Source organism: Leiobunum rupestre, chromosome 4 (genome assembly GCF_980474605.1).
Source record: "Leiobunum rupestre chromosome 4, qqLeiRupe1.1.hap1, whole genome shotgun sequence".
Classification (NCBI taxonomy): domain Eukaryota; kingdom Metazoa; phylum Arthropoda; class Arachnida; order Opiliones; family Sclerosomatidae; genus Leiobunum; species Leiobunum rupestre.
The window spans coordinates 64874314-64989721 of NC_143387.1; the positions used below are offsets into that span (position 1 = coordinate 64874314).

General features: G+C 36.4%; 4 protein-coding genes across 7 annotated transcripts; 2 read left to right on the plus strand and 2 right to left on the minus strand.

Moving 5' to 3' along the window:
* Nucleotides 1-1073: 1073 nt before the first annotated feature.
* Nucleotides 1074-69055, minus strand: LOC149948760 (protein Skeletor, isoforms B/C-like). Its single transcript, XM_090173897.1, has 20 exons — nt 68962-69055; nt 67665-68114; nt 62308-62442; nt 61035-61107; nt 60832-60940; nt 58317-58482; nt 56072-56147; nt 54907-55250; nt 52064-52245; nt 51077-51242; nt 49867-49939; nt 47895-48081; nt 47212-47457; nt 45373-45496; nt 43433-43546; nt 41518-41721; nt 40278-40474; nt 38513-38573; nt 38280-38443; nt 1074-2194 (listed from the first exon to the last, which is right to left on the minus strand). Exons 2-20 carry the CDS (start codon nt 67720-67722, stop codon nt 2057-2059), a joined length of 2817 nt encoding a protein of 938 aa, XP_090030023.1. The 5' UTR covers nt 67723-68114; nt 68962-69055; the 3' UTR covers nt 1074-2056.
* Nucleotides 68053-72190, plus strand: SecS (Sec synthetase). 3 transcript variants are annotated; one of them, XM_090173900.1, is made up of 9 exons: nt 68053-68192; nt 68293-68381; nt 69718-69836; nt 69905-70063; nt 70123-70379; nt 70438-70567; nt 70623-70808; nt 70872-70959; nt 71872-72190. In XM_090173900.1, the coding sequence occupies exons 1-9, from the start codon at nt 68172-68174 to the stop codon at nt 72068-72070; spliced, it is 1248 nt and encodes a 415-aa protein (XP_090030026.1). In that variant the 5' UTR covers nt 68053-68171; the 3' UTR covers nt 72071-72190. The 3 variants fall into 3 exon arrangements, with proteins under 3 accessions (XP_090030026.1, XP_090030025.1, XP_090030024.1); XM_090173899.1 differs by having other exon boundaries at nt 68157-68195; XM_090173898.1 differs by lacking the exons at nt 68053-68192; nt 68293-68381 and adding exons at nt 69267-69411; nt 69500-69654.
* On the minus strand, nt 72186-82078 carry Brr2 (U5 small nuclear ribonucleoprotein l(3)72Ab). 2 transcript variants are annotated; one of them, XM_090173895.1, is made up of 31 exons: nt 81997-82078; nt 81590-81759; nt 81318-81489; nt 81054-81246; nt 80867-80982; nt 80606-80800; nt 80440-80539; nt 80141-80367; nt 79899-80069; nt 79545-79838; nt 79308-79478; nt 78636-79103; nt 77891-78133; nt 77717-77821; nt 77220-77654; nt 76904-77158; nt 76530-76838; nt 76393-76463; nt 76227-76327; nt 75991-76164; nt 75537-75925; nt 75270-75461; nt 74969-75205; nt 74703-74905; nt 74492-74642; nt 74196-74420; nt 74041-74128; nt 73855-73976; nt 73308-73789; nt 73161-73242; nt 72186-72583 (listed from the first exon to the last, which is right to left on the minus strand). In XM_090173895.1, the coding sequence occupies exons 1-31, from the start codon at nt 82039-82041 to the stop codon at nt 72299-72301; spliced, it is 6471 nt and encodes a 2156-aa protein (XP_090030021.1). In that variant the 5' UTR covers nt 82042-82078; the 3' UTR covers nt 72186-72298. The 2 variants fall into 2 exon arrangements, with proteins under 2 accessions (XP_090030021.1, XP_090030022.1); XM_090173896.1 differs by lacking the exons at nt 81590-81759; nt 81997-82078 and having other exon boundaries at nt 81054-81257; nt 81318-81409.
* Nucleotides 82079-102233: 20155 nt separating this feature from the next.
* On the plus strand, nt 102234-111778 carry LOC149948763 (sodium-dependent multivitamin transporter-like). Its single transcript, XM_090171144.1, has 8 exons — nt 102234-102572; nt 104761-104915; nt 106704-106844; nt 106903-107041; nt 107598-107802; nt 109430-109530; nt 110693-110853; nt 111676-111778. Exons 1-8 carry the CDS (start codon nt 102234-102236, stop codon nt 111776-111778), a joined length of 1344 nt encoding a protein of 447 aa, XP_090027270.1.
* Nucleotides 111779-115408: the final 3630 nt, after the last annotated feature.

Here is a 115408-nt window from a genome sequence, read left to right on the forward strand (position 1 = left end):
TTTAACGTGAAACTGAATTCTTAATCATTTGAAAAAATTAAAATCCGCAAACAGACGACTGCAACTGTTAACCCTCTACACCAGCAAAATGGCGACATAGTACGGTTCATGCTTGCTCAAATTACATATATTACAATTACAATTGCATATACCTATACTTGGATAGATTGATGAAGTAGGGATGCAAACTGTGTATAGCCCCTGCTAATAAACCACCTACCACTGTTTTCACCCACCACCGCAAGAGATAGATATCGGATATTTATTTTCAATTAAAAAAATATTCAACCAACATTTAACAAAAACGTTCTCCAGCAACAGCTTCGAACAAATGGGTATGGCCAGAAGTTAATAATAGATATAAAATTGAGAAGTATCCATCTGGGTTATCAAGATGAAACATGTACCTTCGCAGGCTCGAGACACTTTTCGATAGGAGCGAATTTACTGCTAATCGTGAATGTGTACGCAGTATCACGGGTAAAAAATTGGAAATGTAACTTATGTGGACACAGCATCAGGGGTAAAAATTTGGAAATGTAACTTATGTGTACACAGCATCAGGGGTAAAAATTTGGAAATGTAACTTATGTGTACACAGCATCAGGGGTAAAAATTGGGAAATGTAACTAATGTGTACACAGCATCACGGGTAAAAATTTTGAAATGTAACTTATGTGTACACAGCACCACGGATAAAAATTTGGAAATGTAACTTATGTGTACATAGCATCACAAGTAAAAATTTAAAAATGTAACTTATGTGTACACTGCATCGAATTTCCCGCAAAATCGCGAGTGTGTAAACTGCAACATGGGTAAATATTTGAAAATGTAACTTGCTATAAGTTACTTTATGATGTATTTCGTCCTACACTATTTTTAAACCTCTTTTGAAAATCAGCAGGAGCCCGTGAAGCGTCATCTTTCAGTCTAATGACACTATCAGTATAGGAAGTTTGATACTTATTTCTTAAGGTTATATTATGTACTTCTGTTATAATTAAACGATTAAACTCGTAGAAAAAAAAGTCTATAATATTTAAAACTTTTTTTTTATTAAAGGTACGAAAGCGGCAGTATTATTAACTGCAGGAAGCTCAAATCACTTTCAAATTTGTTTTTAGACTTACGAAAATTCGGTTAATTAACTTTTTTACCCGTTACAAAACTTACAATCTGTTACAATCGTGCCATTTCCAATATTTCGAAAGAACCGTCTTTACGGACAAGTGGCGACATCTACTTACAATACTACTAAACTATACTGGCGGGAAATTTTAAAAGTACCTTATTATTAGTAATGGACGGTTTGATTTATTATTAATTTAGAAATTTCGTAAACAATCTATTGATAATTATTATGTAAGTAACACGGGTTAAGATCAACATAGGTACAAATTTTGTATAAAAGTATGATTTTTTAAAAATATTTATGGCAAAATGAAAAATGTTTTTGATTTCACTATAGCAACCGACGCTAGAAAGTTATGATAAATTATATACAATATCGATAGGGAACTAGCTATTGAAATAATATTTTTGTCATTCGTTTTGCTATGGAAAAAGAAGGGAAACAAGATGAAAACAGTTTAGTATTCTTATCGATTACTTCGGCCACATTTAAAATTGGAGCTTGACAGAAGGAGGCGCCATCTCTGAGCTCAATACTGAACTACTAATTAGTAAAACTCTCTAATTTCTAAAAACTGTCGTGTGTAATTAAAAAAATTAATTTGCTATAAATAACTTTTTTACAAACTCGTATAATTCTCGTTTCACTTCTTTCTCTAAAGTATTACCATAAGTCTATAAGTGTCCCATAAAATACGTTTAACTATTACAGTCACTGTGAAACGCCAGAGCAAAACTAACAATGTAAGTCCACTGTCGAATCTGTGCCGCAACTGATTTTAAGTAAATATTTTCCAAATGAAATGGAGGAAGTGGCATATTTATGGAATTATATTGACTTATGGTATTGCGTTCCAAATATTTTTTTTGCAAGGCATATGAAACAATTTCGATAAAATAATATTTAAAATAATAAAAAAAACTAGAAAAACCTAGTTTTGGTTTGAAATACCTTACTCGTTAATGTAAGTATCAAAATAGTTAAAAGTCCAAAGGATTTTAAGGACATGGCACTACCGGTGACGTGGATTTTCCAGCCCAGGTTTCGATGCGTGAAGCACTGCGGGTATGGAAACAAAATTGAGAGTTAAGACTAAAATAGAAAGGTAACTGGGTTATTCTACTTTAGGAGTTTGGAATACGAAAGCTTTCAGATGGCGCCACAAGTCAAACTGGCTTTCCCCAGTTTGCCTATGGATTACCCCTCTGTTATCAAGGAGGATTAAGGGAAGGGGAGTTGTATTGAGGCTCCTCTTATGGCTGTATCCGTAGTCAGAGAGCGTGAGACGCCCAGTGGGTGGGAGCGGGAGGAAAACGTATGTAAAATACCGGCTCGCGTTCCTGTTTTGAGCGCCCTCTAGTTAAAAAAATTGTTGAAAGTTATTTCGGTTTTTATTTTGAGAATTCGACTACTTTAGTGTTTGTTTTTCTAATGCCGTAAATTAGTAAACAATTTGCAAAACTCAAAATATTTTTTATATGGAAAATGCTCTTACTTAAGTTATATGATATTAATCTTCGCGTGATAAAAAAATTCGAATTTTATTTACTTAGTAAATCTAGTCGACATACATTTTTAGCGTATTCACGACGAAACACCGAAGCAGCAAAATTCTCAAAATAAAAACCGAAATAACCTTCAACAATTGTTTTGAACTAGAGGGCGCTCAAAACAGTAACGCGAGCCGGTATTTAACATACGTTTTCCTCCCGCTCCCACCCACTGGGCGTCTCACGCTCTCTGACTACGGATGCAGCCATAAGAGGAGCCTCAATACAACTCCCCTTCCCTTAATCCTCCTTGCTGTTATCATTATTGCACTGGAGCGCCATTTATTCTACCTATTTATTAAACGTTTTTAAATAAATTTTTACTGAAAATATTTATTTTTCAAGTTATAAAATATAGTAAACTTTAAATTATTTTGTTAATTAATCGACCCCCACTATTCTTATTTTCTTCACGAGCTTCTATTTAGGCTTTTCTGCAATAGATGGCGCGTTCAACTAATCATAAAAAAATCCATTGTTGCCCACCGATTTCTAAGGGAGGATCCTCATACATAGTCAAAGTAAGCAATCTCCATACCATTATTAGTGTACTCATAGCTCATGGAAAGGGGGAAGCAATCTCCATATCATTATTAGTGTACTCTCTATACCATTATTAGTGTACTCACTATACCATTATTAGTGTACTCATAACTCATTAAAAGGGGAATCAATCTCCATACCATTATTAGTGTATTCATAGCTCATGGAAAGGGGGAAGCAATCTCCATACCAATATTAGTGTACTCTCTATACCATTATTAGTGTACTCACTATACCATTATTAGTGTACTCATAACTCATTAAAAGGGGAATCAATCTCCATACCATTATTAGTGTATTCATAGCTCATGGAAAGGGGGAAGCAATCTCCATATCATTATTAGTGTACTCTCTATACCATTATTAGTGTACTCACTATACCATTATTAGTGTACTCATAACTCATTAAAAGGGGAATCAATCTCCATACCATTATTAGTGTATTCATAGCTCATGGAAAGGGGGAAGCAATCTCCATACCAATATTAGTGTACTCTCTATACCATTATTAGTGTACTCATAACTCATTAAAAGGGGAATCAATCTGCATACCATTATTAGTGTATTCATAGCTCATGGAAAGGGGGAAGCAATCTCCTTACCATTATTAGTGTACTCATAGCTCATGGAAAGGGGGAAGCAATCTCCATATCATTATTAGTGTACTCTCTATACCATTATTAGTGTACTCACTATACCATTATTAGTGTACTCATAACTCATTAAAAGGGGAATCAATCTCCATACCATTATTAGTGTACTCATAGCTCATGGAAAGGGGGAAGCAATCTCCATATCATTATTAGTGTACTCTCTATACCATTATTAGTGTACTCACTATACCATTATTAGTGTACTCATAACTCATTAAAAGGGGAATCAATCTCCATACCATTATTAGTGTATTCATAGCTCATGGAAAGGGGGAAGCAATCTCCATACCAATATTAGTGTACTCTCTATACCATTATTAGTGTACTCATAACTCATTAAAAGGGGAATCAATCTGCATACCATTATTAGTGTATTCATAGCTCATGGAAAGGGGGAAGCAATCTCCTTACCATTATTAGTGTACTCATAGCTCATGGAAAGGGGGAAGCAATCTCCATATCATTATTAGTGTACTCTCTATACCATTATTAGTGTACTCACTATACCATTATTAGTGTACTCATAACTCATTAAAAGGGGAATCAATCTCCATACCATTATTAGTGTATTCATAGCTCATGGAAAGGGGGAAGCAATCTCCATATCATTATTAGTGTACTCTCTATACCATTATTAGTGTACTCACTATACCATTATTAGTGTACTCATAACTCATTAAAAGGGGAATCAATCTCCATACCATTATTAGTGTATTCATAGCTCATGGAAAGGTGGAAGCAATCTCCATACCAATATTAGTGTACTCTCTATACCATTATTAGTGTACTCATAACTCATTAAAAGGGGAATCAATCTGCATACCATTATTAGTGTATTCATAGCTCATGGAAAGGGGGAAGCAATATCCTTACCATTATTAGTGTACTCATAGCTCATGGAAAGGGGGAAGCCATCTCCATATCATTATTAGTGTACTCTCTATACCATTATTAGTGTACTCACTATACCATTATTAGTGTACTCATAACTCATTAAAAGGGGAATCAATCTCCATACCATTATTAGTGTACTCATAGCTCATGGAAAGGGGGAAGCAATGTCCATATCATTATTAGTGTACTCTCTATACCATTATTAGTGTACTCATTATACCATTATTAGTGTACTCATAACTCATTAAAAGGGGAATCAATCTCCATACCATTATTAGTGTATTCATAGCTCATGGAAAGGGGGAAGCAATCTCCATACCAATATTAGTGTACTCTCTATACCATTATTAGTGTACTCATAACTCATTAAAAGGGGAATCAATCTGCATACCATTATTAGTGTATTCATAGCTCATGGAAAGGGGGAAGCAATCTCCTTACCATTATTAGTGTACTCATAGCTCATGGAAAGGGGGAAGCAATCTCCATATCATTATTAGTGTACTCTCTATACCATTATTAGTGTACTCACTATACCATTATTAGTGTACTCATAACTCATTAAAAGGGGAATCAATCTCCATACCATTATTAGTGTACTCATAGCTCATGGAAAGGGGGAAGCAATCTCCATATCATTATTAGTGTACTCTCTATACCATTATTAGTGTACTCACTATACCATTATTAGTGTACTCATAACTCATTAAAAGGGGAATCAATCTCCATACCATTATTAGTGTACTCATAGCTCATGGAAAGGGGGAAGCAATCTCCATACCAATATTAGTGTACTCTCTATACCATTATTAGTGTACTCACTATACCATTATTAGTGTACTCATAACTCATTAAAAGGGGAATCAATCTCCATACCATTATTAGTGTATTCATAGCTCATGGAAAGGGGGAAGCAATCTCCATATCATTATTAGTGTACTCTCTATACCATTATTAGTGTACTCACTATACCATTATTAGTGTACTCATAACTCATTAAAAGGGGAATCAATCTCCATACCATTATTAGTGTACTCATAGCTCATGGAAAGGGGGAAGCAATCTCCATATCATTATTAGTGTACTCTCTATACCATTATTAGTGTACTCTCTATACCATTATTAGTGTACTCTCTATACCATTATTAGTGTACTCACTATACCATTATTAGTGTACTCATAACTCATTAAAAGGGGAATCAATCTCCATACCATTATTAGTGTACTCATAGCTCATGGAAAGGGGGAAGCAATCTCCATACCAATATTAGTGTACTCTCTATACCATTATTAGTGTACTCATAACTCATTAAAAGGGGAATCAATCTGCATACCATTATTAGGGTATTCATAGCTCATGGAAAGGGGGAAGCAATCTCCTTACCATTATTAGTGTACTCATAGCTCATGGAAAGGGGGAAGCAATCTCCATATCATTATTAGTGTACTCTCTATACCATTATTAGTGTACTCACTATACCATTATTAGTGTACTCATAACTCATTAAAAGGGGAATCAATCTCCATACCATTATTAGTGTACTCATAGCTCATGGAAAGGGGGAAGCAATCTCCATATCATTATTAGTGTACTCTCTATACCATTATTAGTGTACTCACTATACCATTATTAGTGTACTCATAACTCATTAAAAGGGGAATCAATCTCCATACCATTATTAGTGTACTCATAGCTCATGGAAAGGGGGAAGCAATCTCCATATCATTATTAGTGTACTCTCTATACCATTATTAGTGTACTCACTATACCATTATTAGTGTACTCATAACTCATTAAAAGGGGAATCAATCTCCATACCATTATTAGTGTATTCATAGCTCATGGAAAGGGGGAAGCAATCTCCATACCAATATTAGTGTACTCTCTATACCATTATTAATGTACTCATAACTCATTAAAAGGGGAATCAATCTGCATACCATTATTAGTGTATTCATAGCTCATGGAAAGGGGGAAGCAATCTCCTTACCATTATTAGTGTACTCATAGCTCATGGAAAGGGGGAAGCAATCTCCATATCATTATTAGTGTACTCTCTATACCATTATTAGTGTACTCACTATACCATTATTAGTGTACTCATAACTCATTAAAAGGGGAATCAATCTCCATACCATTATTAGTGTACTCATAGCTCATGGAAAGGGGGAAGCTATCTCCATATCATTATTAGTGTACTCTCTATACCATTATTAGTGTACTCACTATACCATTATTAGTGTACTCATAACTCATTAAAAGGGGAATCAATCTCCATACCATTACTAGTGTACTCATAGCTCATGGAAAGGGGGAAGCAATCTCCATATCATTATTAGTGTACTCTCTATACCATTATTAGTGTACTCACTATACCATTATTAGTGTACTCATAACTCATTAAAAGGGGAATCAATCTCCATACCATTATTAGTGTATTCATAGCTCATGGAAAGGGGGAAGCAATCTCCATACCAATATTAGTGTACTCTCTATACCATTATTAGTGTACTCATAACTCATTAAAAGGGGAATCAATCTGCATACCATTATTAGTGTATTCATAGCTCATGGAAAGGGGGAAGCAATCTCCTTACCATTATTAGTGTACTCATAGCTCATGGAAAGGGGGAAGCAATCTCCATATCATTATTAGTGTACTCTCTATACCATTATTAGTGTACTCACTATACCATTATTAGTGTACTCATAACTCATTAAAAGGGGAATCAATCTCCATACCATTATTAGTGTATTCATAGCTCATGGAAAGGGGGAAGCAATCTCCATACCAATATTAGTGTACTCTCTATACCATTATTAGTGTACTCATAACTCATTAAAAGGGGAATCAATCTGCATACCATTATTAGTGTATTCATAGCTCATGGAAAGGGGGAAGCAATCTCCTTACCATTATTAGTGTACTCATAGCTCATGGAAAGGGGGAAGCAATCTCCATATCATTATTAGTGTACTCTCTATACCATTATTAGTGTACTCTCTATACCATTATTAGTGTACTCATAACTCATTAAAAGGGGAATCAATCTGCATACCATTATTAGTGTATTCATAGCTCATGGAAAGGGGGAAGCAATCTCCTTACCATTATTAGTGTACTCATAGCTCATGGAAAGGGGGAAGCAATCTCCATATCATTATTAGTGTACTCTCTATACCATTATTAGTGTACTCACTATACCATTATTAGTGTACTCATAACTCATTAAAAGGGGAATCAATCTCCATACCATTATTAGTGTATACATAGCTCATGGAAAGGGGGAAGCAATCTCCATATCATTATTAGTGTACTCTCTATACCATTATTAGTGTACTCACTATACCATTATTAGTGTACTCATAACTCATTAAAAGGGGAATCAATCTCCATACCATTATTAGTGTATACATAGCTCATGGAAAGGGGGAAGCAATCTCCATATCATTATTAGTGTACTCTCTATACCATTATTAGTGTACTCACTATACCATTATTAGTGTACTCATAACTCATTAAAAGGGGAATCAATCTGCATACCATTATTAGTGTATTCATAGCTCATGGAAAGGGGGAAGCAATCTCCTTACCATTATTAGTGTACTCATAGCTCATGGAAAGGGGGAAGCAATCTCCATATCATTATTAGTGTACTCTCTATACCATTATTAGTGTACTCACTATACCATTATTAGTGTACTCATAACTCATTAAAAGGGGAATCAATCTCCATACCATTATTAGTGTACTCATAGCTCATGGAAAGGGGGAAGCAATCTCCATACCAATATTAGTGTACTCTCTATACCATTATTAGTGTACTCATAACTCATTAAAAGGGGAATCAATCTGCATACCATTATTAGTGTATTCATAGCTCATGGAAAGGGGGAAGCAATCTCCTTACCATTATTAGTGTACTCATAGCTCATGGAAAGGGGGAAGCAATCTCCATATCATTATTAGTGTACTCTCTATACCATTATTAGTGTACTCACTATACCATTATTAGTGTACTCATAACTCATTAAAAGGGGAATCAATCTCCATACCATTATTAGTGTATTCATAGCTCATGGAAAGGGGGAAGCAATCTCCATACCAATATTAGTGTACTCTCTATACCATTATTAGTGTACTCATAACTCATTAAAAGGGGAATCAATCTGCATACCATTATTAGTGTATTCATAGCTCATGGAAAGGGGGAAGCAATCTCCTTACCATTATTAGTGTACTCATAGCTCATGGAAAGGGGGAAGCAATCTCCATATCATTATTAGTGTACTCTCTATACCATTATTAGTGTACTCACTATACCATTATTAGTGTACTCATAACTCATTAAAAGGGGAATCAATCTCCATACCATTATTAGTGTATTCATAGCTCATGGAAAGGGGGAAGCAATCTCCATACCAATATTAGTGTACTCTCTATACCATTATTAGTGTACTCATAACTCATTAAAAGGGGAATCAATCTGCATACCATTATTAGTGTATTCATAGCTCATGGAAAGGGGGAAGCAATCTCCTTACCATTATTAGTGTACTCATAGCTCATGGAAAGGGGGAAGCAATCTCCATATCATTATTAGTGTACTCTCTATACCATTATTAGTGTACTCTCTATACCATTATTAGTGTACTCATAACTCATTAAAAGGGGAATCAATCTGCATACCATTATTAGTGTATTCATAGCTCATGGAAAGGGGGAAGCAATCTCCTTACCATTATTAGTGTACTCATAGCTCATGGAAAGGGGGAAGCAATCTCCATATCATTATTAGTGTACTCTCTATACCATTATTAGTGTACTCTCTATACCATTATTAGTGTACTCACTATACCATTATTAGTGTACTCATAACTCATTAAAAGGGGAATCAATCTCCATACCATTATTAGTGTATACATAGCTCATGGAAAGGGGGAAGCAATCTCCATATCATTATTAGTGTACTCTCTATACCATTATTAGTGTACTCACTATACCATTATTAGTGTACTCATAACTCATTAAAAGGGGAATCAATCTCCATACCATTATTAGTGTATACATAGCTCATGGAAAGGGGGAAGCAATCTCCATATCATTATTAGTGTACTCTCTATACCATTATTAGTGTACTCACTATACCATTATTAGTGTACTCATAACTCATTAAAAGGGGAATCAATCTGCATACCATTATTAGTGTATTCATAGCTCATGGAAAGGGGGAAGCAATCTCCTTACCATTATTAGTGTACTCATAGCTCATGGAAAGGGGGAAGCAATCTCCATATCATTATTAGTGTACTCTCTATACCATTATTAGTGTACTCACTATACCATTATTAGTGTACTCATAACTCATTAAAAGGGGAATCAATCTCCATACCATTATTAGTGTACTCATAGCTCATGGAAAGGGGGAAGCAATCTCCATACCAATATTAGTGTACTCTCTATACCATTATTAGTGTACTCACTATACCATTATTAGTGTACTCATAACTCATTAAAAGGGGAATCAATCTCCATACCATTATTAGTGTATTCATAGCTCATGGAAAGGGGGAAGCAATCTCCATATCATTATTAGTGTACTCTCTATACCATTATTAGTGTACTCACTATACCATTATTAGTGTACTCATAACTCATTAAAAGGGGAATCAATCTCCATACCATTATTAGTGTACTCATAGCTCATGGAAAGGGGGAAGCAATCTCTATATCATTATTAGTGTACTCTCTATACCATTATTAGTGTACTCACTATACCATTATTAGTGTACTCATAACTCATTAAAAGGGGAATCAATCTCCATACCATTATTAGTGTATTCATAGCTCATGGAAAGGGGGAAGCAATCTCCATATCATTATTAGTGTACTCTCTATACCATTATTAGTGTACTCACTATACCATTATTAGTGTACTCATAACTCATTAAAAGGGGAATCAATCTCCATACCATTATTAGTGTATTCATAGCTCATGGAAAGGGGGAAGCAATCTCCTTACCATTATTAGTGTACTCATAGCTCATGGAAAGGGGGAAGCAATCTCCATATCATTATTAGTGTACTCATAGCTCATGGAAAGGGGGAAGCAATCTCCATATCATTATTAGTGTACTCTCCATACCATTATTAGTGTATTCATAGCTCATGGAAAGGGGGAAGCAATCTCCATATCATTATTAGTGTACTCTCTATACCATTATTAGTGTACTCACTATACCATTATTAGTGTACTCATAACTCATTAAAAGGGGAATCAATCTCCATACCATTATTAGTGTATTCATAGCTCATGGAAAGGGGGAAGCAATCTCCTTACCATTATTAGTGTATTCATAGCTCATGGAAAGGGGGAAGCAATCTCCTTACCATTATTAGTGTACTCATAGCTCATGGAAAGGGGGAAGCAATCTCCATATCATTATTAGTGTACTCTCTATACCATTATTAGTGTACTCACTATACCATTATTAGTGTACTCATAACTCATTAAAAGGGGAATCAATCTCCATACCATTATTAGTGTACTCATAGCTCATGGAAAGGGGGAAGCAATCTCCATATCATTATTAGTGTACTCTCTATACCATTATTAGTGTACTCACTATACCATTATTAGTGTACTCATAACTCATTAAAAGGGGAATCAATCTCCATACCATTATTAGTGTACTCATAGCTCATGGAAAGGGGGAAGCAATCTCCATACCAATATTAGTGTACTCTCTATACCATTATTAGTGTACTCACTATACCATTATTAGTGTACTCATAACTCATTAAAAGGGGAATCAATCTCCATACCATTATTAGTGTATTCATAGCTCATGGAAAGGGGGAAGCAATCTCCATATCATTATTAGTGTACTCTCTATACCATTATTAGTGTACTCACTATACCATTATTAGTGTACTCATAACTCATTAAAAGGGGAATCAATCTCCATACCATTATTAGTGTACTCATAGCTCATGGAAAGGGGGAAGCAATCTCCATATCATTATTAGTGTACTCTCTATACCATTATTAGTGTACTCACTATACCATTATTAGTGTACTCATAACTCATTAAAAGGGGAATCAATCTCCATACCATTATTAGTGTATTCATAGCTCATGGAAAGGGGGAAGCAATCTCCATATCATTATTAGTGTACTCTCTATACCATTATTAGTGTACTCACTATACCATTATTAGTGTACTCATAACTCATTAAAAGGGGAATCAATCTCCATACCATTATTAGTGTATTCATAGCTCATGGAAAGGGGGAAGCAATCTCCATACCAATATTAGTGTACTCTCTATACCATTATTAGTGTACTCATAACTCATTAAAAGGGGAATCAATCTGCATACCATTATTAGTGTATTCATAGCTCATGGAAAGGGGGAAGCAATCTCCTTACCATTATTAGTGTACTCATAGCTCATGGAAAGGGGGAAGCAATCTCCATATCATTATTAGTGTACTCTCTATACCATTATTAGTGTACTCTCTATACCATTATTAGTGTACTCACTATACCATTATTAGTGTACTCATAACTCATTAAAAGGGGAATCAATCTCCATACCATTATTAGTGTACTCATAGCTCATGGAAAGGGGGAAGCAATCTCCATATCATTATTAGTGTACTCTCTATACCATTATTAGTGTACTCACTATACCATTATTAGTGTACTCATAACTCATTAAAAGGGGAATCAATCTCCATACCATTATTAGTGTATTCATAGCTCATGGAAAGGGGGAAGCAATCTCCATACCAATATTAGTGTACTCTCTATACCATTATTAGTGTACTCATAACTCATTAAAAGGGGAATCAATCTGCATACCATTATTAGTGTATTCATAGCTCATGGAAAGGGGGAAGCAATCTCCTTACCATTATTAGTGTACTCATAGCTCATGGAAAGGGGGAAGCAATCTCCATATCATTATTAGTGTACTCTCTATACCATTATTAGTGTACTCACTATACCATTATTAGTGTACTCATAACTCATTAAAAGGGGAATCAATCTCCATACCATTATTAGTGTATTCATAGCTCATGGAAAGGGGGAAGCAATCTCCATATCATTATTAGTGTACTCTCTATACCATTATTAGTGTACTCACTATACCATTATTAGTGTACTCATAACTCATTAAAAGGGGAATCAATCTCCATACCATTATTAGTGTATTCATAGCTCATGGAAAGGTGGAAGCAATCTCCATACCAATATTAGTGTACTCACTATACCATTATTAGTGTACTCATAACTCATTAAAAGGGGAATCAATCTGCATACCATTATTAGTGTATTCATAGCTCATGGAAAGGGGGAAGCAATCTCCTTACCATTATTAGTGTACTCATAGCTCATGGAAAGGGGGAAGCAATCTCCATATCATTATTAGTGTACTCTCTATACCATTATTAGTGTACTCACTATACCATTATTAGTGTACTCATAACTCATTAAAAGGGGAATCAATCTCCATACCATTATTAGTGTACTCATAGCTCATGGAAAGGGGGAAGCAATCTCCATACCAATATTAGTGTACTCTCTATACCATTATTAGTGTACTCACTATACCATTATTAGTGTACTCATAACTCATTAAAAGGGGAATCAATCTCCATACCATTATTAGTGTATTCATAGCTCATGGAAAGGGGGAAGCAATCTCCATATCATTATTAGTGTACTCTCTATACCATTATTAGTGTACTAACTATACCATTATTAGTGTACTCATAACTCATTAAAAGGGGAATCAATCTCCATACCATTATTAGTGTACTCATAGCTCATGGAAAGGGGGAAGCAATCTCCATATCATTATTAGTGTACTCTCTATACCATTATTAGTGTACTCACTATACCATTATTAGTGTACTCATAACTCATTAAAAGGGGAATCAATCTCCATACCATTATTAGTGTATTCATAGCTCATGGAAAGGGGGAAGCAATCTCCATATCATTATTAGTGTACTCTCTATACCATTATTAGTGTACTCACTATACCATTATTAGTGTACTCATAACTCATTAAAAGGGGAATCAATCTCCATACCATTATTAGTGTATTCATAGCTCATGGAAAGGGGGAAGCAATCTCCATACCAATATTAGTGTACTCTCTATACCATTATTAGTGTACTCATAACTCATTAAAAGGGGAATCAATCTGCATACCATTATTAGTGTATTCATAGCTCATGGAAAGGGGGAAGCAATCTCCTTACCATTATTAGTGTACTCATAGCTCATGGAAAGGGGGAAGCAATCTCCATATCATTATTAGTGTACTCTCTATACCATTATTAGTGTACTCACTATACCATTATTAGTGTACTCATAACTCATTAAAAGGGGAATCAATCTCCATACCATTATTAGTGTACTCATAGCTCATGGAAAGGGGGAAGCAATCTCCATATCATTATTAGTGTACTCTCTATACCATTATTAGTGTACTCACTATACCATTATTAGTGTACTCATAACTCATTAAAAGGGGAATCAATCTCCATACCATTATTAGTGTATTCATAGCTCATGGAAAGGGGGAAGCAATCTCCATACCAATATTAGTGTACTCTCTATACCATTATTAGTGTACTCATAACTCATTAAAAGGGGAATCAATCTGCATACCATTATTAGTGTATTCATAGCTCATGGAAAGGGGGAAGCAATCTCCTTACCATTATTAGTGTACTCATAGCTCATGGAAAGGGGGAAGCAATCTCCATATCATTATTAGTGTACTCTCTATACCATTATTAGTGTACTCACTATACCATTATTAGTGTACTCATAACTCATTAAAAGGGGAATCAATCTCCATACCATTATTAGTGTATTCATAGCTCATGGAAAGGGGGAAGCAATCTCCATATCATTATTAGTGTACTCTCTATACCATTATTAGTGTACTCACTATACCATTATTAGTGTACTCATAACTCATTAAAAGGGGAATCAATCTCCATACCATTATTAGTGTATTCATAGCTCATGGAAAGGTGGAAGCAATCTCCATACCAATATTAGTGTACTCTCTATACCATTATTAGTGTACTCATAACTCATTAAAAGGGGAATCAATCTGCATACCATTATTAGTGTATTCATAGCTCATGGAAAGGGGGAAGCAATCTCCTTACCATTATTAGTGTACTCATAGCTCATGGAAAGGGGGAAGCCATCTCCATATCATTATTAGTGTACTCTCTATACCATTATTAGTGTACTCACTATACCATTATTAGTGTACTCATAACTCATTAAAAGGGGAATCAATCTCCATACCATTATTAGTGTACTCATAGCTCATGGAAAGGGGGAAGCAATCTCCATATCATTATTAGTGTACTCTCTATACCATTATTAGTGTACTCATTATACCATTATTAGTGTACTCATAACTCATTAAAAGGGGAATCAATCTCCATACCATTATTAGTGTATTCATAGCTCATGGAAAGGGGGAAGCAATCTCCATACCATTATTAGTGTATTCATAGCTCATGGAAAGGGGGAAGCAATCTCCATACCAATATTAGTGTACTCTCTATACCATTATTAGTGTACTCATAACTCATTAAAAGGGGAATCAATCTGCATACCATTATTAGTGTATTCATAGCTCATGGAAAGGGGGAAGCAATCTCCTTACCATTATTAGTGTACTCATAGCTCATGGAAAGGGGGAAGCAATCTCCATATCATTATTAGTGTACTCTCTATACCATTATTAGTGTACTCACTATACCATTATTAGTGTACTCATAACTCATTAAAAGGGGAATCAATCTCCATACCATTATTAGTGTATACATAGCTCATGGAAAGGGGGAAGCAATCTCCATATCATTATTAGTGTACTCTCTATACCATTATTAGTGTACTCACTATACCATTATTAGTGTACTCATAACTCATTAAAAGGGGAATCAATCTGCATACCATTATTAGTGTATTCATAGCTCATGGAAAGGGGGAAGCAATCTCCTTACCATTATTAGTGTACTCATAGCTCATGGAAAGGGGGAAGCAATCTCCATATCATTATTAGTGTACTCTCTATACCATTATTAGTGTACTCACTATACCATTATTAGTGTACTCATAACTCATTAAAAGGGGAATCAATCTCCATACCATTATTAGTGTACTCATAGCTCATGGAAAGGGGGAAGCAATCTCCATACCAATATTAGTGTACTCTCTATACCATTATTAGTGTACTCATAACTCATTAAAAGGGGAATCAATCTGCATACCATTATTAGTGTATTCATAGCTCATGGAAAGGGGGAAGCAATCTCCTTACCATTATTAGTGTACTCATAGCTCATGGAAAGGGGGAAGCAATCTCCATATCATTATTAGTGTACTCTCTATACCATTATTAGTGTACTCACTATACCATTATTAGTGTACTCATAACTCATTAAAAGGGGAATCAATCTCCATACCATTATTAGTGTATTCATAGCTCATGGAAAGGGGGAAGCAATCTCCATACCAATATTAGTGTACTCTCTATACCATTATTAGTGTACTCATAACTCATTAAAAGGGGAATCAATCTGCATACCATTATTAGTGTATTCATAGCTCATGGAAAGGGGGAAGCAATCTCCTTACCATTATTAGTGTACTCATAGCTCATGGAAAGGGGGAAGCAATCTCCATATCATTATTAGTGTACTCTCTATACCATTATTAGTGTACTCACTATACCATTATTAGTGTACTCATAACTCATTAAAAGGGGAATCAATCTCCATACCATTATTAGTGTATTCATAGCTCATGGAAAGGGGGAAGCAATCTCCATACCAATATTAGTGTACTCTCTATACCATTATTAGTGTACTCATAACTCATTAAAAGGGGAATCAATCTGCATACCATTATTAGTGTATTCATAGCTCATGGAAAGGGGGAAGCAATCTCCTTACCATTATTAGTGTACTCATAGCTCATGGAAAGGGGGAAGCAATCTCCATATCATTATTAGTGTACTCTCTATACCATTATTAGTGTACTCTCTATACCATTATTAGTGTACTCATAACTCATTAAAAGGGGAATCAATCTGCATACCATTATTAGTGTATTCATAGCTCATGGAAAGGGGGAAGCAATCTCCTTACCATTATTAGTGTACTCATAGCTCATGGAAAGGGGGAAGCAATCTCCATATCATTATTAGTGTACTCTCTATACCATTATTAGTGTACTCTCTATACCATTATTAGTGTACTCACTATACCATTATTAGTGTACTCATAACTCATTAAAAGGGGAATCAATCTCCATACCATTATTAGTGTATACATAGCTCATGGAAAGGGGGAAGCAATCTCCATATCATTATTAGTGTACTCTCTATACCATTATTAGTGTACTCACTATACCATTATTAGTGTACTCATAACTCATTAAAAGGGGAATCAATCTCCATACCATTATTAGTGTATACATAGCTCATGGAAAGGGGGAAGCAATCTCCATATCATTATTAGTGTACTCTCTATACCATTATTAGTGTACTCACTATACCATTATTAGTGTACTCATAACTCATTAAAAGGGGAATCAATCTGCATACCATTATTAGTGTATTCATAGCTCATGGAAAGGGGGAAGCAATCTCCTTACCATTATTAGTGTACTCATAGCTCATGGAAAGGGGGAAGCAATCTCCATATCATTATTAGTGTACTCTCTATACCATTATTAGTGTACTCACTATACCATTATTAGTGTACTCATAACTCATTAAAAGGGGAATCAATCTCCATACCATTATTAGTGTACTCATAGCTCATGGAAAGGGGGAAGCAATCTCCATACCAATATTAGTGTACTCTCTATACCATTATTAGTGTACTCACTATACCATTATTAGTGTACTCATAACTCATTAAAAGGGGAATCAATCTCCATACCATTATTAGTGTATTCATAGCTCATGGAAAGGGGGAAGCAATCTCCATATCATTATTAGTGTACTCTCTATACCATTATTAGTGTACTCACTATACCATTATTAGTGTACTCATAACTCATTAAAAGGGGAATCAATCTCCATACCATTATTAGTGTACTCATAGCTCATGGAAAGGGGGAAGCAATCTCTATATCATTATTAGTGTACTCTCTATACCATTATTAGTGTACTCACTATACCATTATTAGTGTACTCATAACTCATTAAAAGGGGAATCAATCTCCATACCATTATTAGTGTATTCATAGCTCATGGAAAGGGGGAAGCAATCTCCATATCATTATTAGTGTACTCTCTATACCATTATTAGTGTACTCACTATACCATTATTAGTGTACTCATAACTCATTAAAAGGGGAATCAATCTCCATACCATTATTAGTGTATTCATAGCTCATGGAAAGGGGGAAGCAATCTCCATACCAATATTAGTGTACTCTCTATACCATTATTAGTGTACTCATAACTCATTAAAAGGGGAATCAATCTGCATACCATTATTAGTGTATTCATAGCTCATGGAAAGGGGGAAGCAATCTCCTTACCATTATTAGTGTACTCATAGCTCATGGAAAGGGGGAAGCAATCTCCATATCATTATTAGTGTACTCTCTATACCATTATTAGTGTACTCTCTATACCATTATTAGTGTACTCACTATACCATTATTAGTGTACTCATAACTCATTAAAAGGGGAATCAATCTCCATACCATTATTAGTGTACTCATAGCTCATGGAAAGGGGGAAGCAATCTCCATATCATTATTAGTGTACTCTCTATACCATTATTAGTGTACTCACTATACCATTATTAGTGTACTCATAACTCATTAAAAGGGGAATCAATCTCCATACCATTATTAGTGTATTCATAGCTCATGGAAAGGGGGAAGCAATCTCCATACCAATATTAGTGTACTCTCTATACCATTATTAGTGTACTCATAACTCATTAAAAGGGGAATCAATCTGCATACCATTATTAGTGTATTCATAGCTCATGGAAAGGGGGAAGCAATCTCCTTACCATTATTAGTGTACTCATAGCTCATGGAAAGGGGGAAGCAATCTCCATATCATTATTAGTGTACTCTCTATACCATTATTAGTGTACTCACTATACCATTATTAGTGTACTCATAACTCATTAAAAGGGGAATCAATCTCCATACCATTATTAGTGTATTCATAGCTCATGGAAAGGGGGAAGCAATCTCCATATCATTATTAGTGTACTCTCTATACCATTATTAGTGTACTCACTATACCATTATTAGTGTACTCATAACTCATTAAAAGGGGAATCAATCTCCATACCATTATTAGTGTATTCATAGCTCATGGAAAGGTGGAAGCAATCTCCATACCAATATTAGTGTACTCACTATACCATTATTAGTGTACTCATAACTCATTAAAAGGGGAATCAATCTGCATACCATTATTAGTGTATTCATAGCTCATGGAAAGGGGGAAGCAATCTCCTTACCATTATTAGTGTACTCATAGCTCATGGAAAGGGGGAAGCAATCTCCATATCATTATTAGTGTACTCTCTATACCATTATTAGTGTACTCACTATACCATTATTAGTGTACTCATAACTCATTAAAAGGGGAATCAATCTCCATACCATTATTAGTGTACTCATAGCTCATGGAAAGGGGGAAGCAATCTCCATACCAATATTAGTGTACTCTCTATACCATTATTAGTGTACTCACTATACCATTATTAGTGTACTCATAACTCATTAAAAGGGGAATCAATCTCCATACCATTATTAGTGTATTCATAGCTCATGGAAAGGGGGAAGCAATCTCCATATCATTATTAGTGTACTCTCTATACCATTATTAGTGTACTCACTATACCATTATTAGTGTACTCATAACTCATTAAAAGGGGAATCAATCTCCATACCATTATTAGTGTACTCATAGCTCATGGAAAGGGGGAAGCAATCTCCATATCATTATTAGTGTACTCTCTATACCATTATTAGTGTACTCACTATACCATTATTAGTGTACTCATAACTCATTAAAAGGGGAATCAATCTCCATACCATTATTAGTGTATTCATAGCTCATGGAAAGGGGGAAGCAATCTCCATATCATTATTAGTGTACTCTCTATACCATTATTAGTGTACTCACTATACCATTATTAGTGTACTCATAACTCATTAAAAGGGGAATCAATCTCCATACCATTATTAGTGTATTCATAGCTCATGGAAAGGGGGAAGCAATCTCCATACCAATATTAGTGTACTCTCTATACCATTATTAGTGTACTCATAACTCATTAAAAGGGGAATCAATCTGCATACCATTATTAGTGTATTCATAGCTCATGGAAAGGGGGAAGCAATCTCCTTACCATTATTAGTGTACTCATAGCTCATGGAAAGGGGGAAGCAATCTCCATATCATTATTAGTGTACTCTCTATACCATTATTAGTGTACTCACTATACCATTATTAGTGTACTCATAACTCATTAAAAGGGGAATCAATCTCCATACCATTATTAGTGTACTCATAGCTCATGGAAAGGGGGAAGCAATCTCCATATCATTATTAGTGTACTCTCTATACCATTATTAGTGTACTCACTATACCATTATTAGTGTACTCATAACTCATTAAAAGGGGAATCAATCTCCATACCATTATTAGTGTATTCATAGCTCATGGAAAGGGGGAAGCAATCTCCATACCAATATTAGTGTACTCTCTATACCATTATTAGTGTACTCATAACTCATTAAAAGGGGAATCAATCTGCATACCATTATTAGTGTATTCATAGCTCATGGAAAGGGGGAAGCAATCTCCTTACCATTATTAGTGTACTCATAGCTCATGGAAAGGGGGAAGCAATCTCCATATCATTATTAGTGTACTCTCTATACCATTATTAGTGTACTCACTATACCATTATTAGTGTACTCATAACTCATTAAAAGGGGAATCAATCTCCATACCATTATTAGTGTATTCATAGCTCATGGAAAGGGGGAAGCAATCTCCATACCAATATTAGTGTACTCTCTATACCATTATTAGTGTACTCATAACTCATTAAAAGGGGAATCAATCTGCATACCATTATTAGTGTATTCATAGCTCATGGAAAGGGGGAAGCAATCTCCTTACCATTATTAGTGTACTCATAGCTCATGGAAAGGGGGAAGCAATCTCCATATCATTATTAGTGTACTCTCTATACCATTATTAGTGTACTCATAACTCATTAAAAGGGGAATCAATCTGCATACCATTATTAGTGTATTCATAGCTCATGGAAAGGGGGAAGCAATCTCCTTACCATTATTAGTGTACTCATAGCTCATGGAAAGGGGGAAGCAATCTCCATATCATTATTAGTGTACTCTCTATACCATTATTAGTGTACTCACTATACCATTATTAGTGTACTCATAACTCATTAAAAGGGGAATCAATCTCCATACCATTATTAGTGTATACATAGCTCATGGAAAGGGGGAAGCAATCTCCATATCATTATTAGTGTACTCTCTATACCATTATTAGTGTACTCACTATACCATTATTAGTGTACTCATAACTCATTAAAAGGGGAATCAATCTCCATACCATTATTAGTGTATACATAGCTCATGGAAAGGGGGAAGCAATCTCCATATCATTATTAGTGTACTCTCTATACCATTATTAGTGTACTCACTATACCATTATTAGTGTACTCATAACTCATTAAAAGGGGAATCAATCTGCATACCATTATTAGTGTATTCATAGCTCATGGAAAGGGGGAAGCAATCTCCTTACCATTATTAGTGTACTCATAGCTCATGGAAAGGGGGAAGCAATCTCCATATCATTATTAGTGTACTCTCTATACCATTATTAGTGTACTCACTATACCATTATTAGTGTACTCATAACTCATTAAAAGGGGAATCAATCTCCATACCATTATTAGTGTACTCATAGCTCATGGAAAGGGGGAAGCAATCTCCATACCAATATTAGTGTACTCTCTATACCATTATTAGTGTACTCACTATACCATTATTAGTGTACTCATAACTCATTAAAAGGGGAATCAATCTCCATACCATTATTAGTGTATTCATAGCTCATGGAAAGGGGGAAGCAATCTCCATATCATTATTAGTGTACTCTCTATACCATTATTAGTGTACTCACTATACCATTATTAGTGTACTCATAACTCATTAAAAGGGGAATCAATCTCCATACCATTATTAGTGTACTCATAGCTCATGGAAAGGGGGAAGCAATCTCCATATCATTATTAGTGTACTCTCTATACCATTATTAGTGTACTCACTATACCATTATTAGTGTACTCATAACTCATTAAAAGGGGAATCAATCTCCATACCATTATTAGTGTATTCATAGCTCATGGAAAGGGGGAAGCAATCTCCATATCATTATTAGTGTACTCTCTATACCATTATTAGTGTACTCACTATACCATTATTAGTGTACTCATAACTCATTAAAAGGGGAATCAATCTCCATACCATTATTAGTGTATTCATAGCTCATGGAAAGGGGGAAGCAATCTCCATACCAATATTAGTGTACTCTCTATACCATTATTAGTGTACTCATAACTCATTAAAAGGGGAATCAATCTGCATACCATTATTAGTGTATTCATAGCTCATGGAAAGGGGGAAGCAATCTCCTTACCATTATTAGTGTACTCATAGCTCATGGAAAGGGGGAAGCAATCTCCATATCATTATTAGTGTACTCTCTATACCATTATTAGTGTACTCTCTATACCATTATTAGTGTACTCACTATACCATTATTAGTGTACTCATAACTCATTAAAAGGGGAATCAATCTCCATACCATTATTAGTGTACTCATAGCTCATGGAAAGGGGGAAGCAATCTCCATATCATTATTAGTGTACTCTCTATACCATTATTAGTGTACTCACTATACCATTATTAGTGTACTCATAACTCATTAAAAGGGGAATCAATCTCCATACCATTATTAGTGTATTCATAGCTCATGGAAAGGGGGAAGCAATCTCCATACCAATATTAGTGTACTCTCTATACCATTATTAGTGTACTCATAACTCATTAAAAGGGGAATCAATCTGCATACCATTATTAGTGTATTCATAGCTCATGGAAAGGGGGAAGCAATCTCCTTACCATTATTAGTGTACTCATAGCTCATGGAAAGGGGGAAGCAATCTCCATATCATTATTAGTGTACTCTCTATACCATTATTAGTGTACTCACTATACCATTATTAGTGTACTCATAACTCATTAAAAGGTTAATCAATCTCCATACCATTATTAGTGTACTCATAGCTCATGGAAAGGGGGAAGCAATCTCCATACCAATATTAGTGTACTCTCTATACCATTATTAGTGTACTCACTATACCATTATTAGTGTACTCATAACTCATTAAAAGGGGAATCAATCTCCATACCATTATTAGTGTATTCATAGCTCATGGAAAGGGGGAAGCAATCTCCATATCATTATTAGTGTACTCTCTATACCATTATTAGTGTACTAACTATACCATTATTAGTGTACTCATAACTCATTAAAAGGGGAATCAATCTCCATACCATTATTAGTGTACTCATAGCTCATGGAAAGGGGGAAGCAATCTCCATATCATTATTAGTGTACTCTCTATACCATTATTAGTGTACTCACTATACCATTATTAGTGTACTCATAACTCATTAAAAGGGGAATCAATCTCCATACCATTATTAGTGTATTCATAGCTCATGGAAAGGGGGAAGCAATCTCCATATCATTATTAGTGTACTCTCTATACCATTATTAGTGTACTCACTATACCATTATTAGTGTACTCATAACTCATTAAAAGGGGAATCAATCTCCATACCATTATTAGTGTATTCATAGCTCATGGAAAGGGGGAAGCAATCTCCATACCAATATTAGTGTACTCTCTATACCATTATTAGTGTACTCATAACTCATTAAAAGGGGAATCAATCTGCATACCATTATTAGTGTATTCATAGCTCATGGAAAGGGGGAAGCAATCTCCTTACCATTATTAGTGTACTCATAGCTCATGGAAAGGGGGAAGCAATCTCCATATCATTATTAGTGTACTCTCTATACCATTATTAGTGTACTCACTATACCATTATTAGTGTACTCATAACTCATTAAAAGGGGAATCAATCTCCATACCATTATTAGTGTACTCATAGCTCATGGAAAGGGGGAAGCAATCTCCATATCATTATTAGTGTACTCTCTATACCATTATTAGTGTACTCACTATACCATTATTAGTGTACTCATAACTCATTAAAAGGGGAATCAATCTCCATACCATTATTAGTGTATTCATAGCTCATGGAAAGGGGGAAGCAATCTCCATACCAATATTAGTGTACTCTCTATACCATTATTAGTGTACTCATAACTCATTAAAAGGGGAATCAATCTGCATACCATTATTAGTGTATTCATAGCTCATGGAAAGGGGGAAGCAATCTCCTTACCATTATTAGTATACTCATAGCTCATGGAAAGGGGGAAGCAATCTCCATATCATTATTAGTGTACTCTCTATACCATTATTAGTGTACTCACTATACCATTATTAGTGTACTCATAACTCATTAAAAGGGGAATCAATCTCCATACCATTATTAGTGTATTCATAGCTCATGGAAAGGGGGAAGCAATCTCCATATCATTATTAGTGTACTCTCTATACCATTATTAGTGTACTCACTATACCATTATTAGTGTACTCATAACTCATTAAAAGGGGAATCAATCTCCATACCATTATTAGTGTATTCATAGCTCATGGAAAGGTGGAAGCAATCTCCATACCAATATTAGTGTACTCTCTATACCATTATTAGTGTACTCATAACTCATTAAAAGGGGAATCAATCTGCATACCATTATTAGTGTATTCATAGCTCATGGAAAGGGGGAAGCAATCTCCTTACCATTATTAGTGTACTCATAGCTCATGGAAAGGGGGAAGCCATCTCCATATCATTATTAGTGTACTCTCTATACCATTATTAGTGTACTCACTATACCATTATTAGTGTACTCATAACTCATTAAAAGGGGAATCAATCTCCATACCATTATTAGTGTACTCATAGCTCATGGAAAGGGGGAAGCAATCTCCATATCATTATTAGTGTACTCTCTATACCATTATTAGTGTACTCATTATACCATTATTAGTGTACTCATAACTCATTAAAAGGGGAATCAATCTCCATACCATTATTAGTGTATTCATAGCTCATGGAAAGGGGGAAGCAATCTCCATACCAATATTAGTGTACTCTCTATACCATTATTAGTGTACTCATAACTCATTAAAAGGGGAATCAATCTGCATACCATTATTAGTGTATTCATAGCTCATGGAAAGGGGGAAGCAATCTCCTTACCATTATTAGTGTACTCATAGCTCATGGAAAGGGGGAAGCAATCTCCATATCATTATTAGTGTACTCTCTATACCATTATTAGTGTACTCACTATACCATTATTAGTGTACTCATAACTCATTAAAAGGGGAATCAATCTCCATACCATTATTAGTGTACTCATAGCTCATGGAAAGGGGGAAGCAATCTCCATATCATTATTAGTGTACTCTCTATACCATTATTAGTGTACTCACTATACCATTATTAGTGTACTCATAACTCATTAAAAGGGGAATCAATCTCCATACCATTATTAGTGTACTCATAGCTCATGGAAAGGGGGAAGCAATCTCCATATCATTATTAGTGTACTCTCTATACCATTATTAGTGTACTCACTATACCATTATTAGTGTACTCATAACTCATTAAAAGGGGAATCAATCTCCATACCATTATTAGTGTATTCATAGCTCATGGAAAGGGGGAAGCAATCTCCATACCAATATTAGTGTACTCTCTATACCATTATTAGTGTACTCATAACTCATTAAAAGGGGAATCAATCTGCATACCATTATTAGGGTATTCATAGCTCATGGAAAGGGGGAAGCAATCTCCTTACCATTATTAGTGTACTCATAGCTCATGGAAAGGGGGAAGCAATCTCCATATCATTATTAGTGTACTCTCTATACCATTATTAGTGTACTCACTATACCATTATTAGTGTACTCATAACTCATTAAAAGGGGAATCAATCTCCATACCATTATTAGTGTACTCATAGCTCATGGAAAGGGGGAAGCAATCTCCATATCATTATTAGTGTACTCTCTATACCATTATTAGTGTACTCACTATACCATTATTAGTGTACTCATAACTCATTAAAAGGGGAATCAATATCCATACCATTATTAGTGTACTCATAGCTCATGGAAAGGGGGAAGCAATCTCCATATCATTATTAGTGTACTCTCTATACCATTATTAGTGTACTCACTATACCATTATTAGTGTACTCATAACTCATTAAAAGGGGAATCAATCTCCATACCATTATTAGTGTATTCATAGCTCATGGAAAGGGGGAAGCAATCTCCATACCAATATTAGTGTACTCTCTATACCATTATTAGTGTACTCATAACTCATTAAAAGGGGAATCAATCTGCATACCATTATTAGTGTATTCATAGCTCATGGAAAGGGGGAAGCAATCTCCTTACCATTATTAGTGTACTCATAGCTCATGGAAAGGGGGAAGCAATCTCCATATCATTATTAGTGTACTCTCTATACCATTATTAGTGTACTCACTATACCATTATTAGTGTACTCATAACTCATTAAAAGGGGAATCAATCTCCATACCATTATTAGTGTACTCATAGCTCATGGAAAGGGGGAAGCAATCTCCATATCATTATTAGTGTACTCTCTATACCATTATTAGTGTACTCACTATACCATTATTAGTGTACTCATAACTCATTAAAAGGGGAATCAATCTCCATACCATTATTAGTGTACTCATAGCTCATGGAAAGGGGGAAGCAATCTCCATACCAATATTAGTGTACTCTCTATACCATTATTAGTGTACTCATAACTCATTAAAAGGGGAATCAATCTGCATACCATTATTAGTGTATTCATAGCTCATGGAAAGGGGGAAGCAATCTCCTTACCATTATTAGTGTACTCATAGCTCATGGAAAGGGGGAAGCAATCTCCATATCATTATTAGTGTACTCTCTATACCATTATTAGTGTACTCACTATACCATTATTAGTGTACTCATAACTCATTAAAAGGGGAATCAATCTCCATACCATTATTAGTGTATTCATAGCTCATGGAAAGGGGGAAGCAATCTCCATACCAATATTAGTGTACTCTCTATACCATTATTAGTGTACTCATAACTCATTAAAAGGGGAATCAATCTGCATACCATTATTAGTGTATTCATAGCTCATGGAAAGGGGGAAGCAATCTCCTTACCATTATTAGTGTACTCATAGCTCATGGAAAGGGGGAAGCAATCTCCATATCATTATTAGTGTACTCTCTATACCATTATTAGTGTACTCTCTATACCATTATTAGTGTACTCATAACTCATTAAAAGGGGAATCAATCTGCATACCATTATTAGTGTATTCATAGCTCATGGAAAGGGGGAAGCAATCTCCTTACCATTATTAGTGTACTCATAGCTCATGGAAAGGGGGAAGCAATCTCCATATCATTATTAGTGTACTCTCTATACCATTATTAGTGTACTCACTATACCATTATTAGTGTACTCATAACTCATTAAAAGGGGAATCAATCTCCATACCATTATTAGTGTATACATAGCTCATGGAAAGGGGGAAGCAATCTCCATATCATTATTAGTGTACTCTCTATACCATTATTAGTGTACTCACTATACCATTATTAGTGTACTCATAACTCATTAAAAGGGGAATCAATCTCCATACCATTATTAGTGTATACATAGCTCATGGAAAGGGGGAAGCAATCTCCATATCATTATTAGTGTACTCTCTATACCATTATTAGTGTACTCACTATACCATTATTAGTGTACTCATAACTCATTAAAAGGGGAATCAATCTGCATACCATTATTAGTGTATTCATAGCTCATGGAAAGGGGGAAGCAATCTCCTTACCATTATTAGTGTACTCATAGCTCATGGAAAGGGGGAAGCAATCTCCATATCATTATTAGTGTACTCTCTATACCATTATTAGTGTACTCACTATACCATTATTAGTGTACTCATAACTCATTAAAAGGGGAATCAATCTCCATACCATTATTAGTGTATTCATAGCTCATGGAAAGGGGGAAGCAATCTCCATATCATTATTAGTGTACTCTCTATACCATTATTAGTGTACTCACTATACCATTATTAGTGTACTCATAACTCATTAAAAGGGGAATCAATCTCCATACCATTATTAGTGTATTCATAGCTCATGGAAAGGTGGAAGCAATCTCCATACCAATATTAGTGTACTCTCTATACCATTATTAGTGTACTCATAACTCATTAAAAGGGGAATCAATCTGCATACCATTATTAGTGTATTCATAGCTCATGGAAAGGGGGAAGCAATCTCCTTACCATTATTAGTGTACTCATAGCTCATGGAAAGGGGGAAGCAATCTCCTTACCATTATTAGTGTACTCATAGCTCATGGAAAGGGGGAAGCAATCTCCATATCATTATTAGTGTACTCTCTATACCATTATTAGTGTACTCACTATACCATTATTAGTGTACTCATAACTCATTAAAAGGGGAATCAATCTCCATACCATTATTAGTGTACTCATAGCTCATGGAAAGGGGGAAGCAATCTCCATATCATTATTAGTGTACTCTCTATACCATTATTAGTGTACTCACTATACCATTATTAGTGTACTCATAACTCATTAAAAGGGGAATCAATCTCCATACCATTATTAGTGTACTCATAGCTCATGGAAAGGGGGAAGCAATCTCCATATCATTATTAGTGTACTCTCTATACCATTATTAGTGTACTCACTATACCATTATTAGTGTACTCATAACTCATTAAAAGGGGAATCAATCTCCATACCATTATTAGTGTATTCATAGCTCATGGAAAGGGGGAAGCAATCTCCATACCAATATTAGTGTACTCTCTATACCATTATTAGTGTACTCATAACTCATTAAAAGGGGAATCAATCTGCATACCATTATTAGGGTATTCATAGCTCATGGAAAGGGGGAAGCAATCTCCTTACCATTATTAGTGTACTCATAGCTCATGGAAAGGGGGAAGCAATCTCCATATCATTATTAGTGTACTCTCTATACCATTATTAGTGTACTCACTATACCATTATTAGTGTACTCATAACTCATTAAAAGGGGAATCAATCTCCATACCATTATTAGTGTACTCATAGCTCATGGAAAGGGGGAAGCAATCTCCATATCATTATTAGTGTACTCTCTATACCATTATTAGTGTACTCACTATACCATTATTAGTGTACTCATAACTCATTAAAAGGGGAATCAATATCCATACCATTATTAGTGTACTCATAGCTCATGGAAAGGGGGAAGCAATCTCCATATCATTATTAGTGTACTCTCTATACCATTATTAGTGTACTCACTATACCATTATTAGTGTACTCATAACTCATTAAAAGGGGAATCAATCTCCATACCATTATTAGTGTATTCATAGCTCATGGAAAGGGGGAAGCAATCTCCATACCAATATTAGTGTACTCTCTATACCATTATTAGTGTACTCATAACTCATTAAAAGGGGAATCAATCTGCATACCATTATTAGTGTATTCATAGCTCATGGAAAGGGGGAAGCAATCTCCTTACCATTATTAGTGTACTCATAGCTCATGGAAAGGGGGAAGCAATCTCCATATCATTATTAGTGTACTCTCTATACCATTATTAGTGTACTCACTATACCATTATTAGTGTACTCATAACTCATTAAAAGGGGAATCAATCTCCATACCATTATTAGTGTACTCATAGCTCATGGAAAGGGGGAAGCAATCTCCATATCATTATTAGTGTACTCTCTATACCATTATTAGTGTACTCACTATACCATTATTAGTGTACTCATAACTCATTAAAAGGGGAATCAATCTCCATACCATTATTAGTGTATTCATAGCTCATGGAAAGGGGGAAGCAATCTCCATACCAATATTAGTGTACTCTCTATACCATTATTAGTGTACTCATAACTCATTAAAAGGGGAATCAATCTGCATACCATTATTAGTGTATTCATAGCTCATGGAAAGGGGGAAGCAATCTCCTTACCATTATTAGTGTACTCATAGCTCATGGAAAGGGGGAAGCAATCTCCATATCATTATTAGTGTACTCTCTATACCATTATTAGTGTACTCACTATACCATTATTAGTGTACTCATAACTCATTAAAAGGGGAATCAATCTCCATACCATTATTAGTGTATTCATAGCTCATGGAAAGGGGGAAGCAATCTCCATACCAATATTAGTGTACTCTCTATACCATTATTAGTGTACTCATAACTCATTAAAAGGGGAATCAATCTGCATACCATTATTAGTGTATTCATAGCTCATGGAAAGGGGGAAGCAATCTCCTTACCATTATTAGTGTACTCATAGCTCATGGAAAGGGGGAAGCAATCTCCATATCATTATTAGTGTACTCTCTATACCATTATTAGTGTACTCTCTATACCATTATTAGTGTACTCATAACTCATTAAAAGGGGAATCAATCTGCATACCATTATTAGTGTATTCATAGCTCATGGAAAGGGGGAAGCAATCTCCTTACCATTATTAGTGTACTCATAGCTCATGGAAAGGGGGAAGCAATCTCCATATCATTATTAGTGTACTCTCTATACCATTATTAGTGTACTCACTATACCATTATTAGTGTACTCATAACTCATTAAAAGGGAAATCAATCTCCATACCATTATTAGTGTATACATAGCTCATGGAAAGGGGGAAGCAATCTCCATATCATTATTAGTGTACTCTCTATACCATTATTAGTGTACTCACTATACCATTATTAGTGTACTCATAACTCATTAAAAGGGGAATCAATCTCCATACCATTATTAGTGTATACATAGCTCATGGAAAGGGGGAAGCAATCTCCATATCATTATTAGTGTACTCTCTATACCATTATTAGTGTACTCACTATACCATTATTAGTGTACTCATAACTCATTAAAAGGGGAATCAATCTGCATACCATTATTAGTGTATTCATAGCTCATGGAAAGGGGGAAGCAATCTCCTTACCATTATTAGTGTACTCATAGCTCATGGAAAGGGGGAAGCAATCTCCATATCATTATTAGTGTACTCTCTATACCATTATTAGTGTACTCACTATACCATTATTAGTGTACTCATAACTCATTAAAAGGGGAATCAATCTCCATACCATTATTAGTGTATTCATAGCTCATGGAAAGGGGGAAGCAATCTCCATATCATTATTAGTGTACTCTCTATACCATTATTAGTGTACTCACTATACCATTATTAGTGTACTCATAACTCATTAAAAGGGGAATCAATCTCCATACCATTATTAGTGTATTCATAGCTCATGGAAAGGTGGAAGCAATCTCCATACCAATATTAGTGTACTCTCTATACCATTATTAGTGTACTCATAACTCATTAAAAGGGGAATCAATCTGCATACCATTATTAGTGTATTCATAGCTCATGGAAAGGGGGAAGCAATCTCCTTACCATTATTAGTGTACTCATAGCTCATGGAAAGGGGGAAGCCATCTCCATATCATTATTAGTGTACTCTCTATACCATTATTAGTGTACTCACTATACCATTATTAGTGTACTCATAACTCATTAAAAGGGGAATCAATCTCCATACCATTATTAGTGTACTCATAGCTCATGGAAAGGGGGAAGCAATCTCCATATCATTATTAGTGTACTCTCTATACCATTATTAGTGTACTCATTATACCATTATTAGTGTACTCATTATACCATTATTAGTGTACTCATAACTCATTAAAAGGGGAATCAATCTCCATACCATTATTAGTGTATTCATAGCTCATGGAAAGGGGGAAGCAATCTCCATACCAATATTAGTGTACTCTCTATACCATTATTAGTGTACTCATAACTCATTAAAAGGGGAATCAATCTGCATACCATTATTAGTGTATTCATAGCTCATGGAAAGGGGGAAGCAATCTCCTTACCATTATTAGTGTACTCATAGCTCATGGAAAGGGGGAAGCAATCTCCATATCATTATTAGTGTACTCTCTATACCATTATTAGTGTACTCACTATACCATTATTAGTGTACTCATAACTCATTAAAAGGGGAATCAATCTCCATACCATTATTAGTGTACTCATAGCTCATGGAAAGGGGGAAGCAATCTCCATATCATTATTAGTGTACTCTCTATACCATTATTAGTGTACTCACTATACCATTATTAGTGTACTCATAACTCATTAAAAGGGGAATCAATCTCCATACCATTATTAGTGTACTCATAGCTCATGGAAAGGGGGAAGCAATCTCCATATCATTATTAGTGTACTCTCTATACCATTATTAGTGTACTCACTATACCATTATTAGTGTACTCATAACTCATTAAAAGGGGAATCAATCTCCATACCTTTATTAGTGTATTCATAGCTCATGGAAAGGGGGAAGCAATCTCCATACCAATATTAGTGTACTCTCTATACCATTATTAGTGTACTCATAACTCATTAAAAGGGGAATCAATCTGCATACCATTATTAGGGTATTCATAGCTCATGGAAAGGGGGAAGCAATCTCCTTACCATTATTAGTGTACTCATAGCTCATGGAAAGGGGGAAGCAATCTCCATATCATTATTAGTGTACTCTCTATACCATTATTAGTGTACTCACTATACCATTATTAGTGTACTCATAACTCATTAAAAGGGGAATCAATCTCCATACCATTATTAGTGTACTCATAGCTCATGGAAAGGGGGAAGCAATCTCCATATCATTATTAGTGTACTCTCTATACCATTATTAGTGTACTCACTATACCATTATTAGTGTACTCATAACTCATTAAAAGGGGAATCAATCTCCATACCATTATTAGTGTACTCATAGCTCATGGAAAGGGGGAAGCAATCTCCATATCATTATTAGTGTACTCTCTATACCATTATTAGTGTACTCTCTATACCATTATTAGTGTACTCACTATACCATTATTAGTGTACTCATAACTCATTAAAAGGGGAATCAATCTCCATACCTTTATTAGTGTATTCATAGCTCATGGAAAGGGGGAAGCAATCTCCATATCATTATTAGTGTACTCTCTATACCATTATTAGTGTACTCTCTATACCATTATTAGTGTACTCACTATACCATTATTAGTGTACTCATAACTCATTAAAAGGGGAATCAATATCCATACCATTATTAGTGTACTCATAGCTCATGGAAAGGGGGAAGCAATCTCCATATCATTATTAGTGTACTCTCTATACCATTATTAGTGTACTCACTATACCATTATTAGTGTACTCATAACTCATTAAAAGGGGAATCAATCTCCATACCATTATTAGTGTATTCATAGCTCATGGAAAGGGGGAAGCAATCTCCATACCAATATTAGTGTACTCTCTATACCATTATTAGTGTACTCATAACTCATTAAAAGGGGAATCAATCTGCATACCATTATTAGTGTATTCATAGCTCATGGAAAGGGGGAAGCAATCTCCTTACCATTATTAGTGTACTCATAGCTCATGGAAAGGGGGAAGCAATCTCCATATCATTATTAGTGTACTCTCTATACCATTATTAGTGTACTCACTATACCATTATTAGTGTACTCATAACTCATTAAAAGGGGAATCAATCTCCATACCATTATTAGTGTACTCATAGCTCATGGAAAGGGGGAAGCAATCTCCATATCATTATTAGTGTACTCTCTATACCATTATTAGTGTACTCACTATACCATTATTAGTGTACTCATAACTCATTAAAAGGGGAATCAATCTCCATACCATTATTAGTGTACTCATAGCTCATGGAAAGGGGGAAGCAATCTCCATATCATTATTAGTGTACTCTCTATACCATTATTAGTGTACTCACTATACCATTATTAGTGTACTCATAACTCATTAAAAGGGGAATCAATCTCCATACCATTATTAGTGTATTCATAGCTCATGGAAAGGGGGAAGCAATCTCCATACCAATATTAGTGTACTCTCTATACCATTATTAGTGTACTCATAACTCATTAAAAGGGGAATCAATCTGCATACCATTATTAGTGTATTCATAGCTCATGGAAAGGGGGAAGCAATCTCCTTACCATTATTAGTGTACTCATAGCTCATGGAAAGGGGGAAGCAATCTCCATATCATTATTAGTGTACTCTCTATACCATTATTAGTGTACTCACTATACCATTATTAGTGTACTCATAACTCATTAAAAGGGGAATCAATCTCCATACCATTATTAGTGTATTCATAGCTCATGGAAAGGGGGAAGCAATCTCCATACCAATATTAGTGTACTCTCTATACCATTATTAGTGTACTCATAACTCATTAAAAGGGGAATCAATCTGCATACCATTATTAGTGTATTCATAGCTCATGGAAAGGGGGAAGCAATCTCCTTACCATTATTAGTGTACTCATAGCTCATGGAAAGGGGGAAGCAATCTCCATATCATTATTAGTGTACTCTCTATACCATTATTAGTGTACTCTCTATACCATTATTAGTGTACTCATAACTCATTAAAAGGGGAATCAATCTGCATACCATTATTAGTGTATTCATAGCTCATGGAAAGGGGGAAGCAATCTCCTTACCATTATTAGTGTACTCATAGCTCATGGAAAGGGGGAAGCAATCTCCATATCATTATTAGTGTACTCTCTATACCATTATTAGTGTACTCACTATACCGTTATTAGTGTACTCATAACTCATTAAAAGGGGAAACAATCTCCATACCATTATTAGTGTATACATAGCTCATGGAAAGGGGGAAGCAATCTCCATATCATTATTAGTGTACTCTCTATACCATTATTAGTGTACTCACTATACCATTATTAGTGTACTCATAACTCATTAAAAGGGGAATCAATCTCCATACCATTATTAGTGTATACATAGCTCATGGAAAGGGGGAAGCAATCTCCATATCATTATTAGTGTACTCTCTATACCATTATTAGTGTACTCACTATACCATTATTAGTGTACTCATAACTCATTAAAAGGGGAATCAATCTGCATACCATTATTAGTGTATTCATAGCTCATGGAAAGGGGGAAGCAATCTCCTTACCATTATTAGTGTACTCATAGCTCATGGAAAGGGGGAAGCAATCTCCATATCATTATTAGTGTACTCTCTATACCATTATTAGTGTACTCACTATACCATTATTAGTGTACTCATAACTCATTAAAAGGGGAATCAATCTCCATACCATTATTAGTGTACTCATAGCTCATGGAAAGGGGGAAGCAATCTCCATATCATTATTAGTGTACTCTCTATACCATTATTAGTGTACTCATTATACCATTATTAGTGTACTCATAACTCATTAAAAGGGGAATCAATCTCCATACCATTATTAGTGTATTCATAGCTCATGGAAAGGGGGAAGCAATCTCCATACCAATATTAGTGTACTCTCTATACCATTATTAGTGTACTCATAACTCATTAAAAGGGGAATCAATCTGCATACCATTATTAGTGTATTCATAGCTCATGGAAAGGGGGAAGCAATCTCCTTACCATTATTAGTGTACTCATAGCTCATGGAAAGGGGGAAGCAATCTCCATATCATTATTAGTGTACTCTCTATACCATTATTAGTGTACTCACTATACCATTATTAGTGTACTCATAACTCATTAAAAGGGGAATCAATCTCCATACCATTATTAGTGTACTCATAGCTCATGGAAAGGGGGAAGCAATCTCCATATCATTATTAGTGTACTCTCTATACCATTATTAGTGTACTCACTATACCATTATATGTGTACTCATAACTCATTAAAAGGGGAATCAATCTCCATACCATTATTAGTGTACTCATAGCTCATGGAAAGGGGGAAGCAATCTCCATATCATTATTAGTGTACTCTCTATACCATTATTAGTGTACTCACTATACCATTATTAGTGTACTCACTATACCATTATTAGTGTACTCATAACTCATTAAAAGGGGAATCAATCTCCATACCATTATTAGTGTATTCATAGCTCATGGAAAGGGGGAAGCAATCTCCATACCAATATTAGTGTACTCTCTATACCATTATTAGTGTACTCATAACTCATTAAAAGGGGAATCAATCTGCATACCATTATTAGGGTATTCATAGCTCATGGAAAGGGGAAGCAATCTCCTTACCATTATTAGTGTACTCATAGCTCATGGAAAGGGGGAAGCAATCTCCATATCATTATTAGTGTACTCTCTATACCATTATTAGTGTACTCACTATACCATTATTAGTGTACTCATAACTCATTAAAAGGGGAATCAATCTCCATACCATTATTAGTGTACTCATAGCTCATGGAAAGGGGGAAGCAATCTCCATATCATTATTAGTGTACTCTCTATACCATTATTAGTGTACTCACTATACCATTATTAGTGTACTCATAACTCATTAAAAGGGGAATCAATCTCCATACCATTATTAGTGTACTCATAGCTCATGGAAAGGGGGAAGCAATCTCCATATCATTATTAGTGTACTCTCTATACCATTATTAGTGTACTCACTATACCATTATTAGTGTACTCATAACTCATTAAAAGGGGAATCAATCTCCATACCATTATTAGTGTATTCATAGCTCATGGAAAGGGGGAAGCAATCTCCATACCAATATTAGTGTACTCTCTATACCATTATTAGTGTACTCATAACTCATTAAAAGGGGAATCAATCTGCATACCATTATTAGGGTATTCATAGCTCATGGAAAGGGGGAAGCAATCTCCTTACCATTATTAGTGTACTCATAGCTCATGGAAAGGGGGAAGCAATCTCCATATCATTATTAGTGTACTCTCTATACCATTATTAGTGTACTCACTATACCATTATTAGTGTACTCATAACTCATTAAAAGGGGAATCAATCTCCATACCATTATTAGTGTACTCATAGCTCATGGAAAGGGGGAAGCAATCTCCATATCATTATTAGTGTACTCTCTATACCATTATTAGTGTACTCACTATACCATTATTAGTGTACTCATAACTCATTAAAAGGGGAATCAATCTCCATACCATTATTAGTGTACTCATAGCTCATGGAAAGGGGGAAGCAATCTCCATATCATTATTAGTGTACTCTCTATACCATTATTAGTGTACTCACTATACCATTATTAGTGTACTCATAACTCATTAAAAGGGGAATCAATCTCCATACCATTATTAGTGTATTCATAGCTCATGGAAAGGGGGAAGCAATCTCCATACCAATATTAGTGTACTCTCTATACCATTATTAGTGTACTCATAACTCATTAAAAGGGGAATCAATCTGCATACCATTATTAGTGTATTCATAGCTCATGGAAAGGGGGAAGCAATCTCCTTACCATTATTAGTGTACTCATAGCTCATGGAAAGGGGGAAGCAATCTCCATATCATTATTAGTGTACTCTCTATACCATTATTAGTGTACTCACTATACCATTATTAGTGTACTCATAACTCATTAAAAGGGGAATCAATCTCCATACCATTATTAGTGTACTCATAGCTCATGGAAAGGGGGAAGCAATCTCCATATCATTATTAGTGTACTCTCTATACCATTATTAGTGTACTCACTATACCATTATTAGTGTACTCATAACTCATTAAAAGGGGAATCAATCTCCATACCATTATTAGTGTATTCATAGCTCATGGAAAGGGGGAAGCAATCTCCATACCAATATTAGTGTACTCTCTATACCATTATTAGTGTACTCATAACTCATTAAAAGGGGAATCAATCTGCATACCATTATTAGTGTATTCATAGCTCATGGAAAGGGGGAAGCAATCTCCTTACCATTATTAGTGTACTCATAACTCATGGAAAGGGGGAATCAATCTCCATACTATTATTAGTGTATTCATAACTCATGGAAAGGGGTTACCCATGATAAAATCCACTCCTTCCCCCAGATGGCGGGAAGAAAGGATATTTATTTGCGCAACACGCGTTTCTATTATTAGTATAGCGTCGTAACTCAACCTCCTAAAAGTGTAATAACCCTGATTTAAACATTGAACTTACCTGATAATAGACTAAATCGGGCGTGTTACCATCGGGAGACCATACAAAATGAGCAGGTTCGCCATCCTCGCAATTTAACTCCAAGGTTTTATTGAATTCCTCAAAAGTGTTGACTTTCTCCGATTGATCCGTTGATTTGTGTTTGTATTCGCAATAACGACCGGCTACATACAAAAATTAAATATTATAACAAAAATATTTATTTTCTCTACATTTTAGCAAGATGTACATACCTCCTAATGGTTCGAAATTACCAGCGCGGTCCTTGCGTAACCCGGCGTAAATTTTGTGATACTTTGTTGGATAAATACGAGAATAGATTAGTTATTTGCGAATCCTTAGTTTTTTTACAAGGATTCTGTATAAGAAGGATAAGAAACGTTCAGTAAAACCCGTGCTAAAAAAACTTTGGTTGCCTTCTCAAATAAGTGACCTGCATGGAAATACATTTTATTTCCAGGCTCTTAATTACGTATTCTATTACAGCCAAGCAAGATTCTTCGACTTTGAGGAAATCGAAAAACTTTAATCTACCGATCACTGCCTGAATCAATCGTAGCCACTATTTTTACTCTCTTCTCATATCCTTCTTAGATGCAGAATCCTTCGTTTTTATTAGAATAAACCGATACACTTTTGACTAGAAACCTCCTTCACAGGAAGAAAACCATTAAAGGCCTTTTTTAAATGCTAAAGTATCAAACGTAGATATTGAAATTGTCTAAAAATCGCAGAATTTTCCCTGTGTCTTTACACGAAAAATGGATTTAACAAGATGTCACGGACATTTAAGTACACACAATCTCCCCAATGTAATAAATATATTTTTAATTGAAATTTGAACAAATTTTCAATCATCTTGCACATTAACTTAATAAACACAAGGGGAATTTGAAAATGAGTTTTTCGAGTTACCTGGTTTTGGAAATAAGGCAGGGAAACGCAAACACTTTAATTTAAATTAATTTTTTGACAAACCGAATTTTTCGAGTTAACAGGTTTTGGAAATAAGGTAGCGAAACTCCGAAAGAGTTAGATGGCGTCTGTTGTGGGGTCCGGCGAATTGCCCAGAAATCTCACTTAAAGGGAATATAACCTCGGGTATTTGGTGTGGAACACCAACTTTTTCAGCTCTGGCCGCTCTTGCCTTTGGCTTTAGAAATATTTGGCGCCACTGTACAGGGTAATTTGAAAAATTGAAGGGGTCTTCCATAAAGATTGCTTTGCATGTTATATTCCCTTTAAAATTCAAATTCTTAATGCAACCGGAAACGTTATTCAGAAATGATCAGTACTAACTATTATTATAATTTTCAACGAAGTCGGTCTTAGTTTAAAAGTAGATTTAAAGTCGAAAATTGGCCAAAAGTCACTAAAACTAAATTACAAACTTGTGGGCCCCCGATTTTCACAATTCATAACCGACTACCAAAGGCATGATATTTCCTTTCGACTAAGATATTCCTGGCCTTTCTAAGCCTAATTCTTGGAGAGTTATGTGGAATACAGTGGCATCGGCATCGGCTACACTGTACGTGAGTGAGCCTAGTACACACAAATCCCTTAGGTATTGTCAAGAATGTATTGAAGTTACTAAGAATATTAAACTACAGGATTCTGATTACCATCCTCGCAGCCTTTGGAGCTTAAATTCATCTGCTGTCCCATTCAAGTTTGCTATATGGTATGACCTTGAATGCCCCTTAAATGCAGACGAACTTTCTCCACAAAAGCTGTGAGGATGGTACCAGGGGTTAATGCTATGCTGAAATATTCTTAGTAACTTCAATACATTCTTGGTATTGTATGTAAAAAGCATTAAAATTAGTTTTTGTAATATATTAGTGAGTATTTATTCCCTTCCCGCCAAAAAATGTTAAATCAGCGCCATCTAGTACGAATAAAAGTATTAAAATCTAACCTCTAAGGGCTTCTCTCTAAATGTTTGCTACCCTGTAGTGAATCGGTCTTATAGTCACAAAATGAAGCTTAATTTACCTCGGACTCAATTTGCTTGGGTGTTTGTCCCACTCCGCCTTCGTGGTTGTTGGTGATGTAGAGCGGGTGGTACCGCGCTCTGATCATGGCGTCATTTCCAGCCTCGACGACAAAGGTGTAATTTTGACCCCTGACCACCGTGATTTCGGGAATGAGCATTCCGTTGACCCAATACGAAATTCCCCAAGGAACGATTCCTAAAACATTTCAAATACGCAATCAATACTAACTTCAACCAAATTAAATATAACGTGGCATAAGGAACTAAATAGCATAAGTAACATAATAGTCAAAAGTATAACCCTTTCTATTATCGCAATGGAACGACAATGGAATATTATTTATTAAAGTTTTTGTCATCAGCGAACCAGACTATCCTTAATCTTTGGGAGAATAGAGCGTGTCTTACTTCTTAATGTGTTATGTTACTTTTGATATAAAGCCAGTGTCGTTTCTTTTAGTTTGTATTTAGTTATTTTACAGGGCCCCGGTAAAACGATATTTCCCTTGAGAGCCATGTATAAGTGTACGTTTGATTGAAGAACTTCGTAATTAAGACCCATAAACCGGGCCCTCCAGCAGTAGCGGCCTTATGGGTTGCGAGGCCATAGGAAAATATTGGAAGTTCTAAAAACGCGAGGCCATATTGTAACAGTTCATAATATAGTTCTTTACTACATTAACTTCTCAAAATTTTGGACATAGGATTAATATTAGATCCAATCAAATCTGGAAAGGATCAAATATTGGTTGATCAAACTTTGTTCCCAAATAGTTTTAATCCAGAAATATTTAGCAAATTTGGAATCAAAATATTTTGATCCAGCGCGATTTGTAAAATTTGGAATAAAAATATTTTGATCCAGTGTGATTTGTAAAATTTGGAATCAAAATATTTTGATCCAGCGCGATTTGAAAAATTTGGAATAAAAATATTTTGATCCAGTGCGATTTGTAAAATTAGACTCAAAATATTTTGATCCAGCGCGATTTGAAAAATTTGGAATAAAAATATTTTGATCCAGTGCGATTTGTAAAATTAGACTCAAAATATTTTGATCTAGTGCGATTTGTCATATCGGGATCAAATTTTGATAAATCATACTGTAAACTAAGTAAATGTGAATTTCAAATTGACATGTTGATCGGCCTTTGGATTAATAATATAAGCTTTAAGTATGCACCATCGTTCGTTGGGCCTTGTTATTGCAAAAAGTGAATTTTTAAAACTGTGAATTACCAGTAATGGCTTGATATCCTCTTTCGCCACCAGTAGGTCCTATTTTCACGTAAAATGTGTTGGTGTCTTTGATGTGGAAAACGGGCCACGAGTTCGAGATTCGGGTGTCGTGAGTCACTTTGTTAATGTCGTCGTCGTGGTCGCTGTCGAAAAACGATCGGCAATTCACTTTTGGGTCGCGGCCGAATTTCATTTTTATCGCATCTGAAACGAAACAGTTAAAATTTAAAGCCAATTTCGGCTCGACGTGATGTAGCTCTTTTTCCAACAGATGTCGCTAGCGTCACTCAAAACAAGATGCTTACGCTACATTTTGAACCAAATGGTGGGGCATAAAAGTACCCCTCGCGTTGATTGACTCGTTTTAAAATTTGCTAAAAACTATATGGGATACATAATTTAGGTTAAAGTCTACTAAGTAGAGTATAAGTTGTCTAATTATAATACTCTACAATGGTTTAAGGCTCATTTGCTAAGGGGATTAGAGCCTTTTAAAAAGGTAACGTCATTGTAGGTCGATTTTCAAATACCCGAACTGTTACCAGATAGCGCTAATTATCCAAAAATCGTCACATTTTCGTATTTTTTTTATGTAGAATTTTCCCTGAGTTGTACTTTTGTTTAAAAGATTTACAAATAGTGTTAGAAGTTGCTCTTTTATAATAAATTAGTATTCAGTTCCCATCAAAAATTTTAAATTGGCGCCATCTGATATGAATAAAAGCATTGTTCTAAATGCTCATTTGTCTATTACAAAGGGGAATTGTTAATTAAGATTCACGTTATCATCCGTAACCTAATCACTCTAAAGTATGTCACAAAAGTTGACATTTCAATCTTAAAGTTGGCAAACTTCGAATTTCTATATTTCGAAGTAATATGATATTTGCTTTGTTATTTAAAGAAACTTCAATTCGTTAAAATATATTTAAAACGATATAATATAAATTTTTGTTCAGTTATGTATTGCTCCTCCAGATGCATTGGTCCCAAAATCCCAATATATACTTAGCCTTTTTCCAACTCTTTTCTATCCTGACTAAATTCCCAACGCGGTTTTTTATTTAATTTAAATAGACAAAGTAGTGCCATCGTTGAAACTGTTTTTGGTCGTATCTACAATCTTTAAGAAAACTAAATTTGATCCCATTGGATAGTAGATGTATAGGAATCCATGTACGGCTACTTCGACTTCACAAAAGACATACTATCATACGATAGACTAAATTCAAGGGCTTGAAATGGGTTTAAGACTAGCTATTACTTTATTGAAAGTAGTCGCACGAGTCTAATGTTATCCTAGGTGGAAGTATTTTTACTACAATGGAGTGTTGTCGTCCGATACGATTTTGAAAACTTGTAACGTCACAGCTGTAGTGTTAATAGTGGCCGCTATGACAGTTACCGTTTTTTATCCATAGGCAAATTACCATGGTGACGTCGCAGGGTTTCAGACGACAACACTCTATAGGGTACATGACGATGGAAAAGAAATAACGAACTGCAGTCCTATGAGCTTTTTAATATAATTGTTTTAGCCTCGTCTAATCACTTTTCATTTCTTCGTGTACCCGGTTTAGCTCAAAAAGAGAATGCTCGATCCATCCGAAGTTCCTAACTACTCGCCAAACACTCTCCGAGTAGCTTTTTAAACCATACGCGTTACAAACTGGGCTTACACCAAATATTTTCCGTAACCCATTAAATTTTTTTCATTTTTAGCGAAATTATTAAATCAAAGCCATTTACTATGAATTAAATTAGACAGTTGATAGTGGAAAATATATTCCACGATGTTGGCAATTTTTAGGCTTTGAGTTAGCAAAAATTGATCTCCCCCCAAACCTAAGTGCGAATCGCTACGCCCCTGCGTAATGAACTTTTCACTTTGAACATAAGACGCGGAAATATTTACTTTTATTGTAGTGTTTCTGATGAAAGGCCGTTTCGCCGTTAGAGTTAATCCCTCCGATGGCTGCCACCACAGACTGCTCTTCCAAAGGTCTGTAGGGGATATCCTGAGAGTCACCTATGGTTAGAAAAAATTAAACGTCTCATTTCTAAGACATTTTATTGGAAACTCAACCAAGAATGTATGAAGAAGGTCTGCGTTAGACGGGTTAAGCAACCCCTCGAAAAAGTGTACGGGAAACTTGTAGATTGCGCGGAATAAAGATAACTCCTACAAGTTTTCCCATCGCGTTGTCGAAGAGTGGCTTAACTCATCAATAGCTGTTTCTATAAAATACGTGAGGTCACGTCTAAATGTTTTTTCAATGTCACTAGCATAAGTCTATAAATGGTCCCATAAGTTTGTCACTTTGGGGAATATTTTACTGAGAGCGAGTAACGAAGTGACGTCATCACAAGAAGAAAATCTCCCCCTAGCGAGGCGCTGTCAAAGGCTAGGTGTACAGCTTGATTTCCACTAGCGCGCGTCATAATGTTATTTTCTTTACGCGCGTAAAACCTTTTGAACGTTTCAAAGCTGAGAAACGCGTCGTTGCGCGCCCCAGTGGAAAATAAGCTTGACGCGTGGGCAAGCGGACGCAAAACGTTAACGAAATCCGTAATGCAGTCTGTCTTGTGAATAGCTCTCATTAAAACTTTTGCATGTGAAGAATTGGAAGTGTTACACTTATTTAACAACATTATACACTTATGGTATAGTTATTGAAGATGAGAGAGCGCGCGCTCGAGTCGATAAAGATTTTGGAATTTGAAGTCCACGTGTGAAAAACGCGCGTGACAATAAAGTACTAAAAAACTGAATCCCGTGACGCGGAGAAAAACATTTCACGCTTTGATTTTATTATTGTTAAATTTTAAGAAAACACCTATACACTCTTTTACGAAGTCGGCTATTTCATTACAGGCCTAATTTAAAATAGTACAGGCAAGGGCGCCTGCACGTGCTCATCAGCTCGAGACGTCGCGTGCACTTGACCGCGTGAAGCGGCCTTGCATGCGCTATTTGAAATCAGACCTGTAATAAAATGGCTGATCTCACAAATAAAGATATAAAAGAGTGTATAGCTCTTTCTATAAATAAATATATACGCATACATGTATAAAGAGTGTTATTATTTGGAGCGCGCGCGCTTCCTAATATTTCTGTGTAGAGGGTCTCGCGCGTTTTCGCGCGAGCTCAACGAAAACAAAAATATGCGCGCGCTCTCTAACTACTGTCTGCACCATAGATAAAATAACTTCGTATATAGGTAGGAAACTTCAATGAGGCAAACTGACTCTTACGAGATTGCCCTGACATCTAGTGACTGCGCCAGTTGGCTGTGTTCTCAAGAGCGTAGAACGTTTTGAGAAATTTGAGATCTGAGTTTTGGGAATAAACGTATTTCAAATATACCAGAAATAGCGTTTAAAACAAACTTGAAATCTTAACTGAATGCTATTTCTTTAGTGCTATTTCTTTAATTTGCTCTCAGTTCAAGAAAAAGTACTCTTTATACATATAGCTCGTTTAAGCCTTTGCAATTGGGATTGCGTTACACCAAAGTTCTAGTACGTACTTCGAGTAGTGCGAACTTCACCAAATAATATTATTCGGGTCCCGCCACCAGATGTCGGCCAAAATTCTGGCGCCACTTCTACAACATGAAGTTTCCTATCTATATACGAAGTTATTTTATCTATGGTCTGCACGATGAATCTAACGTAATCACGTGACCTCTCGTATTTTAAAGAGCTATTGAGACGATCCGAGGGCATCGTGGTCGAGGTTTTCCTCGGCGCGAGAGGGGGGAAGGGAAAACGTCCGCGATGATTTGATAACGTAATCATTATCCCAAATTATAAATAAATACAATCTAGGTGACGAAATGAAAAATAGCATACCAGTATTGAGAGCCCGTTTGTAGGTGATTTTCAATAATCCGTCTTGTTCCTGATAGGAAATCAGTTGCACGTCGTTGTGTCCCCGCAGTTTGCTGTCGGGACAAGCCCCGTTCTCGCCGGAGCACTAAAGGAAATATAGCTATCACGTTTCTAGTCAAGGACGCAATTCACCTATGCATTTTTGTCGAGGGAGAAGATCCTTTCACAGGGGTAGCGCCATTAGAGACCAATTTTTAAGTCCCCGAAGTCTTACTAGATGGCGCCAACAGTCTACAAACTAGATATTTAAATATACAGGGTGTTTCAAAAGGTTATGCAAAAATTTAATGAAAAGTATTACAAGATGGCGCCAATAGTTTAGACAAAAAATTTTAAAGTATCTAAAATTCCTGAAAATTAGTAATTTGCTTTTTAACATAAAACACCGCTTTAAATATAGAAGTTATTTGCGTATTTATTCCATTCCCACCAAAATATGTTAATTTAGCGCCATCTAGTACAAATAAAATCATTAAAATCGAACCTCTAATGGCTATATCTTTATACAGGGAGTTTCAAAAGGTTATGCAAAACTTTTAAGGAGTTGTAGGGCGTGAGTTGAGAAGTATGCCTGTTTTTCCCCCATTTTCCTACGATGACTTAAAAGAGCTTCAAAGTGTGACCTACTAGCCCCTGGAAGTAGGCTGCGACATAACCAGGCAGCAGGGAAACACATTTTCCTACTTCGTTCTTCTGTGTTTAATTAAACTCCTTGCACATTTCTTATTTACTCATTTGTTTTTTGTTATTTATCTCAATTCCCACGCATTCGAATATTCATCGTTCCCCTGAAATTGCATTTCCCTGCTGCTAGGTTTTGCGCTTGTTGCAGCCTACTTCCAGGGGCTAGTAGGCCACACTTTGAAGCTCTCTGGCGCTCTTTTAACTCATCGTAGGAAAATGGGGGAAAAACAGGCATACCTCTCAACTCACCCCCTACAACTCCTTAAAAATTTTGCATCACCTTTTGAAACACGTTGAAAACTTCCATAAAATCCCGGCCACCTGAATTAATGGCTTTAAAAGTCGCTTGATGCCTAACTGATTATTACTTATTATTTAAAATCCCAATCAAAGTGAAATATAAAGTTACTGCTACTGCGACTGGACTTCCAAATGCCCAAATTGCCATGAAAGTTCTGGCAGCATTGTTCAGCACAGTGGCATACCCGAGGGAGGGACATAGGAAGTATTATTTAACAAACCGAGAAAAATATAAATTTTTTGTGTTCTTTTCTATAAAAATATTTTCTGAGTTGAAATTTTGTAATAGCTCGGTAAATATTTATTCCCATCCCGCCAAAAAGTTTAAAGTGGTGCCATCTAGTATAAATAAAAGCTTTAAAACTGAAACCTCTACGAATTTCGATCTAAATGTTTGTTTCCCTGTGAGCAATTTGTGAATAGACAGGGTTCGTACAGAATTTCCGGAATTCAATTCCCTGAAATTTCCAGGTTTTCCCTGACCAAATTGCCAAAGTTTCCCTGACCATTTTTGTTGAATAAATGAATGGTTTGAGATAAAAATATTTACTTTCAAAAATTTATTTGGCTTATTTTTTTGGGGTCATTTTCAAATTCCCTGACTTTTCAATGACATTTTTTAATCATTTTAAAATTCCCTGACTTTTCCCTGACATTTTTTAATCATTTTCAAAATCCTTGACTTTTCCCCGACATTTTTTAATCATTTTCAAATTCCCTGACATTTCTCTGACCTTTTCGAAACATTTTAAAATTCCCCGACTTTTCCAGATTTTCCGGGTAGTGTACGAACCCTGATAGATCTACATAAATTACCTGGGACTTAGCTGTGAGTAAATAGTCATCAGCCTTAGCAGTTCCGCTCTTGCTGTCAAAAAACGCCACGACGACGTCGGATCCAATCATCTTGGCGTCGTCAGAATCCCCGCTCAATCCGAAAGACAGATACTGGTCGTGGTCAACTTTTCCTTGCAGTTGAAAATAGATATCATTGCCGACGACGGACCACCAAACTTGCATTTTATCCTCGAAAACCTCTTCGCAATTATCTAATTGCAAATTCTAACCGAGATACGAAGCAAAGTATTATTGAAGTACCAACATCCTTTTATGGAGAGGTCGGCGCACACTTAGTTTTTTAGCGAAACTCGTTCGTCAGTTTGAGGTTGGACTGCTATTTGGCGCCATCTATACACAGATTTACATATAAAAACTATATAAAACAAATTATCTTAATCTATCAATATATTTCTTCAACCTACTTAATTATTATTTATTATTATATAAACCAATATAATAATTAATAATATTCAGTAGATGGCGATAAAAATAATTATTTCCACTATACGTTGTTAGATGGCGTGACGACGCACAGTGATTTATTTTTCGCCTCTATGTAATTCCAATATTAGATTACTCTCGTGACAAACGCGTTGCAATTCGCTAAAGGGCAGTACACCGACCTCTCCTGGTAGGACTATGAAAGCAGCTGGACTTACTGTGGCTTGCAGGGCTTGCATATCGGCGGGAACGTTCAAACTATCGTCATTCGGTATTCTAATGTGTCCGAAGTTTTCCGTAAACTTAATGCAGTACAGAGAGAGCCAGTCAATGTCGAAGACTGTCAAATCCCCGGGCAGTCTGATGGTGACGTCTTTACCATCGTAAGCTTTCAATTTATTCAAGCTGAAACGTTTAAAAGTTTAATATTAAACAGTTTTAAATATTCAAGGAAAAACACGCGTTCGGGAGTAGCGGTTTGGAATGGTTGGTTTGAAGTCGGATTCATTTTCTCCTGGCGCCATCTGTATACGGGAAAATACCCCATATAATAATAATAATATTAATAGTCATCTAGCGACTTTTATTATCTATAATTCCGGTGAGCGGGTTATGACGCGTAGGATTGTGGTGGCAAGCCCTTTAACAGTTCCCTACCGTTATCAAAATGTTTTGAAAATAGGAAACTGAAGTACTCGGGGAAACCCCTTTAACCAGTGGGGAGATAACTTGCAAACTATACGCGAAAGGAGTTGTTCCTAGTATGAACCCAGTGACACGCATAAGCTGGGGTCGAACCCGGTTCCTTTTGCTGAGAGTTTAAAGAACTATCCACTCCGCCACCTCAACTATAGCTGGGTATAGTTCTTTATTTAGAATACAGATGGCGCTAGGTAAGAATGAACCCGATTTGAACGCAGCCCGCTTGTAGAGCTAACCTCCCCACCAATCCGCCATGGATTAAATAACTAGCTTCGCTCATGGGCCAAATAATGATAAATCCAGGACATGACTATGTCAAAAACCCGTCCAATAGCGCTAACACTCGACCACTATTGCCCCCTATAGGGATAAACGCGCGATCGGGGACCTACGTCATTTTGGGGGCCAATATTTTAAGGATAGTTTTCAAAATTAATAAACATGGTCGTCGTAGTAAATATCCTGGAATATTTATTCACAACTATCATATTGAGTGTAGTTATTAAAGTACTTATTTTTATACATACTTTGTTCATAATTAGTTATAATATATATAATAATCAGCTAGGCTAATACTCAAGGCACTCATCAAGTGACTTTTAAAGCCATTAATTCAGGTGGCCGTGTTACAATGCGTAGGAGGGTGGTGGCAAGCCCTTCATGGCACGCGAGCCAACATCTCCCTACACCAGCTATTACCGTTAAACCTCTACAAGTTTTTATGTAATGGGAAACCGAAGAACTCAGAGGTAAACCCCTTTAACCAGCGGGGAGAGAACTTGCAAACTCAACGCAGAAGGAGTTGTTCCGAGTTTTCACCCAGTGCCACAAGCTAAGATCAAACCCGGCTCATCTTGCTGCGAGGCGAAAAGGCTAACCATTCCTCCACCCCACCCTATATAACACAATAATTATATAATTATATAATATTAAACATATACTTTCCTGGAATCGTTAAAATTAATCTAAAAATTAGGGGCCAAATATGGCAGGATTTTCGAATTACAATGGCCACTTACTTCCGAATTACGACTTAGTCAACACAGGATGGCGTTCGGGAAACCAGAAATTTCTGCTTGATTTTTCTCCCAATTTTTTTTATTTACCCCCCCATACTAAAAGAGCCGCCTGTATCTTTAACTAATCATTATTTGGCTAACATCCCCCAATTATTCATTCCCCCACTCCTTCGACCCCTTCTCTAGCCAAGGGCAACCGGATATGAGTTTGTAGCGCCACCTATTTTTTGTTTTAAAATATCGCCCGAGTTTGTCGTATTCCTCTGCTATTTTTGGGAATATCACAAGCGCGCCGGTTTGTTCGAATCCGGATAGAACTATAAAAAATATTAACTTCCGTTTTGCAATCAGGCGCCGCCAGGTGGCTACGTTACAGGGTATTTTTTGCGTTTTTTCGCATCCTCGACAATTTAATCCACGAATCCGCTATTCCTGAACGTTTTATAATAAATTCGCAACAATCAAATACCTTCCATTTTCGTCGGGTACTTTAACGCCTTTAGCGTTAGGATTGGTGCCCATCCCGACCAAAAAGAACGCGTCTGTACCAACAGAAAACAATATTAATACTGTTTCAATTTAAATTGTTGACCGAGCGAGTGGAAACTAACTATAGGTCTCGAAATACCTCTGCGTATCTTTTGTGTTGACGCGATAGCTAACACTGGTGTAATTAAGTAAAACATTTTTCGAAAAACGTCAGTAAAACCAGAAGTAAATGAACCGAAGTTATAGGAGAGGGCCAAAAATTTAACAGGCATTTTCCTTAACGTGGGGAGATGAAACTCCCGCCCAAAATTGCACTAGGGAATTGTGGGTATCCACATTCAATATACCCGTCATCCCCTACTAGTCGATAGATGGCGATAGTGGAGCTATGAAGGCGCGAACAGACTTGGAAATAGCGGGAGTCCTGGGGCCAATGGCTCTTAAAAAAAATCAGGGGGCCCTTAAAATAAATCATTCGAGAGGGGGTTGGGGGCCACCGGGACCCCCAAATTTATTCAAAATAGTTATAAAAAACCTCACGGAAACTTGGGAAATATTTATTTACGCTGTCTCAGAAACACTGTTTTCATACCCTAGTCGAGAGTGAAATCTAGCGTTAAAGTTAACGTTTTAAAGGCAATAAATGTTTGCGTAAGTAACGTAACGAATTTTTATTCTCCCTATTTTTAAAATGTTTCCCCCATTTCACACCCCCCTAGGCCAGTGGCCCTCAATAAAAATAAACTTCAGGGGGTCCAGGAGACCGTAGGGCCCCCGTTAAAACTATCACTATTTCCAAGTCTGGGCGCGAAATATGAAAACGTTGATTAAAGGGAGATGCGCTTAGTATGAGAGATATAGCGGTCTGATAACTTCGGTTCATTTACTTCTGGTAAAACCTTTAAAAAATTTAATTTCAAAATAGAGGGTTTCTAAAAATGTGGGTTTTAAGTTTGATAAAAGTTTCTTGATCGTTTGACTAAATTAAAATTGGAACGATCTATACTATTCGTACTCGCTCGGCCAACTAGTTAAACTAAATATTAGTAAAATAATAAGTAACATAATTCCATAAGTATGACACTAACTAGTCTTCCAAGGAATTTTACTCTAAGACTGATTATGATTAGTATACATCCAGGGTGCGTCAGACTGATGCTTTATTATGTTACTTATGGTAATGAATATACCAGGTCCAGCTCCGTCGTAATGCAGTTGATTAATAAGAATGGTCTTGCTGTCTTTGACGATGACGGGTCCCGATCGAACCTGGTGGGCGTAATTGGGGATTCGTCCAATTTCTTGTTCTCTCGGGGCTTGGAAATTGTCCGGAATGGTCACGAAGCCGAAATTTTCCTACATTAAATAAAATGATTTGGCCATTGAATTGGTAATAGTACCGCTAGAATGCCAATTTCAATCTGCCTTCCGCGAAAAAATTTTTGAAAAATTGAGAACTCTATCATTTGTTGGTGGCGCCTAGGAGCAACAAACACAACACCCCACATAAGGAGAACGCAACCCGTCAAAAGTCGTGCATTTTCTTGCGTACGTTTTTCATTGGCTAGTCGCTTTAGCGCCTGCTGCCGTTGGAAGGGGAAAATTCGGAAATTGTCTTCCCCCCCGCCCGTAAAACGTTCAGCGTAAAGGCTCGTGACGCCCGTCCAATGAAATTCGTACACAACCCTTCGTTAGCGTGATTAAAGGCTAGCTGCGTTCTCCTTGTGTTTGTGGCTCCTAGGTGGCGCCATTCACTGTTAGCGGCGGGAATTATATCCAATACAATTGAATTAATAGTACTAGTATACTTTGAAAGTGATAGATGGCGCCACCCGTATAATGATAGAGTTGACGGCTGAATGCGCCGACTCGAAATTTCAGAATTTGTTTCGCGAAACCACGGCTCCCGAACGCGCCTTTGTCATTCTATCGGTATTATTACCAATTAGCCTTTTCAGTTTACATAGAGCCACATAGCGGCCAATGTGAGAAGCTCATAAACTGCTGGATTTTCGTCTGCTAAACAGAAGCTTTGAATTCATCTTTTGCTTAGCAGACGAAAATCCAGCAGTTTTTTAGCTTCTGGCGTTGGCCGCTACGTGGCTCGATGAAAACTGAAAAGGCTAATTCAATGGATTTGGCTAGCTCCGACGATATTGAGACCACTTCAAACTTACGCTAAATTTGCGACACCAAACAGCCAGCCATTTGATGTCCCTGATAGTCCTACCCTGGGGCAAAGTGATCAGGATGTTCCGGTTTTCGTAGGCCCTGAGCACGTTGATTGTTCCAAGTTCGTCCGGAACTATGAAACCTTCCGGCGACGGATTGTACGACGAACCAGTCCAGAAGAAAGTATCTGAAGTTACAAAATTCAACGCGGGATTATGTCGGTGGCGTACTTGTTTTAAGAACTGGCAAATTTTTAGAAACAAGTTGGTAAGGTAAAAATGTACTACAACTCTTCATTTTGGTCAAACTGAAAAAGAAGAGTTTGACCGATCAATAAATTAAACACGGGACTATGTTGGTGGCCAACTTGTTAGATTTGGAAATTTTTTGGAAAGATGGTTAAAGGGGAACGGTCAAGCTTTAACCAGTTAGATAGCCCTATAGCCCGTTAAAAAACTAAAATTTATGGCGAAAACCGCGTAAAAAAATATTAAGTGGTTAATTTTTAATAAAATAAAGAAATTTCGGGAAATTGAAAAGCGCGCGTCCGCCGCGACACCTGGTGAGAGATCGGTGAGACAGAAAGCGCGCGCTGCTGAAGACGCGAAAAATTGTTTTGCACGCGCGGCGCGTTCCAGTTATACGAGACCTAAGCCTGAATGGCGCGATTTTAAAAGTTAGGAAATTGCTGCTGGCGCTGTTGATACACCTTAAGATGGCGGCGAAAATTCCAACCCAAATTTTTGGCGTTATTTTGCGTTTCAACTTTTTAGACCAAAAACTATTCTTTCAAGACAAAATAAGGTACGTGTAAGTATATTGAACGTCTTGTTGATCTTTTGATATGCAAATAAGGTGATATTTGGAAAAGCTTGGCCGTTCCCCTTTAAGTAAACATGGATTAAACACTAAAGGATGTTCCACGGGCGAAAAAACGTAAAAATACTCTGTAACCTTGCCACCTAGCGGCTCGAGACCGCAAACCGGAAATTGTTTTCTATCCAGGGGCAAACAAACGGGATTGCAATGATACTTCGTCTATATACTTTCCAAAGATCTTTATTTTAGGATTTGATGCTTTGCAGTTTCAAGTTTTCAACCTTTTCACTATTTACTATTTGTAATTTTAAAAGAAATTGAAGATTGATAAAAGAAGCGTGTTTTGATCCATGTGGTTATAATCTTCAACTAAAAGAGCAGACGAAAATCATGAAGTTCCAAAATTATTAAAAAAAAATACGAGATGGCGCTACAAAATCATATCCGGTGCCCCTAGGGGAGTTAAGCGCGGGGGGAGGAAACACGTTACGACCGAGCCAACGCGAACTCGGCATTGAAATCTTAGCTCGTGGAACATCCTTTAATGTTTAATCCATGAAGTAAACATGCACTACAACTATTAATTTTTTGTTCACGCAAAATGAGAGTTTGAACCGTCAATAAATAAGGTTTTATTAACGTAAGTACGTTAGTTTCTACCACGAAGTGTCTGAAGTTAGATCTCAAAACCGAGATTACGTTGGCGGCTAACTTGTTGCAAGAACTGTAACATTTTTAGAAACAAGTTGTTTAGGTAAAAATGTACTACAACTCTTAATTTTGGTTTAGATAAATTATCCTCTTAGAAACGTGAATAGTTTTGTTAAAATTCAGGCGATGCGACATCTATTGTCAATTTCTGTAAATTAGCATTTAGTTAAAATATTAAATATTTCAGTAATTTTTAGAAATAAGAGGAATATAGTTAGGGGCTGTTCACAAATTACGTAACGCAGAAAAACCACTTTTTGGACTCCCCCCTCCCCCTCGTAACAAAAAGTAACAAATGGAAAGACCCCTCTTCTCAAATTACGTAACAAATATCGACCCCCCCCCCCCTTATATAATTTTAGTACGTAACAACTAAAATGCTGGCTATAAAGTACAATAAGATCAGGTACTACATTTTATTTGTAATTTACATTTGAAATTACAACTGTTTTTTTATGCAACACTTTAATACCCACGGGTTTTATTGTGGTGTCTTATGGGGGAACGCTTTTCCGTAAGCAGATATGAGGGACATAAATTGTCCATTTTTAACAATGAAAAATCAATCTAAACTGAGGAAAAAATTAAAACCTTTAAAATTTACGTGGTAGATCCGGACTAATCGTTCTCGCACCTTTGTTCATCCCTCTAGCAGGGGGAAATTGGCGAAACTGTAGATCAAGGTCATATGAAATTCTTTTAAACGTGAGTAAGCCAATGAAAATGCTTATGTTTTTAATAATTGCGACTGTTTCTGAAAGTTATGAAAATTTTATTCTACGATGTTAAAAATAAGATGTGTTACGTAACATTTTAGTCGACCCTCCCTCCCCCCACGTAACAATTCGTAACGCTTGAACCAACCCCCTACCGCGTTACGTAATTTGTGAACAGCCCCTTATTATAAAATATAATATTAAATAGCTTGTTGAAATGTTGCCCTGGAATAGTTCAGCCAATGCCTAAGAATGAGTTCCTAAGCTCTTTAGTGGGAGAGAAAACGGATCCACAGCTGAAGCGGGGAGGCAACATTTCAACAAGATGGCCAAGGTTATTTTATAAAAAGAACTATTAAATTCTTAATATTATATTAGATTTAATCAATATATTAAAATTATTTTATTATAATTCTATAAATATTAAATAACTTACGAACTATTACGAATAATTATTTTGAAAATGCACCTTAATAGTTTACATTAACGGGCAATGATGGCGCCACTGAAATGTATATATTGTTAGATGCAGAGTATGAAGTGTGGCGTACCGAGTCCCGTTGGACATAAGTGGTCTCTACGAAAAACGAAAGCCAACTTACCAGGAGCAGCTCCATCGTAATTGAAGTTTTCAATGAAGAAGGAGTACTGGTTGACAGCGTAGACTGTTCCTTGGACGCCATGTTGGGTGTTGCGCAGCTCTCCGATCTTCTTGCCCTTGTAACGGGGCAGTTGGGTTCCTCCGGAGCCTCGCAACGCGGTCATGGGCGCCGGAATAACCGGAGGGACGTTCAACTTCCTGTGATCGAAGGTCACGTGCCCGAAATTCTCCGTATAGCGGATGCAGTACATGGACAACCAGTTGATGTTGAACACGGTCAAGTCACCCGGAAGGGTCAAGGTCACCGTATCCCCTCTGAAACCTTTTTTTATTCGGTGGCCATCACTAAAATTAAATGATCGGTATAAGAATACACCGAGGTACCTAAGAAGTAGATACGAAGGTGCTATCAGAGGCTAATACTATCTTGGTGGGATGGTGGAGTGGTTAGCACTTTCGCCTCGCAGCAGGAGGAGCCGGGCAAGATACAGGCTTTGTGGTACTGGGTGCAAACACGGAACAACTCCTAACCCGGTTATATGAATTAAAGGCATTAAAAATCGCTAGATGACTTGGGCCTAGGGTGGTGCCTTGGGTATTATTAGCCTAGCTGATTATTATTATTAAGAAGAGTCTACGGGAGTAGGGATCCGGTGGTGATTTCGACGGGCCGCTATATCCTAGCCCTCGGAGTAAGCGTTATTTTCGCCTGGCGCCATCTCTACGCGCATTAGGTAACTAAATTTTTTTGTTTACCTTGCCTGAGAAAACTGGTGTTTTTATAAATCAACGTGGCCTTCTTGTTGAATGTAGCTACTACGTCACAACTTTAACTTTAGTCATATTTCGAGCGCGCGCTGAGGGTGCGATAAACCGCGGATTTTCACGCGCGCGTCAAAACTATTCTAACATTAAAGCGATGACATCGTGACGTAAGAGCAACATAAAAACAAGATCGGCTAGTGTAGCTGAATTTATAAAACTAGTGGCCCGACCTCGGAGTCAGGGTTATTTTCGCCGGGCGCCATCTCTACGCGCATTAGGCAACTACAATTTTTGTATTTTCCTTTAGTTGACTCGTTTCGAGATGGCGCGAATGGTTTTATTTCTGCAAGATGCTATTGCCCACATTCTAAAGTACCTTATTTGAATTCTGCGTATCTTACCCTTCTCCTTCGAAAGGAACTTTGACGGCGTCTTCGTGCGTTGGGGAGCTCCCGTTTCCAACCAGAAAGAATGCGTCTGTAATTATGCAACCAGTTAAATTTAGTTATTACTAACAGAAGTATATAACTCGTCTCTTAGAGATAAGTACCCCGCTCCTAATATTGCTTTGTTTGAAACATGTACCTTAGCTGATTTTTCAAAAAAAGTTTCGCCAGAAAAAATAGTGCGCGGAGAAATCTATTATATCATGATTTCCTAAAACTATTACATCGATAAAATACGGGTTTTAACTAAATATCCTTTGTACATTTTACACACGGCACATTTTGAGAAGCGGATTAGCCAAAGATGCCCCTAACGATTTTTTAGACGTACCTTCGTAAAAATACCAAACGAACTTTTTGCACTTTACCCGTAACCAAATGTGGCGCCCTCTATTTTTCATATTTTCATAGAATTTCAAAATATTAATAGATGGCGCTTCAGTTTGGTATAGCGCTTTACTAAAGGTATAAGACTTATAATTAGTCCAAATTTGGGTATGTATTGTGATGACTTTAGGCCGGCAAGATGGAATTTTCCATAAATTGTAAAACCTACTAAAATTGGTATACAAATTTCTAAAATGTACTTTTGTACTTGGTATTTGAAATAGTATCGAAAAAAGTACAATTGTACCAATTATTTTCAATTAACAATTGTAAATTATTTTCAATTAATAACTTAATGAATTGATTAATAATTAGTCAAGCTAGCGATATCCTAGAAACTGTAGTCTGCTAAATGGTTGTTTAGCAATTAATCTAGAGATGGCGGTAATGTAATTACAAGATTTTATCTGCTATAACAGGAATTTACATTAGGTTGAATCTCTAGAATAATTTTTCCAACCTAAGCAATGAGATGAACCTGCAGGTACGTGCTTCACTTTATCGGCTTGGTAAGATCTAGGAGGATTCAAGTGTATTTTATTCCCCCAACCAATACCTCGCGGTTCGTCTACGGCTGTCGCTGGGGGAGTAAAACCCTTGGACAAAACGTTTTTAGCGCCACCTACCAAGCTTCAGGGTAACCTAGGAGTTACCAAAACATTCGTCAGCTAGACAGTTCACTAGATGGCTCCGTTGTAGTTTTATGTCCAAAGGTTTGAGGCTTTGAGCAGCCTCTCCCGTGGCCCCCCGAATTCCTCTCCAGGTACACTTGAATCTTCCTAGGTAAGAGACCAGATGAACGTGTTGGGGCCTCTAAGTCTAGTTTGATTTTGGGACCCGTTTTGCACCTCGAATGTTACAATGTTAACTTTTGCGCCCCCCCTCCTGAGGACTGTAGTCAGATTATTTTCTGGGCCCAGGGCCAATTATGCAATTGAAATTTTTAAGGGAGGAGGAACACACTGGGGAAGTTGGCCCTTGTCTCAGATAAACGTTGTGATATCTGAACCATTAATATAATCGTGATATTTCATATATCAAATTATCGGCATTTACGCTCAGACATTATCAGATCAGTTGATTGGGTCACTAAGCAAACCAGATAATTTAAATCCGATACTAATCCGAGCAGATCTCAGTTTTCGATTTTACAAGTACCTCCCGATTAAATTTCATTAGAAATTTAATTACTTTATTTTTATTATACAAGATACGGTATATCTATAACTGTTCCGCTAACTGAATCTGATGAGATTAATGATAGTTCAGATTGTTTACTTGGGATAACGAATCAGATACAATTTGAAATCAGATTGCTGACTGAGGGGAAATATAAAAGATTAACCTGATCTGACTAACTGATTATCTTCAGATATCTGAAAATTACGATCTGATCAGTTGCTAGTTGGAAACACTACCCGGAGACCCCGATTATTCGCGATTCCAAATCGTTGAGCAATGGTGTAGTCCTAAAATAAAAAGAACCGGGGCGCTACCTGCATGGGTACAGCCAACTTCGATTTCGCGCGTAACCGAAGTTGGCTGTACCGGCTGCTATAAATGTACGTCCAACTTCGATTTTTCGCGTACCTAGGTAACGAATGAAATTGTTATGGTATTTTTCTGCGGCCAAAATTTAACATAAATTCACACACCCTTTATTCCAGAAAAATGATTTACGAAATAGAAGCAAGGCGTGCCCTGGTAAGTTGAAAAAAGCACCGGGGCGACGCCCTGCCCCGCCCTGGCCCGACTACACCACTGTCGTTGAGGGCTAACTTAATCAGAGTTTTTCAACGTGGCCCCTTTTTACCAGGAGCGGCTCCGTCGTAATAGAGATCTGGAATAAAGATGGTCTTCTCGTCCTTGACCACAATAGGCGCGGATCGGACGCCGTGGCCGTATGTCGGGAACCTACTGATGACCTTCGGTTCCGGTGCTTCCAAGTCACGCGGGATGAAGATTTCGCCGAAATTCGCCTGAAAACCAAAATTTCAATAAAAATATAAAATTAAGAAAAATCAGCTGTGGGAAAACGTGGATTAATAGATCGATTTAAAAATTGCACGCATTAAAAACTTGTAGAGGTTAATGGTAATAGTGAGTGTAGGGAGCTGTTGGCTCGCGTGGCTTGCCACCACCCTCCTACGCATTGTAACCCGACCACCTGAATTAAAGGTTTTAAACGTCGCTCGATGACTTAGGCCTAAGGTGGTGCCTTGGGTATTAGCTTAGCTGATTATTATTAAAAAAAAATATTAAACGAACATTTGAATTTCGGACTGCGTTCAGTGACGTAGAATCTTGCTGAACGCTATTTTCGGCCATTGCCAATTTTTAGAAATTTCGCCTACCTGGAGGCTGGAGCTACCTTATATGCACAAAGGCTTAACAGAAATCCCAGCGTATTCAAATAATTTACATAAAATATTGCGATGTTTTTTTAATAATTAATTTTTTTTGCATTTTTATGCAAAAAACAAAAGAATCATCAATAAATAAATTAAGTTTAACGACAATTAAATTAATGTTCGCGTGACTTCGTTAAGTAACCGCTGAGTAAAGTGACGTCAAAACCGGAAACGCGAAAAATCGTTCAGTAAGAAACTTATGGTTGCGTTCAGTAACCTTCAACGAAGTATCTGAAAAATTATTTTCGTTGCGACCGTTACTAGGATCTTGTTGAACGCTTTTTACGCTGGTTGTAAATTTTGTAAAATATCGTCTGTTACGGCGTCTGCAGCTAGCCTTACTCCGTGCTGCGACGTCACGTGACCGTTGAGCAACGGAAAAACCTGCTCTTACAGCCGATGACTTCGTTGCTCAACCGACGGGCAACGTGACGTCAAAACCGGAAGTCAAAAAACCCGTTCAGTTAAAAACCGCTGACCTTTGAGCAGTGCTGAGCTTTTTTGATTTACTGAACGCAGACCTAATTCAAAGGTTACTCACGGTGAGTCCGTTGAGCGTTACTGCGTTAGTGTTTTTATTCATACTAGATGGGGCCAATTTAAACCTTTTGGTGAGAAGGGAATAAATAATTTATTGATTTACTTCAAAAACTGTTTTTATTCAACTCAAGGATAATTTCGCCATGAAAGACACGCAAAATTATTATTGGCCCTTGTTTTTAAATAAATAAAAAAATTATTATTGGTCCTTGTTTTTAAATAAATTAAAAAATTATTATTGGTCCTTGTTTTTAAATAAATTATTATATTATAATTAAGTAATTTTCAAGCGATATCTCTGTTCTTAATCGTGAACATGGTTTTGTTGGGTCCAGCAGACCTTGGATTAATAATAGAAGCTAACGCGTTAGCTTCTATTATTAATCCAAGAGCAAACTACCTACTCCGCCAGCTAACGATGTTTACCCGTTGAGGTACATCAGAGAGAGGGGCTAGTCGATTTTGCCTGTATTTACGATATTTGTGTAATAATTCCGATATTTATCAATTATTTCCGATATTTAATAATAATAATAATAATCAGCTAGGCTAATAAACCAAGGCACCACCTTATACCTAAGTCATCAAAGCGACTTTTAAAGCCATTAATTCAGGGGGCCGGGTTACAATGCGTAGGAAGGTGGTGGCAAACCCTTCATGCCACGCGATCCAACAGTTCCCTATACTAACTATTACCGTTAACCTCCACAAGTTTTTATGGAAGGGGAAACCGAAGAACTCGGGGGAAATCCCCTTTAAACACTGGTGAGAGAACTTGCAAACTCTGCGCAGGAGTTGTTCCGAGTTTTCACCCAGTGCCACAAGCTGGGCTTGAACGCGGCTCCTCTTGCTGCGAGGCGAAAGTGCTAACCAGTCACCCCAGTAATATTTCCGATATTTCTCAGTAATATTTCCGATATTTCTCAATAATATTTCCGATATTTCTCAATAATATTTCCGATATTTCTCAGTAATATTTCCGATATTTCTCAGTAATATTTCCGATATTTCTCAAATATTTCCGATATTTCTCCCTAATTTTTTATATTTCTCAAATATTTTCGAATTTTCAGAGAGTTCTCAAGATATTTCTCGAGATTTCCAATATTGTAACCCAGCCACCACCCTCCTACGCATTGTAACCCGGCCACCACCCTCCTACGCATTGTAACCCGGCCACCACCCTCCTACGCATTGTAACCCGGCCACCACCCTCCTACGCATTGTAACCCGGCCACCACCCTCCTACGCATTGTAACCCGGCCACCTAAATTAATGGCTTCAAAAGTCGCTCGATGACTTAGGCCTAAGGTGGTGCCTTGGGTATTAGCCTAGCTGATTATTATTAATAAAAGCATGTGAAAACATTTAACTTACGGAAAATTTCCGACACCAGACAGAAAGCCACTTAATATCCTTCATGGTCTTTCCATGCGGAAGCTTAATCGCAATAACGGCATCTTTGTAGCTTGTCAATACATCTTCCCTTTAATACAAAACAAAAGTTATACATTTCTGGAGGGTAGGATAACAAATAAACACACACACACATACACACAAGTGTCGATTCCAATACGTACTTGTTATATTCGTTGGGCACTATAAATCCATTCGGAGAAGGAGCGTCATCGTCTCCCGCCCAAAAATGAGCGTCTAATTATTCAATATTTATTAAAAAAAAGGAAGATAATAAAGCTTCTATTAATTTTTTTTAAATAACAAAAGGTAATCAAGAAAGTATTATTTTTTCTGTAGTGAGAATGACTACGTTGAGATGATCGAGGGCATCATGGTTGAATTCCCCCCTCGACATGGGAGGGGGGTGCACGTCAAGGGAGGGAGGGGAGCCAACGAGAAATCGTCTGAACATAGGCTGCGTTACAGCGTTGCCAGACGTACGATAATTATTGTACACGTAGATACTTTCGAGCCGATTTTTTGAGACGTACGATATTTTCAATGGCGTACTATATAGTACGCATTTTTCGATAATTCAGCTTGCGCATACGATAATAGGTGGTTTTTGTTTCGCCTGTTCTGGGTTTTTTGAGCAGGTTAAAAAGTGTAGCCATATGACGTCATTTTACTTCAATTTTGTCTTGACGAAAAAAACGAGTTGAAGTAAGAAGGGAGTAGTTAAAGGTTAAAGGTTATTTATAAAAAGCGTGTCCGTCATGTTTTCGTGAAACGAAATTTAAGCAGACGACAAAGCTAGAGCTCTGGAACAAGCGAACAAAATTCGGGACAGGGTAAATTTTACCCCGAGAACAGGCGAATAAAACGTCTTAGGGTAAAAAGTTTACACTTTTTGTCCCCGGACAAGCGAAAAAAAACACCTAATGTACGATAAATTTTAATTCGACTGAAATCCAGTTAAAACTGCCAATTTTAAACATAAGTTTTATAATAAAAAAAATATTTCCTATAAGTTTAACGTCAGTATTTCAAACAAAATTTGAATATATCGCCAGTTTTCAGAAGTACGATAATTTTATTTTCTGATATCGATAATTTTTTCTGATATCGATAATTTGAATTTCAGGAACTGGCAACGCTGCTGCGTTCAGTAAGAGTAATCGGACCTGCAGCGGTATCTGAACCGTTTGCAGCGTTACGTCAAAAGCTACCGAACGCTTTTCTGTACTCACACGGGTTGAAATGCTTTCAATCGATCGAGCAGCGCAACGTCATACCGGAAATTGGGAAAACCGTTCAGTAAGAAACCGCTTGATAGATTTTAAAATGTTGTATTTGCTGCAGGTTACTGAACGCAGCCATAGTCATTCTTAATAAGCAGAAATAATTACATTCTTGATGTAATATGATATTTGGGGCATTTAATTCATCAATTACCTGGTCCTTTGCCGTCGTAAGAAAAGTCAGTGATTATAAATGTATCGGCATTGGCAACGTACACGGTGCCTTCCACATCGTGGTTGATATTTTGAAACGTACCCAGACGTTTTCCGTAATATTTACACGACACGCCTAAAGATTAATAAAAGGAAAACAAGCTTGAAACGAAATTTCAAGAACAACCACCAAAAAAATATTCAGTCGAAAAATTATTTGGCAAGTTCTCTGGCGAAGAAATTTCCCGCCGAAAAACTACCGGACTCGAATAAATAAACAAGCATATATTTATCAAAAGATTTCGAAATGACCTCACCATTTATTAGGAAATGCCTTTCGACATAAGTAACGTAATAAAAATAAGAGCGACACTTTAATTTTTACGTTAAAAGGAACCACGGCTATGGACTGCATTGCAAAGGATGAAAAAATTAGCGAATTAGTAGATTAGTCCATTATGAAAAGGGATAGAAAATCTAAACCCTAAACAAATTTGAAGAAAATTAAAAACTTACAAATAGCTCGTACCGATAGGTCTTCGAGCAAACAAAAAACGCGAAACTCGGACCAAATAGATCTTCGAGTGAAAAACTAAAAAAAAACTAAATTTGTTTAGGGTTTAGCTTTTTTATCCCTTTTCATAATGGACTAATCTACTTATCCGCTAACTTTAATTTTTCATTGAATATCACAAACTTTTATTAGAACATTCAAAACTCTACTAATATACGTAATAACATAATTATTATAATCGCCGCCAGTATAATACTTCCTAATTCGTACTGTGTTCCTCCAATGACCACAGAAATCAATCACTACTTGGCTAAGTACCGAGAGCTCCCCGCGGAGCTGTTACTAGTCTTTGGAAGTGTCTGGTAACAGTGCCAGAGTACGGCGTGACAAGTATCATCTTCCGATTACGAAATCACACCGAATTAACCGAAATCGGTCAGTGTCACACTTATGTAAATTCTATTACTTATGCCAACACATTTCTTAATATTAATATCAATGCAATATAATTTTCGTTACTAGAAAGAAGGTGTTTTTTATGTATTTATTTTAGGTCAGGTATTTAAAATGTAAATATAATAGTTTTCCTCGTATCGTAAATTGTAAAATTATAATTGTTAATATAACGTGAGGGTAATACGATTAATACTTTCCCCGATGTTTAGAGCGTTTGATTTTGATTTTCTGGGAATTTTGTAGTGTTGTAAGTCGGAAAATTTTCCGAGACCTTTTTTCCAGAAAAGTTTCCGTATTTTTCCGAAAAACATAAAAAAAAGTTTTCATTCGGTGATTAGTCTAATATATTGTTGGCAAATTTAAATAAAGCGGCATTTTAACCTAATTTTTTCGAATCTGAAAGTAAAACTAAACCTCTAGACTAGTTTAAACTGGTTAACAATGTAACACTATTAATGTTTTTTAGTATGTTTACTGATATTAGACATTTTATATCGATAAAAGTTAAAAACATTAAAAACCCTTAAAAAGTAATTTATCTTTCAATTTTTTTTATGTTTCCGATTTGTGGAAAATTATCCGAATTTCCAGAAAATTATCCGAATTTCCAGAAAATTAAAACAACACTAGAATTTTGTAATATTGAGAAATAATTTAGGGTAAAAACGGGTGGATTTATATTTGTATTTTCGCGGCTTATAATTACCGACTTATGTAAATCTAGCTTAGTAGCAAACCGAAACCGGTCTAATGGTCTATAGCCCCCATTATTCTTGAAAAACGGTTTATATTTTCAATATCTAGGGCTCCCAACTGTTTCGTTTATTTCTTAACATTGAAACGCAATTATTTAAAGTGAAGAAAAAAATCTTCGCGCATGAGCGACGTAGCGTGACGTCGGAGGTGACAATGGCCGAAGCATGGGAAAAAACCTTAACGAGAAAATAACGCTCAGAGATACTGTTTTAATTGTTTGGGTAATTTAGGATTTGTTTCCAATTGGTTTTGTTTTTATTGTCTTTTCTTCAAATTAGACCCCAAAATACAATTAAAAATGGACGTTTTTTGATCAGATTTAAATACATTTAAATGAGGGCAATGGTGGAGTTTCTGTTGACACACACCCAATTATATCTAAAAATAGACAACGCGCGTGACGTCACACGAAATGGTTATCGTGGAAATTTACAGCTTTATCTAAATGACTAACGAGTAAAAACGTGAGAGTCGTGTACCAGGGGAGAGGGGGGCGGGACTTAGCATTACGGGAAAATGCCACCAGATGGACTAGATTCACTTCCGCAACACCATTCCGTCGAAAACCCGAACTAAAAATTTTACAATTTGAAACATTATCTACATAAGTGTGACACTTCCTATTCTTCAAATTTAAAGTTTTACTGGGGGCTATTCACAAGACAAACTGCATTACGGGCTTCGTCGCCGTTTAGAGTAATACCAGTTTGTAGCTTTGACCATGGCTGCCATTTTGAGAGACAATTGCTTTAACTATAGAGTAGTAACAGACTGTAGCTTTGACTATGACTGCCATTTTGAGAAACAATTGTTTTAACTATAGAGTAGTATCAGACTGTAGCTTTGACTATGACTGCCATTTTGAGAAACAATTGTTTTAACTATAGAGTAGTAACAGACTGTAGCTTTGACTATGACTGCCATTTTGAGAAACAATTGTTTTAACTACAGATTAGTAACAGTCTGTAGCTTCGACTATGGCCGCCATTTTGGAGGCAAATGTTTTTTTACAAAGTAGATTTACTGCGTACCTTCGATTATGGCCACCATTTCGAGAGACAATTGTTTGTATGTAGCTTAGACTATGACTGCCATTTCGAGAACTATTTGTTTTTTTCATAAAATAGTACCAGTCCGTAGCTTCGACCATGTCAGCCATTTTGGGGGAAAATATTATCCCTATAGCAAAAAGCATGGAGGACATCGCGTCACGTGGGAGTGGTACTACTCTGTACGTGTTAGAAACCCGTCGGGATTGGGCCTACCTTCATTTCAGACCATTTTCTTTAATAATACATTTTGCAACTATTAAAAATTCCGGGTCTAACAGCCTTACCCAATGCACTCGTAACTTAAAGAATAATAAGTTTAGCTGACATTTCGAAGCAAGGTCAAATGAGGGGTGCAGTCGGCGAGGGAGGACCTTTGGCTCGAGCCACCGTCAATTAGTACTGGGAACGTTCTATACAGACAGTTTTTGAATTCCCAACATAAGAGTAACGCAGAAAAATACCTGTTATGCTAATAATGATATGTTCTTTTTTCCCATCCCTCGTACGTAAGTAAATGACTTATACTACACTCATTTGCAACGAGATAATTAAACCAATATACGGAGTTACAGCACCCCCTACGAAAAAATGGAAAAATGAAAGCGACCATAAAATATGCCGAATATTACGCTAAAAAAAAAGATAAAAATAAATACCGGTATATATAAAATTTTCAATTTTATTTAAATTTAGGGACAGGTATTTATGTCGACCGTATCACGCGGATTTTTGAAAGAGCTAATGGAATACGCTGTCGTGTTTCTTAACTTTTCACGAAGGACTTCCTGATTTTAAATGCTTTTTATTTAAATATCATATAAAGAACAAAATGAATATGAAACCAAAAATAATAAGATAATTTTCATTTTTAAGGGGGAAGAATACAGTAAAAGCCTCTTTTTCGTTCAAGCTGGACGTTTCTGTTTCAACAATTACATAATTGAATTATATTTTTCTTATTAGGCCGAACCTTCCTCTAGTGCTTAAAATAATTTTGATAATTCTAATATTAATAGTTAACGAGATATAAGGTCCTAACTAAAGGGTAGTTTGGGCGCTGCCCAACTTGTTTAGCTCCGGGGTCCGAATTAAAACGTAATAACTTAATTATTTTAAAATTTAAAATTGTCAAAATTATTTTAAGCACTAAACAAGAGGCTGTTCTACAAATAAATATTAATTTTATAAGTTAAAATACAAAATTTAAAGAGTTCAGCTTGAAATAGCGTGAAAGTAGACAATGACCACTGTAGTCTTCCTCCTTAAACTAGATTATTTCTAACGATATAAGTTAGAAGGGAAATATACTTGCGGTATCAAAAGTAACGTAATAACAGTGCGCCACTTAAGGTATTTATAGGTGAAATTAAAAGCGCACTTATAGTATTTATAGGTGAAATTAAAACGATTTTGTATTGTATATATGAAATTTATGAATATAAAACTAAAAATACTAACAAAATTTTCTTTAATTTTAAATTTTAACCATTTCCAACGGTTTACTTAAAAGCGATAGTTTTCAATGTAGAAATAAAATTTGCGGTGTCAAAAGTAATATAATATAACTAAACATTTCTAAATTTTTATAGTATTTTAATAATTAAAAATATAAACATTGGATTATAAATAAAAGTACCTTAATAAAATAAAATTATCTGAAAAATTATTTCACTTCCGCGTCACTGTCTCAATTTGATTAATATTAACACTGAACCTCCCACCTTATCCTATTCAAAACAAACAAAAAATAACTGTACGTCATTAATCGATTTAAGTACTTCTAATGATAGGTTCTTCCCGCGGGGGCACTGACCATTCGCGACTCATAAAGTATAATTGAGGGCGTATAGAACAAAAACGTGTCTATGGTCATTTTCGTCCCGTTTAAGAATGGAGGAGATAGAGAGGTGGGTCCAATGAACTCCTCGTATAACGAGTTACGACCAAAAACACGGACTGTCCAAAGTATTCCCAACGAAGAAAAGTATTTAGGACAATTCGTGGCTTTCAACGCCTCCGCTAATGCGATATATTGCATTCTAGTTCTAGCTGGGAGTAAAAGAAAAGTTCAAACTCTAGCTAATTTATTTTAACCCTAGCCGTGAATTACCGCCAGATTTCGAACTTTTTAAAACAGGAAGGAATTATCCTTAGAATGCGGGCGAAGTTGCCGTATTTCTTGCCCAATCTATCTAAGCAGAAAAAGAAGCAACAATAATGAGATAAAGCGTGCTTTTATAATCACGCCGGCTGCCAGGAAGTTTCAACCCGACCGTTTTCGCATTTCTGAGAATGGTTAGAAGGTACTCCCAAAACATTGCGAAACGCGTGACACTCGTTCTAAACAATTGATATGGTTTTGCTATAGCTGTTTAACAAAGTACCGTTTAAAGGTTTTTTCACAAGTTAACTTTGGTTCTTAAAATTTCACCTTTTATTGATGTATATTAACTATTTCAAATAGATATTTATAAATCCTTTTTTCGTGTCTGTTTAATAAAGTTAATTTTACACTCATATACAACTAAAATTTACCTTTAAAGCTTCTTAAAATTACTTAAAAAGTAAAAAAAAACTTACCGTTTAATGATACAATCGCTGTTAATGTTAAAATAATCGCTTTAATTTTGTCGTTCATTGTGATAATTTATAAAGTTAATTAGTTTATTTTTAACGAAACGCTGGTGAACATTCGAAAAAAACGCGCACAACACAACAACAAAAATCCGACTTTTTACAAAAATAAAATAAGCGAGGGAACAAAATAAAACAAAATTATTTTTCACATTAAAAAAGTTCGCGGGAGAAACTTTGAGGTAATTCTTACGAGAGCTTGGAAACTCGTCAAACTGGTAAGTTCTTCGGTAACCAAAACGCCACTCGCGCGCTTGAAAAACGAACCCAGCTCTCAAAAGCCGTCGACTACAACTAACACCAGGGCGGCGCGGTCGTCGCTAATAATTTCAAAACAAAAATTGAGGGTGTATCACCGCGGCTTCTACGGCACCCGTCTTTCCCTTTCCAACGAAGCTAACCAAAAGAACAAGAAAAGTAGATAAATATATACGCTATAATTATTAACATAGGATGTCGTGTCACACCGGAATGGTAGTATGAATCGTATTGTTGTTAGAAATTTTAATTCGCCGAAATTTACGGGATTGTCTGAAAAGGGTAAACCACTCCCCTAAATATTTTTGCGTCATAGGCAGCCGTGACTACGAAATCAACATGTCCGGTACCGGAAATTACAAAAGAGGAAAGACACTGTCTGTCGTCAGCGTGGGTATGGACTAGGTCTGGGTGTTTCTTCAATAATATATTACGCAAACTGGGTCAAGGCGCCCCCCCCCCCTCTTTTTTTTTTACTTATCGGGGTACCCCTCAAAAACTCACCCGCTTTTTGTTAATTTACAACACTAGAAACAAAATATAACAGTATTTTTTGGCTATAGTTCTGTAATGAAAGTAAATGATGTAAATATTGTTGTTTCTCAATCAACTCACGCTAGAATGGGCGAGCCAAAAACGATTTCACGATGTTCTCAATTTGGTAAAATTAGTTATTAAAGTGAGCCATTTATTTCTATGGAAAAAATGCAAATTGATTTATATTATTGCGTTTTATATCGATTACTTCTTCGATATCTTAAAACTCCCGTTTACTTTCAAAGGTCGTTTACATCGAAATCGATCGATGGAGCCGTTTTCGCTCGGACAAAACGTTCCACACGACCACGTTGTCGGCATTATAACCTAAGGTCCAAGCTTAAAATCTGCATGTTCCATAAACTCTTCGGACCCTTCCGCATTTTAGCTTTTGTTTGGGTATGATTTCTATGGATACCGAAAGAAAGCGAAACGACGGGGTACTTACTCGATTCATGTTTGCGTTTCAAGTGACCCGGATTCCTTTCAACCTGCTTTTCAATTACATTGAGAGCACCACCAACTATTAAATTTTATTTATATTGTACTTTTGTAAATTAAAACATTTATATGCAAAGTTAAATCACTTATAAGTGTCAAACAAAAGTTGAAACGCGAAAATCGACTAATATTGAGAATTTGAGATTTTGCCGCCAAAAATTTATTTATGAAAATTTACTGCCATCTATCGCCAACATCTCTTAAACCCGGATATTAATTTTTTTTTTACCATTTTTGGTTCGTTTTTGCGAGTCATTTCGATTGGAAATGCTGTTATTATACGTTTAACAATATGAATTTTGATCTAACAAAAAAAATTATTCCTAAAAACTACGTTCAACAAGCCGAGGATGCAATTTCATCGAGAAATAAACAAATTTCAATCTTATTCGAACAAGTAAGCGCCGAAACATAGCATGTTCAAGAAGGGGGAGGGGGTTAAAATGGTATGCCGGCGTATTCAAATCAAAATTGTGATCATGTAGAAAACATGTCCGGAAGAAGGATGGGACGATGCGACCATAGAAATGCTACTGCAAAACTTGTCTCTTATGGACAGTAATAATTTTCCTTCAAATTGTGGGGTTGGTGAAAGAGAGGCCAGATTTGCATCTTCCATTGTTGAAAGGAGGCACTTTAGGCAATGATATTACAATAATGTTGATCCAATCAATTGACTGAAATTTTTATTAAATATTAATAGAATGGGTCACGGAATTGGTAGATCAGGAGATATTGCTGAAGTTCAACCTAAAGCTGCTGGCTCTAGTCTAATGAATAAATTAACAAATTCTATGATTTCACATGTATTCAGAAACTTTGGTAAATTAACATCTGAATCTGAAACACTTCTCTCCTTATAATAATTGTTACAATAATTCATTTTATAGGAGTGCCTTCTTGTAAAGCGTGTTTCGTGGTACCAATGGCCACTGGAATGAGCTTAGTTCTTTGTTTACTATCCGTTAGAAAAAGTAAACCAAATGCTAAGTATGTCCTTTGGCCGAGAATTGACCAAAAAGCTTGTTTTAAGTGTATTTGTACAGCTGGTATGTTATAAAAACCAATACATTAGGTTTCAAATAAGTATTAAAATAATATTTTGTAGGTTTTGAGGTTGTTGTGATCGAAAATGTACAAGAGGGAGAGGAATTAACAACCAATATTGCCAATATCCGAAGCAAAATTGAAGAATTAGGTTCAGAAAATATAGCCGCTATTTTAACCACTACATCCTGTTTTGCACCAAGAGTGCCTGACAAAATAGAAGAAGTCGCTAACATTTGTCTAAATTTTGACATTGCTCACATAATCAACAACGCCTATGGGATACAGTCCTCCAAATGCCTGCATTTAATTTCTCAAGTACAGTTATAGTAGTTTAATCAAGTTACGAGCTAAAGCTAATTTCATGTTATTACAGGCTGCTAGAATGGGTAGAGTAGACGCATTTGTACAAAGTACAGATAAAAATTTCATGGTTCCTGTGGGGGGTTCAATCATCGCTGGATTTGATACTCAAAAAATTGATAATATTGCTAAATTGTATCCAGGTAATATCATCAACTATAAATAAATTGACCAATTTTAAAATCTTATTATATTCAGGTCGTGGTTCCTCTACACCAACTATGGATTTGTTTATCACTTTATTGTCTTTAGGGCTAAATGGTTATGGAAAATTGTTACAAGAACGAAAAAATAACTATCAATACTTGAAAGGTGAAATATCTAAAGTGGCAGAAAAACACGGCGAGAGATTGCTGAATACTAAACACAATCAGATTTCTCTGGGTTGGTATTTTTAAATCATTCATTTTACTGGAAGTAACTAACTCCTAATTTTATTAATTGCAGCTATTACGCTAAATAAATATGCAATGGATGATAAAGACGTTACTAAAATTGGGTCAATGCTGTTTACAAGATGTGTTTCTGGAACTAGGTACAATGTGAATAAAATTAAAAATTTTAGGCGTTTTTATAGTTTAAAGCAACAGTTGGCTGTATCTTTATGATAAGGCCCTTGTTATTAGAGATGGCAGGTATCCATACCTCTAATCGAAAAGGCACAAATTTAATTGCAACAATAGCGCCAAAGAGAATTCTTTGATAGCGCTTGGTCTTTTCTTAGAGTACCTTTTTATATTGAAAATGAATTTAGATCATAAAAATGGCAAAGTGAAATCAACCAAAAGTTTCAAAACGAAAAGCAGGACAAGAATCCCGAAATGGCGCTGCGGTAGCTATTTTGAAGCTCCGTTCACAGATTTTTTTCCCCATTGTCAACCCCCTCGGTGGTGAACGTTTCGTTGCGGACCTCTCCCGGTTGTTTTATCTCTATTATTTCCATACTCTTTGCTTTTATGCCCCACCATTTGGTTCAAAATGTAACTTAAGCATCTTGTTTTGATTTCGACGCTAGCGACATCTGTTGAAAAAAGAGCTAATTAACGACGAGCCAACACTTGCTTTAAAACCAGCATTCTTCTATCAGAAGCTAATGAACTAAAGTTATTGGATAGATTAAAATTTTTAAGGGAATTTTCCCTAACACAGACTGTGAAGGTTTAGTTTTAGCACGAAACATTTGTAATTTTCATTTTTCTCTTGTGAGATAGATCTCTGAATCTTTTTGGCAATAAGAAGCTTGGTGGGGAACATTTAACCTCCGACGCAACTCTTGTCATCCCCCTCTCCAGTATTATAGAATGAAAATTTCAAATTTAACTAGGGAAAATGTCACTTGACTATTGCTAAACAATAACTTTTGTTCATGAAATTTTGCTGTTATACAAATTAAATTTCTTGCTATCAGTACAGTTTATTTTATCTTAACAAAATTATAATTTTTCAGAGTGATATCTGGCAAAGAGAAGAAAGTGATCAATGATCATTTGTTTGAGGGTTGGGGTAGTCACAGCAATTCCTATCCTACCTCATATCTAACAGCAGCTGCAGCAATTGGCATGACTAAGACTGACGTGGACTTATTTGTTAAACGATTGGATAAAGTCTTGGCCAAGGAAGGTGGAGAGTTAAACTCTGAGCAATGAACAAATGTTATTTTTAAAACTAAAGGCATTTCTTTTTTACTTCTGTGATATCTATAGGAAGTTAACCTCTATAAATTGTAAAAGTGATTTTTTTAAACATAATAAAGCTGACTAATTATATATTTTTTTAAACTTCTTTTCATATTTATTATCATTAGATCAGAAATTTTTTAAAACTTACAAGTTTGCTGGTTACATTCAATATAAAACATTGGTTTACAATGACACTCATTCACTGTCCGAATCACTTGCCACGGTGGCGGCGGCGGTACCACCACCTCCACCTCCTCCTCTACGACTAGAATGACCAACTTGCAATGTGAACTTGTACTCCTGATCGCAGCCCATATAGGCATCACTCATGTAATAGAGAGTGTAAGTGTGCTCACCAGGGCTCGGCACTACAAAGTCCAATTTCACTTTAGCCTTTTGTTGAAGGGTCAATCTCTTGATGGAAATCAAAGAATTGGTTTTGGGATCACCGATAACTACCCACCAGCCTTCTTCTCGTTTCTAATGACAAAAAAATTTATTAGTTGCAATAAAGATAATAAAAACCTCATACCCTAGATTCCAAATAACTGCCTCGCACATAGTCAATAACTAGCATTTACCCACTTCCTGCAGAAACTCCCAAAAACTTAGCTCCAGTTACCATGGTAACAAACAGCCAACTTTGATAACTTGCTGTTCATGCAACGGCATGTCATAAAAGTTGGTCGTGATAGAACAATACAGCTACCAATGGAAGCCAAAGTGGGTAAACCCTTAGTTAGAAAAATGTAAATCAGAAAGCTCTCGGAATTATCTTTCTTGGCAATTAGTGATTGTTTACAGATATCATGTTTCTAATAATTAATTTGTTGATGTTGATAAAGATCTACAGCGCTAGTTGTATAAGTGTCAGCAGCTTAGAGCTACTTAAATTTTTTCAAAGTTACAAATAAAGCAATTTTTGTAACTATTTTATACCATTAGCAGTTTTTTAAAAGATATGGGAATCGAATGATTAATTTTAGCAGCCGACGCTTCTCAAATTACAATATCAACCAACAACAGTTTAACCTGAATTAAAATAAATTATATTTACTTGTGGGAAAAAGGGGGCAATGACAGGTCCAGTAACTTCATCTTCTCTTTCAAGTTGAACAATTATGTTAACAGTTGAGCCACTAGAGAATAAATAACATTTCAGTAACTTTAATTAATGCCGTTATTGAAGACTAATTTAATTTACCTTCTCAACCCATCCTTATCCTGAACTTCATATGTAAGTTCCACATTAGGATAACGGTTACAAAATCTGGCCACATCAGCCATTTGTGCTTCAGTCAATTGCAAAAGTTTATTTCGGTCTTCATCCTCTAATTCCATAACGTCAAAGACAGTTTCGACACCTTTTTCCGCACATCGTTTGATGATTTCGCCAGAGAAATGAGGTAACTGTTTCAAATAAGAGTCTTTGCTCCACATGGATTGAGTGACCATTTGGGCCAGTTCCATAGCAGCCAAGGCTGGAGAGAGCCAACCATTGGAACTTAAGACATCGACGCAGGCTTGAATCAGACGCACAGCTTTTCCAAGTATTTCTTCAGTGTCCGATTGAAGTTCTGCCGATAATTGCATGCGGGAAAGATGAGCTTGTAGTAGAAGGTTGGCTTTTACGTGTGGATCGCTAAATTTCGGGTTGGTCAATTTGTGTGGTAGGCGATTTGCCAGCTAAAGCAATTATGTCATTAGTATTTCAGTAAGTAATTAACTACCAAAGAATATATTAAAAATACTTGTTTTAGGATGCTATCTTCATGATGTCTTATAGGAATGTTTTCATACTCAGCGGCGGAGCTGATAATCTCCAATAAACCTCTAATTTTAGTTTTGGCATTGAGAGACATGCTAAATAATTCTAAAAACCATGACAGGAAATTAAACCAAAGAAAATAATAACTAATAAAACAAAAACCATTTACCAATAGTGGTATAGTTGATATAATAATAAGCTGCAATCATGCCCAAGTTCAACGGAGATACGTCCATTTCGTCTTCTATGCTGATACACTAGGAAAGGTAAAATTTTATAAATACGGGAAAAATAATACAATATTACTCTTTAAAAAAACAATACTTTTGATTGTTCTAAATCAGTTAGGGTGTTCTCAACCAGTTCTGATAAGTGATCTGACAAATGACGATGGGTAACTCCTTGCAGATTATAGTAATTGGGATTCTGAGTCATTCGTCGATAAAGGAATGTCCAGGTTAAATAATCAACAGCGTCTTGTTTGTTCTCAACAGTTTTGGTAACTATTTCAGCATTGAAATGATCATGTAGACAATGATCCAAGTGGCTCTATTAAAGGTATTATTATTTAAGATAATGAAAATGCAAATCACAAAATCTATTATGAAAAATGTAACTACTTCAACAGGAAGTGGCTCATAAAGAAATTTTTTGAAGAAATCTTTCTTTGAGCTCTGGCACAGGAGGACGCATTTGCCATCCTCATCTTCCAATGGGCGATTGGCTTTTCCAACCATTTGCAATACATCAGGGATTGCATAGTCTTCATATCTGATTGCGAAACATTAATTCAGTTTGTTCAACGCAAAAATTAAAAATTTTAAATCTTACGTGTGGATTTTTCCATTGTAGGTCTGTGTATCCATTATAACCACAAGATGGGCCGCTAATGAAAGACCCCAACAGAGATTTTTAGATACCACCACAATCTGAACAGCTCCACTATCAAAAAGTTGTTCCACTAGCCTCTTATCAGAATGTGTTAAGCCTTCATGAATATAACCAACGCCATTGCTTAAAGTTTCTCTTAAAGTCTGGATTTGAACAAAACAAACGTTATAAAATAGTAAAACAAAACAAAAATTCCATTACCTTACCTTATCAGTTATTCTTTCCAAAAATGGGCTCATGTCTTCTTCCGTGCAATGAAGAAATCTAGCAGGTTGGCCCTCAGATGCGCAGTAGGTTAGAATATCTATGGCCGTTAATCTGGTTTGTTTACGGGATGGAACAAAGACAATGCCAGGTTTCCGAGGCGAATAACGAGTTATGGCCTGGTAAACTGGTTTACTCATGGCCAATAACCTAGAAGCATTGTGGGTAATGTTGAAGCCCTAATTTTTTTAAGAAAAGATTAGATTTATTAAGTCATGGATGAAAATAGAGCGTATTAATTACTTGTATATGAAGTTCCAAAGGCACAGGTCGAACATTTGGATGGAAATTGAAAGTGGCATTGGTATTTGCCCCTAACCACTGAGCCACATCCTTTGAATTTGCAAGTGACGAGCTCAAAGCCACAATTCGAACTTGACGTTCAATTTGGGATGAAATATATCTCATTCTGGAGCAGATTACTTCCAAAATTGGCTAAATTTGAAAACAAAAAAATAAGTACTTGAAGAAAAATTGTGAAATGTGTATGGTAAGAAATTATTAACATACACCATCCTCTCCACCAATTAGCTGTAGCTCATCTATAATAAACAAATTGATGTTCTGAACATTTTTACGCTGCTTCCATCTTCTGGACAGTACATCCCATTGTTCAGGAGTGCCAATGATAATATTTCCTTTCGCTAAGAGCTTCAAATCAGTAGATGTTTCTCCAGTAAGTGTCACGACTTTCTTGCCCAACATCATTGAAAATTTATTGGTCCAATCGTTGTAAATGATATCAGCTAAAGACTCTTTAGGTGTGACATAAACGCATCGACCCTCGGGGAAATTGGCAAAGAGACGCAGAAGTGCAAATTCGGCACAAATAGTTTTCCCACTCCCAGTTGGAGCGCCAATGAATATGTTATCGTCACTATTGTATACAGAATTGAAAACTGGAGAAAGGAAACTTTTTAAGTTAATTTATAATTATAATAAATTACGAAATATTTTAAAATACCTTGAGTTTGAATTGGATTAAAATGGGGAAACTTTTCATTGTACAAGGCTTCAAATTTCGTATTCCTCAAAGCCGAGACAGGTAATGGTTGTAAATCTAGTAATTCAGTTGGTGGAGGGTACTTTTCAGGTAAGATTAAATGATGGAAAGAAACGGGAAGTTGAGTTTCACTAGCTGCAAAAAAATATATAAATATAATAATTTAAAATTATACAAAAAAATAAATCAATTCATACCAATCCATCTATCAGAAACAATTCTAATGAAGTACTGAGGCGGAAGTGGTTCAAATACTGGCACAAAGAATTTCACAATATGATCATCTTGAGAAAATTTACTGCAATAATATTAATTAAAATTAAGTAAAGGACAACCTTATTGGTGTTAAACCAACGTACAAACCTTTTAAGCAGAAAGTATTCATGATGAAGAATGACTTCGCTATCAACATCCTCAACTAAAATCCAGAATGCCTTAAAATGGAAGTATAAAAATTGTTATTTTATTATCAACGCATAGATTAAAATATCGCGTCATACTTCTGAGGTTCCATGGATTTTTTCATCCCACTGAAAATCTGGAGAAATTGTCAGTTCAACCCTGAGAGTGGAGCGGGTGATGGGTTGAATGTGAGCTGATAACTCCAGTTTGGGAAACTGATGCACGTATTTATGGACAGTTTTTCCTAATTTTGGTACACGAAGCAGTTCTCCAATTTCGTTTGGTCCTAAGTCATACAAACGTTCCCATGGAAAATTCTTCTTCTCTATCTTTTTGACTACTTCTTCTGGGATTTTCTTGAACTGCCTCAATGGTGACATTGATTGCCACATACGTTTGTCAATCATCTAAAATATGAGTATAAAATTATCAGTTCAGGGAATTTGAAATGAATATTTAAAATATGATGTACCTTGCAGAGAGAAAGAGCTTTATCCGCTAATTGGGCCCATCCACGATGAAGAACAATTTCAAATATGGCTCTCATTAAACGAGCAGCACTTTGAGTTACATAAATCATATCAGCCATCAAAGCCAAGCCTTCAAGCTTCAACTGAGAAATGTATGCTTGCAAAAGTACGTTTACTTTGGCGCTAGATTCTTCCATAGATTCTTTAATAGGAATTGGAACGCGTTCCATTAGCTTTTGAAGTTCTAATTTCTCTTCCTAACAAAAATAAGTGAATAAGAAAGAGAATTTAGCCAATAAACTAACAAGGTTGCCTTACTTCTCTAACAGTTATATGTCTAAATTCTCCTGAAAGCGAGAAGACTCTGAACAATTCAATTTCGCTTAGAGTAGGTTTTAACAGTTGATTATAGGTGGAAATGGTCTCATTGGTGCAATAATAATAACTCGCAATACGTCCCAATTCCGTCAACTGGAATATTCCAGATTTCTTGTCAAATTTGATGAGGTTACACTTGTTCAGAATAGTGGCAGCAGTGTAGATTAATTCAGCTCGCCTTCTCTCTAATAGTGGATCTTCTTTGGCATCATCGTGACTAATTCCATAAAGAGTAGGAGCCCTCAACATTCTGATGTAGAGATATGTATATCCCAGCCAATTAGCTGCGTCCTTGGCATTCTGAATGTTGCCCAAGACTATTTCTGCATTCAGCATGTCTGGCAACTTACTGATGAGCTGACTTTCAATGGGCAGCTGGTAATTAAATAAATAAATTATTGCACATTTAAAAATTATTCATAACTCAAATATTATACCTGTTGATTGAGAAGAGAAAGATAATACTGTAGTTCGCTGTGATTCGTGATCAAAATACCTTCGCCTTTGGTATCATATTGAGGTCTACCCGCTCTACCTAACATCTAAGTTAATTAAAAAATTATTGTAAACAATAAATTAACTTTCACCACACAAAACGGAAAAAAATTTACCTGCAAGACGTCAAGTGCACCCAATTCCACCCAACGACCTTTTTCAGGGTTGTAAATTTGAGTCCCTTTGATGATAACAGTGTGGGCAGGAAGATTCACACCCCAGGCTAGGGTAGCGGTTGAAACCAGCACTTGAATATGTCGATCAGCGAATAAATCTTCAACCAGTGTACGATCCACTCTTGTCATGCCAGCATGATGAATGGCAAAACCATATGGTAAAAGATCTTTCAATTCCAAATTCTATTGAGAAAAACCTCACATTATTTGATATTCAATGGTGTCGTAATTAGAATCTGTATAACTAAATCCACTTGATTAGTTACAATTAACTATTCAAGAAAATTGAATTTAAGTTAAATCACTATTTCTCCCGCTTCTGTACACATGTTTAAGAGGTTCAAACATATGCGGTAAGCTATGGGGAGCAGGTCATTGATTTAGATAGTGATATCCACTGATAAGCTCAAGTGCAATCCACAAATAACTCATAAAATAGTAGTGAGATTTACAACAAGCAAGTTAAAGTTAGTATCAGAGTGAAGGCCTTTCATATTTACCAAGTGGCCAAGGTCAAGTTCATACATAAAAAACTTCAATGCAACTTTGACCACCTCAATGTCAGTTAGTGTCACTAGTGCAGAGCACAAAGCAAGTCACAAGATGCTTTCAATTTACCAGTTAAGTTGAGTGCCAAAGATCACCCATTGGAAATCACTATCAATAAACAAAAGTTGATAATTACTTTAACTTGATCCGCTTCTGTCCTAAGTACTTCAGTAGAGGCAGAGCATTCTCTGAGGAAATTTCCCAACGTATCCTTCTCCAAGCACATATCGCGAACAGCTCTGGCAGTTTTTCCAGTTTCTTTTCTTGAATGTACAAAAATTAGGACTTGATTCTTCCCAGCATGTTCCATTATTTTCTCATAAAGAATTTCATTCATAATTTGGAAACGTTTGATGGCTTTTTTCTCAGTGACTCCAATGTACTGTTGTTCAAGAGGAACGGGCCTGAAACTGTTGTCAAAGAAGTAGAGTCCCGTGGCGGATTTAACTCTTAAGAAATTGCCCACATCTTCGTAGTTTGGTAATGTCGCACTAAGACCAACTAAACGAACGTCTTCCTGGGTCATTTCAATATTTCTGATGGTTCGAGCAACCAAGGCTTCAAGAACAGGGCCTCTCTCATCATGGAGCAAATGAATTTCATCCTGGAAGATAAGTTCAAACCTTATTTTAAGTTATTTATGAATAAAAATGTTTTCAATTTTGATATTTAAAAATAAATTAAATTATTTCAAGTTTCAAAATTGAACTTTTTAATTTTCCTCCGTTATCTATACACCTATTCCATTGATTAAAATAGATGCGGTAAGCAGTAGGAGGAATATACTGCACATTGAAAATACACTCACAAATATCATCAATCGTACAAGCTGAGTGTATGTCCTTTCACCTCCTTTACGGGTAATAATATCCCACTTTTCAGGGGTGCAAACCAAAACCTGCGTAGCATTGATTTGTTCCCGAGTCAATTGATGATCCCCAGTCAATTCGGAAACAGTGATATTATAGGAGCTCAACCGCTGTAAGTGAAACAGATCAATTAATATCAGCTTTTGTCAATTTAAAATGGTAGTTTAGATACACACCTGTCTAAAATTTCCAACCATTTCTTGTACCAGTGATCTCATGGGAGCGATATAGACAATCTTAAAGTCATCGACATTAATTGTCCCATCTGCATTTATATGCTTTCCAATCTCCCTCATCATGCAAAGCAGAGCCACGTTTGTTTTGCCAGCTCCAGTTGGAGCGCATAATAGAAGATTTTCATCAGCTTCAATAGCGACTTTATACAAACGACTTTGAATTCTATTTAGACTTTTGTAGCCTCCAAATGCCGGTTGAGCGTATTTTGGCAGCCTGTCTATTGGCACCAATGACTAAACAAAGTACGCATTAATAACGGCAGTATGAATAAATTAAAAAAAAGATTCAATTACTTCAGACGACTCAAATGGTTTAGGTTTAAATGCTGGGACATGAATTTCTTCATAACCTTTCCTCTGTTTACGGAAAGATCCATCTGGTAGATGACATCTTTTGTTAGCCATATAATGACTTCCCTGAGTAAAGACCAAATCTTCAAGGTCCAAAATACGACACTGTTGAAGCTGGAGTGTCAAAAGATGATAAGCATTAATATTCCAATTAATTTAATCATAAATAAAATAGAACATCATACTTGAAAGGCCCCGTCTTCATCAGCATCCATCACTTCTAAATCAGCATCAACTCTAGCCTGTCTGGCTTGAGCCCTTCTCTCACGTTCTTCCTGAACTATATCTTCCTTATCTGTACTTTCCAACTGTCGGAGAATCTTTTCCAGTTCGGAATCAGCCATCATCTTCTCTCGAATACTAGCTTTTTCCTTGTTGCTTTGTGATGATGCCAATAATGTGCAATACAAAACTAACAAGAGATAAAATAAGGAAATACTTAACAATAATAAGTACAACAGTTAAAAAAGTTTAATTATTTTACTCATTCTACGATGTTGCCGAAGAACTTTGATAAAATCAAATTGATTGAAGCCCAGCAAAAGCACAAGTTGATTTTCTGCATCGCGATCATCAGCTGCAGTCTAAAATTAGGCAAAGATAAGTATCAACACAAGCTAAATCTTTAATTAATTAGAAATAATTAAAACCTTCAAAATCCTCATAACTTCTGCAGCTTTGGATTGGGCTATTAAGGGATCGTCGTAAAATTTTTTCAATTTTCTTTGCAGCCAATAAGCATCAATGTCTCGAGGATGGAGTCCTTTTAAATGTTTTCCACCTGACTCCTGACCTGGTCCCAAATTTGTTGCATGAAGAGTATTATCCAATATAGCTTCTTCCCCCTATAATTTAAACCAACTGTTTCAAAAATAGTTCTAACTAAATATTTATATTTTATGGCTGTAGACCTCATCTCCCTCTTCATCGTCATCGTCGTCGCGAACTTCACCACACATTTCATTGTCCTCTTCTTCAGATTCTTCAAACTGAACATTGACTCCATATGTCTCATCAATATTTTCATCTAAATAATGATAAACAAGAAATCAGTATGAAAATTTTCAAATTTCATAACTATACTTTTAATCAACTTACCCATAGACTGAGTTTTCTCATCAACACCATAGTCAGTTATCTTCTTGCAAAGATTTACCAGAACAGCATATCTCTCTTCTGCCAAAGACCCAAGCAACAGCTCAGTTTCCCTGCGTCTCTCCTTGTCTTTCATTTTATCATTTTTCAATACAGCCAAAACTTCATCAGCCGCGCCACACAAAATGTCTCGGGGCTAAGGAAGAGCTATAATTAAAAAGAATGCCAGTAATTGAGATTTTAAAAATGTTATCTTAGTTAACTTACTTGGTCTCCCAAAGCTTCTTGGATAAAACTGAGTAATACTTCGTAAGTTTGCCGCGTTTCAGGTGTTTTTGGTCTGTAGATTATGCCAACCATATCTTCAATGCCTTCGGACAATAAGGTTTGACCCTTAAGCTTTGATATGTCATAGTGTGTTGAATCTCTTTTCTGTCGTCTATGAAGAAAGAAATCACAAAATTAAAATCAATGGTATTATACAAGACTTTTGAATGTCATAGTATTTAAATTTGCTTATACTAAAATTGTGGTCAAACCTTGTTTTCTTCTCTCTCATTTCATTTTTAGTGGGTTTTGTTCTTTGGTATCGATCCCCCATTCGAGAGCCCTCAAGTTTACCAACAAGTGAAACAACTTCGCCAGTTGCCTCATCTCTAGGTCTCCTTTCAATAAGCCTGGTATCGGCTTGTAATACAAGATTTGAATTCTAGAAACGAAATTAAATGTGAATTTCTGGGAATTTTGAATTTGAGCTTAGTAAGTGAGCTAAGCAACAATGCATTTCATTTGCATAATTGCTTTTTGCATATGGACAAAGGCTTAGAATGAATGTGGAAACACATCTAAACATAGTTATTAAATCTTTACTTTATATGTTAAATTTATAAAATAACCTAAATAACTAACTAACATTTATTTAATTTATATTTCATAGAAAACTTACTGCTTTATATTCATACTGAAGCGAACGTGCAGCGGCGTCCGCCATATTTCTTTATTTGAGTGCCGATCTGCAGCAACCAAAGACTATAAATTTACATAGAATATTTATTTTTATTATTTTATTTGAAACGAATGCGGGCGGGAAAAAAGAGTCCTCTCACCATCCTGAGTTCCTGAAGGTTACATTTTTAAAGAATTTGTGGTTTCTTTTCGTCTGTTCTCGGACTAAAAGTGTACTCTTTTGAACCTAAAACCTTTTATTCACCGGATCCGGGGATAAGAATTACTCCACCCCATAAACTAGTCGCTTGTTCCGGAGTATTAGGGCTACTCTTTTTACTCCTTCTGAAAAGGAGATGTAAACCATAGAAATCTTATACTCCTACCTAGAATGCTCCCGTCTACGGGAGAACCTGACGCCAAGACATTTTGTAGCAACGACTAATGATTATATAGTCAGCCAATCAGCGGCCATTCATTGACTACGGCAAGCCGCTAGCGCCATAACATGGCGGTTAAAAATAGTAGAAGCTCAAACGATTTTTACAGGACCCATCCGATCCAAGCTCGCAGAATTCCCATAGGTTTTTGCTGGAATTTTTCACATGAACCACTTCAACGTTTTTGGATTTTTATTTAATAAAAGTGTTAAGATTTTTTGAACTTTAAGTTTTGTTTTCATATTTACTTATTATAAGGAATATTTAAATGCCATTGTGAGGAAGATAAATAAGATTTCGTTTAGGATCGCTTTGAAAATATTTAAGCCTAGGCCTGACATACTGGCATAGGCCCAACTTTTAAAAAGCAGGCAATGTCAATGGTAGTTTTGGGAGAAGCAGTGACTGAAGGTCCTTAGTATTAACCTTTGTATTTAAAGGCTATTTCACATTTAAAGTAAGTAATATTATATTTATTATTATGTTTGTAGAAACTTAGATAAACAAAAGCCTTATGAAAGAGTAATTATATCACAGAAAAATGCATTACACTAAAGAATGACGAATTGACGACAGTCATTGAATTAAACAGCAACAATCATACTGATAATTGTCTTATTTTTCAAAACTTTACCTTCTATTTAATAATATGCTTTTTCTCTTAGAAGCTTAGCCAAGATCAATGTCTCGCACTCTGCTTAAATTCAACATTCCACTGTTAAACAACATAAGAGATAGTACTCAACGAAGACCGATATTTACTATGTTGAATAAAGTGTTTTTAAAAAACCGGATATTGCAGTAATTATAGTCCTGAGTTGTTGTTCCACTGGGCTCACTGAACTTCCCGAAGTAATTTTTACCAAATCATCAATTTGAAAGCCCGCCGTTTGTTAACATTTCAAATTGCCCCGAGGCTTAAAGGGCAACGCAAGTGACCATGCAAGGGGGTAAATTATCTTATAGATAAAAAGAACGACTGCGCATGCGCTATCTGCCATAGCCTTTCCCTCTGTAAAAAAAAGCAGAACCATATTTGCCGAATTTATTTTGTATACATGCGCCTCTCGCGGTTTTTACGCAAAATCCATGCATTCATGATGCATTCTTTAGTCGCGAAAATGGCCGAGGAAAGTGAAGTCTCCGTGCTTACCGACAAATCGGATCCTAAACTTCTACAAAATAAATGTAATAAAAAAAGATAAATATTCTGTCGGGGTATAATGATAGGGAAATTGTTAAGGGAGACGGGATATAGGAGTGTGTGTGGTGTTGAATTTTCTTAATCCAATGTGAGGCTAGCGGCAGAGATTTACCGCGTCCAAGGCCTAATGTTTCAACTTCCATTATTAAAAATATTCAATTCACAAATAATTTTATTCCAAAACATTGTTAAATCGAAAATATCAAAGTCCAACAACTCTCGGAAACCAACCCAGTTCTTTTCTCCATAATAAATAAATTAAGCTAGGCTTAAATTCCTCGGTTCGTTGATTGCTAGCTTCTCTCAGCGAAGAAAATCGAAAAATTCGCGAATGAGAGCGAAATTGCGCCACGTGGCTACACCAAGGAGAATAAGGCTTTCGCGCTGTATAAAATCATCCTTGGAAAACCTACTTACGGCTTACATAGTTCCCCCCTGCATGACCACTTGCGTGGCCCTTTAAGGAAACCCAAACTTTTACCTGTACAACGACACAATACCGTCCACCGGAAATCGTTTTCTACATGTGGAAATGAAACATCGAGGAGCCATAACAACAAACAACGCAATAGTTATCTAAAACGTTTGCATATAAGAGAAAATTCTTTACGAGTAAAGAAACAGTCTACCATGATTAATAATGGGCCGTGACTCGATTGACGTGGGCCAATCAAATGCAGGTTCTTAAGGTGACGTAATCTAAAATCGAATTATTATTTTCAGTAACTCAAACTAGATGGCAACGAGTCGTTGCCGTAGTCACTCTTTGAATTGTGATTGGCTGATAATGACGAAACTTCCGAAAATGTAATTGGCCCATTTTGTATTTATACGGAATCATTCTATGTTATAAGATTTCTATGGTGTAAACCAGTGTAAGCTGTAAAGAGAGTAGATCGGATTTTGTCGTCTGCTAGCCAGAATTTATCTGCTAAAAATGAGGCTAGTAAGCCTTTAAAGGTCATTTTAGAAAAACGTTTTTACTCCGACTCAAACTACTCGCCACCACAGAATCGGGGTAAAATGACGTCATAGCGTTACTCCCGGAACAAGCGAAAAGAAACCGCCCAATATATTCGCGACCGAAAAAAATGGCTACGCCCCCTTTGGTTCAGCATTGAAACCTAGATAGGTAGCGGCTAAAGCAGACGCTATTAGTTTTTCCTCATCGTTATTCGTAAGTTTACGAGCCGATAATTCCTCGACGACACCGGACCAGTCTTGGAAATAACACACGTCCACTGGTCCAAAACCAGTTTATTAATGGATTGGATAAGTTTTTTAATTTAAATACTGGGGTCACTGGTCCGTAGGACCAGTTTAATAATTCACTTTTTTATGGGCATTGAGGCGGGACCAGTTTAAAAATTCAAGCTTTCTTCCAATTTCTACTCCGACTTTTTTCTTTCTAACACAATAAACGTCACACTAGAGATGAAGGGCTTACGAATTTACCAGCAACCTTTAGTAGTGGTATTAAAGGGATCCCTCACTCACAACAGGGGAAGGCATATGGGGTCACAAAAAAACTGGTTTTGAACATAGATATGGAAATTAGACTAGAAGCACGATTGGATGGGGCGGGGACGTACCAGCTAGAAGGCTGCCATCCGAGTGGAATCGCGATAGTCGCGCCATCTCATAAAAACAATTTAAACTAAATAAGTAAATATGGTCACGTGGAATAACATAAAACAGATCGTAGGCAACGTATTAAAAACTTTTTTTTATTTATCTGACATTATATTAAGTTATTTAAACAGCTTTAGGAAAATCATAAAAATCTCAAGAATCTACTATATCTACCGTGTCACCCTTAAAGTCACACGTTAACTTTGCGCAATCTTTGTAAGTCTGAAATACCACAAATCATCACAGTTTAACTAAATTTTAATTATTTCAGTGTGGTTAATAAATAGGGAAACTAAATAGCAATTACTAAAATCAATAAATTGGCATACTCTAGAAGAAGTAAATATGCTTTGTTCTGGAATAGATATTTTTGGGAGATCTTTCAAATTCTTGTTTTAATAAAGAAATTATTCATATTTCAGTTAGTTTTTTATTTCAGTATGTATAGGGTAATTTTTACTTGTGTAGGTACAGCATTTGCTTTCAAATGGTGCCTTCCATTTTGAAAGTAAATTTCATCCGGGAGAAAATGTTTACCACACACAAAGTCATATGAAGTAATTAAAACCCATTTTCCTAGTAATTCAGAATTTCTCAGAGGAAATCTTAGTGTAAAAAAAATCTTTTATTCCGAGATTATTATAAAATATTTACTATAATATTACATACTCATGAAATGATAATTTTATTTATTTCCCAGATCTCTCTTTACAATGTGAAAAAGCGCAGTTTTTAATCATTTTTGCGTATATGCTTTTAGACGCAAAAATTTAAACGCGAAAAGACCGCCGCTGCGCACGACGTGATGCGCAGTGGATCGCATTTTTTTCCCTCTTCGAAATTCGCGTCGTAGCCATGGCAACAATGTTTAATGCGTTTGTCAGATGGCGCGTACATCGCGATTCCACCCTAATGTCAGCCTTCTAGCTCGCCTGTTTCCCTTGATATTGGCGGAAAGGGCAGTGCTTCTAGTCTAATTTCTATTTCTATGGTTTTGAAGCACACTGCAAGTCTGGATTTTATGTTACCCCTATGGCTCCCCCTTTTGTGAGTGATGGATCCCTTTAAGTTACAATGAATAATGAAGTAAAACACCACGCGGCGCGATTCACGATTCGCGCCTTCTTGAATTATAAACATTTATATGGTTTCTAGAGTCTAGACTTATCCACATTTCACATTCCATAAAAAATCATTTACAAGGGGACCAATAGAAAAAAAAATCATGGTAAGGGTCATTGGTCCTAAGGACCAGTTTATTTTTGTAGACAATAGGGGTCACTAATCCTAATGACTAGTTTTATAAAATTCCTTATTTCTAAGACTGCACCGGACTCTTTTCGTCCTATGGGAAAGCGCGTTTCAAAGGGAGGCGTGTTTTTATATTCTCTTTCACCCTATGTTTCAGCATGCTCAAGCCTAAGCTCTCCTTACGTCTAAGTACACAAGTCATACTGATATTGGCAGCTTAGCTTGCTATACACTCTTTTTTTGGGAATTTTGCTGGGCACGTTCATGTTGAGTTTACCCCCCTTAACCCCCATTCTCCATATCCTGGGACCAAAGACCGGAGCCTAGACCCCCCACCGGTGGTTCCAGCTAATGGCCGACTAGCGGGCGGCCAAAAAGAGGGGTCGAAAAGACCGCGAAAAAGAGTGTATATGTTGAAAACTAGGGTGGAATAAATCATGGACTAATTAGTCCATGAATAGATGATGTACGTGTTTTGGCGGGGAAACATTGCTGTTTGAATTAAGCAAAATATGAAAATGGTATACCTCTTCGCTTTTTCGCGGTGTTATATGCGCCATATATTAAAAGTTCTAAATTTTTATAAAAATATATGGTCCTGGTCTTTCGAATTATATAATTTTGATAGTATATTTATTTTAATTATTTGATATTATTATTATTATTATATCTCATTACGTCATACTGGATAGCTTAGCTTCGTACGTGTTGAAAACACGTTTGGAAAAGATATTTTAAGTGTTTTGGCGGGGAAAGCGGGTGGAATAGATTTCTTTTAGCGCGAAAAAATTAAGACTTGAGATGAATTCGAAGAAAAGTATGTTTTTTAAGGTATGCGAGTGTAAGAAAGTAGCCCCGCCAGGATTTTTTCGCGAGTAGGCACTGCGTGATTAAGAGGCCCCCATAAAAAACTGCTTTGTAATTTTTGTTGTTCTTTAACTAGCCAAATTGTATATAATTATTTAAAAATTCTATTATTATTAAATCAATAAATTTTTTATTATTATTAAATTAATAAACATTTTATTATTATTAAATTAATAAAAATGTTATCATTATTAAATTAATAAAAATGTTATTATTATTAAATTAATAAAAATGTTATCATTATTAAATTAATAAAAATGTTATTATTATTAAATTAATAAAAGTTTTATTATTATTAAATTAATAAATTTTTTATTATTAAGTATATTATTTACAAATAAATATTACCAACTTTACTTTTAATCGAAGAATTCCACCCTACGATTACCTCTTTACCCAAATTCATCAACTACTTATTTAGGCTTGTCTCCCCCATTGTTAAGGGGGAAGACTACAGTGGCCATTGTCTAGTTTCACGCTATTTCAAGCTGAACATTTTTATTGTTGTGTTTTAACTTATTAAATTAATATTGATGTGTAAAACAGCCTCTTGTTTAGTGCTTAAAATAATTTTGACAATTTTAAATTTCAAAGTAATCTAATTATTACGTTTTAATTCGGACCCCCGGAGATAAACACGTTGGGCAAGCGCCCAAACTACCCTATAGTAGTTGACCTCTTGAACAATAATTTTTCTCACTAAACTTGCTTTTAAATCATGACATTTTTTTAAATATCTAATATTGCAATAAAGTTTCCCCTATTCCCAATATTGTCGGCGGATGTGTAAGTGTTCCCCGAGGGGTTGGTCATTCCGCGAACTCGGTGTACACTGTCGTACCTCTGACTGTGCTAATAAGAGTTCGTGAACTCTTTAAAATCCGTACCTTTAACAGTACTAAGTACGCGAACTCGGTGTACAGGTCATCCGAGAGTGACTTACCCCTCGGTGTTCCCCTGAAGTGCTAAATCTTGTTGGGCACATAAAATAATCACTTCCACGTGTGTAGATAGGACCTCTCTGTTTCTAATAACGTCTAGTCTATGGTGGTCGTTAACATGGCAAACTATTGATCCACGGGATTTGGAATCCATTTAATCTAAGTACATTTTGTAAGCTAGTTGGTGAGAAGATTTGTTGGAAGTGAAGTGTTCTTCGAATTGGGTCCCCATGGTTTTCCAATCCGAAAATCCCTTTAGAAATGCAGTGTTTCTACTGCCTAAAAATGACGGTAACAAAAACAATACACTGCATCCTTTGCAACTGAATATTCAATCATTTGATATTTGTCATACCAAGAAGAATTGAAACCTCGATTTTTACCGCTAATTAATCTTTTAGGAAAAGGATTTAGTTTAGGCTGAACTGGAAGGCAATCTTTATCTAGACTAATATCCAAGTTATTCAACGCGTGTAAGCCCATTTATTTTGAATTGGACACGTTGTTTGATATATTTTGTGCATGGTTAGAGTTGGGGTTTGCAATTACTTCTGCAATTTCTCCTTCATGAGTCAGTTCCATTTCCATATCAGTACTGACGTTTGGAAGAACTTCAGCAGTATTACTAAAACAGTGACTGTTATCAGTCTCCAAGGATTCTAAACCCTTTCCCAATTCTTTGACTAGGTTTTTCTCAGAACTATAGTTATGGCTTTGCGCCGACGATTTCAAAAAACGTGCCATTGCACCTTTCTGATTACTAACGAAACTATCTTCCCTTTTCCATTTTTCTCATTTTTGGGACCCAGATAAAAATTTTCTGGTACTCATATTTGAAAATGCTACTATTATATACTAATAGCGAAATAACCTTAAAAAGGTTTAAGAAAATAAAGCTTAGTTAAAGCTATGTAGTCTTCAAACAGACTTTTTAATAATACCAGCTATATCAAAGCCCTGAAAAAAGCGGTTTGAATATTTTTTCTAGAATAGCTAATTAGCCTTGAAAAAGGCTTTTTGAATAATTTAGCTAGAATAGCTAATTAGCCTTGAAAAAGGCTGTTTAAAAATTAGCTTAAAACAGCTAAATAGCCTTTAAAAAGGCTGTATTGGCCAAGTTAGTCTCGGAAGAGACTTAGAAAAAATTTGACTGGGAGAGAATCGAAATTGAGAACTACCTGTTTGTTCAGGAGCAGAAAACGAAATGAAGAAGAGAGTTGCCAGAATAAAATTTTAGATCTCGCACAAACCAACTTTAAAACTAGCCCAAATTCCCGCACAAGCCAAATTCTGATTAACCCCAAAAGAGCCCAAATTCCCGCCCAAGAAAAATTACCGATTTCTGCTATAGAACGGGAATTGGCGCGTTATTTGAAAATAATTTTGGAAAATTATTGAAAACAGTTTGCAAAGCTGGTTCCAGCTTATATTTTCTAGGAACGTTGATTCCCGTTATGAAGGATGGGGCTGAAAGGGGGAAAACCGGTACCCCGTTACTTCGCCTCGAATTTTTGGCACCAGCCCAAAAAACCGCCTCCCGCCCAGAGGTTTTTTTTCCCCGCAACAGCCTCCGCAAAGCAGCCCAATTTGGGCGGAAAACCGCCCATCTGGCAACTCTGATGAAGAAACGCGCGTTATCTGGGACAAGTCCGAAAACCGAAGGTATAGGTCCTTTCTCTACGATCAGTGGTCACTGATATCACGTGATTTCGCAAAAGGGACAAGGAGTAAAAAAGAAAAAACCCTAATCCCCAGGACGCTCTCTATTCAAAGTAGTGACTGGTACGATGCTTTACGCTTCGACTTCAGCTCCGCTGGGATTTCCCTTCGTTTAAGCATGGAGCTTCTATAAACGCTCCATGGTTTAAGCGTTGCAACGGTTTAAGTCGTATTAAAGAAATCCAGTTTCTCACTTTATGCCCCCTTTTGTAGAATTCCTAGAAACTAAGCTTATGTTTATTGTGTTGGTTGGAGCTAAGTTATCACTGAGGCGAACAGGTGGTTTTTTTTTTGCTGCTTTCCTTGCACGACGGACTTCCCCGTCCCGGGCCAGTCTTTTGTCATATACTCTATATCAATGTTAAGTTGTTAACAGAGGACACTACCAAAAGCAGAAACCACAGAGTTCGCTGCCTTTGTTTGTGTACTCAAGTAATATTTATTTCGAGTATAGGTGGTTCAAAAGGGAACGTTTTGTTAGGGCCATTTAGGACTCTTGGAAATTGGAATTGAATGGGAGTTCTTTTTTTAGGGGGCTAGATGACCAATTTTTAAAAATAAATAAAATTTAAAAATCACATTTGGAGGCCCCAGAGGCAATTTTTTTAAACTTTTAGAGGCCCCTAAAATAGGCCTAAAATTTTTGACGTGCCTACTTGTGCCTACTGCTGGCGGGAGCACAAGAAAAAGTGTGGGAGGCCGAAATCTTTGGAGCCAAATTCTTGTTTGAATTTCCACTGTTGCACCGACTTCAAATATTGCTTCAAATCCTCGCCGTACTTGGAGAAAAAGGAACAATTTTCTTCTTTGCAACCGTACTTACCTGGCTCCAAAGATTTCGGCCTCCCACACTTTTTCTTGTACCCTAGATTCGAAATCACAGCGTTTCTCGATAGCGCGTTTTCTCGTGAGGCTTTTACCATAGATATAAGAAATGTATATAAAGGTCTAGATAAATTTCGGGGCGTCTAAGCCTAACATAAAATACGGAATTGACACCTAGCAGACACCGAGGAAGGCACGTGACCAAGAGCGCGAGGTCTCTTAGCATTTTAGTACTAAGTACTTGACCTTTCCGCAGACCGTAGTCTTTAGACACCATTTGTTGGTGACTTTTAGTATAATTTTTAAGCAGGAGACAATGGCTCTCGCGACGATAGCACGAGCTTTCTTACCGATAAATAGCGCCATATGTAACATAATTATGCCACTAGCTCTATTTCTTCACCAATGGTTTGATTCACAGATATTGCGTCATCCGTACTCTACGTAATATTTGACGTCATATTTGATGTAATATTTGACGTCATCGAATCTCAAATGCCGATTATGCCATCGCACAATTACCTCTACGTCTGATAAATCGACGGCCATTATTTTAGTAAACAAACTTGATTGAACAACCACGGCTTAGGAGTTAAAATTATATATACAATAGTGTCCAGGGCTGTTAATGCAATGAATTTGCAAATTAATGAAGTTCTCGGAGCCTCACGTTCTGAAATAAATTTGCATTGTCAAATAAAAGAAGGCTAAGAAGCAGTTTTATTGGAAAAAATTGTTGAAATTCAGGTTGAGCTTTTCTGGGGTATCTACAAGATTGTAGTTTTTGCAGATTCTTTTGAGCCTAGGCCTAACTCTTCTAGGCTCGGATGGGTTTTAAAAACGCTGGTGGAATATCCCACTTCGACGACTTGTCCCATTTTTGGAAAGCGATCACTTATTGGTCATTTTCCCCAACCTTTTATTTTTCTAAATTACTCATAATTTAACTTCATCTGCACAAACCGAGCGAGTTTATAAATTTCAATAAAGCTACATTGGGCTGACTAAAATTCCAACGCAAAAAAATCCTTCTCAATTTAGAGGTTTTCCATTGGCTGAAATAAATATGTTAGTAGCCAATAGTGTGACTTTCAAAATTACTAGGATGAATAAAAAGGTTAAAATCTAACGTAGTCCACCTTTTTACTGGTTCGTGATGAAACAAACCGTTAGTGAAGATTTTTGAATGGAATAAAGGTACAGTGGCATAATTATGAGTAATTATGTTACATATGGTAGCGCCTTATAAGGATAGCCTGCAGAAATTACGCGTTTCTGCTAGCTGTCACCTCCGTATTCACTCTCTTTGAAATATTTTATCTAGACCTTTATATATTTTTCCTATACACTCTTTTTCGCGGTCTTTTCGACCCCTCTTTTGGGCCGCCCGCTAGTCGGCCATTACCTGGAACCACCGGTGGGGGGTCTAGGCTCGGGTATTTGGTCCCAGGATATGGAGAATGGGGGTTAAGGGAGGTAAACTCAACATGAACGCGCCCAGCGAAATTCCCAAAAAAAAGAGTGTATATCCACGGACTTTACTATATCTATGGCTTTTACACTGAGTTCGCGCTGGAAGTCAGAAAAATCAGGCTCCATAGCAGGGTGAGAAATTTCAATAGATAACCCAAGATTATATTACTCACCTTTAGTTTTCTTTCGTTTAGAAACATTTTTAGGGCTACAGGCATGATCTATTATTGTTTTAAAACAATATTACGCAAAAATATCTGGTATCTTGAACCACGGCGCAATTTTCACTAAAACTTTACGTTTTAACTAGATGTCGGTAGTCCTGCCAGCTCCACGGAGGCAGTTTTTTTCCATAGAAATCTCATAGCAAAGATAATTTAAACTCGTACCCTAGATTCGAAATCACTCTCTCGCGCGTTGCCGATAGCGTTTACCCACTTCCCGCCGGAACTCAGAATAAATTCGCTCCATGGTTTGCGCCTTACCGCAACCACGGCCAACTTCGATCACGCTCTATAGCGCGGCAGCGCGTGATCGAAGTTGGTCGTGCCACAACCGATGGAGCCCGATTTTTCTGAGGCCATGTGCCGGAAAAGGGTAAACGCTTCGTAACAAAACCGTCAATGGGAAAGCTCTCAGTATTCGAATCTAGGGTACGAGTTTAAATTATCTTTGCTCATAGGTAACTAGAATGCTGCCGCCTACGGCCGAGCTTGTCGCCAGTTCGTTTTGAACCTTCAGCCAATGAGAGGCCGTAGAGTGGTTCCGCCTCCTCCTTGGTTCCGCTACTATCGCGGGAGCTAGGTGACGTCATTCTCTCTGGTGACATTAAATTCTTGGCAGAACCACTCTTTGAGCTCTGATTGGCTGAGATCTGGATATCGTCTGCCACGGCGTTTGGTCCGTTGGCCAGTTACACGGCAGCATTCTAGTTACCTATGGGATTTCTATGGTTTTTTCCGACTTCCGCCGGGAGCTCAGTAAGAGCCGGCGTTTACGTGCAAGGAGCTTGATTTCGAATCTAGGGTACGTAGCAACGGGGTCTCGATCGAGAAACGGTTTGAAAGAATTTTTGGATTGCCTCCAAAATTCGTCTGTTGCTGACGTCACCCAGATGAGATCCCATTGATTTTCAATAGGATCTCATCTCAGTGACATCACGATGTTCGTTAGCAACGAAGTTACCAACCTTAGCCCTTAGCAACCACAGCGTATCAAGGCAACCTTTTATAGCCTAAAATTTACTAACCTTGGGTACGTAGTTATATTATCTTTGTTGAAGCAGACACTATTTTATCAGGGCTGCCATGCATTTTTTCGTTCTATATTATTTATTTTACATAAAAATGTATGGCAACCCTGTCAATCAGTCGCTCGAAAACAGGGTTGCCATACATTTTGTATGCGAAATAAATAATTTAGAAGGAAAAAATGCATGGCAGCCCTGTTAAAATAGCGTCTGCTTCTCCATGTTCCACGCGCAAGCTTCCGAAAACCGCCGCTTGAGGGAATTAGGAATGTGAGCCCATTACCAGTATCCATGTAGTGTCTTACTACTAGAGCCATATCAATATGGACAATCGTGGCCCCTAAAAATTGGGCATTTGATTTATCTGAATCCGTTTGACTTGTTATCGAGTGCCGTTGATAACGTTTAGCGGTGACATAGCCTAATACGTCGAATATTCATTAGGGGGACGAAAAACCCCCTTTTATTGATCGACACAACCATGGTAAGATATAGGGCACTAATACTAATCGAACCACACATCAATTCAGGGGGGGAGCATGGCAAAATAGTTGATATTTACAAAGAGTTTCGAAGAGATAGTGCAGCTACTACAGAAGAGCCAAAGAATATAAAGCTTTATATTCTTTGGAAGAGCTAGTGAGCTACGTATTACGTAACGTATATATGCTGATATATCATGAAAAAACCAAAGAAGCCCCCCACCCAAATGTTTGTCTGGAGCCGCCCCTGCATCAATTGAATTTTTATGGAGACTCAGGAGAAATTGACGTTTCGCGTTGACCCATTTGGAGCTAGCGCTGCGATGTATTCACCACCATCATCACCACCGCGACCATAAGCATGGAAAATAACAGCCTCTTCCCTTATTCATCAAGAGAGAATGAGGCAAAATTACAAGTGAAATAGTTTCATAAGTAACACTGTAACACGGTCTTATCAGGAAACAATATATGTATATACTTGGAATGTCTAAGGAAGATTTTTACGGCCGTGATGAAGCTCGTAGAAACGGGCGTGTCTTAAAGCGGGAAAACTCACGAGAAAAACTCGCGCCTCGCTACCCTAATTCGACGAAAACTCGTCATTAAGCCTAGTCATGGTTATTATATTATTAGCTTACCTGATTATCTCTTTTAAAACCATACAAATACCTGAAATTAGGTACCACTACACTTCTTTCGCGAAGAACATTATAATTACTTCAAAATATTAAGTACGATAACAAATTGAGGTTTTTAAATCCATTGTTTTATAAGCCTTTTTTACGCGGGAAGATCGCCAATTTGTTACCATGACGAGTTGACGACGCATTCTTTTCGCCTCAAACCTCGAGCCAATTAATTTGAAATGTCGTGTTTCGTCTTACACTTGACGTAGTTAAGCCCCGCCTTTTTCTCGACGCGCGTTCGTATCACCGTCCCAATGGAACCTTAGGCATTCCAAGTGTATATATAATTTTTTTCTTTCTGTAACCAAACGTAACATATAGCATAGACCAAGAAAGGGTCTATGCATATAGTATCATATTATACATATGTAAACCATATTTAATTATTTATATCTGCTACCACCTATAGTCGCCATGACACAAAAATGTAGAATTAGAAGCAGAAGTATATAATATATCGTTTATGAGATAAGTATCCATCTAAGGCAGTTTTCAATTGATACGAATTTCAAACCGCACACTATTTTTTCTTCCAAACGCATTTTGAAAAATCGGATAACAACATTAGGGTATAGCAAGACTAATTCTTCTCCTTAAGAAAGAAATTATAAACTTCTGGTAGAAGCAATGCCTAAATAGAAAGAATTACAAATAAAGTTACTTAAGCATATATTACATAATATTATGTTACTTATGGTTAAAGCTTTGTAAAGTAATTAAAGAACACTGTTGGATGCGTAGTGAAAAAAAAAACGTTTATTAAGTAGAAGCATAAGCTTCATAACATGCAGAAGTAAGACACTTGGGGAAATGTTAATTTACATAATTTCTTTAGTGATTTTCGCTTTGGCGGTCGATATGTGCAATTCGTGGTGTGTTCTTGTGTTTCTTTCTTCCTTAATTGGTCGCAAAGACTTCCGACTATGGATTTGCTAATCATTCTACTTATTGGTCAGTACGTGTAGATAGTATAGGCTTCGAGCTTAGGAAATATAGCGCCATCTACCTTAATAAGCTTCGTGCGTAGTTTAAACTTTGGTCAGAAGTATCGCCGCCTACCGACTGAGTTTTAAATCGAATGTGTGAAAGCTGTCTGCTTATTCAAAATTATCTCGATAAAAAAGCTGAATTTTTCAGTTAAAGAGCATTCATATTCAAAAGTCGTCTGCTATTTCTTCACACATTTAGTTGATAGGTATTAAAGTAGATGGCGCTAACTTTTCTAAGCTTGAAGCCTATATCCGTCAACTAAATATGTGACGAAATAGCAGACGACTTTTGAATCACTATGTTTTTCGGTTGAACTTTCAGCTGTAACAGTTGTGCAGAGATAATTTTGATCGAGCAGACAGCGTTCATATATTCAATTTAAACTACGCACAAAGCCTATAAGTAACAAACTATTTTTCCTTTTATAACTGCTTATACCCTATTCAGACGAGGCTAATAAAACTGGGTTCATTAAACCAAAGTTAAATTTTTATAGCACATTTCAGTTTAGCTAAATAAGCTCTGGTTTCAAAAACGGGATCTAAACCCGGGTTTATAAGCCTCGTCTGTAAAGAGTAAAACGGTGTAATTCAAAAGTAAACTAGTTTATTTTTAAACCATTTTTAGGTGAAAAATTATATTCACGATTTTAAATCAAATAAATTCAATTTTTAATCATAATTTAAAACTTTCCACAAAAATACTTATCTCGTACGATGATATACTTTTGATATAGTAGAGTTTACGAGTATTTATACCAGTCATCATTCTGTAGAAGTAAAATCATTTTCGCGTTACTTCGGGATGAAACGAAAGTAATTAAATGTTAAATTTGCACCTGCGCAAACACCGATAGTCATACACATAAAAAATAAAAAGTTGAAATAAGCACAAATGTGTCTATTGATTAATTAGTATTACAGGAAAAAGATCAGGTAACCATGTGCCGTTCACTGAAGTAACAAATAATTAAGAAACTGATCGAACTAGTCTTTGTCGTATAACCAGAAGATATAAAGGTGACACTCAAAGGCTGACTAGTAGTAACAAATAAGTGTGATCAGAAGTAAAAAATAAGAGTGACACTGATCGAAGGAATCTTCGATGCTTTCAAAGTATGACTAGAAGTAACAAATAAGTGTAAATACAATTATGTGTGGCCGTGGATATATATTGGTTGAAGGTTGCTGTGAATAGCTCAAACAAACTTAACACATTAGAAGGATTGTGTGTATTCTGACTGTCGTACGTCTTGTTATTCTTAACAATGGGCGTCCCTTACTCGGGACCTCCCTTGCTCGGGAAATCTCTTGCTTGGTACCTTCCTTACTCGGAACGTCTCTTACTGGTGACATCACTTACTAGGGATATCCCTTTCTCGGGACATCCCTTACACAACCTTAGTTAATTTTTACCTAATGACATCGTACTTAATGACACTTACTGACCTGATATTGGTTTTTACACACAATCCTAAGGATTTGTGTGTATTAGTCTCACGTACAGTGTAGCCGATGCCGCCGTGTCGCGCATAACTCATCAACGGTTTGGGCTAGAAGAGTCAATGATATCTCGTTCGAGTGTACATATCTCGCCATTGATAGCCTTTCATAAATTTTTGAAATTGAAGCCCAAGAAGTTGGGCATTTGCCCAATTTAACGTTTTCGGTAGTTTGGCTTTGTGTGGTAGATATTTTGTTAAAAATTAAGTCCGGTTAGGATTCAGCGGAATTATCCCTTCGGTTATATCAGTGAATATTAATGTTAAGTAGGGTTTTCGGGGTAATTTAAGGGACCCCAATATTCGTGGTTTTATATTTCCGCCTGAAAGTCGACATAACGTTCCTTAATTTAAGTCCGATTTCCATGAAAGTAATATTTTTGAATAGCTGTGGTTTCCATATAACCTAGAATTGCAATTACGTTGCTTGATTTTAATTCTAAGTAAGGTCATATGGACCTGGAAATATATTGGTTATGTCACCGGCGTTGTGACAAACTTAACACACCAGGAGGATTGTGTGTATTCAGACCGTCGTACGTCTTGTTTTTCCTAGAATTTTGTGTAAATAAAATGAAGCAAGATCAGGTGTACAAATATGTTATAATATAATCAATGTTTCGAGACCGTACAAAAATTACGTAACGCAGTATGAGGAAGGAGCCTTCCGAATGTGACGTAACATTTTATACCTTTTTTTGCTGTAACCAAAATATTTTCCGTTATAATCAGATCTTACAAGGAGACATGTATCATGAAAAATCCTAAAGGGAATTGATTCAATGGGCAACCGTTTTGCCATGGCAACGAAAAATGTTTTTGACAACAACAAATGTAAATTTTGCCATTGAAAATAACATGGGATTTTGACCTCAAATTGATCAAAAGTTGGTCAATTTTGATGTTTTTTTTGGTCAATTTTTATCTATTTTTTCTATTTTTGGCATTTTCGAAATTTTGAAATTTGTTCAAATTTTTCACAGGGGGGTCCTAGGAATTCTAAGGTTTATGGTGCTATGATATTTGAGGGTAGGTTTGAGCAGTGGCGTCGCTAGGGTGTTTTAGGCGGCGCTTAAGCCACCTCTAACATTTCTGAAGCGCCACCTAAATTTCAGAATTTTTCCAATTCACTTGCCGAAAAGTTTCTTAGATTTTTTTTAAATGCTTCCTTAAAAATGGATCTCCAAACTTTTTTGGGGGGCCCTCTCCCCCATATCACTCAATGGAACGCCCCTGACCAGGGCCTATGGCTTAAGCGCTGCCAGTTTTTAAATCCTAGTGACGCCACTGGGTTTGAGTATTTGTTACGATATTTAGAAAATTATGATCTTTCCAATTGTTACTCTTTGTTACGAGGGGAACTTTGTTCACCGTATCTGTTTTTGTGTTCGCAGTTGACGTCACGGGGCGAAGTGTTAGCACGGTATTCGCAGTTTCCAGAGACGTAGAACTGGCAACTTTAATTACCGCTCCAATTACGAGATCTGAGTTACGAGAACCGATATTTAATAATAATAAATAATAATAATCAGCTAGGCTAATACCCAGTCGCTTTGGGTGTATTCGTGTGTCTGTGTTGTGTTGGGGGAGTATGCATTGGTGGGGGGTTTGTATTGGTGTGGGTTTGTAATGTGTTTAGTTTGTATTGGTGTGGGTTTGTGTTGTCTTTAGTTTGCATTGGTGTGGGTTTGTGTTTTGTTTAGTTTGCATTGTGCGTGTGTTTGTGTTGTGTTTAGTTTGTATTGTGCGTGTGTTTGTGTTGTGTTGTGTTGTGTTGTGTTTTGTTTGTATTGTGCGTGTGTTTGTGTTGTGTTTAGTTTGTATTGTGCGTGTGTTTGTGTTGTGTTGTGTTGTGTTGTGTGGGGGTGGTTTGTGTTTTGTTTGTATTGTTTAGTGTTTGTGTTGTGTTGGGGGAGTTTGTATTGTTGAGTGTTTGTGTTGTGTGGGGGTGGTTTGTATTGGTGTGGGTTTGTGTTGTGTTTTGTTTGTATTGTGCTAGTGTTTGTGTTGTGTTGGGGGAGTATGTATTGGTGGCGGGTTTGTGTTGTGTTGGGGGGGGGGGTGGTTTGTATTGGTGTGGGTTTGTGTTGTGTGGGGGGAGTGGTTTGTATTGGTGTGGGTTTGTGTTGTGTTTTGTTTGTATTGTGCGTATGTTTGTGTTGTATTGGGGGAGTATTTATTGGTGGTGGGTTTGTGTTGTATGAGGGGGTGGTTTGAATTGGTGTGTGTTTGTGAAAGTTACTATTTTGACGTTGAAGTGCTGAGGGTTACGAGAAACGTCTCAACATCTAAATGGCTTCCCCCAATTGTTTGCGGTATATGTCTTCTTTTCAAGGCCAGTAGCATCGGTTGGGATTCGAACCCGAGTCAATTGCATGGCCGGCGCGTGTTCAACCAACGGTAATCGAACCCCGTTCTATTGCGGAAGTTTCGAAAAAGCAAAAAAAAAATTGAACGTAGTAGACGATGCATGTTTACGTAAATAGAGCCCGAGAGTATTGGCCGCCTGATAAACTCGCATTCGTTTGAGAAGAGTTACTATTTTGGTTTCCAACATGTTTTACACACGCCGCACACATTTCATTTGAAATAAACCAGCTCTTAATTGCCGTAGCAGAGGCTTGTTCAGTCAGAGACGTACCGACCCGGGTTCAGGGGTGTTTGGGGGGTTCACTATGCTTATTTATTTACGTTGAATGCGAAATGCCATTGAAATAAATATCATGTATTAACAGTAGAGTTACGGGTGAAGGGGAGACGAGTTATTACTACCTGAACCGAGCCAGAGAATCCTTATCTTCTGATCCCCTAGCGGTCGTTTATCCAACTATAAATTATAGCGCGTTCTGGCGGTAATCGGTAAATTATAAAACATTATTTCTGACACCCTACCAAGGTGGTACATTTTGAACCGTTCACCAAGCTGTTGGGGGCGCCAAAAACACTCCTATCTTTCAAATATCAAAGCTATTTATAATTTTTATTTTGTATGTATGGGGAGCGCTATTTTTAAAATTTCGAACCGGGCGCCATATACCATCGGTACGCCATCGGTTATTTAAAAAATATTTTCTTCTTTTCTAGAGCTTAATCTAAATTCAAATGAGTATAAAAATCAGTTCATAGATATTTCCTGAAAGAACGTTCCTGTACTATTTGTAGCTTAGCAAATGACCCTTTTTAAGTTAGATCAGAAGAAAATAGGGGGAAGTACGCTTCTAGTCAGCTTTGGAAAGGCGTCACTTTTCACGAATTTTCGCGCCAAAACGGTTTGGCGGGAAATCGCGGATGAATACATCGTTTAAAAAATCAATTTTTCTTAAATAGAACAATTGTAACATAATGTCCTTCTCATTCTCTGCTAATTGAGCTAAGGCGTATTTGCTTTCGTCGTTTATAGCCGAGTTGAATCAAAACAAAAGTGGAACTACTTTTTCAGTTTGGTTTATTATGCGTAAAAAGGCATTTTCGTGGGTCACACGACGACTTCTATGGCTCAAAGCTACAGATACGTACTTCCCCTATTTTCTTCTGGTTAGATCTAATCCTAAGTTAAATCTCAGTCTTCAAATTGGGAATTTTCTTCCAGAGCGTAACGATCTTCTTATTATGTTAAATCTTGTGTTAGCAATTTTTATTCGTAGTTTATATATTGGTAATTTTAGCTCAGTGGTAAAGCAATAAGTACCAACAATTCTTAATTTATATATCTCTAATTTTACCTTTATAGTAAAAAACTAGGTGTAATAAAGTTTTGTTCTAAACCTTAATTTCATACCTGCTGAAGCATATTTTAATTTTTCGCGTTTTATCGCTCGGTCACGGGTGCCATGAGAAGACTTTGATTTTCATTTAAACTATTTGTTGATAGACTAAGGCTTAGTTAAAATCAAGCTTGTGCATTGCAGCTTGCGGCCATTTTATTTTTACTGATGGAGCTACAGGTACTGTAGTACAGAATGGCCTAACGCGGGCTAGTTCAGTAATGGTAATTGTTTTAAACACGATAGCGGTATCGCCATCTGGGTTCAATTTTTGAACAATATTAATATTGCTTTATTTTTTTTAATTTATATAAAAACCAAAGTCTTACGCTACTTTTGATAAAAATCATTAGGGGTTTATTATTAATTTCTGCTTTCACTGCATGCTAACTCACCAATTAAGTAGTATACATAATTTTTTTAAAAGGTCCCAGGCTTAGTTACGTCACTTAAATGTTGTTAGTTTAAAAATAACTCGAGCTTGAGTCGGTCATTTTATTACTAATTATTGATTGTTGAACCAATCAGTTCAGAACAATATTGCAAAACAAAATTGGCAGCGGCAGAAGTATCGCCATCCGGTATATTTTATTTACAATAATGATATTAAAAATTACTTTTCAGTGCCTTAATTTTAATTAAAATTCATATAATTAAATTCAAAAGGCACACCTCAAGACCATGTAAAATTTACAGCTTATTGATAAAGCCGCTTTCGAGATATCTCGCGCGCCAGACATTTCCCTATAGCGTTAACCCATGTTATTTTCCCATACATCAGTCGCCCTAATGTAGTAGTATCGTTAGCTATATATGCGTTTGGCAACTACGTCACCAACTACCATCGCCAAACCTAATAACCGCAGCGTGGGCAACGTAGGATCACGCACGCGTCGCCGTTATTAATTTACATCATTCTTTAGATGTAAAAACATTTTCGCGGGATGAAACGAAAGTAATTAAATGTTGAGTTTGCACCTGAGCATACTCCGATTGTCATACCCACAAAAAAATATATATATATAAAAGTTAACATAAGCGCAAATGCGTCTATTTATTAATTCTTATATCCGCCGGCCGCCGCGAGGGTAACGAAGGATCGCGCAAGCATCTGCCTTATTTTTGTTTCTAAATTCTAGTTATTAAATGTTGTACGTCGGAATGCTTATTGTAGATCAACGTCGTTGCGCAGCTTGAAACGTTTTCACAAAATGGCATCAACTCTATTTGGAATAACGGATTACGTAATATTGGTGGGTTCGCAGCTTCTTTGCTTGGGCGTAGGGATATATTATGGCCGGAAAGGTTTATCCAAGGGAACCCTCGAAGAATTCGCGTTGGGCAACCGCAAAGTAGGCATCATTCCGGCCGCCTTTTCCATCTTCGCCACTTGCTGTTCCGGACACGGTATGACGGCCATTATTGGGGAAATGTACATGTATGGCTTGGGATACTTCGTCTTGAATGTCTGCTACGGTTTGGGAGGTATCTTCGTAGCTTTCGCGGTTTTGCCTGTGTTCTTCAACTCGTCCTACATCAGCGTGTACGAGGTAAGTTTTTCACCATTAATTTCCCATATTTATTCGAAATTTGCTTCTTGGAGAAGTCTTCTTCTAAGGCTTTCAAACCGCAGAAACTAAGATTATTAACTAAGACCGTGGTCACACTAAACTTAAACCCCAGTTATAGTCGGTTTGACCAATTAAATTGAGATATTGATAGTTCGCTTTTCCCAGGGCACAATTAATTTTGCAGCTAAAGCGAAAAAAGATTAGTCACTTTCTAACTAATCCGTTCTCTTTAAAGTATATAGAACGAAGATACAACAAATCTTTACGAGTAATGTACGTCATAATATACTTGGTTCAACAGGTCAGATAACTTTTTTAATTTACGGGGTTATTGATTTCTGTCGTACAAAATCCCAGTAGCATTTTCCACAGGCGTCGAAAACCGTCGGTAAGCCACTGTGAAATAAATTCGTGGCAGTGATCATTTTTGAAAGTTTTGAGTAAAAAAAATTTTGATTTAAAAAATTAATGAGAGCATATTTTTGAATAGAAAAACATTTTTGAATAGAAAAACATTTTTGAATAGAAAAACATTTTTGAATAGAAAAACATTTTTGAATAGAAAAACATTTTTGAATAGAAAAACATTTTTGAATAGAAAAACATTTTTGAATTGAAAAACATTTTTGAATAAAAAAACATTTTTGAATTGAAAAACATTTTTGAATACAAAAACATTTTTGAATTGAAAAACATTTTTGAATAGAAAAACATTTTTGAATTGAAAAACATTTTTGAATTGAAAAACATTTTTGAATAGAAAAACATTTTTTAATAGAAAAAAAATTTGAATGGAATAAATATATTTCGTGTGAAAAAAAAATACTTTGTGGGGAAATATATTTCGTGTGAAAAAAATACTTTGTGGGGAAATATATTTCGTGTGAAAAAAATTTGCAAATTTCTTTTTGCAACAAAAATGTTTTTCTTCGGTAAATTTATTTTTGCAACAAGAGCGTTTTTCTCCAGTAAATTTATTTTTGTAACAAAAATGTTTTTCTCCAGCAAATTTCTTTTTGCTACAAAAGCGTTTTTTTCACCAGCAAATTTCTTTTTGCTACAAAAGCGTTTTTTTCACCAGCAAATTTCTTTTTGCTACAAAAACGTTTTTCTCCACCAAATTTATTTTTGCTACAAAAATGTTTTCATTTATTTATGACAAGTGCCCACAAAGGCTTCCTGACTGGTACACTGAATGAACCAGATTATAAAAACAATATATACAACTAAAATATAAGAATACGGTGTAACGGGAAGTGCATATGTTTTCATATTTTTGTACTGACAATGGGATTTTGTAAAACAGAATCGCCCATTTAAACTACGCTCAAAAATCCTTGTCGTATTACTTCAGATGTTGTATATGAGTGTCGTCATGTATATCCCGGCGATATCATTGGCGACGATTTGTCACCTTCCGTACTGGATCTGTTTGTTGACATTTAGCGCCGTATGCATCATTTATTCATCGCTGGTGAGAAATGGTCTGAAGTTTTAAGGCAACATTTTTGCAAAACATTGAGTGGAGCTGTGAATGTTGAAAATATTTCCACAACCAGCGGACCTCATAATAAACGCGTCTGGAATTTTGACCGAGACTTAGCTTAAAACATTTCAATCTAATAATTTAAGATCATATCCCTTAAAATGAACAAAAATAAATGTTAGTATAAACGTAAAATACCTTTCTTAATGTAAATTTAGAAGTAGTAGAAGTATATTTATCTATTTTATGAATGAAACCGTCCCCGGCTTGTATACAGTAATACCAAAAAGATACAACATACGATAATATATTCATAAATGAGATCAAACTGAAAGTAAAATAATGTGGATACAACAAAAAATGCAAAATAGAATTTAAAAAAGAAGTAAAGCACAGTGCAAATACAATTGAAATATAAACAAAATTACAAAACCTGGGAATTAAGAAGTACCGATATGTGCAACAAGTAAACAATTATTAATAGTTAGGCGAGCTAATTACGACTAATTTACTTCGTCGGTTAACACGAGAAATCTAATAAACTTTTCGTGGCGCGTATGCACGCAAATGGAACGAGTTTCGCGAGCTCGAGTAAAAAACGACACTCACCAATAAATTGGTCAAAAATGTTGCCCTTTATTGAGTTTTATCAATCCTACGTAACGTGGTTATTTGAAACAGGGTGGAATGAAAGCTGTAATCTGGACAGATTTACTTCAGTCGTCATTGATATTCACTTGCGTAGTAACCATCATTGTCAAGGGCAGTTGGGACGTAGGAGGACTGGCTCGAGTTTGGGAAATTGCTGTCGAAGGGGGGCGTATCGGTAATTTGCGGTACTAACCAGGATTATTCAGAATGTATAGTCGTAAGTTTATAATTGCGTTTCACATAAGGGTGTCACTTTCCGATCTTCCATGTGTTATATGTCGACTGACAAGGAGACATCCCGAAGTGTAACCCACCGATTTTGTTCAAACTTGAAGGATTGGTAGACCTTCATGTAACTTGAAAAGTCCTAAAGGGAATTTATTCAATGGGCAACCGTTTTGCCATGGCAACGAAAAATGTTTTTGGCAACAACAAATGGAAATTTTCCCATTGAAAATAACATGGGATTCTGACCGATTCCTAGGACCCCCCTGTGATAAATTTGAACAAATTTCAAAATTTCGAAAATTCCAAAAATAGAAAAAATAGATAAAAATTGACAAAAAAAAACATCAAAATTGATCAACTTTTGATCAATTTGAGGTCAAAATCCCATGTTATTTTCAATGGGAAAATTTAATATTTTGTGTTGTCAAAAACATTTTTCGTTGCCATGGCAAAAAGGTTGCCCATTGAATAAATTCCCTTTAGGATTTTTCATGATACATGAAGGTCAACCAATCCCCCGAGTTTGAACAAAATCGGTGGGTTACACTTCGGGATGTCTCCTTGTGAGAGCAGTGCCGGATTTACCATTAGGCACTTTAGGCATAGTGCCTAAGGCCTACGAACACCTAAATCCGCCACTGACTGAAAGCCATTTCTAGAACGACTCATGGACAGTGGATTTTACTGTCCATGACCGATTACACATGTTTTGGACTTTGGGCAATAGTCAAGCGAGTCTACAAATGTATGTTTTAAATCCGAAATTATTGATAAACTGCTCGTTTCACCACTGATATCAAAATAAAAAAATAACACACTCGACGATTTTTCCACATCATTCAACGTATGGTTACCACTTACCAGTAGCGCTTCCAACATCTAACTTATCAGGCGGTAATTCCCAGATAATCAGATAGTCAGATCAGGCTAATCTTTTATATTATCCTCATTATCTGATATGAACTGATATACCATGATTTATATCACCAAATTCAGTTATCGGAATAGTTATCATTCTTATACGTTTAGTAGTTATATATTCTTGTTTAGCAAATTAAAATAAAGTCATTAAAATTTGGAAAGAAATTTAATTGGGAGATGCGTAAAATCGGTAACTGTTAGTCCATCTGAAATCTGCTCAAATCTGTTTGTCGGTTTGCAATAAATTCAGATTGGGTTTAAGCTATCTGGTTTGCATTTTGACCCGTATCAACTGATCTGATAATATCTGCACGTAATAGCAGTTAATCTGATATCTGATCTATAGTAATTACTTCCTCAGGTCAGACAATAATAATAATAATAATCAGGTAGACTAATACCCAAGGCAACACCTTAGGCCCAAGTTATCTAGCGACTTTTAATGCCTTGCCGGGTTACAGCTCCCTACCCTAACTATTACCGTTAACCTCTACAAGTTCTTATGGAAAGGGGAAACCGAAGAATTCGTGTTATCTGAGATTCGGTTGGAAGCAGTAGTTATCAGTAATTATTACGACACAGGCCCGGACTGAGCCGGCGATCGCCGTTCAGATAGGGGCCAACTCAAATTGTGGGCCAAAGAGGAAAAATTTAGCATGAATGGGAAATGGGGTCAACACGATTGCATAGCCGGTGGGGCCAACTACTAGCCAGTCCGACCCTGTTACGACAAATTGACTTACTTTTTGAACGCAATTATGGATTTACAGTATAATTTCTAATTTTATATGTAGAATTAAAATCATATCTCATATTACACGCAGGTTTGTGGAAGACACGGCCAACCGCTATTCTTTCTGGGCGGTCGCTTTCGGAGGCTTGATAACCGGGTTCTCTTTCTTGGGAACCGGTCAAGCCGGCATGCAACGGGCCCTGAGCGTCCGAGGGCTCAAAGAGGCCCAATGGTAAAGTCCATAAATAGTGGCCTTTCTACTAAAATCGGAGCAATTTATCACCTTTTAGGTGCATGGTTGTGGGCTCTTTAATGTTCATCCTATTCTCTGTATGTTCAACTACAGTCGCCATGGTTATCTACGCCAATTTCTATCAGTGTGACCCGACTCTCGTTAAAGAGGAAACCGGGGTTAAAAGCGAGGACCAAGTTAGTCTGTCATGGAGGAAATGTAAGATGTCGCGCTGCGTCTCCTTGAAGCCAGCTGTAGGGGTAAAATGTGAAACAGCGTGATGGCCTCAAAGATAGAGCGCCATCTGTAGAATCAGTGGTTACAACCAGTAGACCGAAACACATTTGAAAAAGGAGAAGATCGTTTCACGAGGTAACACCATTAAGGGCAGGTTTTACCAGATGGCTTCAGAACCCAAAAATTTTGTTGTGTTTTTTGTTTATTTTTACGCAAAATTTTCCCGAGTTGAACTTTTGTTTATAGTTTTTACATAAAACAGTGACAGAAGCTGTTTTTTGTAATAAACTAGTAAGATTTTATTGCCTTCCCTCCAAAATTTAAATTGGCGCCATCTAGTAAAATTAAAACTATTAAAATTGAAGGGCTTTGCTCTACAATTTGTGACTCGGTCCATCACGCCATTTTACCTACTAAGGAAGGCCTTCCTCCGCAGAGACACCTTACAATTTCTCCACGGTCTATTCGTGACGAGGCGGTAATGCTCTTATTGAACTGACTGCCGCATTTGCTTAGATTGTGGTCTACTATATATCAACAACACTCAGCAGCTACACGGGTTTGGCTGGATTGGCGACTGCCGGCATTTTCAGTGGTTCTCTCAGTTCCTTGTCTTCATTCATAAACTCATTCGCCACCATCACTGTCCACGACATAATCGTTCCAAATTATCCCAAGAATTTAGGACGACGAGCCCAATTAATTCTTTGCAGGTGTCTCAGTACGTGGAATACTTTATATTTAAGAAGAAATGTTTATTGGTTAAAGCTCCTTCCCCTTAAACAAAAGAAATCAGTCCCGTGAGCGTTAGCGAGCGAAGATTCTTTATTACCAACTCAAATGGTGAAATGTTCGTTAGTTAGTTAGTTAGTTACCATCGTAGGTAATAGCATATGTAACATAATTACTCATAAGTGTGCCAAAAGGAACGTCTTCTCAATGAGACCTTGTTCACACGATATGACGTAATTGACGTCACTTTCCAATCGATGACGGTTTTTTGTCATCAAAACCAGGTCTGGCGGGGAGGGAAGGAAGTTAAACCGGTTTTGCGCGTAGTTCGTTCGTGATTTCTTTGGTGGCTGTGAAACAAGGTCTCATTGAAATTTTTAATACAGAGATGTTATATAGAGGCATACTTATGAGTAATTATGTTACTTATGGTAATAGCTATAGTGAAAGTTAACTGATTTGAATACAATTTTGGCCCTAGCTAGGCCTACCTAAGATCTGTGTCCTGACGAAATCTGAATTTCGAACTTTCATCTACGGTTCGAGATATTTTACATCAAAGTTTATAACACGCGAGACTATGAGAGCCTACGACCGCAAAAATGCGACCTATACCTCATAAACGATTTAAATGGTGATATTTTGCGTCGCCAATTGCGCTGCCGATTGCTTATATTTATTTATTTATTTATTTATTAATTATAGACTTCAAATACACTGATAAGCTACTGTAAGCTTCTGCGCAATCGTAGATGTCGTAGACAGGAGTAAATAACCAAAATAGATTATAATAAAAAATATAATATACTTCGATGGTTACTTTGAATTATAATTTTAGTTGTGTATTAAAATTACACTCTGTCGTTTTGGTGGTACACAGGTGGTATTTCAAATAGAAATTGTCAAATACAGCTAAATATAATAATAATTTTATTGTACAGGAAATACAAAGTGTAATCACTTAACTGAAATATAATAAGTGAGTTTCAATAATATCTGAAAAATGCGAAAAATAAGACCAGGATGGTACGTTGAACTCATACCTGAGGGTGACCTCGGTGACCTATGACGTCAGCTTAGGCTTCCCTTTGTTATGACCATACTAATAATTATTTTGGAAGTCAATAGATGGCGGTGCGGTTATTGAAACTAACTTATTTTAATAGATGCACTTTACGTAATTACTTATTACCACGAAAGTTAATAAAATATTATTTTAATTTATTTTCAAGTGGAATGAATAGCACTCCGCTGCACTCGCATCATTTAAGAAACCTATTTTTTTGCCCATGCGTTTCTCAAGTTTTACACAAATTTATGACTATATTTAACGCGCGTTGACTGATTAATTTTAGACGGCCATAGGTTGCAATAGACTCACGTGTTATACACTTTGAAATAAAATATATCGGACAAACAGCTGGTATTTTTGAAATTGAACATTTCGCCATTAAAATTCTATAAACCATATTTTTAAATTCCGAAAAATATTTTGAAGTAAAGAGATATTTAAGATCTACGTCATATACTTCTGATGGCACGATATAATATTTCATTTACAGCAATTTTCTATGGCGTGCTATGCACTGGTTTCGCAATGGCCGTTCCATATGTAGGTAGAGCTACTCCCATCATAACGACAGCGATTGGTGTGCTCGGAGGACCTTTGTCAGGAGTCTTCTTCATAGGAATGTTTGTTAAAAAGGCGAATGTTAAAGTTAGTCTCATCAAGAATGTATTTATTTTATGATTAGTCGGAATTATTATGTTGAGACTTTTTTAGCGTTACACCAATCCACCTCACGCTCTGCCAGCGAAATCCTCCCCTTACACGTCAATCATATATTGCACCCCCCTCTCTGGTCGATGGAAAACTAGTCAATAGATCTCCGCTTCAATAAACAATCTTCAAGGAAATTGCCCAGAAGTAATATTTCCGAGGGCCAGGACATACATGTTACTGTTTAAACAGGAGGTCCAATAAAAACTAAAAATGATAAATAACTGAAAAAAACGTTTTGTTTTTTAATTTCAAATACTCGTGCAGGGGGACATTTACTAGTGTCAAATTGAATTACCTTGAACCAAGGTCATTCAAAAACTATCTCGAGAACCGTTGGGTTTACGGATTTGGTTCCAATTAGAAAGTTGTTCCTCGCCATATTATAAGTTCAAATAACCCAATTGTTCTCGAAATAGTTTTTGAATGACCTTGAAGACATGGTTCAAGGTCATTAAATTTTACACTAGTAAATGTCCCCTCTGCACGAGGAATGTTCCGTAGAAATTTGAAATTTTTCCAAACAAATGTTTTTCAGTCATTTATCATTTTTCGTTTTTTAGTGGACACCCTGTATAGTGCTTGATGAAATAATGTAAACTTTTCACTTGTAGGGTATGCAATAAGCGTTTCCTTTTAACTAGGTAGCGTTTTTTTAGACGTATTAAGGCTTAGCATAACACGGAGTTCTATTTACAGATGAAACGTTTATTTATGTCAACAAGCACTATATAAACAGTAACTTGCAGGTCCTGGCTCGCGGAAACATTACTTCTTGGCAATTTCCTTGAAGATGTTTTATTTAAGCGCCTATTGAGTGCTTGTTCGTAGAATCCTAGACATACGGCGTCGCTAAAAACAGCCGAGCTATGACATTATTTAACGTCACAAGTAACGAGGCAAAACACCAATGGATCTTCCGAACTAATCACGTGACCATCATGGGTGTCATAATGTCATGGCCGGTCTAAACGCGTTACCATAAGAACGAAATTAGCCTAGCTATTATTTTGCCCGCGTTTCGTCTCCACATATTAATTCTGCAATAAGTACAAATAAATACCTTCTTCACTATTTAAAAGAATTTGTGTTTATTTAGGGAGCATTCGTCGGACTGATGGTCTCCGTAATATTCGGGCTGTGGATGGCCATTGGGAATAAACTTAGCAAATATACGACTAGTAAGCTCCCACTTTCTGCCGAAGCTTGTCATTTCAACAGTTCCAGAATTGATTTGAACTTAACAGTTTCAGAAAATAAGTATGTTTTGTTTCTCCCATACTAGAAGAATTTTTATTTTTCATTTTCCATTAATTAAATAATCAATTTAATTATTAATTTAATAATGAGCTTTATAATTTAGCGCGGTACAAAATATCATAAATTTTTTCATATACCTCCATGGACCAAGAATCTAAGGGGACTCACTGTTCCCGATATTTTGACACGGTAGGCGTGGCCTAAATCGGAAGGTTTACTGAGTTACATCAGCCGCTTTGAAATGCCTCAAGAATTGTGTTCAACTATCACTACGAGATGCTTAGTCGGCCATAGCAGAAAGTACGCGCGAAAAAGTAATTTTAGGCTTAGTTTATTAAATTTTTTAAGTTTAGAAATGAAATGGATTCCAGTGAATTTGATAAAAAAAACCTCAGTCATACGCGGCTTACTGGTTATTTTTACTTCACACAATGATTAATTACCATTACTTAAACTTTTAAAGAACCAATTTGAAAAATTTAAATTTTGTTAATACCTCATCATTTAAAGGGAATATTACCGGCAAAGCAATCTTTACGGAAGACCCCTTCAATTTTTCAAATTACCCTGTACAGTGGCGCCAAAAATTTCTAAAGCCAAAGGCAAGAGCGGCCAGAGCTGCAAACTTTGGTGTTCCACAGCAAAAACCTGAGGTTATATTCCCTTTAACAGACAACAACGACGCCATTTTGTTGAAAGACAATTTCCGAATTTTCCTTTCCGACGGCAGAAGGCGCTAAAGCGTCTAACCAATGAAAATTGTACGCAAGAAAATCCACGACTTTTGACGGGTTGCGTTCTCCTTGTGTTTGTTGCTTCTAGATGCCCGCAGTCGTCATTGGCTATTCTTGGACCAATTGGAGAGTGGCATAGAATTCGATACACTGACAATGTTAGTTATACTACTACGACAGCCACATCGTAGAAACGCTATCTATTTATGTTCAATATTCATGGGAGTATATGAATAAATTCATGAAAATACTGATAGTAAGAAGCCACGTTGTAAAAACTGACAGTAAGCATGGAGTAAGAAGTCATGTTGTAAGACAATAGGCCTTTCTATAAACTAACACTGGCTTTCTCGTTTTGATGTTGCTGCTACGTCACGGGTGACGTATCGATGACGTTTTACTACGAAAAGTCCTGGACATGAGAGTAAATTCGACGAGGAACTCTGTTTTTAAGCTTAAACTTAACTGAACTTCAACGTATTTCGTGACTAATGAGCTACAAAAAAACAAGTTCAGCAAGCGTAGCTTATTTGAGAGAAAGGCCTATATTAACGCGTCATCGTGATATTGGCTCTAGAAAGAGACGAGCATAAAAAAATATTTAGTCGTTTCTATAAAATGAATAAAAAAGAAAAAATATATATAATATTTTGCCCTTACGTCACAAGACACCGCTTTATTATTATATTCTTAGCACATTAAAACAATAAGGCCACGTTACTTTATAAATAGATTTGGTGTCTAAGGCCTTTGGAAGACACCATAAGTTTGTTCTAACAAAAAAAACTTTATAAATAGAACTAGTCACAAGTTGACTCTGTGTGGTTCCTTGGGTATTAGCTTAGCTGATTATTGAGGTGAGGGGCTCTTGTAAGTCATAGATTTTCCTGCTGATGCTCTCTCTTTGACAACACGTCTCCTTATAAGCGAGTTTCTATAATCGCACCGCCATCTAGTGGCTGTAAAATTAAGTATTAGGATTGCACTTTTAAAAAATTTCAACTTTTTAAAGGGGCTCCAAAGTTCAGTGGCAAAAAAGAAAGTTGAGCATGCTTTTCCTTCCCCCCAACCCCTCACTCGGCCTTGGCAGAGGCGGGCAGAGTTAACAGTAAATTTCGCACTTTACTGACTTTACACACATTTTGCCACCGAACTTTGGAGCCCCTTTAATCAGAAAATTAGTATTAAAGGGCGACGCAAGCTCTGTGGCAAAAAAAAAGAAAAAGCAACGTGCTTTTTAACCCCCTACACCCCCACTCGGTACTGGCGAAACCACGCAGTTTACCATAAATTTCGCACTTTGCATACATATTCACACAAATGGCAGCTCACTTGCGTTGCCCTTTAAGGAAATGTCATACTCATTGCTATTATGTTACTTACGGAGCTACTCAAATTATTTTAAATTATAACATTATAATTTAAAATAATTTTAAATTGAAATTTCGTAATGTTTAGAAAAAGGCCGTGTCTATTTTGGCCCATTTTTCGGGCCAATTTAGACGTAAAAAAAATCGAAGCCCGAAAAACAGGCGAAAATAGTGGTAACCTAGCCAAACTCTATTTTCGCACGATTTGAGAAACAGGCCAAAATAGTGTTGGCCGCGCGGTGAAGACTATTTTGGCCCGTTTTTCGGGCTAAAATAGCTAAGCATTTGAAAGTAAGCTAATTTAGCCCGAAAAACCGGCCAAAATAGTCATCGGCTAAATTCACCCGAAAAATGGGCCAAAATAGACACTCCGTTAGAGGCCCACTATTAGGAAAAGAAAAATGTTTTACTACTTAAAGGGGCTCCAAAGTTCGGTGGCAAAAAAAAGAAAATAGAGCATGCTTTTCCTTCCCCCAAACCCCTCACTCTTTACTGACTTTACACACATTTTGCCACCGAACTTTGGAGCCCCTTTAATAGCATTTAAGTAATAGTTTTAAAGATTAGTCGATTTTTAAGGTAATATTTGGCAGCCGATACTTCCTACGTATTTCGTATATTCAAGAAAAATGCCGCTTGAGGTCTATGTCGAATAAAGAAACTTCTTTAACGTTTTAAATGGTTTTTGTCGTTAGGCCTAAGTGTTGTATTAGCCCAGAAGGCCTATAGGCCGAAGTAACGCGCTCGTTTCTTTATTATAAAGCTTAGTTCCCCTAAATGTTGGTCTCCTCTTACTTTTTCGCGTTTAACGAAGTAAAGAAACTTCTATTCAATAGCTTCGGTTACATCTCGATGAATAGAAGGTGGGATACTTTTCGCTAGTTCTGGAACAAAAGGTGTACACTTGTTGCGTTAAATTAAACTGTTCGCTTGTTCTGAGCAACTTCTGGCGGAGATAATTACTCTACCCCGTGAACTATTCGTCAATATGAACCAAGAATCTAAGGGGGACTCGCTGTGCAAGCTATAAAAAGCACGCATTAATACTTGGAATAGGAAAATCACGGATAATTATAGTTCAATGTGGACAAACGTGGCGTCGCTGAAGTCGATTTCTGATGTATATAGTTTCGTAGAGAAGCTGGAGCGTAACTTCACGCTCAATTTTAACAAAATGGGGCCGTTGTTGTCGCTTAAATCATTAGGCTTAGTAAGTTTTAGATCTTTTTTTAAATTGGTTCTTTAAAAGTTTAAGTAATGGTAATTAATCATTGTGTTAAGTAAAAATAACCAGTAAGCCGCATATGGCTGAGGTTTAAAAAAAAATAACTTGAACCAATTTCATTTCTAAACTTGATGAACTAAGCCTATTAAAGAATTTATTATCCACATTCAGTACCGGGAGATCCGGTTACAGAATCACATCCACCATCGGAAAAATACTCTTTCACAACAACTATGGTTTTTCTCATTAACAAGAACATGAACAAATACCCTGGTGGTAGGCCAACAGCAGAACACGTTGGCCTACAGCAGAACACGTTGGCCTACCACCATGGTATTTGTTTGGAAGGAAAGTAAATTTAAAGGGTGACAGGCAGAAGTAAACCTAGGCCTTTAAAGTTCAACCGATTGAAAACATGTTTCAAAATCGCAGTTTTAACTGGTTTTCAGCCAATTAAAAAAATAACGTACATTATCGCGTGAGCTAAATTATCGAAAAATGGGTACTATACAGTGATTTCAGTATCACGTGACCCGACATCACCTATGCTTTTTCCCATAGAGAAAAAATCCCGCACAAAATAGCGGGCATAGCCGAAGCTACGAACTGAAACTACTCTATATAGTACGCCATTGAAAATATCGTACGTCCCAAAAATTATCTCGAAATTATCGTACGTCCCAAAAATTATCTCGAAATTATCGTACGTCCCAAAAATTATCTCGAAATTATCGTACGTCCCAAAAATTATCTCGAAATTATCGTACGTCCCAAAAATTATCTCGAAATTAACGTCCCAAAAATTATCTCGAAATTATCGTACGTCCCAAAAATTATCTCGAAATTAACGTCCCAAAAATTATCTCGAAATTATCGTACGTCCCAAAAATTATCTCGAAATTATCGTACGTCCCAAAAATTATCTCGAAATTATCGACATGTACGAAAAGAATCCATGAGGCGCTTCAAAGAGGCTGATGTACCTCAGAAAGCCTTCCGATATCGGAAACAGTGAGTCCCCTTAGATTCCTGGTCCATGATTGGAGCAACAGTTTTTGCTCCTCCTAATAAGGAGGTGTAAAGAGAGTGAACTGATAAAATCGTCTGATTATCCAGAATTTATCTGGTAAAATGGCCACTGAGCACCATTTTGGGAAAATGTTTTCACCGACTCAAACTATTCGCCACCACAGAATCGGAGTAAAATGACGTCATAGAGATACTCT

Coding starts and splice junctions, on each gene's coding strand:
- LOC149948760 (XM_090173897.1), bottom strand. CDS start 67,722: ATGAACGACAAAATTAAAGCGATTATTTTAACATTAACAGCGATTGTA. Junction 52,246..54,906: donor TTACGATGGAGCTGCTCCTG/GTAAGTTGGCTT, acceptor TTGTAACTTCAG/ATACTTTCTTCTGGACTGGT. Junction 47,458..47,894: donor TGCAAGCCCTGCAAGCCACA/GTAAGTCCAGCT, acceptor TATCTCGGTTAG/AATTTGCAATTAGATAATTG.
- SecS (XM_090173898.1), top strand. CDS start 69,307: ATGAATTTTGATCTAACAAAAAAAATTATTCCTAAAAACTACGTTCAA. Junction 69,837..69,904: donor ACATGTATTCAGAAACTTTG/GTAAATTAACAT, acceptor TTCATTTTATAG/GAGTGCCTTCTTGTAAAGCG. Junction 70,809..70,871: donor ACACAATCAGATTTCTCTGG/GTTGGTATTTTT, acceptor TATTAATTGCAG/CTATTACGCTAAATAAATAT.
- Brr2 (XM_090173895.1), bottom strand. CDS start 82,041: ATGGCGGACGCCGCTGCACGTTCGCTTCAGTATGAATATAAAGCA. Junction 81,490..81,589: donor ATGAGAGAGAAGAAAACAAG/GTTTGACCACAA, acceptor CTTTCTTCATAG/ACGACAGAAAAGAGATTCAA. Junction 80,540..80,605: donor AAGTTATGAGGATTTTGAAG/GTTTTAATTATT, acceptor GCCTAATTTTAG/ACTGCAGCTGATGATCGCGA.
- LOC149948763 (XM_090171144.1), top strand. CDS start 102,234: ATGGCATCAACTCTATTTGGAATAACGGATTACGTAATATTGGTGGGT. Junction 107,042..107,597: donor GGGTTAAAAGCGAGGACCAA/GTTAGTCTGTCA, acceptor GCATTTGCTTAG/ATTGTGGTCTACTATATATC. Junction 110,854..111,675: donor TTAACAGTTTCAGAAAATAA/GTATGTTTTGTT, acceptor TGTTGCTTCTAG/ATGCCCGCAGTCGTCATTGG.